Below are 114,421 nucleotides of genomic sequence, written 5' to 3' on the forward strand. Positions count from 1 at the left end.
CCCGGGACCCGCCTCCGGCCCCTTAATCCGGATCGGTTCGGTCCGGATTAGTAGTGATCGGTGTAAACACACTAGTGAAACCGCGTGTTTCCTCGCGAGATTTGCACGGCTGGGAGGCAAGGGGGGGTCCTGGGGGGGGTGGGGGAAGCGCCGACAGTGGGGGAGGAGGGGGAGGGGAGGAGGAAGGTGTCGGGGGGGGGTCCCCGCTGCCCCGGCGCCCCGCCTCCTCCAATCAGCGGCCGCGCTGCCGGGCAGGGGTTAACCAGGGGACCCCGCGCCGGCGGAGGAGGCCGCGCCTCCCCGGGCGGCTGAGGGCGGTCGACGGGCGGCGCCGGCTGACGGGCCGCAACGCGAGGGAGGTCGGGCGGACCCGGGCGCCTCCGGAGGCCCGAAGGCCCCGCCGCCGCCTTTGTGTCACCGGCCCCCGCCCCGGGGCTGTTGGGGCGGCGCTGGAGGGTCTTGGCCGTCCGGGCCCACCAGTTCCTGAATCCCGCTCGCCGGCGCCCGCGCCCGCCCAATCCCTGCCCAACCCCTCGGCTCCACGAGTTGGGATGAGAAGTGCGGCGGCTCTGCCCGGGGATGGAGTTTAGAGGACGCTAAGCCTATGTGCGAGCGGCGGACCCCGTCGGGACTTCCCGGAGGCTCCCGGTTAGTGAGGCGGCGGCGCCCACCCGCATTCGCGGGCTCCTGGCCGCCACTCCCTGGAGCCGCCGGCCCGCCCCAGCCCAGTGCGGCGCCCCAGAGGGCGGGCTGCACTTCCTCCACGTACCTGGCTGGCAGACGGTCTCCAGGGACAAAAGGTGTCCTGGGATCAAAGCCGAGCCCCCGCCCCCGCCGGGATGCTGCCCTCCGGAGGGAGGGGCGCTGCCCCCAAGGGACTCTCCCCGGGCATCCTGGGGGAGGTTCCATTTCAACCTCCGATGAAAAACATGGTCCTCCCGGGTACTTAGGAGGGTCTGAGGGTAAAGGCCAGGATGGAGAAAACACGCCGGCCCCTCACAGAGTATCTCCTGAGGAATGAGAAATAGTGGGCAAGGAGGGCTTCCACTCTGATAATCCAGCGTCAAGGAAAAAAAAAAATCACACTCCACTTCACCGGCTCCCCTGAGCCAGGACGGGCTCCAGTGCAGCCACCCACCTTTTAATTTTCCGCGGATGCTGCCTTGATCAGATGTCTGAAGATGACTTTAAGGACTACAAGTGAATCTCAAGGGAAAAATTCAGACCTTGAACAACAGCCTTGAACTTTTTCAGGGTTAAGCAAGTACTCCCAAGTGGAGTTTCTGCCCTTATGTCTTCGTTATTACTTCTCTTAATTCTTCCATATATTGACAGAACACAGACATGCCGAAACGACACAGGATGGCGGCGTGCTTTTTCTTAGTTCTCCAACCTTCTAAATCCTTGGGGCACATTCAAGCACTGTGGAAAAACTCCATTAAACCAAGAGTCATCTTCCTCCGGATCCCAGACTGCTCGGGAAGCTGGACATGCATATTCCCAAAGAGAACAGTGTTGGAAGGAGAGAGGAGAGCAGCTCGGGGGTGGGGGGCGGAGGGTAGGGAAAGAGGGCAAGATGGAGGACTACCAAGCGAGGCCAGCCTCCGCTGCCTGATAGGGCGGGAGAACCTGAGCTGGTCCAACCTAACACAAAAGAAAAGCCAGTGAGGCTAGGTCTTTAGTTGCAGCCAATGGTCAAGGAAGTAACTCCGTCAAATGACAGTCTTTTTAAAAAGTTATTATTTTTTTCTGAGAGGTAGTTTCGCTTTGTTGCCCAGGCTGGAATGCAGTGGCGCGATTTCTGCTCACTGCAACCTCCGCCTCCCAGGTTCAAGCAATTCTCCCTGCCTCAGCCTCCCGAGTAGCTGGGATTAAAAACGCCCACCATCACACCCGGCTAATTTTTTTTTGGTAGAATCAGGGTTTTGCCATGTTGGCCAGGCTGGTCTCGAATTCTTTACCTCAGGTGATCCGCCCACTTCCGCCTCCCAAAGTCCTGGAATTACAGGCGTGAGCCAGCCACCGTGCCCCACCAAATGACACTGTCTTTAATGGTGTCAAGTCTTAGGAAAGGAGAGTAAGAGAAAACAGTGGAGTCAGAGTTGTCTTACAGCCTAGCTCTTTCCACCGACAAGCCGCATGGGCCTGTTACCTAACTTTTTCAAGCTTCTCCAACTGCTAATGTGATAGAGGGATTTGGGCTAGAGGATCTTCTTCTTCTTCTTTTTTTTTTTTTTGTGAGACAGTCTTGCTCTGTCCTCGGGCTGGAGTGCAGTGGCGTGATCTCGGCTCACTGCAACCTCCACCTCCTGGATTCAAACAATTCCCCTGCCTCAGCCTCCTGAGTGCTGGGACTAGGGGCATGCGCCACCATGCCCGGCTAATTTTTTGTATTTTAGTAGAGATGGGGTTTCACCATGTTGGCCAGTATGGTCTCCATCTCCTGACCTCGTGGTCCACCCGTCTCGGCCTCCCAAAGTGCTAGGATTACGTTTATGAACCACTGCACCCAGCCTATGATCCCGTTTTGGTTTTTTTTTTTTTTTTTTTTTCTGAGTTGGAGTTTCGCTCTTGTTACCCAGGCTGGAGTGCAATGGCGCGATCTCGGCTCACCGCAACCTCCGCCTCCTGAGTTCAAGCAGTTCTCCTGCCTCAGCCTCCCGAGTAGCTGGGACTACAGGCGTGCGCCATCATGCCCAGCTAATTTTTGTATTTTGAGTAGAGACGGGGTTTCACCATGTTGATCAGGATGGCCTCGATCTCTTGACCCCGTGATCCACCCGCCTCGGCCTTCCAAAGTGCTGGGACTATAGGCGTGAGCCACCGCGCCCGGCTGATCCCGTATTTTAGGCTGGGCGTGGTGGCTCACACCTGTAATACCAGCACTCTGGGAGTCCAAGGCGGGTGAATCACTTAAGGCCAGGAGTTCAAGACCAGCTTCGCCAACAAAGTGAAACCCTGTGTCTACTAAAAATAGGAAAATTAGCTGGGCGTGGTGGCACATGCCTGTAGTCTCAGCTACTTGGGAGGTTAAGACAGGAGAATCACTTGAACCCAGAAGGCGGAGGTTGCAGTGAGCTAAGTTGGCACCACTGCACTCCAGTCTGGGCAACAGAGACCCTGTCTCAAAAATAATAAAATAAAAGTAATTATTTAAAATAATTATTGGGCCAGGCGAGGTGGCTCACACCTGTAATCCTAGCACTTTGGGAGGCCAAGGTGGTGGGATCATTTGAGGTCAGGAGTTCAAGACCAGTCTGGCCAACATGATGAAGCCCCGTCTCTACTAAAAATATTTTTTAAATTAGCTGGACGTGGTGGCAGGCACCTGTAATCCCAACTACTCAGGAGACTGAGGCAGGAGAATCACTTGAACCCGGGAGGCAGAAGTTGCAGTGAGCCAAGATGGCCCCACTGCACTCCAGCCTGGCAACAGAACAAGACTATCTCAAAAAAGAAAAAAAAAACAATCATCGGGCTGGGTGTGGTGTCCCATGCCTGTAATCCTAGCACTTTGGGAGGCTGAGGTGGGTGGATCACCTTACATCAGGAGTTCGACACCAGCCTAACATGGAGAAACCCCGCCTCTATTAAAAATACAAAGTTAGCGGGGCATGGTGGCTCATTGCCTGTAATCCCAGCTACTCAGGAGGCTGAGGCAGGAGAATCGCTTGAACCCTGAAGGTAGAGGTTGCTGTGAGCCAAGATTGTGCCATTGCACTCCAGCCTGGGCAACAAGAGAGAAACTATGTCTAAAAAAAAAAATCGTCATCATTGGAACACAGGAGAGTTGAAACTTTTAGTTTCATTTTTTTCTACTTGGATTTTCTCTATATGTCGAAGAACTTATACCATCACAGGTCTACTCATAGCCCACCCTGGATTTAATGCCCATCCCAATAGGAATTGCTTATAGGAATTGAATGAACTTGCTTACATCAGAGGTTGGGTGATTTTAGTTACAAGCATCATATAAATGGAAATGGCAAGAGAATATACATAATAGGGCTCATCCTTTCCCAGAGAAAGAAAGATTTTCAAAAGAAACTGTTGTTGTCAGATGTTTCTTTATAATGCAATTTAACCTTGGATTCATGAATCGATTTGTTTAAGGTATGTTTGATCACATAGCAACTTCCATCTGTCATGGGATGGCAAACAGTGATATTCCCCACGCAAAGGCCCAGTTCCCATCAGCTGTGGAGCACTAAAACATGGATCAGACTAGGTGATGTTCACTTTGATCATCTGGTCTTTCCTGCAGAGAGTGAATGACAAGTCCTTCAGATTCCAGTTCATTGTCACAGGACCACAGAGCTGGCAGACTGGTTTTGGTGTTCCCTGAGGTATGCTCTGCAGTTTTGACAGGCTAATAACGCTTTAAAGGGAGCAAAGGTTACATTGGACAAGCAACTTTGGGGGAACTCTAGGTTAAAGCAGAATTCTTTATTGCACTGCTTCTTAGAGCCTGTGATGTGTAATATGTATGTGTCAGTCACAAAGGGAGGTTTGGGTATCTGGTGCTTTCCTAATGTTTGATTTTGGAGCCACACCCTGTTTATTTGTTAGTTGGTTGGTTGGTTGGTTGGTTGGTTTAGGATAACTCATGGGAAAGGTGTTCCGAGGAAGACTGAGAAAACTAGAGTAGTTTAACCCTCTTTTGCTCTTCCACCTGTACCACACTAAAAATTGTCTCAAATTTTCATAAATGTTCTATAATGTCCATCATTTTATCGGAAAGATGGTGGTATACATACTGAGTGGGTTGACATTGCTCAGAAAAATCTTACTTTTTTTTAAATTTGTAAAACTGTTTTAAGGCAAGGCACGGTGGCTCACGCCTGTAATCCCAGCACTTGGGAGGCCGAGGCAGATCACAAGGTCAGGAGTTCAAGACGAGCCTGACCAACATGGTAAAACCCCGTCTCTATAAATTTTTTTTTTTTTAACTGTTTTATAGAGAGGTCTCACCATGTTGCCCAGGCTGGTCTGGAACTCCAGGGCTCAAGCGTTCCACTTGCCTTGGCCTCCCAAAGTGTTGGGATTACAGGTGTGAGCCACAAACCTGGCAAGAAAACTGAACTTGCATGACAGCATTGCTGTACCTCTAGTCCTTTTTGGCTAGAATAGGAAGATAAGACTTCCTATTCTAGGTCTTTGACTTTAAACTTCACTCTGCCTCTTACCAGCATTGTGGCCTTAAGCAAGATATTTAACTTGTCTAAGCCTCAATTTATCCATAAAGTGGTGTTACTACCTCACAGGACTGTTGGAGGATTAAATGAGATAGTATATGTACCTGACATAGTAATCCCTGAATTAATGGTCCCTGAACATAAAGTCACATTTCTGCCAAGGATTTATACATTTATCATTAGACTGACTTGACAGCAGTTTCATTTCAGAAACCAGGCTGCTGGTATAATGAGTCATTCAGTGGTACCATTTTCTTTTCTTTTCTTTTCTTTTCTTTTCTTTTCTTTTCTTTTCTTTTCTTTTCTTTTTTTAGACAGAGTCTTACTCTGTTGCCCAGACTGGAGTCAGTGGCACAAAGCCAGCTCACCACAACCTCTGCCTCCCAGGTTCAAGCAATTCTCCTGCTTCAGCCTCCCAAGTAACTGGGCTTACAGGCATGCACAATCATGCCTGGCTAATTTTTGTATTTTTAGTAGAGTTAGGGTTTCACCATATTGGCCAGGCTGGTCTCGAACACCTGACCTTGTGATCCACCCCCGCCCCCAGCCTCCCAAAGTGCTAGGATTACAAGAGTGAGCCACTGTGCCCCACTTTTTTTTTTTTTTTTGAGATGGAGTCTCACTCTGTTGCCTGGGCTGGAGTGCGCTGGCATGATCTCAGCTCACTGCAACCTCCACCTCCCGGGTTCAAGCAGTTCTGTCTCAGCCTCCCAGGTAGCTGGGATTACAGGCACACGCCACCACACCCGGCTAATTTTTTGTGTTTTTAGTAGAGACGGGGTTTCATCATATTGGCCAGGCTGGTCTGGAACTCCTGACCTGATATTTCACCTGCCTTGGCCTCCCAAAGTGCTGGGATTACAGGCATGAGCCACCATGCCCAGCTGTGTGGTACTACTTTCTTCATAGCAGAATAAGGATTTGGTGGCTGGGTGTGGTGGCTCACGCCTGTAATCCCAGCACTTTGGGAGACTGAGGTGGGTGAATCACCTGAAGTCAGGAGTTCAAGACCAGCCCGGCCAACATGGTGAAACTCCATCTCTACTAAAAATTAGATATCACCTAATCTATTTATGTACTCCCAAATCTGAGAAAGGGTTTCTAGTGGTATGAAGAAATGGGAATTTTGTGAGGGCAGTAATTTCATTATAAATTAACAGGCCAGTGTAGAATAGGTGGGTTATCTGTGGTCTGACAGAACTGGGTTCCAATTCTGTCCCTTCACCTCTCCTAGGTTCCTCATCTGAAAACTGTGGCCCAGTGAACCTAATTTCATGAGCAGCTTTCCTTAACATTGAAATAATGTTGGAAAATGCCTTGTAACCATGATTGACAGAGTAGTCACTTAGCCAGTTATTTCCTCTCTTCTTCCCATTCCTAACAAAATGGAAAAACGTTAGGAAGAGCACTAGGGGATTTTTTTGTTGTTTGAGACAAGGTCTGGCTGTATCGCCCAGGCTGGAGTGTAGTGGTGCAGTCTTGGCTCACTGCAACCTCTGCCTCCAAGGCTCAAACCATCCTCCCACTTCAGCCTCCAGAGTAGCTGGAACCATAGGCACGTACCCCCACACTCAACTTATTTTGTATTTTTTGTAGAGATGTGTTTCACCATGTTGACCAGGCTGGTCTTAAACTTGGGAGCTCAAAGGATCCTCTCGCCTCAGCCTCCCAAAGTGCTAGGATTATAGGCGTGAGCCACCGGGCCTGGTCCCAATAAGGATTTCAAAACAAAAACAAAACAGACCTTAGCCTTCATAAGATTGTTTGCCAGTCACTTCTGTCTGTATCTGTGCTTTCCTCCTGCCCAGCTTGATTCAATAGCTCTTAAGCAAGTCTCCTTAACACAGTTTTATCAAGTCATGCATTCTTCCCCACAGCCTGCTGATGCTGCAGCAGTCCTCTTAGTCTACCAGAGAGCAACCAGTTGAGCAACCTCAACTCCCTCCCCAAATGTTACTTCCTTTTAATAATTTAATAATTGTCTTTCCCAGCTGGTGGTGGTGGCTCACACCTATTCTCCCCATACTTTGGGAGGCTGAGGTGGGCAGATCATGAGGTCAGAAGATTGAGACCATCCTAACATGGTGAAACCCCATCTCTACTAAAAATATAAAAAATTAGCTGGGCGTGGTGGCACATACCTGTGGCCCCAGCTATGTGGGAGGCTGAGACAGGAGAATTGCTTGAACCCAGGAGGCAGAGGTTGCAGTGAGCCAAGATTACTGCACTCTAGCCTGGGCGACAGAGCAGGACTCCATCTCAAAAAGTAATAATGGGCTCAGTGACTCATGCCTGTAATCCCAGCACTTTGGGAGGCCAAGGCAGGTGGATCACCTGAGGTCAGGAGTTCAAGACCAGCCTGACCAACATGGGTATGGTGGCGAGTACCTGTAATCCCACCTACTTGGGAGGCTGAGGCAGGAGAATCATTTGAAGCTGGGAGGTGGAGGATTTGGTACACAGATTATGGCTGTAGACTCCAGTCTGGGCAACAGAGTGTGACTCTGTCTCAAATAAATAAATTCTCAGCTCAGTTCTTCCATTGACTTTTCATACTATGATTAAATTAGGAGTCTTCCTACACATTAACAGAGGTCACATTGGGAAGGGGGTGTGGACCCCATGCCTATAGAGAAGAAGGAAGAAGAGGGTCAACGCAGATTAGGGGTAGGAGGCTTGGGGGCAGATGGACCTGACTGAATACTGGAGTTTTAATCATACGACATAGATGGGAACAATTCTAAAATTTTCCTGAAGAAATATGAGGAATACTTGTGAATGTTACTAAACAAGGAAGGTGGGAAGATTGGAGGGAGAACAAAAGGTAGAGGGGAAAAGAGAGGGCGACAAACTTCTTGTGATACAAGCCCAGCACTGGGCTAGCGCCTTGCACACTACAGTGTGAAAAGCAGGCTGCCGCTTATTAAGCCACGCAGCTCTGGGGAATTCCATTAGGACCGAGGTGGATCAGTGGAGGGCATTAAGATAGACTGGAGCGGCTGGGTGCGGTGGCTCACGCCTGTAATCCCAGCACTTTGGGAGGCTGAGGCAGGCAGATCACCTGAGGTCAGGAGTTTTGAGACTACCCTGGCCAATCTGGCCAAGATGGTGAAACCCCATCTCTACTAAAAATATAAAAAATTAGCCGGGCGTGGCAGTAGGTGCTTGTAATCCCATTTACTTGGGAGGCTGAGGCAGGAGAATCACTTGAATCCGGGAGGCAGAGGTTGCAGTGAGCCGAGATCACCCCACTGCACTCCAGCCTGGGCAACAAAAGGGAAACTCCATCTCAAAAAAAAAAAAAAAAAAAAAAGATAGGAGCCAAGCATGGTGGTGTGCACCTGTCTGTAGTTCCAGCTACTTTACTTAGGAGGCTGAGGCAGCAGGAGTTTGACTCTAGCTTGGGCAATATACTGAAACCTTGTCTCTTTAAAAAAAAAAAAAAAAAAGCCAGGCGCGGTGGCTCAAGCCTGTAATCCCAGCACTTTGGGAGGCCGAGGTGGGTGGATCACGAGGTCAAGAGATCGAGACCATCCTGGTCAACATGGTGAAACCCCGCCTCTACTAATACAAAAAATTAGCTGGGCATGGTGGCGTGTGCCTGTAATCCCAGCTACTCAGGAGGCTGAGGCAGGAGAATTGCCTGAACCCAGGAGGCGGAGGTTGCGGTGAGCCGAAATCGCGCCATTGCACTCCAGCCTGGGTAACAGGAGCGAAACTCCGTCTCAAAAAAAAAAAAAAAAAAAGAGGCCAGGTGTTGTGGCTCTAGCCCCCTGTAATCCTAGCACTTTGGGAGTCTGAGGAGGCAGATTACTTGACTCCAGAAGTTCGAGACCAGCCTGGGCAACATGGCAAAATTCCGTCTCTTAAAAAAAAATTCCAAAGTTAGTTGTGTGTGTTGCTGCATGCTGATAGTCCCAGCTACTCATCACTCCGTTGCAGTGAGTTGAGAACCCGCCACTGTACTCCAGCCTGCATGTCAGTGATACCCTATCTCAAAAAAAAAAAAAAGTAAAGAAAGGAAAAGAAATCTAGGCTGTGCTCCCTAGTATGGGAGATCTAGTCTAGTCATTCGGCAGAATCAGGCTTTGCAAGGCCATATTGTCTCTGTCACAAACTACCAATTCTGCTGGTTAAAAGGGAAGTCGCCACAAACATATCTGAATGAAGGATTATGGCTGTGTTCCAATAAAACTTTATTTGCAAAAACAGGTTGCTTGTTGCAAGGTAGTTTTCCAACCTCTACATGATTCTCAGACTTTAGGTTGCATCATAATCACCTGGAGGGCTTGTTCACACACAGGTTGCTGGGATCCACCCCCAGAACTTTTGATTCAGCAGGTCTGGGGTGGGGCTGATATTTGCATTTCTAACAATGTTCCGGGTGAGGCTGGCTGTTGATGGTCTAGAAACCACTTTGAAAACCTCTGAAGCAGGCTGGGCACAGTGGCTCATGTCTGTAATTCCAGCACTTTGGAAGGCTGAGGCAGGTGAGTCACAAGGTCAGGAGTTCGAGACCAACCTGGCCAGCATGGTGAAACCCCATCTCTACTAAAAATACAAAAATTAGCTGGGTGTAGTGGCACATGCCTGTAATCCCAGCTACTCGGGAGGCTGAGGCAGGAGAATTGCTTAAACCATGGAGCTGGAGGTTGCAGTGAGTCGAGATTTCGCCACTGCACTCCGGCCTGGCAACAGAGCAAGACTCTGTCTCAAGGAAAAAAAGAAAGATAAAACCTCTGAAGCTTTTCTCAATTCCCTTTTTTCTCTCTGTACCTAAAACATGTCATGTCCCTACTGTAGATGTAGCATTTAGCATGTTAGATCCCTTTAGTGGTTGGTGTGTGGGTCTCTGGGAGCCTTTCTGAATCACCTCCCTATTGCTAGTGCCTGACAATAGCAGTTTGCTCCCTATTCATTGACTGAACGGAAACAGGAGGGTTATGGTCATCATCATTGTTCCAAGCCATAGATAGAAGATGAAGTCACCACCCCAGATCTCAGAGCTCATCAGAGTAGAGCTTGGGCTGGATCCTGCTCTTCTCTACAGTGAGCAGTTTTCTCTCTGGAGCTCTGTGCAACCTGGAGCCAGCCCTGCCACAGATAAGAGGAAAAAGGACTTTCTCCCCCACCCCCACAGCCTGTAGGCAGACACACCAGGAGACAGTCCCTGCTCAGAGGGGACCTTGAACCGTGTTTTGGGGGCTTGGTTGTTTAATATTGTTATTTTTTGCTTCTAAGTGGAAAATTTTACTTTGCGGTGTGATGTGTGAATATGGGGACTTAAATCCAAATAGGTGTCTGCTGTGGACAGCCACTGTTTATAAATTACAGGGCATTTCAAGAGACCTGTGGTCAGGATGCTTGCTCTCAGATCAAGCAAAATCAAGTTTGGTCCTGATAATAACCAGGGGAGTCCTTTCCCCATCTTGAATAGCAGAAGCCACAGCTCCCAGGTCCACCTCCCTCTCCTGGAACTGACTGCCCACCTCCTGGCTTTCTGGCTTTATTTATTTTTTTGACATGGAGTCTTGCCCTGTTGCCCAGGCTAGAGTGCAGTGGCGCGATCTCGGTTCACTGCAAACTCTGCCTCCCAGGTTCAAGAGATTCTCCTGCCTCAGCCTCCCAAGTAGCTGGGATTACAGATGCGCATGGCACGCCCAGCTAACTTTTGTATTATTTTAGTAGAGATGGGGTTTCACCATGTTGGCCAGGCTGGTCTTGAACTCTTGACCTGGTGATTTGCCTGCCTCGGCCTCCCAAAGTGCTGGGATCACAGGCATGAGCCACTGCGCCTGGCCTGCCTCCTGGCTTTTATCCTGGGGGCACTGCAAGTAGAGCCAGGCATGTGGCTCATGCATCCTTCCCAGCCTCTCTTTGCTGGTGGGCGTGAAGTAGGAGGCACTGGCAGGAGCTCCCCAGAGAGAGGCACTGCTTAGTGATGGGTTGGTTGCAAATTGCAGGCGTGACAGTTACCTTCCTCTTCACGACCCACAGGCCTGAAAAGGCTTACACAGGAATTTCTTTGATTTGTGAAGTCTTAAGGCTATACTACCTAATCTCCCATGCCTCACTCTTTCCACATTAATAGACAAAACCAGGAATAAGGATTGCTCCCCCTCCCACTCTTGATTGGGCTCTATAAGAACTGCCAAAGGGCCAGACAGCATTTGCTTCTCATCTGGGGTTCAGTTCTGAAAAGTGTGACCCTGCAACCTAGAGCGCAGCGAAGTCAGGACAGCAAAGGAGCTGGGCTGAGTCGACAGTGGCTTAGAACTCTTTCTGATCCTCCCTGTTCCCACCACTTCGTTAGCCCTACCTGCCAATCAGTTTTGCATCAATAAATTTTATGTTCTGAGCTTGGCCAGATGAATGAGGGGAGAGAGCTAAAGACTGATCTCTGACCTTGGCACGTAAATAGCCTACAGATTGGACTTGACAGTTAATACAGGAAAGGCCCGCAATTCTCTGATGCCTTTTTGCCTCAATTAGATTGAGCATTCAAAGGCTATGGGGAAATCTTCCATTTGAAGCGAAAGACCCCACAAGGCAGGAAGTCGCTTCACTCATTCATTCGTTCAGACTGTCAGTTATTCAGTCAAGGGTCGCTAGCATTTGTCAAATGCCCTATTACCTGTGCTGAGCACCGTGCTAACTGGTTTTGAGTCGAGTGGCTACAAGAATTCCAGAAGTCCATGCTGTGCTCTTCTGGAAGCCTGTGCACAGCCAGGCAGTCAAGAGTACAGCTTCAGTTCAACACATCTAAGCTCCAATCCTGATTCTGCTGTGTGACTTTTGGCAAGTTATTTAAACTTTAAGTTTCTCTTGGAGTAAATAATACCAACCTCCACAGGTTGTCATCAAGGCCGAGTGAGACCACCTGTGTGAAGTGGGCAGCACAGAGCCTGGTGCTTGGCAGGTGCCTTGTAGCCGTGAACATGATAGTGCCTGCACTTGGCTGAACTGTCAGTCTAAGAAGCCTCCCTTCCTTCCCTCTCTCCCCTCCCCCATCCCTGGCATGCTGCCAGTCACTGGAGAGCTGTGATGACTCACAATCCCTGTCCTCAATGATATTATAAATCTATTGTTGGCCGGGCACTGTGGCACAACGCTTATAAACCCAGCACTTTGGAAGGCTGAGGCAGAAGGATCACTTGAGGCCAGAAGTTTGAGACCAGCCAGGGCAACATAGCAAGATCCCGTCTCTACAAAAAATAAAAAAATTAGCTGAGACTGGGCATGGTGGCTCACGCCTGTAGTCCAAGCACTTTGGAGGCCAAGGCAAGTGGATCAGCTGAGGTCGGGAGTTCAAGACCAGCCTGACCAACATAGTGAAACCCCGTCTTTAAAAGAAAAAATATTTAAAATTTAAAAAAAAAGTTAGCTGAACATGGTGGTGTGCACCTGTAGTCCTACCTACTTGGGAGTTGGGAGGCTGAGGCAGGAGGATCTCTTGAGCGGGGTTATAGCCTGGGTGAAAGAGGGAGACCCTGTCCCTCTAGAAAAAAACAAAACAAAAACTGCTGGGCATGGTGGCTCACGCCTGTAATCCCGGCACTTTGGGAGGCTAAGGCAGGTAGATCATCTGAGGTCGGGAGTTCAAGACCAGGCTGACCAACATGGAGAAACACTGTCTCTACTAAAAATACAAAATTAGGTGGGTGTGGTGGCATGCGCCTGTAATCCCAGCTACTTGGGAGGCTGAGGCAGAAGAATTGGTTGAACCTGAAAGGCAGAGGTTTCTGTGAGCCGAGATTGTTCCATTGCACTCCAGCCTGGGAAACAAGAGCGAAACTCCATCTCAAAACAAAACAAAACTATTGCTGACAATGCTTGGCCAGGTGTGGAGGTGCATACCTGTAATCCCAGCTACTCAGGAAGCTGAGGCAAGAGAATCGCTTGAACCTGAGAGGCGGAGGTTTCAGTGAGCTGAGATCCCACCACTTCACTCCAGCCTGGGCAACAGAGCAAGACTCCGTCTCAAATACACACCCCCAACCCCCCCCAAAAAAACAAAAGACAATGCTTAGTTTCTTCATCTATAAAATAGTGGAGTGGTGACCCCCACAGAGGATCTGGAAGGAGCCTTAGTATAGAGGCAAACACTCTTTGCCTAAGGAAAAGACTGTGGGAATATTAGATTATAGTGGCAGCCCATGGCTTGTCATCAAATGCACTGCAGCCCTGGGGGCTGTCTTCAATAACAGATATTTAAAAATCCCTGAACCCACTTCACGCTATATTTGCTCACACACAGAGGTTTCTTCAGTGCGATCTGTGTTAATCAGTTGTGCTGTTTCACTTCACACTGTGTGATGTGAACTTCAGCCAGTGCAAGGAAAAAGCAGTATATACTCTCGAAAGGACCCTACAATGTGTTCGCCACCTTGTCATGTATCTCAGAGCCCTCAGCCTCTGAGCCACCTCCTCACTCCCCCAGGGTGGTCTGAAGCTTTAAGCAGTCTGCCTGCCTGCCTGTCTGACTGCCTGCCTGCCTGCCCGCCTGCCCGCCTGCCTGCCCGCCTGCCTTTCTTTGTTTCTTTTTTGAGAAGGAGTTTCACTCTGTCGCCCAGGCTGGAGTACAGTGGCACGATCTCAGCTCTCTGCAATCTCTGCCTCCCGGGTTCAAGTGATTCTCCTGCCTTAGCCGAGTAGCTGGGACTACAGGCATATGCCACCACGCCCGGCTAATTTTTTGTATTTTTAGTACAGAAAGGGTTTCACCATGTTAGCCAGGATGATCTTGATCTCCTGACCTTCTGATCTGCCCACCTTGGCCTCCCAAAGCGCTGGGATTACAGGAGTGAGCCACTGAGCCCAGCGGCAGTCTGTCTTTCTTTTTCTTTCTTTTCTTTTCTTTTTTTTTTTTTGAGACAGTCTCACTCTGTCCAGCCCAGGCTGGAATGTAGTGTCTCAGTCTTGGCTCACTGCAACCTCCCCCCGCCCCCGGGTTCAAGTGATTCTCCTGCCTCAGCCTCCCGAGTAGCTGGGATTACAGGCATGCGCCACCATGCCCAGCTAATTTTTGTAATTTTAGTAGTGACATGGTTTCACCATGTTGGTCAGTCTGGTCCTGAACTCCTGACCTCCGCCCACCTTGGCCTCCCAAAGTGCTGGGATTACAGGCCTGAGCCATGACGCCTGGCCACATCCAACTTTGTAAGGAAAAAAATTAAGCTGAAAGAGGAGTTGAAAAAGTATTAAAATATTTTTCGCCTAGATTTTTCCAATGAGCATTTTGCCATCTATGCTTTCTCTGTGTATAGGGTATGTGTTTAATTTGTTATTGTTGAAGCACTGGAAAGTTTCAGGTATCTACTCTTTCAGCCCTAAATACTACAGTACTACAATGTGTGTCTCCTACAGTTTCTCTCTTACCACACACCGTTAACACACACAACAAATTCAGAGCTGCTATATTATCTAAGACAGGCCAGGCATGGTGGCTCATGCCTGTAATCCCAGCACTTTAGGAGGCCGAGGCTGGAGGATCAGTTGAGCCCCAGATCACTTGAGCTGCCTGTACTCCATCATCCTGCATGCCAGAGTTAGATCTTGTCTCAAAAAAACACAAAAAATTACATTATCTAATATGGAGTCCATTTTCAAATTTCCTCATTTGTTTGAGACCGAGTCTTGCTCTGTGGCCCAGGCTGGAGTGCAATGGCACAACCTTGGCTCACTGCAACCTCCATCTCCTGGGCTCAAGCAAGTCTCCTGCCTCAGCCTCCTGAGTAGCTGGGACTACAGGTGTGCACCACCATGCTCAGCTAATTTTTATATTTTTAGTAGAGTTTGGGGTTGCACCATGTGGGCCAGGCTGGTCTCGAACTCCTGACCTCAGGTAACCCTGCTGCCTCAGCCTCCCCCTGGGATTACAGGTATGAGCCACTGTGCCTGGCTATTTTTTTAAGTATAAATATTTTTCATTTCAGAGAAGGGGGTCTCACTCTGTCACCCAGGCTGGAATGCAGTGGTACAACTGTAGCTCACCTGCAGCCTCAATGCCCCAGGCTCAAGCTGTCCTCCTGCCTCAGCCTCCGAGTAGCTGGGACTATACCCGGCTCATAGCTAGTTTTTAATCCAGAGCCCAGGCAAGGATGAGGCCAGGCACAGGTGAGAGGGTAATGGTGCTATTTTACTTTTCCTTCCCCTCCCAGTTTGACTTCTGGATCCCTCCTTCCACCCAGACGGCTCTGGTCAAGGTCAGGAGCCACTTGCGTTACCAGATCTAAAGGATCCTTCTCTGTCCTCAGTGGGGACTCATCAAGGGCAGTTTCCCCAGGGGTTTCTGGGTCACAACACATTCCCATTTCCTCCCTAACTCGGAGATTTGTGGCTTCAAACACCAGTTGTGCACTGATGCCACCCATACTTCCAGCATCAAGGGGGTTAAGCCCTGACCTGTCTCCCCCACTCCAGACTGCCCCGTTCCACTGCCTTCTCCACATTTCCATTCGGGTGTGCCATGGGCACACAGAAGTCTTCATGTCTTCCCTTCTTCCCCAGCTCAGGAACAGCACAACCATTGCCACCATTTATCCTTGATAACACCCTTTCCTTACTGCCTCCAGCCCCTCCACCCATGGGTTCCTGTTGGACTCACCTGCCTCCATCCTCACCTCCATCACTGAAGCCTGGCCTGCCACTCAGAGTCCAGAAGTATCCAGGGCCCCCCATGTTGCTCTGCCCTTGCCCCACCCCCACAATACACTTTCCACAGTGCTAATCTCTTTAAAATGTAAATTACATCTGGCCACTCCCTCCCTTAAAACCCTTTAATAGCTGCTCATTGGAATGAAAAAAAAACTGTCTCAGCTCCTCTGGCTTACAAGGCCTAGGCAGTCTAACCTGCCTCCATCTCCAGCCCCCTCCACCATTCTTGCTGGGGATCCTCCAGGGCTGCCTTTAGATGCTTGAATGCGGAGATTTTCCTGACTGGGGGCTTTTGTAGTTGCTTTCACCCCGGCCTGCCATGCCCTCACACTGGGACCTCCTGTGGCTGCCTCCCCTCTGCCTTTCTGGCCTGCCACAGCTACCCAGCGTTCACTGTCCAGATCCTGCTCCTGGAGCAGGGCTGCCAATGCCTCTTCATCCGGGGTTCTGGGCAGGAGCTCTGACCGGCTCAGCTCCTTCTCCACTCACCTGGACAAGGGCACGGGTAAGGGATCTTAATTTGGTCTGGACTCATTATCGTAATATTCATAATTATTATAGCATATTTTCTTCTGATTTTAAAATTAATGAAAACAATTTCCAGGGCCCCTAAAAGTGTCATAAGCCTGATGGAGCAGCAGAATCTTATCTGAGATTAACGCTAAAGTTCCTAGGAAACCAGAGGCCTTACAGCCTCTTCACTGCTGTTTGAGATGGAACAGAAAAATGCAGATTAGTGCTTTCTGCTACAAATCTCATCTCTCCAGGCTAAAGTTGCCAAGGAACATGCCATCACTGCAACTACTAAAAACGCAACACGTAATGAAAGGCATCTTCTACAAATGAATCTGTGAATACAGAATAGAGTTTGACAATTTGATTCTGTTCTCTGCAAGGAGTTAGAATTTCACTTGGGGGCCACTAGGACCATTGTATTAATTATGTGTATTCTATTGGGTTTTTGTGTGTGTTTGTTTTTGAGATGGACTCTCTCTTTGTCACCCAGGATGGAGTGCAGTGGCTCAATCTCGGCTCACTGCAACCTCCCAGGTTCAAGCGATTCTCCTGCCTCAGTGTCCCAAGTAGCTAAGACTACAGGCGCTCACCACCACACCCAGCAGATTTTTGTGTTTTTAGTAGAGATGGGGCTTTACTATGTTGGCCAGGCTGGTCTCGAACTCCTGACCTCAGGTGATCTAACCGCCTTGGCCTTCGAAAGTGCTGAGATTACATGTTGTGAGCCACTGTGCCCGGCCCTATTCTATTGTTTATACTCAATTTTCAGTCAAGGAAAACGGAATCAGAGAAGTTTAATAACTTGGCCAAGATGGCAGAGACAAGAGTGACCCAGGGTTTCAGCCCCAGCTCCTGCTCTTAGGGGTTGCTTTGGAGAGGTTGTGTTTGAGGTGTCCAAGGCCCTGCTAGGGGAGAGAGATGTCTAGGAGTTATTTGGATAAACTAGTTCAAGGCTTAAGAGAGATCCTTAGCTCGTGACATAGATTTGGGAATTATTCTTGTATTGGTAGCACTTAGAGATTCAAAGTGGATCAGCTCATTCCCTTGTCATCTTGTGGGGCCTAGAATTGTTTCCACGTCTAAACCGTCCTGCCCATGACAGCCTTGCTTCCCAGCTGGCTCTCACACCCTGCTCTTTCCCAGGAGTGCCTGGCTTCAAAGGAATGCTTAGGGAGCCCCTCCTTTCTGCAGGTATTGAGGTCCATCTCCAGCCCTGCTGGATCAAGTGGCAAAACTTTCCTGCCTTTGGTGCCTGACACTCTCAGGGGCATGGCTTGTGGGTAACATTCTAAGCACTTGCCCACCCAATAAATATTGACTGAGTACCTTCATGTGCCAGACAAATCTAGGTACTGAGGATACAACTGTGAGCAAAGTCGGCCAGGTCCCTGGACCCAAGGAGCAAGTTTGTAGTCTAGAGGCAGGAGGCAGAAGTGAGCAGGAACACACGTCACAATGTTGCTAAGGAGTCATAAGAAAGGCAAAGCTGGGCCAGGCGTGGTGGCTCATGCCTGTAATCCCAGCATTTTGGGAAGCCAAGGCAAGTGGATCACCTGAAGTCAGGAATTCAAGACCAGCCTGGCCAATATGGAGAAACCCCATCTCTACTAAAAATACAAAAATTGGTCGGGCGTGGTGGCACGTGCCTATAGTCCCAGCTACTCGGGAGGCTGAGGCAGAATTGCTTGAACCTGGGAGGCAGAGGTTGCAGTGAGCTGAGATTGTGCCACTGCAGTCCAGCCTGAGTGACAGAGAGAGAGACTGGAGAATCCATCTCAAAAACAAACAAGCAAACAAACAAACACCACCACCAACAACAACAACAAAAAAGGGAAAGAAAGAAGCAAGGAGGAGGAATCTCAGACAGCAATGGCAGAGCATGAAATCAAGCGTGGTGGTACCCTTCTGTACCTGAACAGGCCATGGCCCATGAAGCCTCCATGGAATCCCTAGAAGATGAGGCATTAGAATTCCAGCCCCTCCTTCACCCCAGGAGGAGCTGAGCCTAACAGGCTCACCTGGCCCACAGGGTAAAGATGGGGGATTTCAGGTTTTTTTCTTTTTTCTTTCTTCTTTTTTTTTGAGACAGAGTTTCGCTCTTGTTACCCAGGCTGGAGTGCAATGGCGCGATCTCGGCTCACCGCAACCTCCGCCTCCTGGGTTCAGGCAATTCTCCTGCCTTAGCCTCCTGAGTAGCTGGGATTACAGGCACGCGCCATCATGCCCAGCTAATTTTTTGTATTTTTAGTAGAGACGGGGTTTCACCATGTTGACCAGGATGGTCTTGATCTCTTGACCTCGTGATCCACCTGCCTTGGCCTCCCAAAGTGCTGGGATTACAGGCGTGAGCCACCGCGCCCGGCCCTTTTTTTTTTTTTTTAAGACAGAGTTTTGCTCTGTTGCCAGGCTGGAGTGCAGTGGTGTGATATCGGCTCACTGCAACCTCTGCCTCCCCGGCTCAAGCAATTCTTCTGCCTCAGCCTCCTGAGTAGCTGGCACTACAGGCACCTGTCACTACCCCCAGCTAATTTTTGTGTTTTTAGTAGAGATGGGGTTTCACCATGTTGGCTAGGATGGTCTCGATCTCTTGACCTTATGATCTGCCAGCCTTGGCCTCCCAAAGTACCTGAATTACAGGCATAAGCCACTGTGCCTTGCCTCGGTTTTCTATTTTGATGACAATGTTGCAATTTGGACAGTGTTGCAAGACAAACGCAAAGTATGTAGCCAATTGCACTGACTTGATAGTTCCTTTACACTTCGGACAGCTTCGGAGATTCCTTCTCTTGGGGAGGTTTGGGGTGAGGGTGCCTTCTCCTCCAGCCCACAGCAGGGTTAACATCTGAGCAGGTGTAATGTTTTTCTGGCATCACTGGTTGGAGCCAAGAATGTTTAAACCCATATAATATGTCAGATACCATTTCTATCAAACCACTTCTCCCTAATCTAAGGCTAATTACCTTATGATTAACACTGGTCGTCTGACCTTGGTAAACCATTTACCCTCCCTGAACTTCAGATTTCCTCATCTGTAAAATGGAGATAATTATACTTATATTCACAGAGGCACTGTGAGGATTAAATATATGAAAAGCTATTTAAAGAGTCTTAAGGTCTAGACAAATGCCAGCTCGTGTTAGTGCAAACCTGCTCAGCAGTTGCTTGGTTGGTAGGATGGGGCATCTCAAAACGGGACAGCTTGACGGAAACCTCCCTTGGTGCTGGCCAATCTCTGGGCTCTGGTTTATTCTAAACAATCAACTTCTGATCTAAATTCAGTTTCTCAAGTAGCTTCCTTTCCTGGGGAGATCCCCTCAGCTTGTCAGTTAAGTTTCAGATCACAGATCAATAATCTTGCTTTGGGGGCATGGGGTGGGGAAAAATAAAAGAAAGCCAAAATAATCTTGCTTTACAATCCAGACCCTTGTGAGCGGGACTGACTTTATAGCTTTAACAAGTCCCTAGATGAACTGAGAACAATCCAGACCCTGCAAATGAGGGTGGATTGAAAGCAGGTAATCATTCTTACTAATTTCTCAGTACCTAATGCACTTGGGTAGTACTCATTAAAATGTGCTAAGGCTGGGCACAGTGGCTCAGGCCTGTAATCCCAGCACTTTGGGAGGCCGAGGTGGGTGGATCACCTGAAGTCAGGAGTTCAAGACCAGCCTGGCCAACATGGTGAAACCCTGTCTCTAATAAAAATACAAAAATTAGCTGGCTGTGGTGGTGGGTACCTGTAATCCCAGCTCCTCAGGAGGCTGAGGCAGGGGAATTGCTTGAGCCTGGGAGGGAGAGGCTGCAGTGAGCTGAGACTGCTCCACTACACTCCAGCCTGGGCAAGTGACTGAGACTCCATAACACACACACGCACAAAAATAAAATAAATAAATAAATAAATAAATAAATAAAACGAGGCAGCCATGATGCAACATTTCAGTGTTTTCACCTGGGAAATTCACCATCAGCACATCTACTTCTTAACCAGGGTTCCCACATCACAACCTGTAGACCGAATTAGGAAACACAGACGAATCTGCAACGCATCAACGCGGCCGGGCTCTGAAAATAGCAGCTGCAGCCACAAACCAAAGAACAGGCCTTTGTGAACAGAGTGAAAGAAACTGCTTGTCCTGAGCTCATCTTTTAAGCCAGAGAACTCCCTACTCCTACTAAAGTATGTCTTTAAGCCAAGATAGGAATCAATTACATAAAAGTAGGATGTCTTAGTACATTAGATTTTCCCTTTCCCGCTAAGTTTCCAAGGCCTAATTTTCCAACCAGAGCACAAGAGAATATGAACTTACATGAAGAGAGGTGGCTGACCTGTTGTCCATAGGTTTGACAGCATTAACAGAGGCCAGGTTCTCCATGAACCACGCAAGACCAGGAGATGAATCCCTTTCACAGCGCAAAACCCACTTTCAGGGTGATTGCTGCCTTTAGGAACATGGTTTCACTCCAATAGCTCCAGTGCATCTGTCTCAAACTGTCTCATTTTTCAAACAACATTGAATTTATCTCCTCACCCTAATTAACACTACTTAGGAAGGTAAGTCAGTTTCAGAAACACTTCTCTGTTGGATTTGCATGGAAACCATACAACTTCCTGAGCAGCTTCACACCTGAAGCCACCTTCCAGCCCAACAAAGCACCCACCCTCCTTCTCCCTTCCTTCCCCTCCCCCCTTTCTCTTTTCTCTCTTTCTTTCTGGCTGGAGTGCAATCTCCACTCACTGCAACCTCCACCTGCGGGGTTCAAGCGATTCTGCCTCAGCCTCCCCAGTAGCTGGGATTATAGGCACCTGCCACCATGCCTGGCTAATTTTTTTTTTTTTTTTTTGAGACAGAGTTTCACTCTTGTTGCCCAGGCTGGAGTGCAGTGGTGCAACTTGGCTCACCGCAATCTCCGTCTCCTGGGTTCAAGCAATTCTCCTGCCTCAGCCTCTCGAGTAGCTAGGATTACAGGCATGCGCCGCCACTCCCGGCTAATTAAGTATTTTTAGTAGAGATAGGGTTTTTCCATGTTGGTTAGGCTGGTCTCGACCTCCTGACTTCAGGTGATACACCCACCTCGGCCTCCCAAAGTGCTGGGATTACAAGGCGTGAGCCACGATGCCTGGCCCACCTTTCTTGCATTAAGCATATTAAGAGATACCATTCGGGGCCAGACTCATAGTCAAGACAGTATTTATTTTGTAAGTGGCACTGAGGTCATACATTTTAATCCCCACAACACATTTAACTGTCCTGTGCCCATCCTTAGAGATTCTGAGGATGAAACGTTATGCAAAGTCCCTTACAGAGTTCAACTTGGCCTAACAGATAAAAAGTCAAGCTTAGCAGATGTCATTGAAAAGGGAGCAGGGGCAGGAAAAGGCTCATCTTTTTAACGTAAGCCCAAAGCCCAAACCAGGTGCCAGAAAGATAGAATAAAAACTGTTCTATAGCTTTGAAATGCCTTAGGGATGCTGAAGGATAGTCTTTAGAGTATCATTTAAATTAATATATCTTTTTTTTTTTCCAGACAAGAGTGTTGCTCTGTCGCCCAGGCTAGAGTACAGTGGTGTGATCTCGGCTCACTGCAAACTCCGCCTCCCGGGTTCAAGCGATTCTTCTGCTTCAGCCTCCTGAGTAGCTGAGACTACAGGTGCCTGCCACCACGCCAGCTGATTTTTGTATTTTTAGTAGAGATGAGGTTTCACCATATTGGCCAGACCGGTGTTGAACCCCTGACTTCATGATCTGCCCACCTCAGCCTCCCAAAGTACTAGGATTATAGGCATGGGCCACCGTGCCTGGCTTAAATTAATGTATCTATTCTTCATTTCAAATGATAAATGAAATAATATCCCAGTGATTCAGTCTTTTCGTTTTTAGTAACTATAGTAATGGAAAAGATGGGAGCTCCCTTCCTCCCTTGCTCCCACCTTTGGAAACCCATTAGGTGGGGCCAGGTGTGGTGGCTCATGCCTGTTATCCCAGCACTTTGGGAGGCTGAGGTGGGAGGATTGCTTGAACTCAGGAGTTCAACACCAGCCTGGGTAACATGGTGAAACCCCATCTCTACAAAAAATACAGAAATTAGGCTTGGTGGCACATACCTATAGTTTCACCTACTTGGGAGGCTGAGGTGGGTGACCCGAGCCTGGGAGGTTGAGGCTACAGTGAGCAGTGATTGTGCTGCTGCATTCCAGCCTGGGTGAGCCTGTCTCAAAAACAACAACCCCACAAAAAACTCAAATACCTATGGGTCCATATTGAGACAAGTAAATGAGTTCAGAGAAAGCTTTTCCGTACAGAATACCAACCAATCAATGTAGAAGGAATGGAAGGATCAGAAACCACTATTTGGCAACTATCATAGTTATTCAGCCAAAAAAAACCCCAATAGATACTGAAAGTTGGGGGTAGAAGTCTGATGAGGAACAGGATGTTTAGTCTCAAAGCACTTCCCTACAAAATGCTTATTAACTTCACAGTGGCGGACCCGGCAGTCACAACTAAGTGACATCACCAATCATGGAGAAATTCATAATCATGTGTCACCTGATACAATACTATGTGAGGAACACAGCATCACTTCTGAATATTCTCGCCCAAAATGCAGTCTGAACCAAATCATGAGGAAACACCAAACCCAATTCGAGTTTACACAATAGCCTCTTACCTTAAAATGCCAAGGTGCAAAAGCAAGCCTGAACGGTAGACTAAAGGAGACTGAGACACAGCTACTAAATTCAATACAATTCTTTATTTTTTACATTTTGCTAAAAGGCAGGGTCTTGCTACGTTACCCAGCCTGTTCGTGAACCCTTGGCCTTGTCATCCTCCTGCCTTGGGTTTCCAAAATGCTAGGATTACAGGAGCCACTGTGCCCAGACAATATAAGGGTGCTTTTGCATGATAAAGCTATTATTGGGACTACTGGGCAAACAGTTTCTGGCTGGTAGCAATAATTCCATGTATTCCTACTTATGATGGATATGTTTGATAATCTATTTGGGGATGTTGGGACATCAGAAAAAAATGGACCATTCTTGCAGTATTCTTATATAAATTTATTATTCCAAAATCTAGAAAAACATTAAAAAGGTGAAAGCCAAGCATCTTTTTTTGTTTTGAGATGGAGTTTCAGTCTTGTTGCCCAGACTGGAGTGTGGTGGCACAATCCCAGCTCACTGCAAACCTCTGCCTCCCTGGTTCAAGCGAGATCCTCCTGCTTCAGCCTCCTGAGTAGCTGGGATTACAGGCACGCACCACTACACCCAGCTAATTTTTGTATTTTTAGTAGAAACAGGGTTTCACCATGTTGGCTAGGTTGGTCTCTAACTCCTGACCTCAGGTGATCTACCCACCTTGGCCTCCCAAAGTGCTGGGATTACAGGTGTGAGCAGGACTAAGATTTAAAGTGAAGACCAGGATCAATTACTTAACAAGAATACCACATTCTGATGCTCTCTATAGGGTCATTTTTGTGTCAGGAAAATATCTAATTGGATTCTTCCCAGTTTATTTCCCCTAGAACTTAATAGCTCTTCACTAACCTCTGTATGTATTTACTGCAATTGTATAGCCCAGCATTTGCACTCTCAAACGATTTAATGCAATTACAGTCAAATATAATAATACATAATACTTTTTTCCCATGGAAATAAATTGGTGTTTTAAAATTTATAATTTCCGTGAATAAAATTTCAGTTATTATAAAATGCTAAGACAGATTGAGATCTCAAAGAAAGAACCTGAGGAAATTATGTTTAAAGGACTTCACAAATATAAAGCATAAGTTAGAATCCTAATACAAAGTAACTATTTCTAGGTTTAAGGTTCAAGTCTGATTTCTTGAACTGTTCAACATCAACAGACCTCATTTGTATTCTTTTTATTTTCATTATTACTTTCAGAGACAGGATCTGACTATGTTGCCCAGCCTGGACTCCTGGGCTCAGATCCTCCCCGCCTCAGCCTCCTGAGTGGCTGGGATTACAGGCATGCACCACCACGCCCGGTGCTACAGATGTTTTTGAAAAACACCGGGAAACACAGTGAGCTTGCATCGTGTCAGCAGCAGGTGCTGCTCAGCTGGTGCTGGACAGAAGAGGCTTGCGGTATTTGCACTGAATCCAAACCCGGTACATTGTCAGTTGCTTCCCTCGGTTCACCTGCAGGCGCCGGTCCACCAGATTCTGAACCTTTTCCAGCCCAGCAGTGGTGAAAAGCACATCCAGTTCCTCTAGTATGGAAAAGAAAAGGTGTTTATACGTTTTCCCCTCAAGAAAAGGCATTTTTATCTACTAAGTCCCTTGTTAAATGGGGCTCTGGGAAGTTGCTGTCATGTTTTTTACGTGGCCATTTGGTTGTAAATGCAGTGGTCGTTTGGTAACAGCAAGTTCACGTTTAGGTAGGGGAAGCCCCCGCGTATGGGCCATGGGTTTTTCTTTTTTAAAATCTTTGGTTTATACTTGGCCTTTAGGCTCTATGAATACCTTAAAATCATATGCAAAAATCTCTATATATGTATGTCAAAGCAATTGTTAGGAAAGAGGTTTCATCTCTTAACCAAAGGCTCAAAGAAGGTGACCCCAAAAAGAGCCCAGGAATGGAGAATTCCTGAGGCCCAGGTGAAGGATGAAGCCCGTGGCCAGGGCCAGTTGCAGAGGAGACCAGTTCCTGGCACCCCTAGAACCCAGAGGACATGACTCACCCTGGGACCTGGGTACACCAAAGCACAACCCCATGCAGAACGTGAAATGGGCTGGAATGGAGATGAGCCTTGCAGAATGGGCAGGCTTCCCATTTTGGACAGCGGCAGAAAGGGAGAGCAGAGCAGGACTGAAGGAATGGACAAGGCGGGGCTGCCTGGGGCCCCTGAGTGGCTGGCTGCCATGGTTATCCTAGCCCAGGGTGGAGGAGGGGGTGAGCAGTGGGGAACTGCAGGAAACCGCTGGCCTAAAAGGCAGGAGGGGCCAGATAGTTTTCTTTCTGAATGTGCCTTGAAGACCATTCATCTGGTATTGGGAACTTTTAGCATAAAAAGATGAGTGTTTCATACCTTGTGTGAAGAAGTAAACCCTGGTTCCATCACCTCTCACGTAGAAATTTCCAGATAGACACTGACCTGCAGAGTAGTGTGGTAAAAATCAAACACACTTTAAAGCACTCTTTGCCTTACATTGCTAAGGAAATGTTAGCTGAGATGTCAGTTTGCTGGGTGAAGAGCACTCCTGCCTCAGTGCTTCAGGAAGAGCAGCTCAACGGGAGGAAGCTAACTCCAGTGTCAGAAATCATGAGGTTCCTAAGTGTCCCACTCCAAAACTCTAGAATTGTTTGATGAAAACTTATTCACTCTCCCAACCCCATTAAATTAATAGTACAAACTTTTGATTTATTTATTTTGAGACAGAGTTTTGCTCTTGATGTCCAGGCTGGAGTGCAATGGCGTGACCCTGGCTCACTGCAACCTTCGCCTTCCAGATTCAAGAGATTCTCCTGCCTCAGCCTCCCGAGTAGCTGGGATTACAGGCATACCACCACGCCTGGCTAATTTTTTGCATTTTTAGTAGAGATGGAGTTTCACCATGTTGGCCAGGCTGGTCTTGAACTCCTGACCTCAGGTGATCCACCTGCCTCAGCCTCCCAAAGTGCTGGGATTAAAAGCATGGGCCACCGCGCTGGGCCTATTTTTTTTTTTAAATTAAGCAATATAACTGAGTTTAAGGAAACTTGAGACAGCCATTACCATTTTGGTGGTGACTGTCCTTTGCGTGTTTCTTCACATGTCTACACAATCATAAAGACAACAACTCAGATGCTCTTTTGATCATGAACATGCTTTCCCTTCTGCTGCTAACCTCCCTGACCTTACCTCAGTTTACCGGCCTCATAAATACTTCTAGACCTTCCCGAATGCCCAAATCATCACACATGTGTATACTTATTTCCCTGCAGATACTAGTATTAAGGGATGGAGTTTAACATACTCTCCCGCACACTGCTCCTCTCACTGAGTAATACGGAATGGAAATCCCTCCAAGCTCAGTAGTATAGGGTCCACCTCAGGTGACAAGCACATCTATCTATACAGGGGCATTCACTTTGTTTGCAAAGTTTTGCTCATACATGTATTATATGCTAGTTTTTGACTATATCCAAAAAGACTATTGGATTGAGTAACACCTGGGTGCTTAAAAAAAGGCTGTAATGCTGGGCGCAGGGGCTCACGCCTGTAATCCCAGCACTCTGGGAGGCTGAGGTGGGTGGATCACCTGAGGTCAGAAGTTCGAGACCAGCCTGGCCAATGTGGCGAAACTCTGTCTCTACTAAAAATACAAATAATTAGGTGGGTGTGGTGGCGAGTGCCTGTGATCCCAGCTACTCAGGAGGCTGAGGAGGCAAAGGCTGTAGTGAGCCGAGATCGTGCCATTGCACTCCAGCCTGGGAAACGAGTGAAACTCAAAAAAAAGGCTGTAACAATTTCTATTTCTACCAGTAATGAAGGAATGCACCTCTTTCTTTGAATTGGCCAGCAATAAGAAGTACGAACTCATTATTTTTATTTCCTTGAAGTGTTGTTTATTGGCCATTTAGATATGCTCTGCTGTGAACTGATTAAATATTCCTGTTTTTTGGGTGGGACACTGATCTTTTTCTTATCAATTTCATGACAGCTCCTTGAAGAGCAACGATATGAAGTCTTCATTATATGCACTGAAAATATTCCTTTTTACTCTATCATTTGCCTTTTACATTTTTAATGGCATTTTTTGACATGCTACATTTAAAATTATTTATGTCTTTCAAATGTCTTTCTTTCATTTTTTTTTTTTTTTTTTTTTTTGAGAAGGAGTCAGGCCCTGTCATCCAGGCTGGGGTGCAGTAGTGTGTGATCTTGGCTCATTGCAACCTCTGCCTCCCAGGTTCAAGCGATTCTCCTGCCTCAGGCTCCCAAGTTGCTGGGACTATGGCGCCTGCCACCACACTGACTAATTTTTGAATTTTTAGTAAAGATGGGGTTTCGCTATGTTGACCAGGCTGATCTCAAACTCCTGATCGCAGGTAATCTGCCTGCCTTGGCCTCCCAAAGTGCTGGTATTATAGGTGTGAGCCACCATGCCTGGCTGTCTTTCAAATGTCTTTTTAAAAAAAGCTCTTCTAAAGGTAGCTGTCTTGCTTAAAAAGACCTCAGTATCTACATTATACAAGCATCTTCAGTTTCCTTAAAAAATGTACTACTGTCACATTTTTTTTTTTTTTGAAGACGGGGTTTCACCATGTTGGTCAGGTTGGTCTTGAACTCCCGACCTCAGGTGATCCGCCTGCCTTGGCCTCCAAAGTGCTTGGATTACAGGCATGAGCCACTACGCCCGGCCCACTACTGTCACATTTTAAATGGCTTTATATATGGAGCTCTAATTCTAAAGTATCTATTCTGATGGCATCACCATTTTTTGATTATAGTGGCAAAATACCTTTTTTAAACCGAAGCTGAGCCATGTCATAGCGGCCGTAATCTCGCAGAAGCATCATCCCCCCAGGTTTCAGAAGCTTGCTCAGCCTGTTGATAGCCTTCTGCATCCTGTGGGGCAGCAGGGAATGACGATCAATCAGTTCTCCTTAAGGACAAGCTTTCCTTTCCCTGTAGCATATCCCAAAAAACACCAGTGAACTTCCTCCCCAACTGACACACCAAACCTAAGATCTAAGCTCCTCTACCCTTGCTTCAGTTAGAACTGAAGGACATCTCAGCTGCCTGCTCACAGCTGTGGCCTCAATCCACTGCTTTCAGCCTGAAGAGGGCCAAGGACAGCTTGCTTCTGCCATAAGAAAGTTCTCTGCTCCAGGCCAGGCACAGTGGTTCATGCCTGTAATCCCAGTACTTTGGGAGGCTGAGGCAGGTGGATCACTCAAGGTCAGGAGTTGGGAGACCAGCTTGGCCAAAATGGTGAAACCCCGTCTCTACTAAAAATACAAAAATTAGCCAGGCGTGGTGGTGCTTGCCTGTAGTCCCAGCTACTAGGGAGGCTGAGGCAGGAGAATTGCTTGAACCTGGGAGGTGGAGGTTGTAGTGAGCCAAGACCATGCCACTGTATTCCAGTCTGAGCAATAAGAACAAAACTCTGTCTCAAAAACAAAAACAAAAAAATCCAGCTGGGGTCCTACTATGTTGCCCAGGCTGGAATACAATGGCCAGAATCCTGGGCTCAAGTGATCCTCCTGCCTCAGTCTCCTAGGTAGCTGGGACTAAAAGTGTGAGCCACTGTGCCTGGCTTGAATTTTAAATTTTAAGTTTGTTTTAGTCCACGTCAATTTTTTAAAAGTTTGTAGTATTAAAACTTCTGAGGTTATGATTCTTGTTTTGTTGAAACACGGTCTCACTCTGCCACCCAGACTACAGTGCAGAGGTGTGATCATAGCTCACTTCACTGCAGCCTCAAACTCCTGGGCTTAAACCATACTCTTGCCTCAGCCTTCTGTGTAGCCGGGACTACAGATACACACCTGGCTAATTTTTTAGTAGAGATGGGGGTCTTGTTTTGTTGCCCAAACTGGTCTTGAACTCCTGGCTTCAAGCAATTCTCCCACCTCAGTCTCCCAAAGTGGTGAGATTATAGGTGTGAGCCATTGTGCCTGGTCAACTTCTGCAGTTATTAAAGTTTGAAACCATGGTAGACCTTTTGGGTTATCCTGCATATGCCTTTATTTCACACTCATCCTCTCAGGTTGGATGATTTCAGTGCCCTTCTAGAGGAACTGTGGCCTAGAGAAGGTCAATCACTCAAAGCTCCTACCCTGTGCAGCCAGCAAGGGGTCCTTGGATATTAGCAGATAAACCAGAATCTCAATCACTAGTCCTTCCAGTCTCTAGTCATGTGATCTGGCATCCTAACACCAGCTTACCTTGACCTTTTACACTAATTTACTTAATCATCCTTTGAAGGACTCCAATGTCTGCAAAATGCGATGTTTGAAATCTCCAATCCCATGATGTCATGGGTATAGTTTACCCTAATATGTGCCAACCCCCAGCCTGTCTGGACTTACTGCACTCTGGCAGTGACAAGGGCTTCCATGGAATTAGTCAAAGGTGTCTGAATCTCTTAGCCACCATCTGACTCTGCTTCCTTGAGCAGGTAGTTTTGGCTAGGCGGAGTGGCTCATGCCTGTAATCCCAGCACTTTGGGAGGCCGAGGTGGGTGGATCACTTGAGGTCAGGAGTTCAAGACCAGCCTGGCCAACATGGTGAAACCCTGTCTCTATTTAAAATACAAAAAATATTAGCCAGGTGTGGTGGTGTGTGCTTATAATCCCAGTTGCTTGGGAGGCTAAGGCAGGAGAATTGCTTGAACCTGGGAGGAGGAGGTTGTGGTGAGCCGAGATCTCACCACTGTACTCCAGCTTGGGTGACAGAGTGAGACTCTGTCTCAAAAAAGAAAAGAGAAGGTAGTTCCATAGGACCACTGGTTGCCTGATGCATGTAAGTTTTTTTTTTTCCCTTTTTTTTTTTTGTTTTAAAGACGGGGTTTCACCATGTTGGTCAGGCTGGTCTTGAACTCCCAACCTCAGGTGATCCGCCCGCCTTGGCCTCCAAAGTGCTTGGATTACAGGCGTAAGCCACCACGCCCGGCCACATATAAGGTTTTAATGGTGTATTTTAGGATATAGCATTTGACTTTCCTTTCATCTGAATCTGATTTTATAGAATTCTGTATCACACTTTTCCAAAACACTGTAAGCATCAGAGAACACTTTAGTTAAGCTTCAATGTAAATTTTGTGTTGCTAATAAGCTTTATTTAAAGCATTTAAAAGGCCAGTAGGCAGGGCATGGTGGCTCACACCTGTAATCCCAGCACTTTAGGAGGCTGAGGTGGACAGATCACAAGGTCAGGAGTTGGAGACCAGCCTCACCAACATGGTGACACTGCATTCTCTACTAAAAAAAAAATACAAAAATTAGCCAGGCATGGTGGCACGTGCCTGTACTCCCAGCTACTTGGGAGGCTAAGGCAGGATAATTGCTTGACCCAGGAGGTGGAGGTTGCAGTGAGCTGAGATCTTGCCACTATACCCCAGCCTGGGTGACAGAGCAAGACTCCATCTCAAATAAATAAATAGCCAATAATGAGACATTACCTAAAAGCTGTGGCACCCACAGTTCTAAAACAGCATGTGATGAGATTATCAACAGGACTTTCCCCACATACTCATTAGAGACTTGATTCTCCATTCTTTCCCAATGTTGAGCCATAAGAAGGAAATGACAATTGACATTTTGGGATGGATGATAAAAAAAAAAAAAAGAAGGAAATGATGAACCAACGACTGTAGCCAGCAAGCAGAAGTTTCAAGGCTGGAACAGAGGTTGGACATCTAGACAAATTTAGGAAAATGGCTGAGATGCTCACATTACTACAAATGATGTGGCTACTTTGCATGTATCAGAACATAAAACTCTTTTTACTTCGAATCCAACTCTAATATCAAGTTCCCTCATCAGGCTGGGCATGGTGGCTCACACCTACAATCCCAGCACTTTAGGAGGCCAAGGTGGGAGGATCACTTGAGACCAGAAATTCAAGACCAGTCTGGACAACATGGGAAAATCCCACCTCTGCTAAAAATACAAAAATTAGCCAGGCCTAGTGGCATGTGCCTGTGATCACACCTGCTTGGGAAGCTGAGGAGGGAGGATCATTTAAGCCCAAGAGGTTAAGGCTGCAGTAAGCCATGATTGTGCCACTGCATTCCAGCCTGGGCTGACGGAGCAAGACCCAATCTTAAAAAAAAAAGGTCCCTCACCAAAGCTTTCTTTTAGTGATACTACTGGCCAAGGGACCCAAACTTACTTGTCTGGAACAATTGCTGAAAGAACAAATATGAGAATGATAATATCGAGACTGCCCTCGGGTACTGGGTAACTCTTCTCTTCATCACACAGGTCATGAACAAAGGCAAAACACCGAGAAGGATCAAATTCTGAATTTGTCTGCAGAAAGGTGGAAGAAAAAAGCAAGTTAGGAAATATTAACATAGCCTAAACAAAAGATGATCTTGCGTTAAATGTAATGGCTACAACTTCAATATTTCTTTTTTCCTTTTTTTAAGGCAAAATCTCCCCATGTTGCCCAGGCTGGTCTCAAACTCTTGGGCTCATGCAATACAATCTCCTGCCTCACCTTCCCGAGTAGGGGATATATTTCTAATCATTATACGGGTTGGTGCAAAAGTAATGGCAAGGGCACCGTGGCTCACACTTGAAATCCCAGAACTTTGGGAGGCCGAGGTGGGCGGATCACTTGAAGTCAGGAAAGGGAGACCAGCCTGACCAACATGGCGAAACCTCATCTCTACTAAAATATGAAAATTAGCTGGGTGTGGTGGTGGGTGCCTGTAATCTCAGCTACTTGGGAGGCTAAGGCAGGAGAATCACTTGAACCTAGGAGATGGAGGTTGCAGTGAGCCAAGATCATGCCATTGCACTCCAGCCTGGGCAACAAGAGTGAAACTTCAACTCAAAAAAAAAAAAAAAAAAAAAGTAATGGCAAAAACTGCAAGTCCTTTTGCATCAACCTAATACCATGTTTTTTTCAGGGAGGACTCAAAGAGTAAGGATCAGGAACAATTCAAGGGAGATGGTGAGGGATCTAATGGTTGCTTTTAAAACAACATTCCTGAATCCCCTACTTTTATTCTTTATTCTTGTGTACTTTCTATACTTCTCTTGCATGAAGTCAGATCTGAGAATTGGAAAATCATCATGAAAATGAGTGACCAACAGGGTAAAGAAAAATTCATAAGGAGAGAGACAACATATACTTTAAAAAAGTATGATCTTCTAGGCACGGTGGCTCACGCCTAGAATCCTAACACCCTTGGGAGGCTGAGGCGGAAGGATGCCTTGAGCCCAGGAATTTGAGACCAGCTGAGGCAACATAGTGAGACTTCATCTGTACAAAAAGTAAAAAAAATGCCGGGCTCAGTGGCTCACGCCTTTAATCCTAGCACTTTGGGAGGCTGAGGCAGGTGGATTACTCGAGGGTGGGAGTTCAAGATCAGCCTGGCCAACATGGTGAAACCCCATCTCTACTAAAAATAGAAAAAATTAGCCGGGTGCAGTGGTGTGTGCCTGTAATCCCAGCTACTCTGGAGGCTGAGGCAGGAGAATGGAGAATCACTTGAACCCAGGAGGCAGAGGTTGCGGTAAGCAGAGATCATGCCACTGCACTCCAGCCTGGGCTACAGAGTGAGACTTCGTCTCAAAAAAAAAAAAAAAAAAAGCCAGGTGTGGTAATGTGTGGCTGCAGTCCCAGTTACACAGGACATGAGAGAATCACATGAGCCCAGGAGATCAAGGTTGCAGTGAGCCTGATTGTACCACTGCACTCCAGACTGAGTGACTAAGTGAGATCCTGTTTCAAAACAAACAAACAAAATACACGATTTAAAACAACTTCCAACTATAAAATATTACACAAACCAATTCTTCAGGAAAAACTATTTCTGTAGATGCAGAAAATTTAAATGTACTTTATTATCAAAAACTGAAGACAAGCTTCAATATTCATCTGGCCTTGAGCCAGATGAATAATTCCAAAAACATGGCACTACCAATTCCTAATCTGCCTTAACAGACACATTTTTTTTTTTTTAAAGAATGAGAGCCTCGTTCTGTTGCCCAGGCTGGAGTGGTGCGATCTCGCTTCACTGCAACCTCTGCCTCCTAGGTTCAAACAATTCTCTTGCCTCAGCCTCCCCAGTAGCTGGGATTACAGGTGCATCCGCCACGTCCTCCTAGTTTTTGTATTTATTTATTTACTTATTATTATTATTTTTTAGATGGAGTCTTACTCTGCCACCCAGGCTGGAGTGCAGTGGCACAATCTTCGCTCACCGCAACCTGTGCCTCCCGGGTTCAAGTGATCCTCCTTCCTCAGCCTCTCGAGTAGCTAGGACTACAGGCTTGTGCCACCATGCCTGGCTAATTTTTGTATTTTTTAGTAAAAACAGGGTTTCACCATATTGGACAGGCTGGTCTATGAACTCCTGGCCTTGTGACCTGCCCGCCTTGGCCTCCCAAAGGGCTGGGATTACAAGCGTGGCCACTGTGCCCACCTGTATGTATGTATGTATGTATGTATGTATGTATGTATGTATGTATTTATGAATGAGTGGGAGCTTCGCTCTTGTTGCCCAGGCTGGAGTGCAATGGTGGAATCTCGGCTCACTGCAACCTCTGCCTCCCAAGTTCAAATGATTCTTCTGTCTCAGCCTCCCAAGTAGCTGGGATTACAGGTGTATGCCACCATGCCTGGCTGTTTTGTGTTTTTAGTAGAGATGGGGTTTCACCATATTGGTCAGGCTGGTCTCAAACTCTTGACCTCAGATGATCCACCCACCTTGGCCTCCCCAAGTGCTGGGATTACAGGTGTGAGCCACCATGTCTGGCCAATTGTAACAGACACATTTTAAGGTATCTGCCCTCAATGTCCATCTTCTCCAAATATGTGAGTTTGTTTCTCATTGGCCAAAGCTGATTCAAACAGGGCTGGTGTATTTATCAGCTGGGCTGTGTTAACTAGACTTTCCAGGGACTTCGGAACTGGGACACGGTCATTTTAGTGAGGCACCATGAACCCCTGAACAGTGTAAACTTGTAAGGCACTGGGAGGAGCATCCACATTGGGGCCATGTGTAAAACCAGGAAAACTGACTAGAGAAGGCCGGTATGCAAAGAGGGGATAAAACAAATGGGCCATGGGCAATGAGAGGTAAGAGGAACTTGGGGCTGTATTTTGTGACCTTAGGTTCTATGACATTCTCCTTTATTGCTTTGTTTGTCTAGATGTTTCCAATAGTTGTAACTCAAAGAACCCTAATGGAATCATCTCATCAGGATCGCCTGAGCCCAAAAGTTCAAGGCTGCAGTGGGCTATGATTGTATCACTTTACTTCAGCCTGGGCAGCACAGTGAGACCCTGTCTAAAAAAAAAAAAAAAAAAAAAGATGAAGCCTGAAGATGTGACTGAATCGCTGCAGTCTTCTTGCTGCTGCTTCTTTAGTCTTATTATTTATTTTATTTTTTTAGAAACGGGGTTTCACCTTGTTGGTTAGGGTGGCTTTGAACTCCTTCAGTGAAGTGATCCACCCACCTCAGCCTCCCAAAGTGCTGGGATTACAGGTGTGAGCCACCACACCCGGCCTTCTTTCTTTTTTGAAAAGCAGCATCCTTATCTGTAAGGAGTTGCCTCTTAAGGCTGAGCAAAGATTGAGATGAGATCTACTCAGGTGAAGATGCTGTGAACACTGTTTTGCAGTGGCATGAAACTCAGTTGCCAAAGCAGCAGCAGGGTTTGAGAGAATGGACTTCAATCTGAAAGAAGCTCTACTGTGGCAAAATCCCATCAAACAGCATCGCATGCTACAGAGAAATCTTTCAAGAAAGAGCCAATTGATAACGGTAAACTTCACTGTTACCTTATTTTAAGAAATTGCCAGTCACTCCAGCCCTTAGCAACCACCACCCTGATCAGTCAGCAGTCATCAACATCAAGGCAAGACCCTCCAGCAGCAAAGATTACGACTTGCTGAAGGTTCAGATGATTACTAACATGTTTTAGCAATAAAGTACTTTTTTTTTTCCTTTTTTTTTTTTTTTTTTTGAGACAGTCTCTCTTTGCCCAGGTTGGAATGCAGTAGCATGATCTCGATTACTGCAACCTTTGCCTCCCTGGTTCAAGTGATTGTCCTGCTTCAGCCTGTTGAGTAGCTGGGATTACAGGTGCCCACCACCATGTCCAGGATAATTTCTTTTTTTCTTTTTTGATTTGAATTTTTTAATTTTAATATTTATGTGTATATATTTATAGGGTACATGAGATATTTTGATACAATGCACAATAATCACACCAGGGAAAATAAATGGAGTATCCATCACATTAAGCATTTATCATTCATGATATAAACATTCCAATTATATGCTTAGTGTTTTTTCAATTTTTATTTTTTTGAGATGGAGTCTCACTCTGTCGCTAGGCTGGAGTGCAATGGCCTGATCTCGGCTCGCTGCAACCTCCGACTCCCTGGTTTAAGCAATTCTCCTGCCTCAGCTTTCTGAGTAGCTGGAATTACAGGCATACACCACTATGCCCAGCTAATTTTTGTATTTTTAGTAGAGATGAAGTTTCACCATGTTGCCGAGGATGGTCTCAATCTTCTTTTTTTTTTTGGATAATTTCTTTTTACTTTAGTAGAGACGGGGTTTCCCCATGTTACCCAGGTTAGTCTTGAACTCCTGACTTCAAGGGATCTGCCCACCTCAGCCTCCCAAAGTGTTGGGATGACAGGTATGAGCCATTGTGTTTGACCAACAATTTTTTTTTTTTTGAGATGGAGTCTCACTCTGTTGCCAGGCTGGAGTGCAGACGTGCAATCTCAGCTCACCACAACCTCCACCTCCTGGGTTCAAGCGATTCTCCTGCCTCAACCTCCTGAGTAGCTGAAATTACAGGTGTGCACCACCATGCCTGGCTAATTGTTTTGTATTTTTAGTAGAGATGGGGTTTCACTATGTTGGTCAGGCTGGTCTCGAACTCCTGACCTCATGATCTACCTGCCTCGGCCTCTCAAAAGTGCTGGGATTACAGGCGTGAGCCACCATGCCCACAGAATGTTCTTTTTAAAAAAATTTTGAGACGAACTCTATGCTGTTGCCCAGGCTAGAGCGCAGTGATGTGATTATAGTTTACTGCAGCCTTGAACTCCTGGCCCCAAGTAATCCTCTTGCTTTATCATCCTGGTAGCTAAGACTACAGGTGCATGTCATCAAGCCTAATTTCTTAATTTTTCTGTAAAGGTGGGTTTTCACTATGTTGCCCAGGCTGGAGTGCAACTGGCACAATCATCGCTCACTGCAGCCTTGAATTCCAGGGCTCAAGGAATCTTCTTGCCTCAGCCTCTCGAGTACCTGGGACTGTAGGGGTACAACACACAGCTGGCCAATTTCTTAAAATTTTACTTTTTTTTAGAGATGGGGTCTTGCTCTGTTTCTCAGGCTGGTCTCAAACTCCTGTGTTGAAGCAATTCTCCCACCTCAGTCTCCTGAGTAGCTGAGATTACAGGTGTGAACCGCCTGGCTATGAATATCCATAACGGCATCTAGAATGGTGAATCTTTTATAGAAGGTTTTCAACTTTGCCCAGATACATTAGAGGAATCCTATCTATGGTAACTATATCCTTATTAAATACATTTTAAAAATAATAAGTTTTGAAAGCCCAAATTAGTCCCTGATCCAGGGATCAGCATCTAAGGCAGACGCTTGGGGCTGCAGAATGGGTGCTATGTTAGCAGGCATAAAAACAACATTAATCTCCTTGTATAGTTCCATCAGAGCTCTTGGGTGACCATGTCCACTGTCAGTAAGCAGTTATATTTTGAAAGGAATCTTTCACCAGCTACATTAGCCCCTAACAAGAGTCAGCTTGTACTTTAAAGCTTGGCATTGACTTCTCTCTAGTTATCAAAGCCCTAGATGGCTTCTTCTCCCAACAGACAGCTGTCTTGTCTACTGAAAATCTTTTGTTGCAGGATGCAGTGCCTCACACCTATATTCCCAGCATTCTGGGAGGCTGAGGCAGGAGCTCACTTGAGCCCTGAAGGCTAGGAGTTTGAGACCAGCCTGGGCAACATGGTGAAACTCTTCCTTTCACTTGAACACACAGGGGATACTGTAGAGTATGAAGTGGCCTAATTTTAATATTGTATCTTAGAGAACAGGGAGACCTGAGGAGAGGGAGAGAAATGGGGTAACAGCCAGTTGGTGGAGTCAGAACACACGCATTTATTAAGTTGACGATCTTACACAGATGTGATTTGTGGAACCCCAAACCAAGTACAACAGCAACATCACTGACTATAACATACATAACAGTAAAAAAGTCTGAAATATTCTGAGAATCACCAAAGCGTGACACACAGACACCACCCAAGTTAGCATATGGAGAAATGGCGCTGGTAGATTTGCCCCATGCAGGGTTGTCACAGACTTTTAATATATGAACAGATACCACATCTGTAAAGTGTGATAAAGTGAAATGCAGTAAAACAAGGTATGCCTGTTATCAGCAAATCTTACTTTTAGACCTTAAGAACACAGACTATATAATAAGAACATAGCCAGAGGGCTGGGTGTGGTGGCTCACACCTGTAATCTTAGCACTTTGGGAGGTGGGTGGATTCCTTAGGTCAGGAGTTGGAGCCAGCCTGGTCAACAGGGTGAAACCCCGTCTCTACTAAAAATACAAAAACTTAGCTGGGTGTGATGGTGCATGCCTGTAATCCCAGCTACAGCTGAGCCAGGAGAATCCAGGAGGCAGAGGTTGCAGTGAGCCAAGATGGCGCCATTGCACTCCAGCATGGGTGACAGAGTGAGACTCCCTCTCAAAAAAACAAAAAACAAAAAAAAAAAAAACACAGCCAGAGACGTTGATTTTTAGGAGACCCTTTTCCCTTTAATCAGTGGAAATTACTGATAGGAGCCATTGTACTCACCTGGACCAGTTCTATAGCTGTGGAAGAAAAATCACAGCAGTAAACGAAGAGTCCTGCGTCACTGAAATGGGCAGAAAAGACAGAACAATGAGACTACAAATCCAGCTATGTCTATTCTCGTTCTTGTGTAGCACAGTTAAAATATCAAATGGGAGACACTACCACTCAAAGAAACCATATCTATTAGTCACAACACATTTCATTTTGGTTAAAATGATATAAAATTGATTTATGTTTTTTCAGAGGCACTGTGGACATTGCTAAAATTAAGTTTATAAAACAACCAGTGAGTTTCAAATCAATATCTTCTCTTTTTCCATCTACAGAAATCCTACTTTTCCCTCAAATGAAGCATTGCTCGATAGCACCACAATAATTCTTTTATCTTTGTTCTGAGCTACCTTGGCACTTTCTCCATGCCAGGAACACACCTGTACCTGTCTGCCGGCCCCCACCACACAGTGAGTGAGTGCTGTGACAGCAGAGATTTCATCTTTCACTTATTAGTTCACCAGACACTACTGAGGGCCTACTATGCATTGGATATTATCAATGCTGAGGAGATAACGATGAAAACCACAAAATCCCTGTGCTTATTTTTCTCGGTATCCTCACAGTCTAGCAGAAGTCTCAGCACAAGGTGGCAACACAAAAAAATACTGATTTTAAAACCATCAAAATTACTTCCAATTATGAAGCACATTATATATTTATTCTGAAGATGTCAAAATACAAAACAATCTGTAATGCCAGAATTCTTTTTGTCAGGACAGGGGTAAATTAAAATGGGAGAGGAGTAAGGCTGTATGCTTGTGTTTTAGAAACAACAGCCCAGAGCTGTTGTGCACTGATGGGCTCATTCTTTGAGTGAGACTCTGGGATTTTTGGGAGAATGCAGTATCTCCAGCTTCTCAAAGGCATGGGCTCTGGCTCCTGCTAAACTGTTGATCTTTAGAGCAGACAACTTCCAGGAGGTATAATCAAGACTAAAAACCTGGGAAGCTACAGTGTTTGCTTTGGTAATCACTAGCTACATGTGGCTACTTAAATTAAAAATCCTCTACTAAAAAATACAAAAATTAGTGGGGCATGGTGGCGGGTGCCTGTAGTCCCACCTACTTGGGAGGCTGAGGCAGGAGAATCACATGAATCCAAGAGGCCTGAGTTCTGTCAGCCATTCTAGGAAATTAATGAACTGGAGATGGGGTTGCCCCGATTTATAGCCTGTAGGGCAGAAACACAGAGGGCCAGATTCGCAACTGGCATCTGAAGTGGGGGGCAGTCTTGTGGGACTGAACCCTTAACTTTTGGGATCTGATACCAACTCCAAGTAGACAGTGTCAGAATTGAATTGTAGGATGCCCAGCTGTTGTTGAATTGGTCAGTGTCGGCAAAATCCCCGCACATTTCGTGTCAGAAGTGTTCTGTTTAAGTACACAAAAACAGTGTGTTTTCATCAGAATAGGAGACATCTTCATGTATGTCAGCTCTCTCAACTCTCCCATGTGGGTGATGACAGCTCAGCCACTGACTGTTCCTCAGAGATCATCAGAATGGAAAAGTTGAACACATTTGTACCTTAGAAGAAGGCACTAAATGTTAACACTAGCAAGTTTTAAGTCTAATTTTCCAAATGACAAAGGTAATCACCTTATATATCAAAACATAAATTAAAACAATCCATAAATGAAGAATGTAGAAATCTGACATAATTTGTATTTTCCAATAACCATTAGTTTGATGCAGCATGAGTTTTGAAAAAACCTTTGCTGGGTGCAGTGGCTTACGCCTGTAATCCTACCACTTTGGGAGGCTGAGGTGGGTGGATCATGAGGTCAGGAGATTGAGCCATCCTGGCTAACACGGTGAAACCCTGTCTCTACTAACAATACAAAAAATTAGCCAGGCATGGTGGCACACACCTATAGTCCCAGCTACTTGGGAGGCTGAGGCAGGAAAATCACTTGAACCCAGGAGGCAGAGGTTGCAGTAGGCCAAGATTGCACCACTGCACTCCAGCCTGGGTGATAGAATGAGACTCTATCTCAAAAAAAAGAAGAAAGAAAAAACCTTTACTTTTTTTTCTTGCTATATTGCTCTGGCTGGTCTTAAACTCCTGGCCTCAAGCAATCCTACTTTGCCTCCCCAAGTGCTGAGATTACTGTCATGAAGCAATGCGCTCAGCCAACCTTCACTTTTATCTTCTTTGCTGTCATAAACTTTTACAATATACTTACTTGTTTGTTTGTAAAATTGGAAAGACTGTGTTTCCCACACCACAACCAACCTGCAGACAGAAGTGAACTATTAATCACAGAACCTTCCAGAGTTAATTCCCTAAAGCTAGAAAAACAATAAATAATCAACAACAATCTGGCCTAATTGTATTACGGAAGGTGTAATGACCAGAGCTAAACAGCACCCATGACATTCGTTGATTTTGATCTTGACTTCAGGAACCCTTAAAAGACAAGAGCATGGGTTTTTATTAGCAGAAAGGAGCTGGTCTAGAAAAAAGGGCATGGATTGCTTTTATCTTTTGAGTTCTAGGAAATGGTCCTGTAGATGAAGTATTTTCTTACTGAGCTCCATTTTATTATTATTATGAAAATATTTGTAATAGACTGTGCTGAAAAATGTATGAAACGGGGACCTTGGCAACCTTGTCCTAAACACAGAGCTGTGTGGTAATGAAGACAGCAACTATTTACTAAGGGCCAGACATAATTCTTAGCCATTTTACATACATTATCTCCATCCTCATAACTACAAGGTGCAGAGGCAGCAGTCACATTGCTCAGAAAGGGTAAGGAAATTGTCTAAGATCACACCATAGGAATCAATCGGTTTTAGAACCAGCTTCCAGTTACCTGTGCAGTCCCCATTTGTGAATTTACATTATGATACCAACCTAGGCATTCTTCCAGGTCTAGACTGCAATACCACCCAAGATCAGAGGATGAGAATTCTCCCAGGCCTAAGATGCAGGCACCATCCTAAGTACCCTCTCCGTTCCTATAACTGTATTAGAAGAGAAGCAACAATTTGCCTTCTCATCTGGGACTTTTTCTCAGAGTTGTAACATGGTCATCTTGACCTCTTTCACCTGTATGATACAGTGGCATGTGACAGGTACAGCATGATGCTATTAATACGATTTTTGAAAGTGATATGGTATTCCTGGGTGATCCTGGTCCATCATGACCACCAGATATCTGGCCTACATTGAGGGCATTTTAACAGTTCAAAAATGGAGGTGATTCCAGGCCAATATAAGGGTCAAGTCTAGTCAGCATCATCCAATAGAAGTTACTTTTGTAGTCAGCCTCTCTATGCTACTACCTCATGTGCACAAATATAACAGCTTCACATACTCCAGTACCAAGACAGTAAAAGGTTACCTCGAGTATTCGGTAGGTGGCTGAGGATCCAGGAAACTCATCAGCACAAATTTCCAGGTCACTAATTTTCTGAGTTACATTCTCCTCCACAGGAGGCACCTGTGTTTTATGTTCAAGGCTCTTCGAAGAACACTTGTGCTGTTCTTCCATTATTAAACCAGGTCCATCCTCACCGTTTCTACATTCAGATATTTCACTCCTCTTGTTCTCCAAGAACCAATCCTTCAAATGATTTTGATTTTGGCTAGGTGCCAGCTCAGGGAATTCAGTAAAAAGCCAATGTCTATCCTTGAAAAACCCATTTTCGTGGATTTTGTAGAAGTCATTCCAGTATTTGTGGGCATTGATCTCATAATCAACTGTAAATATTTAAGAAAGAATTTTAAGAACCAGCTTTCAAATATTTTATGTCTAAAGTCAATTATCCTGCTTTACCAAATGTGACTTTAATACTAAAAGTATCCTCAAGTAGAGCCACAGTCCCAGAGCGGAAGCCATTTCTGAGCTCATTAGTTCTGCGATCTAGCATTATACTTGAATGCCCCTATTAGTCATTACAAGAGAGTCTAAATTCTGTTTGGACAATCAACCAGAGAACTTATTACCTATCAAGTATCCTTGGATGACTTTTAACTTTGGATAAGTCACCGTTGGATGACTTTTAACTATTAAAAAAATCCTAAAAGTAAGCAAAAATCTGTCTCATCACTTCTGGCTAAAAGGTCCTATGATCTTTCAGGGCTACACAGAACAACTCTTCTATGTGAGGACAGTTATTTTCCCTTCTAAATCTTCTCCTTTATAAACTAAATGTCCCAGTTTTTTCATTTGTTCTCCATGTAAATTCAATCCAGGAAGCTGTTCTTTAAATAAGTTCCTGTCTGTGGTTCTTTAGAGGGTACAGCCCAGAAAATAATTCAGTACTACTCATAGATACTAACAATGGAAACAAAGCTAAAGGAAAATAAAACATGCTGATAAGAGGGAAAAGTGTTTTCAGCAGAGGAAGAGTTTTGGTCAGAGGACAGGAGAAACCAAAGAAGTATGGACAGTTTAAATGAAAGCTGTTTTTGTCATTTTTGTTTTGTTTTTTTTTTTGAGACAGACTTTTGCTCTGTCGCCCAGGCTGGAGTCCAGTGGCGCGATCTCGGCTCACTGCAACCTCCACTTCCTAGGTTCAAGCAATTTTCCCGCCTCAGTCTCCCGACTAGCTGGGACTAGCTGGGACTACAGCCGTGTGCCACCATGCCTGGTGAATTTTTTGTATTTTTAGTAGAGATGGGGTTTCACCATGTTAGGCAGGATGGTCTTGATCTCCTGACCTCATGATCTGCCTGCCTCGGCCTCCCAAAGTGCTGGGATTACAGGCGTGAGCCACCACACCCCGGCCCAGGAAAGCTTTTTTTAAGGTGATCATGACAGTCCTAGATTTCAGTTTACTGCTCTTTGCCAATTCAGGGCCTTGACTAGTGTAGTAGAAAGAATAAAAACCTAACAAATTGAGCAGGACAGTGGCCATGGAAGTTGGAATTCACTAAGGAGTGTGCTAACAACTCACAACTCACCTGCTGAATCAACCAAAAGACTCCCTAAGAAATAGGATTTTAGTTCCACTACTGCTACCACTGACTGCTTACCTCTGGGAAAAGCACTTAACGTCCTGTGGTGCAAGTGTCTTTAACTGTAAAAAGAGGACATTGAACCACGTGATTTTCAAAATTCCTTTCAGTTCTTAACTTGCTTTACTCTAGTCACTGTCAAACTATGCAGGGTAAATGTTTTGTAACTGGAATCTTCTCATTGTACAAAACTCAGCGGGTACTAAATTTGTAGTCGTATTTTCAATTGTCTGGAACCATCAGTCCTAGTTTTAGTATCTATGGATATTTTGCAGTGAAATAATCCAACTCTCAAACAGGGGTCTCTTTTTCTTTGGCCAGACTTATCTCCAATCTGCTGCATCCACCTTTCCTTGACTGAAGCCCAAAACTCTCATAACCATCACACAAGTAATAGACACACAATCACCAGTCATTAGCCCCCTCTCCCAACCATATTTGAAATCTAATTACTTAAATGAAGCTTCAATGGAAACATCTCCTCAGGGAAAGTGCAAATCATGTACAAAGTACAGGCTGTAAGATGATAGGGTGACCACACTGTTGGCGCGTCATATCAACGTGGGTCTAGTCAACGTAATTAAAGACAAAATTACCCTCCTCCGAAGTAAAACTATATATAAAAAAACCCTCTACGACCTAACAAGATTTTGTTACAATGCAGCCCTTTTCCCTCCTTGCTCATCCCGTCCCCATTCCGCTCTACTCCTGAGATCTGCATCAGGCCAGTAAAAAAAGGATCTTGGCGGCCGCGGTTCCCTAGCCTCTCCGGGAGGGCGCCTTCAGCCGTACGCTGGCTATTGAAACCACTGAGAGCACATCTGAGCGCACCTTGTTTCTCCTGGCACACCCGCTGGGTACTGTTCTCCTGGACTTTTCTCTCCGCCGCTGCGGCTTGCTCTTCTGACCACTCCACATTGTCCCTGAGAAAATCAAACGGGCAGGTTAGAGGCCTAACGTTCTAGCTGCGGGCAGGGTGAGTCGCTGGCCTCGGAGCTTGTCACTCTCCTTGGAGAGTGCCTCGGGTAGGGCAGCTGGACTTGTGGCCGGCGGTCGGGGGCTTTTCGGAGTGCCCCGAGGCGGCGGGACAGAGGGAGAGTGACTGGGAGGCCAGGCGAGGGGCAGGGTGATTACCAGGCATTGTGGTGGAAGACGCGCGCTGGATCGCTCAGTAACCGGCTCCCAAACTGCTGCCTCTTATCGGCGAGGACTGCATGAACACCTTCAGGGTAGGAGCCGGCCATGACACCGGAGCCGGAAACACTTTCCTTTCCATAAAGCGAGAACTTCCTGCGGGCCACGCCCCCTTCTGGAAGACGAGGTGTTCGGGCGGGAAAAGAGGGAGGCGGGGCAGGGCGGCCCTGGAGTCCGGCCCGGGTGGCGCTCGGGAGCTGTGGTGTGGGGCTGCCCCAGGGTTGGCGAAGGGCTCTCTAGGGAGGGGGACCAGGCAGGGGTAAATTCTCCCTGTAGTCGTTTCTCATTGATGACGTGCTGATGGACGTGCAGGCTGGGCAGAAAGTGGAAGATATTCCACTTGAGCCTCAGTTCAATGCTGGGATCCTCTAACAGATTCCCAAGCCTCCCTCAAATTGAAAAATTGGAAAAATCTTGACTCATTATAAGAGTTGAGGCTACCTAGCTCCACTGTGGAGCTGATGTTCAGAATTGAAGAAGGTGGCAAGCATCGGGAAGAAACAGGGCAATTTCCAGCTTCTATGGTCAGCTCTTCATAGTGTGGGTGTATATGTGTACACAGTGTGTATATATATTTTGGTTGGGGTAGGGGGAGAAGGGGATATGAAATTAATTTAGAGAATACGAGGCTTAGCAAATCAAATGGAATATCCAAGGACAAGATTTAAAAAAAAAAATTAGAACCATCTAACCTTTTTGAATCATCCATATTATTATTATTATTATTGAGACAGAGTCTCGGTCTGTCACCAGGCTGGAGTGCAGTGGTGTGATCTTGGCTCACTGCAACCTCCGCCTCCTGGGTTTAAGCGATTCTCCTGCCTCAGCCTCCTGAATAGATGGGACTACAGGCGTGCACCACCAGGCCCAGCTAATTTTCGTGTTTTTAGTAGAGACGGGGTTTCACCGTGTTAGCCAGGATGGTCTCAATCTCCTGACCTCGTGATCCGCCAGTCTTGGCCTCCCAAAGTGCTGGGATTACAGGCAGGAGCTACCTCGCCTGGCTGGAATCATCCATATTATTATATTTATTATAATTATCCTTATTAGCACAATCAAGATTGTAATACACACATACATATAGTTGTCATAGTAATACATTTCAACTTACATTTCTATTTCTAGATCTAATACAAATTGACTCTCAAAGGAATCTAGAAGAAAGTATGTTATAGACATAAGGTTATTTGAGAAGACTTCCAAGAGAATCATGATGAATACCACTTGGAAAAGAAGGAACGGGCAGAGACCAAACAAGGACCAGCCTAATACCTCTTGGACTTCATTTATTCTAACTATAATGTCAGAATAAAGGGAAAGGTGATTTTTTTTTTTAAAGAAGGGTTAGTGCAGTGCTAGACATAGCAGATTGGTTTCAATGTGATTCTCAAGTGACTCTCCTGCTGCAGCCTCCTGAGTAGCTGGGATTAAAGGCATGTGCCACCACACTCAGCTAATTTTTGTATTTTTAGTAGATAGGGGGTTTCACTATGTTGCCTAGGCTGGTCTTGAACTCCTGACCTCAAATGATCTGCCTCGGTTTCCCAAAGTGTTGGGATTACAGGCATGGGCCACCTTGCCCGGCCAGTAATTGTTTATTCCATTGTAAATTCTTTCTGTAGGTAAAACTATGGGGGGCAATGAATGAGTCTACACTTTTCCCTCCAAAGAAATGGGAACAAGCTCTAAGCCCTCTCTAATCAGGAAAAAAAATACACAAGTTAATCAAAAAGATAGTAAAGAACTTGTACTTCATTTGAAGACAATATGCTTTTGCCATTCTTGTGGTCTTTTGAAACATTTTGAACACAAGCTCCATACCCAGAAACAAGTGCAAGGAGTTTTTATCTTTTGTCAAGGCCAGCTGTTTGCAGATAAGGTGATTGATTTACGTTTATTTCTGGCATCTTGTTCTCTCATCTATGGGCTTTTATTCTTCCCTCACTAAAAGCTGTTAGTGTTTCCAATCAACAATCCCACTGAATCTTTTCTTGCAGACAGCTCATTGTCTTCACTTGAATTTCCTATATTATTTCCAATAATTGAGAGACATTTTAAATGTCAAACAGCTTCAGCTTTTTTTGATGAAATGTGCTAAAGTATCCTAAACTTAATTTTATACAATTATTTTTATTGGCCTGTGCAACCTGTTATTTTCTGAAGCACCTAAAAAAAATTTTCAAGTTTGACATGGCTGTGAGTTCTCTGATATTAGACTTTATACTGGATTGTAGCTTCCGAGAACACCATGTTTCAGAGGAACTAAGGGTCCCTCTGGTGGTGAGTAAGGAGAACTCTTCTGCTTAGTGGTTAGCATGGGGTTAAATGCTTGTAAAGGTTAAAAAACTCTCATTCTGGATTATTGCCTTAGGAAAAACTCTCATTCTAGATTACTGCTTTAGGAAAAACTCTCATTCTGGATTACTGCCTTAGGAAAAACTCTCATTCTGGGTTATTGCCTTTGGTTGTTAGCCAAGGACAACGGTAGTTAATTGTTTCCTGATTTTTTTTTTTTTTTTTTGAGATGAAGTCTCATTCTATTGCTCAGGCTGGAGTGCAGTGGTGCGATTTCGGTTCACTGCAACCTCCACCTGCCTCAGCCTCCTGAGTAGCTGAGATTACAGGCGACCCCCACCACACTGGCTAATGTTTGTATTTTAGTAGAGATGGGGTTTCACCATGTTGGCCAGGCTGGTGTCGAACTGCTGATCTCAAGTGATCCACCTGCCTGGGCCTCCCAAAGTGCTGGGATTACAGGTGTGAACCACCATGCCTAGCTTTTTTTTTTTTTTTTTTTTTGAAATAGAGTCTCGCTCCATCGCCCAGGTTGGAGTTGAGTGGTGTGATCTGGGTTCACTGAACCTCCATCTCCCCAGTTCAAGTGAATCTCATGTATCAGCCTCTGGAATAGTTGGGATTATAGACACCTGCCACCACTCCCGGCTAATTTTTGTATTTTTTTGTATTTTTAGTAGGGATGGGGTTTCACTGCGTTGCTCAGGCTTGTCTGGAACTCCTGACCTCAAATGATCTGCCCACCTTGGCCTCCCAAAGTGCTGGGATTACAGGTGTGAGCCACTGGGCCCTGCCAACAACTTTAATTTTAAAACAGCATTTTTTTTTTCTTTTTTTCTCTTTTTTCTTCCTTTTTATTTTTGTGAGACAAGGCCTCGCTCTGTCACCCAGGCTGGAGTGCAGTGACACAATCACAGCTCACTGCAACCTCTGCCTCCCAGGTTCAAGTAATCCTCCCACCTCAGCCTCCGGAGAAGCTGGGACTAGAGGTTTTTTGCCACTATTCCCAGATAATTTTTGCATTTTTTATAGAGACAGGGTTTCACCATGTTGCCCAGGTTGGCCTCAAACTCCTGGTCTTAAGGAATCAGTCTGCCTCCGCCTCCCCAAGTGCTCGGATTACAGACATGAGCCACTGCACCTGGCCTGTGTTTTCTTACTGGAAAATAAATGTTTATTATAGAACTGATAAGACAAAAGAAAATACCCCTTCCCACCATTAATTTGACTCATTAACTCTTTGGTTTATGTCCACCCAGTCCTTTTTTTCTAATTTAATTATATAAGTGAATCAGAACAGAATGCTTTGTGCTTTTTTAAAAAAATAATTACTCATCCATTTTAAGTGTACAGTTCAGTACAGTTTCATAAAAATCTATATTTGTGTATTCAGTGTCATAATCTAGTTTTAGAACAATTCCTTGAAGTTCTCCCATACCACTTAGCAGTTGTAGTCTGCTTTTTAACTTAATAATAACTTGGGAATATTATTCTTTTGTTCAAAATATTCTTTTACAACATCATTTAATATCCTTCTTGTTTTGTATAGCTATATCATGATTTATTGGAAATTTAGTCTACTTTAAGTTTCATACTATTAAAAACTCAACATGGTGCACATCTTTGTAATGAAATCATTTTGTACATTCATGATTATTTCTTTAGGATTAATTTCTAGAAGAGGAATTGCTGAGTCAATGGTTATAATCAGCTCCATCACTAAGCTCTGTGAGGTTAAGTCATTTTACCTGTTTGTTCACTGTTATATGTCCAGGTCCTAGAACTAGGTCTGACACACAGTATGCAACTCGGTAGATAACTGGTGAATGAATGGATGAATACTATACTAAATTCGGCAGAGATATACCAATTTATACTGTCATCAACAGTGTGTGACAATTTAATAGAAAGAATGTATTGCTGTGTGTTTTAGATTTTCCAGGACAGATCTTACTAAAAAATATTCTGTCCTGTTATCCCACTGATGGAAGGAAAGATTCCAGGAATTCTAATATTTTGGCATCCAAATTATATCTTCTGGATTCCCTGTTACACCCATATCCATATGAAACAAGTCTCTTGTCAAGTCATAAATCTTGTTTTTAGCTAGAAAATATGGTTACTTATCTATCTATAAGGTTAGCTCTTCACCCCAACGTTGTATCTTTATAAATAATAACAAGTATATTTAGACTCTTTTGACTATTCATGGTAAAACTCACCTCAAGACCATTTAAATAATCAAAATTACCTCAAGACCATTTAAATAAACAGCTTTGGGGGCACTATCTTCATTGTTTTTTCCTGACATTTTATAATTTTACGGTGGGGCGCAATGGCTCACACCTATAATCCCAGCACTTTGGGAGGCTGAGGTGAACAGATCACCTGAGGTCAGGAGTTCAAGACCAGCCTGGGCAACATGGTGAAACCTGGTATCTACTAAAAATACAAAAATTAGCTTGGTGTGGTGGCATGCACCTGTAATCCCAGCTACTCAGGAGGCTGAAGCAGGAGAATCACTTGAACCTGGGAGGTGGAGGTTGTAGTGAGCTGAGATCATGCCACTGCACTCCAGCCTGGGAAACAGAGTGAGACTCTGTCTCAAACATTTTTTTTTTTTTTTTTTTTACATTATGAGGCATTGTCCTCATTAATATTGAACATATCTTTTCCTTTTTCTGGGTCAAAATTTTTCTAGAATAGTGATTTAAAAAGCATTTGTTCTATATGTTGAGTGTGATGGACTGGTTTGCCCCCACACATCTGCAAACCAGCTTCTTGGATAACATTTATGAATAGTTGATCTCATCCCTTACATTTTTAGATTAGAACTGGCACAAGAAATAAAACACTTTGCCATCTGACAGTAGATCAGAAGGTTAATACAGATTTAGTCTTGTAGATCCAGATTTCCTGAGTCCAAAAGTTGTCTGTCTCTCTGTGGGCAACCCTTGAGAACCACAGAAAGATACCCCAATGGGGCTTGGCACGGTAGGTCATACCTGTAATAACAACACTTTGGGAGGCTGAGGTAGGAAGGTCACTTCAGCCCAGGAGTTTGAGACCAGCCTGGACAACACAGGGAGTCCGTGTCTCTATAAGAATAAAAAAATTAGCTGGGCATGGTGTTGCATGCCTGTAGTTCCAGCTGCATGGGAGTCTGAAGTGGGAGGATTGCTTGAGCCCAGGAGGTTGAGGTTGCAATGAGCCATGATTGTGTCACTGCACTCCAGACTGGGTGACAGAGACCCTATCTCCAAACAAACAAACAAACACACCAAAAAAACCTAGTAATGGTTGATACATAATTAAACATGATGGAAGCGGCAAATTTTAGGTAATGTGTATTTTGCCATAATAAAAATTATAATCCCCCAAACTTGTAATATAGTTACATATGTGCTTCTTTATTAAATGCCTTAAAGAACAGCAACAACAAATGCAATGGATGTGATAAGCTATTTCTGTATTTTTAGTAGATGGGGTTTCTTCATGTTGGTCAGGCTGGTCTCCAACTCCTGACCTCAGGTGATCCATTGGAAATGCTCACTTTTTTTTTTTTTTGAGACTGAGTCTCGCTCTGTCACCCAGGCTGGAGTGCAGTGGCACAATGTTGGCTCACTGCAACCTCTGCCCACCAAATTCAAGCCATTCTCCTTCCTCAGCCACCCAAGTAGCTGGAATTACAGGTGCCTGCCACTGTGCTCCGCTAATTTTTTTGTATTTTTTTTAGTAGGGTCAGGGTTTCATGATCTTGGCCAGGCTGGTCTTGAACTTCTGACCTCGTGATCCATGTGCCTTGGCCTCCCAAAGTGCTGGGATTACAGATGTGAGCCACTGCGCCCAGATGGGAATACACAAATTTAATCAAGGTTCTTTAAGGCTTGCTGATCTTATTCCCTGAAACTGAAAGGTCATTGTCATCTGCAGTCTCTAGTCTCTTTCACAAACAATCAAAAACCTAATCCCGTTTACACCCACCCTAAATTCAGGTTTATTGCCTGGACGGCCTTTAGCTCAGGACAACTTTTCTCCTTTCTGCTGAGGCTTAGGCAGTCTTAAACCAGGTAGGGGCAGCTGGTTGCTAGGTAATTAACAGCCTAGCATCTATTTACTAGTCAAGATTTAGGAAACGGAAACTATTTTATGACTTAAACTTTTTTACTGGTCAGAATCCAAAAGAAGTCAAAATTTCCAGCTTCTAAGAATGTACTAGACAAAAGCAAGAAACCATAATTTTGATAACTATGAAAAAGTGGTTTGTGATGAGCTGTTTAGAAAATGTGGAAATTTCATTGTTGAAATTCCTTTAAACCTTTCTGTTTTCTTTTTCTTCCTAAGTCTGTGTCACATTCACTGACATCTGATGAGGAAGAGGATCTAGACTTATGGGAGGAATTTCTATTCACATAGGCATCATGTAACCTTAAGTCCTTAGGAGAAAGTAATTCTTGACAAACATTCCAGGACCATGTATAAGTGGAAAAGGTGTCATAAAATGACTCATTTTTAGAGTCTAGTCCAATCAAATCTCCTCGGATCTTCCGCCAGAGGTTTAGCATTTCTTGCCGGTGTTCACGGGCAATTCCTAAATTATAGGCATCGGTAGCTCTTTTCACCTGCAGTGAGAGAACAGAAGTTTATTGTAGTTACCTTAAAATATCTTTGATTTGTGGACCACAATGATAGATAGCCCAAGAGTTATGTTCCTAGGCTACTTGAAAGTCACTGAGTCTATACATTGGGTGTTGCCTCATGAGGACATGTGAGCTAGGAGTTGATGGACAATCAAAATGTACTGCTTGGGAATAATGAGGTCATAAGAAATTTTATAAGGATATGAAAAATACAATAGACTAAAATAGGTTGAACTATGGGGTGGAGATAGTCTATGGATATAACAGGAGTGCCAATTCAGCCACTCACTTCAGCCTAGGACAGGGAGAACTGACTGGGAGAAGATGCTGAGCTGAGTAGGTCCTCAAGGATTTCATCAAATTGAGGGAGTAAGTGGTGATGGGAAGATAGGTGTTCCAGGGAGAGGGGACAGCATAAACAGAGACCCCAAGGCAGTAAACATCCTGGAGGTGTGGTAGGAGGTAAACACCAACACTTGGTCTTGCTGAAGTGTCAAGTTTAAAGTGGGAAGAAGAAATAATGACAAACGACAGAGAGGCCCTTAGACTTAATCTTATCAGTCAGATCAGTCAGTGATCTCGGTGAGGCTAGCAAGAGCGTGTTATTCAGTGAAAATCATGCTGTAGTGAGCTATCATTTCTAATGAAAGCGAGATAAATCCCTTAAGCAGAAAATAGAGTTGAAATTACCATCATTGAGAGGATTGTGTTCACTTTTAAGCAGGACAATGCCATGGTTGGCTCTTCATATTGGATTATTAGCAGCTGTGTGAAGAACGGTTGGAGGATTCCAGGCTGGAGACTGCCTCATCTAAGGCAGTGGTAATGGAGATGGAGTGAAGGGGACGGCTTTGAAAAATCTTTTGTTTTTTTGAGATGGAGTCTTGCCCTATCGCCCAGGCTGGAATGCAGTAATGCAATCTTGGCTCACCGCAACCTCTGCCTCCCAGGTATAAGAGATTCTCCTGCCTCAGCATTGCGAGTAGCTGAGATTACAGGTGCCCACCACAATGCCTGGCTAATTTTTGTATTTTGTTTTTTTTGAGACGGAGTCTCGCACTGTCACCAGGCTGGAGTGCAGTGGCACGATCTTGGCTCACTGCAACCTACGCCTCCCAGGTTCAAGCGATTCTTCTGCCTCAGCCTCCCGAGTAGCTGGGATTACAGGCGCCCACCACCACACCGGGCTAATTTTTTGTAGTTTTAGTAGAGACAGGGTTTCACTATGTTGACCAGGCCAGTCTCAAACTCCTGACCTCAGGTGATTCACTTGCCTTGGTCTTCTAAAGTGCTAGGATTACAGACATGAGCCACCATGCCCAACCCTGAAAAATCTTTAAAGAGAATGACAATAGGCCAGACTTGGGATTAGTAGATGTGAGGAATGAGGGAAAAAACCCGAATTAAGGATACCTGCTGGCCTTCTAGCTTCAGTGACTGAGTAGATGCTATCAACTGAGACACATGCAATACACTCGTGTAACAAACCTGCATATGTACCCTGTGGATCTAAAATAAAAGTTGACCTTATAAAAAACAACAACAACAACAATGCAAAAAACATCTGAGATATAGAATTCCCATGGGGGAGCCAGTTTGATGCAGAAGATGATGAGTTTTGTTTTGGACATGTTGAGTTTGTTATGCTATGAGACTCTGCGTAGAGGTAGAAATATTCGTTAAGTGGTCAGTGAGATAGGACAGAAATACAGGAAAGAAGTCTAGGCTAGCAACAACTTTAATAGTAATCAATACTTAGGTGGTAGCTGAAACAAGGAGGATAGATTGAGATAGCCCAAAGAATACTTGCCCTAGCTATTCCTTGACCTAATACCGAGATTCCCAATGTATTAATACCAAACTATTGATCTTCTCAAGCTTCTTAGCCCTTGGTGCAGCTGATGCCCCAGGGCTAGAGGCCTCAGGATGTAAGATTCCTTTACTCACCATGAATCTCTGAGTACACTACTCACTGTGACTATTGGTTAACTACCTTAATTAGTTTGATATTTCTGGAATAAAACAAATGAATGTCCCAGAAATAATAGTGAGTATAGCTGCATAGGTGAATAGCAGGATGAATCATACTTAACATTTGAGTCTATTTGATTATAGAGAAAGAAATGGTGTTATTACAATGGGTAAAAATGAGAAACAATCTTGTCTCATTTTAAAGACATAGAACAGATAAAAATTCTCTTGGTTTTATGGTATAGTATTGAAGTGGACAATATATTTGTCAGTGATTTCTGGGAAGGCACTCAACAAAGAATACTCACGTGTTGTTTAATAGCAGGTGCATCAGCCACTGTACAAGTTTGCTTTTTCTTGAGCATTTGATCAATGGTGAGGATGTCATTTGAATAACTTGAGGCAGGGTCTATAGACTTTATATTTGCTGCCTTTATGCACATTTAAAAAAGGTTAGTAATACATTTTAGTTTGAATTATACAACAAAAAGACATAATAAATAAGTATATTTCATTATGGAGGATTAGTATATTATTTATTTACTTGTGTATTTTTTTTTCTGAGGTGGAGTTTCACTCTTGTTGCCTAGGTTGGAATGCAATGGCGTGATCTCAGCTCACTGCAACCTCTGCCTCCCGGGTTCAAGGGATTCTCCTGCCTCAGCCTCCTGAGTAGCTGGGATTACAGGTGCCCACCACGTGCCCAGCTAATTTTTTTTTTTTTTTCAGTAGAGATGGGGTGTCACCATATTGGCCAGTCTGGTCTCAAACTCCTGACCTCAGGGGATCCACCCACCTCGGCCTCCTAAAGTGCTGGGATTACAGGCGTGAGCTACTGCACTTGGCCTGTACATTATTTTGTAAGATTATTGTTAAACCATTTGTTTGTTTAGACTTTTTTCTGGGTCTCTCAGGAATGGCATTTGGCACATGTGCAAGGATTATCTGTACATCCTAGATGGTGCCCTAGGACTGGAATTGCTAGGTCAAAAGGTGTGAGGTCTGTCCTTTTGGTAATTATTGCCAAATTTCCTCTGTAGAGGGCGAACCAAGTTGTAAACCTACCTGTAACTTGAAAGTGTACCCATGTTTTTTCAGCTTTTTCATCTTGGTCAATTTAATATGAAAAGATAATACCTGAGGAGAGTTTTAACTTGGATCTTTTATGAAGAATGAGGTTGAATATCTTTTCATGTTTGAGAACTGTCTGTTCCTACCCTTTGCCTATTTTTATATAGGTTAGTTTTTTTTTCTAATAAATTTGAAGTTCTTTGAAGTTAGCCTTTTGTGTTATGAGTGGCAACTGTGATTTATTTTTTGACCATATGGAGATTTTTTTTTTTTATTGAGATGGAGTTTCGCTCTTGTTGCCCAGGCTAGAGTGCAATGGCATGAACTCAGCTCACTGCAACCTCCACCTCCTGGGTTCAAGTGATTCTCCTGCCTCACCTGCCTGGGTAGCTGGGATTACAGGCATGTGCCACCATGCCCAGCTTATTTTTGTATTTTTAGTAGAGAAAGGGTTTCTCCATGTTGGTCAGGCTGGTCTTGAATTCCCAACCTCAGGTTATCTGCTTTCCTTGGCCTCCCAAAGTGCTGGGATTACAGGCATGAGCCACCATGCCTGGTGAGATTTTTTGATCTTGATGCAGTGGAATTCATATCTTTTTATTAAAAAATGCATTTGGCTTTTGTGTCACAGTTAGGGAGGCCTTCCCAGAGTTTATTTCAGTATGTTAATGTTTCTTTTCTTTTTTTCCATTTATTCTTCTCTGCCCTACATTTATTCTTTCTACATTTCATCCATTTGCAATTTGTATATGAAACGTGAATTTCATTTTTTCTCTCAGATGGCTACTCAGTGCACTATTTGTTGAATAATCATTTTCCTGTTGTGTGAAATGTCACTGTTTTCCTTAAGTTAAAATTCTCCAGACAGGTGCAGTGGCTCACACCTGTGATCTCAGCACTTTGGGAGGCCAAGGTGGGTGTATCACAAGGTCAGGAGATGGAGGCCATCCTGAACAATGGTGAAACCCCATTTCTACTAAAAATACAAAAAATTAGCTGAGTGTGGTGGAGCACACCTGTAGTCCCAGCTACTTGGGAGGCTGAGGCAGGGGAACCCAGAAGGTGGAGGTTGCAGTAAGCCGAGACTGCGCCATTGCACTCCAGCCTGGCGACAGAGCAAGACTCCGTCTCAAAAAAAAAAAAAAAAAATTCTCCTCATAGCTCTATTTTCTTCTTTGGGTCTCTCTGTTAATTTCATTTCATTTCTTTCTTTCTTTTTCTCTTTCTTTCTTTTTTCTTCTTTCATAAATATATAAATAATTTTTAAATTTTTTGTTTTTTGTTTTTTGAGACAGAGTCTTGCTCTGTTACCCAGACTGGAGTGCAGTGGCACGATCTGGGCTCACTGCAACCTCTGCCTCCCAGGTTCAAGTGATTCTCCTGCCTCAGTCTCCAGAGTAGATGGGATTACATGCACCCATCACTATTCCTGGCTGATTTTTGTATTTTTAGTAGAGGTGGGGTTTCATCATGTTGGCCAGGCTGATCTCAAACTCCTGACCTCAGGTGATCCACCCACCTTGGCCTCCCAAAGTGCTGGGATTACAGGTGCCCAGCATCTAATAAACACTTGTATTTGAAGGCCAAGGCGGGCAGATCACCTGAGGTCGGGAGTTCAAGATCATAAACACTTGTAAGTATACAAATAGATTAGATTAGATGTAATAAACTACACAGTATATTATACTATTTATGTACATAAACATATAGTTTAATAGAAATAGCATTAAATGTAGTATAATATTTGTAAATATGGTACATATATAGTAAGTATAGATGTAAATATACATATGTATGCATGTAGTATAATTAAATATAAATATGTAGTAATTAGGTGTAATATACTAGCAAATATGTAATATATTAGATGGTAACAAATGTTATGAAAAAAATCAGGAAAGGGGGTAGGGTACTGGGGGTTGTGATTTTATTTGAATACATATACATTTATTTATTCAAAAATTTTTATTTTAAATTTATTTTTTAAAATTAGTTTTAGAGATGGAGGCTCATTATGTTGCCCAGGCTAGAGTGCAGTGGCTATTCACAGGCATGATCATAGCACGTTACAGATTGAATTCCTGGGCTCAGGTGATCCTCCTGCCTCAGCCTCCTGATCAGGTGGGATTATGGGTATGTACCACTGTTACCCAGCTATTTAAATACCTATTTAAAAAATAATTTATTGGCCTGGTGCAGTGGCTCACACCTGTAATCCCAGCATTTTGGGAGGCTGAGGCGGGTGGATCACCTGGGGTCAGGAGTTTGAGAGCAGCCTGGCCAACATGGTGAAACCCCGTCTCTACTAAGAATACAAAAATTAGCTGGGTGTGGTGACGCACACTGTGGTCCCAGCTATTTGGGAGGCTGAGGCAGGAGAATTGCTTGAACCTGGGAGGTGGAGGTTGCAGTGAGCCCAGATTGTGCCACTGCACTCCAGCCTGGGCAACAGAGCAAGGCTCCAACTCAAAAAAAATTTATTAAAGTGAAAATTCATGTAACATAAAATTAACCACATGAAGTGAACAATTCAGTGGCATTTAGTACGATGACAACGTGGGGATCGTGATTTTAGTGGGGTTGTTAGAGAGGCCTCCTGAAGTGACATTTGAGACAAGACCTGAAAGAGGGGAGGGGAGAGCTATGCAGCTCTCTGGGGAGCAGCATTCTAGCAAAAGAAATAGCAAAGCTGTAGACCATGAGGTGAGAGCATGTCTGGTCTGTAAGAGGAAAGTAAAGAGGCCTTGTGGATGAAGTGGAATGCACTGGAAGGCAAGCAGTGGAAGATGAGATTGTTGGATAGGCAATGAGGGCCTAGATCAGTGATATCCAATAACATTTTCCTCAATAATGGAAATTTTCTATATTTCTGTGTTGTCCACTATAGTAGCCATTAGCCACATATGGCTATTGAGCATTTACAATGTGACTGGTGTGACTGAGGAACTGAATTTGTAATTTTATTTAATCTTAATTAATTGAAATTTAAACAACTACTAGTGGCTACAATTATTAGAATGCTCAGGTTTTGATTGTGTGGGACACTGTAAGTTATAAAAATTTTGGTTTTCATTCTGCGTGATATGAAAAGCCATTGGAGGGTTTCAATCTGATTTTAACAGAACCACTTTGGCTGCTGGGCTGAGAATCATTTAAAGGGGACATTTGTAGAAAGAAGGGGACCATTTAGGAAGCTATTGACATTATTTCTGCTGAAATTATTAGAGACAATCTGGCATACAGTATGCTCTCAGGAAATAATTTGTATTACAGCATTCTTTCTTCCAAAAAATACTGAGTTACCTATGGGTCAAATTCTATTTTAGATGATACGGATACCTCAGTGAAAGAAATACAACCCTTGCATACATGAATGTTATATTCTAGTTGGAGAGATTGACAATAAACAGATAAGCATCTTGGGTAGAGTAGTTGAATGCTGGGACATAAGTTTAAAGGAGGATAAATGTCTTCTTATTGCCATCTTCTCAGTGATATTTGCCTGTGGGTGTTATTTCATTTGGAGAGAGGACAAAGTCTGAACTTGAGGTCATTTGTGACAGCGATACCCCTCTGGGCCTCTTAAACTCTATGCATGGAGGGGCCTTCTAGGAATTTTATAGTGATGTAAACAATACATGGACCTCTGGAACCCAGAGCTCCACAGGGTGGGCTGGTCTGCAGTTAAGTGTCCATTCTGTTTCTCAGGCCGAGAGGCCTTACCTGGGGTGAGGCCAGAGCTTCCTGAGAGGGTATCTAGAAACTTGGGCATAGTTGCTGGAGACCGTATAACTTACGATGACAAAAGTATATCTTGGAAGGGAGGCAAAAAGATTAGAGTCAACAGGGCTTGAAGCAAGGCCAGAAGGTGCAGCTGGGACCATAAATAAGGATCTAGTCGAGGGCAGGATGGCCCCTCCATCACAGCACTGCTCCTTTGGATTGTGGGCCTGGTCCTCTCATCCTGGGTGTTTGTCCAAAAATAATCTAGAGTGCACAGAAGCAGCTTCTGGTCCCTGAGTGGATGGGGGAGTAGTCAGAGATAGGATCGGAGAACCTTTTATTGTTATTATTCCTATATAACATCCCCAACTCTAAACCTGTATTTTTTCTTCGTAAGTTTAACTATTTGTTGAAATTAAATGAAATGTCAACACCTGGGCTTAAATTTAGGAACATGGCTATGGCATCTGGTTTGAAAATAATGACTAAAAATATTTGTTGTAAAAAGCATGTTATTAGTTCTGTTAAGTTAGTGCTTAAAAATCCAAGAATTTAAATTAACTAATGTGACATAATCTAAATCTCACCTGTGTTTTCCAGTCTCTTTTATGGAAAAAGCAATCCTCAAAGAAATTCAAAGGCTCCTTTCTTCTTAGTATCTCTAATTTCTGCATGTCTTTGAATGGCTTTCCCATCACCACCCCATCCACATTAGGGAACAATGGAAATATGGGTATTTTTGAATATGGGCTATCTGAATGGGAATTGCATCCTAAAAAGATAAAAACAAAAATGGCATCACAAACAATGTAAGAAGTTGTTCACATAAAAGACCAACAGGTGGTGCCTGTTTTGCTTTGTCTATTCTCCTCAGTGGCCACAGCCCTCATTCTTCACTCTACTGCTCTCACGCCCCACCCATCCACAGACTAGAGGCTTCAACAGGTGTCTGAGGATTCAGGTAACACCTACATTTGCTTTCTTTCTTTTCTTTTTTTTTTTTTTTTGAGACAGAGTTTCGCTGTTGTTACCCAGACTGGAGTGCAATGGCGCAATCTCGGCTCACTGCAACCTCAGCCTCCTGGGTTCAAGCAATTCTCCTGCCTCAGCCTCCTGAGTAGCTGGGACTACAGGCACGCGCCACCATGCCCAGCTAATTTTTGTATTTTTAGTAGAGACGGGGTTTCACCTTGTTGACCAGGATGGTCTCTATCTCTTGACCTCGTGATCCACCCACCTCGGCCTCCCAAAGTGCTGGGATTACAGGCGTGAGCCACTGGGTCCAGCCCTACATTTGCTTTCAAATAACATCTGTGTGACAGAGAGTAGTCACTCAGAAGAGGCTGTGGTCCTGTTCTTACAGCATTTGGGCTACAGCACTTCTCTTTGACCAGTTATATACAAATAAATCTCTTACAACAGGAGAGAAAACAAATGGCTCTTACTCTTGAGCTCTTCAAGAAATTTAAATAAATCCTTTTCTTTCATTATTGCAATCCGGGCAGCATTAGCAAAGGCAGCCATGCTTGAGCTTGGAGGTGTGCATATGTTTGGTTTAAGTGTCCTTTTTCCATAGCCCATAGTGTAGGGACTCCACAACATTCTTGGACCAGTATGCTGGAATTTTCTTTGGAAATAGCTTTAAGAAAAGTAATTCAGAAATGGATAAAAAAGAGATAGAGGACAAAAATTTTAAAAAGTCAAGTTGCTAGTTACATATGCTGAAGAAACTTATTTTAAATCTAATTTGCATATTCATTCAATAATATTTGAGTGCCTATTTCTGTGACATTTATAGAATATCTACTGATACTTCCACAGGCAATTTTACTATTTTTATCTATAGTCCTTGGCTTTTGGTTTCCTTTTTAATTTTTTTACACCCAAGGCTTCCCAGAGGTTTTGTTTTTCTTTTTGTTTTTCAAAGAGAGATGAGGTCTTGTTACGTTGCCAGGCTGGACTGGAACTCCTGGGCTCAAGTTCTCCTCCCTCCTCAGCCTCCTGAATAACTGGAACTATAGGTACCTGCTATCATGTCCAGCTCTGACCTCCCTGTTTTGTCTAGAAAAATATTTATGAATTATGATCCTTGATAAACCCTTAAGTGGTACCAGCTTGAATACAAACAGTAATTATTATTACTTTGTGTTAGGTTTAAAATATACAACTTTCATTTTAGATTAAAGAAATTGTCATTGCAGATAATTTGGAAAACAAAGAAAAGTATAAGAAGGAAGACACTACCAGTAAGCTTTCGATCTGGAGTGAATCGCTATTGGTTGCATTTCTTTCCTATCATTTTTTTGGAGTGTATGTGTACGTACATGTGTATAAACAGACTTAGAAGATGTATTACTGGGCATTTTAGGTTATACATTCTTTAAGAATAAGTACAGCAGGCAGGCTGTATATGATAAGGTACTCTGATTCAGAGTATAGACATCTGACTTACAAACATGCATGCCTCGAATATCAGTGGCTGTGGTGGTAGGTGATCAGCTTCCTTCTTGCTTCCACAACAGTGGACTTCTCTCTGCAGCTATGGTAGGGATCTGCTTCCTGCTGCTGAGGTGGAAGGGCTTGCTTCTCACCGCTTTGGTAGTGGAAGTTCTCACATCTCAGTGTTCTGAGCAGAAGAGCATCACTTCATGCTGTCTCAGAGGACGAGGTGTAGGACCTTACTTCTCATTAATACATAGGCCAATTTCTTCCTGTTATAGCAACGGGAGGCTTCACTACTCTCTGGGACAGTGACAGACAACCTTTCTTTTCCTCTCAGGAAGAGGGAAAAGACTCATTTTTTTTTTCTTTTTTTTGAGACAGAGTCTCGCTCTGTCACCCAGGCTGGAGTGCAGTGGTGTGATCTCGGCTCACTGCAACTTATGCATCTCGGGTTCAAGCAATTCTCCGGCCTCAGCCTCTTGAGCAGCTGAGACTACAGGTGCAGGCCACCACATGTGGCTAATTTTTTTTATTTTTAGTAGGGTCGGGGTTTCACTATGTTAGCCAGGATGGTCTTGATCTCTTGACCTTGTGATCCGCCCGCCTCGGCCTCTTAAAGTGTTGGGATTACAGGTGTGAGCCACTTGCCCGGCCTGGAAAAGACTCATTCTAAATGTTGGAGCTGAAGCAGTGGTTGGTAGGAGATGTGCCTACAGCATTCTGAATAGAGTCTGACTTATGATCAAATACTTTCTTCTCTAGCCTTGAACTCAACCATCCACAGTGTCATCACTTACCTCTGAAAATAGCATAAGGCTAGTTCTCTTAATGTAATTTAATTTCTACCAGGTCCTTCAAGGCTGTTTTTCTTTCCCTCAGAGTATTCGCTATATACTCTATGGCTCCGAGTGTGGTCCTCAGCACCACTGGGAACTTGTGGGAAATACAAATTCTTGGCCCTGACTACGCACCCATTAACTCAGAAATCCCATAGCCTAGCAACGTGTTTGAACAATCGCTCCAGCTGATTCTGACACAGTGCAAGTTTAAGAACTTTTGCGATAGTCTATGGTTTCCCTTCTTCCTTGAAATTCTAATCTCTGCTTGATAATTTATGTCACATTATATTTATAACTAATTGTTTCATGTATATTACATATCAAAACGAGTGGCTTAATTGTGTTCGTATTTGCCGTCTTTACTATTATTATTTTTTGAGATGGAGTTTTGCTCGTTGCCCAGGCTAGAGTGCAATGGCATGATCTTGGCTCACTGCAATGTAAGCGATTCTCCTGTCTCAGCCTCCTGAGCAGCTGGGATTACAGACATGTGCCACCATGCCTGGCTAATTTTGTATTTTTAATACTGCCTTTCAGGGCAGTATCAGGAGCATAGTAACAACTCAGCATATGTAAGGTGTTGTTCTTATTCTCTAGTTCCTTGTAAGATCCATGATCAAACACACCAGGACTTCTATACATGTCACTTTTTTTTTTCTTGAAGAGATCTCGCCACCTGGAATGGTTTCAGTGCATAGTTATTAGCCCAGAGTTATTCTTCACCACCACCCTAGGGAGGAAGTCCCTTTGTCTGTCTCCCTTTTGGATATTCTGTTTCTTGGATCCTATGTTTTCCTTTTTTTAAAAAATTTATTTTTGATTTTTTTTGAGACAAGGTCTTGCTCTGTCACCCAGGCTGGAGTGCAGTACAGTCTCAACCTCCTGGGCTCAAGCAATCCTCCCACTTCAGCTTCCTGAGTAGCTGGGACTACAAGCACATGCCATGCCTGACTAGTTAAAAAAAATGTTTTTTGTAGAGATAGGATCTCCCTATGTTGCCCAGTCTGGTCTTGAACACCTGGGCTCAAGTAATCCTTCTGTCTTGGTCTCTGAAAGTCCTGGGATTATAGGCGTGAGCTGATTGTTTTCCTATTTATTATGTGTACTCCCTCATCTTGGTGGGGTATATCTTCCAATAGTTTCCTAAGGAAGAATGCATATATACATGTTTTGAGCCATGGTAACTGGAAATTGTCTTTTCTGTTATACTTTGCAGTTGGCTGGGTAGGTTGGAAATCATTTTTCCTTAGGCGCTGATCCACTATTTTCCGGCTTTCAGTGCTATGTTTTCTTTTTGGATGCAGAAAAGTAAATTTTTTTCCTTATTAAAAACTTTCAGCATCTTTTCCCTGATGTTCTGAAATGTTATAGTAATGTGCCATGTGTGGGTATGAGTGTTTTATTATTCATTGTGCTGGATATTCAGTGGACATTTAAAATCTATAAACTCAAGTGTGTGAGTTCTGGGAAATATTCTAGGACTATTTCTTTGATAATTTCCTGCCTTCATTTGGTTTTCTTGTTCACTATTTAGAATGCTTATTATTTGGAATGTTGGACTTATTTTCTCATTTTTTCTAGCGCTGTTTTCTCTCTAACATTCTGAGAGATTTTCTTAATTTAAATTTTTACTTCTGCTATCCTATTTTTAATTTTCAAGAGCTTCAATTTTTTTTCTTTTGAATGTTTCTTTTATATAGTTTCCTATTCTAATTTCATGAATGCAAATTCCCCCTCATATCTTGGAGGATATTACAATAATTCTACTGTATCATGCTTTGTCTCTACTTCTTTAGTTTGTTCTTTCTTTCCTTCTTGTTTTAATATTTCTTTAATATTAATGATCTAATAATAATTTTCCTTAAATATCATTTTTTGTTTTTTTTTTTTAAAGAGATGCGGGTTTCATTATGTTGCCCAAGCTGGACTTGAACTCCTGGGCTCACGTAGTCCTCTTGCCTCAGCCTTTCGAGTAGCTGAGACTACAGGCATGTGTCACTATGCCTGGCTCTTAAATGTCCCTTGATTCTTTGGATATCTATTCCTATTTTAGAATGAGAGTAAGCACTCTGTAAGACAATTGGAAGCTCTTTGCTGTGTTAAAGCTTATTGATGGAGCCTTGTTTTATCAATGGACTTTCAACTGTGAGTGTGAGTTTTTTCTCTTGGGCTAGTCAAGTTCCCTGAGAGGAATTCTCTAAAATTTTACTTGGATGGTATAAATCTAGCTTCCAACACGTTGGTAACTATGGAAAGAGAAGGGGGCTAGTGGGAGGTCTTGCATTCAGTAAGTAAATTTTTATTTTCTTTCTTTTTTGAGACAGAGTCTTGCTCTGTCACCCAGGCTGGAGTGCAGTGGCGTGATCTTGGCTCACTGCAACCTCTGCCTCCTGGGTTCAAGTGATTCTTGTGCCTCAGCCTCCCAAGTAGCTGGGATTACAGGTGTGTACCACCGTGCGTGGCTAATTTTTGTATTTTTTATAGCGATGGTGTTTTGCTACTTTGGCCAGGCTGGTCTCAAAGCAACCCGCCTGCCTCCCCCTCCCAAAGTGCTAGGATTACAGGCATGAGCCACAGTGCTCAGCCCCCTTTGCTTCCTCTACTTTCCAGAGCTATTTTTCTTACCTCTTCATTAGTCTCTTGGCCATCAGTCTGTCTTTCTACCAGGCTTTTCTATATACTATTTCCAGGTCAAACTACTCCACTCCTCTATCAAAATCTTTTTTCCTCACTGCTCCCCTCTCCCAGTTCTTTCAATGGCTCCCCACTGCTTGGAGGAACCCTCGGAAGAGATTTTCTATAGCCTGGATCCAGGACATATTTTCCACCTTATCTCTTCCTGCTTCCCTATACAAACCTCATGTTTTAGCCAATTTATCTGTCACTGTTCTGTAAATACAAATGTAGACTATATTCTAAGTCTTTTTCTCATGACATTCTCTTATTGAACTGCTGAATCAGATATTTAATAGCTATATAATCTTGGGAAAGTCAATTAAATTCAACAAATATTAAGTGCCTGTATGTTCTGTGCTTTGTGTTAGGTGCAGGAAAGAGATGAATAAGCCAACACGGTCCCTGTCCTTTCAGAGCTCACAATCTAATGTACAAGTCTGGTTGTTTTTTTTTTTTTTTTTTTTTTTGAGACGGAGTCTCGCTCTTGTTACCCAGGCTGGAGTGCAATGGCGCGATCTCGGCTCACTGCAACCTCTGCCTCCTGGGTTCAGGCAATTCTCCTGCCTCAGCTTCCTGAGTAGCTGGGATTACAGGCACGCGCCACCGTGCCCAGCTAATTTTTTTGTATTAGTAGAGACGGGGTTTCACAATGTTGACCAGGATGGTCTCGATCTCTCGACCTCGTGATCCACCCGCCTCGGCCTCCCAAAGTGCTGGGATTACAGGCTTGAGCCACCGCGCCCGGCCTCAAGTCTGCTTGTTAAACCTGTAATGTCAACAGTACAATGTGCTGTATGATAGGGAGAGAAGAGCATGTAGGAGCAAGCCTGACCCAGACCTGGGGGTCAGAGAAGGCCTTTCAGAGGGAGTGCTACTCACTGGGACAGAAAGGATAAGCAGGAGTCAGCTAAGCATACACAGGTAGTAAGGTTGAATTGTGTTTCCCAAAAAGATGTTCAAGTCCCAAGCCCTGTACCTGCTATGGGACCTTATTTGGAAAGTATCTTTGCAGATGTAATTAAATTAAAGATCTTGAGATAAGATCATCCTGGATTTAGGCTGGGTCCTAAATCTAATGACTAGTGACCTTATAAAAGAAAGGAGAGGAAGATTGTGTTTTTTTGAGATGGAGTCTCACTCTCTCACCCAGGTTGGAATACAGTGGCAAGATCTTGGCTTACTGCAACCTCCATCTCCTGGGTTCAAGCAACTCTCCTGCCTCAGCCTCCTGAGTAGCTGAGATTACAGGTACACACCACCACAACCAGCTAATTTTTGTATTTTTAGTAGAGATGGAGTTTCACCATGTTGGCCAGGCTGGTCTTGAACTCCTGACCTTGTGATCCACCCGCCTCAGCCTCCCAAAGTGCTGGGATTACAGGCGTGAGCCACTGCACCCAGGAGCGGAAGATTTTAGACACAAATAGGAGAAGGCATTGAAAAAATGGAAATAAGAATTATGCTGCCACAAGCCAAGGAATGCCAGGAATCACTAGAGGCTGGAATTGCCAGGGAAGGATTCTCCCCTGGAGAAGGAAGAGGTGTGGCCTTACTGACACCATCTGGCCTCCAGAACTGGGAGAGAATAATTTTTTAAGCCACAGAGCTTGTGGTAATTTTATTTATTTATTTATTTATTTTAGAGATGGGGCTCTTGCTATGTTGCCCAGGCTGGAGTGCACTGGCTATTCACAGGCATAGTTCCGCTGCTGATTAGCACGAGTTGTTTTTTTTTTTTTTTTTTTGAGATGGAGTTTCACTCTTGTGGCCCAGGCTGGAGTGCAGTGGTGCAATCTCAGCTAACTGCAATGTCCACCTCCCAGGTTCAAGTGGTTCTCCTACCTCAGCCCCCCAAGTATCTGGGATTATAAGAGATGGGGGCTGGGCACAGCTGCTCTCGCCTGTAATCTCAGCACTCTTTGGAGGCTGAAGGGGTGGATCACTTGAGGTTAGGAGTTCAAAACCAGCTTGAGAAATGTGGTGAAACCTTGTCTTTACAAAAAAATACATTTGTAGTCCCAGCTACTTGGGGAACCTGAAGTGAGAGGATTGTTTGAGTCTGAGGTAGAGGCTGCAGTGAGCCTTGATCACTACACTGCAGCACTCTAGCCTGGGAGATAAGAGTAAAACTCTGTTGAGAGACAGAAAGAGATATATGAGACTGGAGGTTAAGCAAAGGGTAATTGTGAAGGACCTTTAAAATGCCATATTAAATTAGAACTTTTTCATAGGCAACATGAGAGGTCACTGTAGGCCTTTTAGAAGGTAAGTGATATGATGATATGATTAGATTTGTGCCTGGCATTAGGTCACTTAAATATTTTCTAATAGATTGAGTTATAATCTGGCTGCAGTGTGGAAAATGGATAGAGATGGCAAAAATGGAGGCAGAGTGGCAAGGCAGTATACTGCAGTAAGTCCAAGAATATAGTGACTTACTTACTCTAGGGTAGTTTCTATGGGGATAGAGAGAGAGAAGTGCATGGCTTACATGTTGAGGAGGTAGGTTAGACAGGGCTTAGTGATTTGGTTGGATGTAGGGAGTGAGAGAGCAGTGACAACTGAGGGTCATGCTGCGTCTTTGTCTCAGACAGGTGGGTAAACACACTGAGATGGCAAAGCCATGCACTGAGATCTGAAACTCAAGTGGAAGAACTGGTAGAAGTATGCGTGGACAAAGAGATAAATTAAGTTTTGACCTTTTTTGTTTGAGGTGGCTGTGGACTTCCAAATGGAGATGGCCAGTAGGCGGATGGAAACCCTAGAGGGAAGGTCTGGGCTGGAGATACAGTGTGATCTTCTCTGTGCCTCATTCTCCTTGCCTGTATGCAAATGGAGGCATTAGGATCTACCTCATAGGTTTGATTTGGGGGTTAAATGGAGGACATTCAGCCAATAATTACTGCGCTCCCGGTGTATACCAAGCATTTTCCTATAATAGACACTGGGAATATAGTAGTAAATAAAACACACAAAAAATAATTCTTGTTCTCATGGAGCTTACATTCTAGCATGAGAATACAGATAATGGACAAAATAAGTAAATTTTATTATATATTAAAAGGTGATGAATAATATGAAGAAAAATAAAGCAGAGAAGTGGGGACAGGGAGTGGTAGGAGGCTTGCAGTTTTAAACAGGGTGGTCAGAGAAGGCCTTGCTGAGATGACATTTGAACAAAGACCCAAAGGTGGTGAGAGTGAATTGAGTGAGTCATGTTCTATTCAAGGGAAAAGTAACCAGACAGAGGGAAAAGCAAGTGCAAAGGTCTAGAGGTGGGAGTGTGTTTGATGTATTTGAGGAAGAGTAAGAAGGCCAGCATGGGTAGAGCAGAGTAACAGAGACAAAATCAAAGAGATCAAAGGGGAATGCAGAGCACATAGAGGGCCAATATGTCATTGTAAAGGTTTTGGCTTGGGGCCAGGCTGTGGCTCACGCCTGTAATCCTAGCACTTTGAGAGGCCAAGGTGAGCACATCTCTTGAGCCCAGGAGTTTGAGCCTGGCCTGGGCAACATAGTGAAAACCTGTCTCCATAAAAAATAGAAAAATTAGTAAGGTGTGGTGGTGCATGCCTGTAATCCAAGATATTTGGGAGGCTAGATGGGAGGATCACTTAAGCCTGGGAGGTTGAGGCTTCAATGAACCATCATGATGCTACTGTAAGACCCTGTCTCAAAAAAGAAAAAAAAAGACTTTGGCTTTTACTCTGAGGGAAATGGGAGGGTTTTGACGGTTTTGAGCTGAGGAGTGATAATGATCTGCAGTGTTTGAAAGACTCATTTGGTGCTGTAGGAGTCAAGGAGTCAGCTAGGCACAGGGAGTGTTATGAGTAGACTGTCTAGCAGGGGAGCAGCAGTCAAAAGGTGCAAGCAGGGAGACCAGTTATTAGCCAGGGAAAAACTAATGTATGTAAAGTGCTTGTTCAGAGCTTTGCACTTAATACATGTTCAATACATGGTATCAACTATGTAAATACCTATCAAATTCTACCATTAACTAAATCAAGACCTCCTTTCTCAGGAAACTAAGTGAATTATCTCTGCCACTTTTTTGACAATTATTTAACATATTTTGAATTATGTTAATTCTGTATATTTATTTAAATACATATTTCTGACTTTTCTCTCCATTCATATATATGTGTGTGTGTGTATGTATATACATATATAATTATTATTTTTTCTTTCTTTCTTTTGAGACAGGGTCTCACTTTGTTACCCAGGCTGGAGTGTGGTGGGGTGACCATGGTTCATTATAGGCTTGACCCCCTATATTTGGGAGCAATCATCCTGCTTTAGCCTTCCAAGTAGCGGAGACAACAGGCGTGTGCCACCATGGTGGCTTTTTTTGCATATAAAAATTTATCACTACAGTTGTTTTTTTCTTTTTTTTGAGACTAAGTCTCACCATCACCCAGGCTGGAGTGCAGTGGTGCAATCTCAGCTCACTGCAACCTCCACCTCCCAGATTCAAGTGATTCTCATGCCTCAGCCTCCCGAGTACCTGAGATTACAGGTGCCTGCCACCACACCTGGCTACTTTTTTTATTTTTAGTAGAGATGGGGTTTCACCATGTTAGCTAGGCTAGTCTCAAACTCCTGGCCTCAAGCAATCCACCGGCCTTGGCCTCCCAAAGTGTTGGGATTACAGATGTGAGCCACCACACCTGGCCCATCACTACCGTGTTTTCACTATTAAAGTTTATGATCTTGGTCTTTCCTTTGTGCCTTTGTATAGGGCCAAAAGAGAAAGATTGGCTACTTTGATAACCTTAAAGCAAACTCCAGGAATATCACCAACAGCATGACCTTTTTAACTAAATTCAGCAACAAGAACTTCATTGTTTTTCTCAATAAAGTTCAAGCAACCACCATTGGGTACAAAGGCTGTGATTTTCTTGCCATTCTTGATCAGCTGGACGCTGGCATACTTCCTGATGGCAGAATTTGGCTGTTTGGCTTCAACCCCTACTTTTTCCAGAATAATTCCTTTCGTGTGAGAAGCACCTCTAAAAGGGTTGGCCTTCAGGCTTGTGTCCAAATGGGCTTCTTGTACTGTTTATCATGCCACTTCTGGTCTTGTCAGTGACTATGGAGCATCCTAGCAGCAGGAAGTCCATGACACTTGCCAATCCTGCTGGTGCCATGGGCCTGAGTGAAAGAGCTAATTTTTGTAGAGACTGGGTTTCACTAGGTTGCCCAGGCTGGTCTCAAACTCATGGGTTCAAATGATCCATGCACTTCAGCCTCTCAAAGTGTCTCCATTTATAGGTTAAATACTATGTCTTAAACATTTTTAATCTCCTTAGGAACTAGGCAATAACAAGATGACCAGTTAAATAATAACAAGATAAGATAACCAGATAAATAACAGCCATGCCACAGTAACAATAAATCACCAACATCAGCAAACATTTCCTGAGTACTTACTGAGTGTGAGAGGCAGTATAGGGAGACAGGTAAGACAGCATGAGTTCTGGAATTAGACTGTGCTAAAATACTGGTACTAGTCCCTCTTGGGCAAGTTATTTAACTGACCTGTGCAGAAGTTTTTTCATCTGTAAAATGGGAGTGATGATAGTATATATTCATTAGGGAGGTGAGGATTAAATTAGATAATATGTATATTATTGTTTTAAAAAAATCTATTTAATTTTATTTTTTAAGAGAAAGGTCTCACTCTGTTGCCCAGGTTGGAGTGCAGTGGCACAATCACAGCTCCCTGTAACCTCAAATTCCTGGGCTCAAATGAGCTTCTTGAATAGCTGGGCATTCACCATCATGCCTAGCTAATTTTTTTAATTTTTAATTTTGTAGAGATGGGGGTCTTGCTATGTTGCTCAGGCTGGTCTGAAGCTTCTGGCCTTAAGTGATCCTCCCACCTCAGCCCTCTGAGTAGCTGAGATTACAGGTGCGAGTCATGGTGCCTGGCTATAATTTTTTTTAAATGAAGCTTCAATTTTCCAGATGAGTATGCTTAGTCTAGTTGCTTCCACATAATAATAATAGCTAACATTTATTGAGCTCTTATAATGTGCTAAGCACTTCACACGTAGTATTACACATTAGCCCCACAATTGCCAAATCAGGTAGGTATTATTATTAACATTCTCTTTTTATAGATGAGGAAACTGAGGCTGAGAAGTTAAACAATGTATTAAATTGTGTACCAACAGCAGGCTTTACTAAGTGTCTTTGAATTGGAATGAAAAATAGAATTTTGTGCATCCTCTATTGTACATCTGACAGAGAGATAGGAGAGTACAAAGAGACTACCTATTGAGGGGCAGAAGAATATTTTTACATTGTTGGTGGTATTCTATACTCTTAAGCCTCTCTAGGTGGGAGACTGGAATGCTTTGAAAGAGTATGAGTTAAAAAGACTGATAACGGCAACATTTGTTTAATTTCTATAATACAATGATAAAAATAAATTGAGGTGATTTACTTTTAGTGATACTGGAATAAATAACACACATGGGTATGTTAAATACATAACACACACTGGTGTATTATGTATTTAAAGGATGAGAATTAAAGGTTTAAAGGATGAGAATGTTTCCTCAATCCCTTATTCTCATGTCTAATTCTGGCTCTGCTCTAGTCCAAAGGCTACTTTGGGAGGTGTGAATTTGCTGTACCTTATCTCTAAGTCAGAGATTTTTTTGAGAGCCCCTGGTAGTTTTAGCATGAACAAGAGTCTTGTATTTCAAACTGGATTTCTAAGCCCACCCAAAATTATTCCTGGAAAAGTCTTGTTCTGCTGGGATTCTTTGGCCTGAGATAGAGGAGGCTGAAATTCCTTGGTTGTCTTAGGTCCTCTGTGGGGATCTGAGATGGTCTGAGGTCAGCCTTGCAGTTTTAGAGCTGGGCAGGACTGTGGAGATGAGGGAATCAGGTCTCATGTTGTAGCACACAGGCATTTGCCCAGATACCTTCTCCTTAGTTTTGGACCAGACCCTGTGGAGTTGGATGTCAGTGAGAGGTGACTGCCATGTTAACATCTTTACAGAGACCTCTGAGAAGGCTGTTTTTGCTCCTTTCCTTCTCACTTACCTTACTATTTCTATTATAGACTTTCTGGGCAGGGCTGAAGTCTCTATAAGCTGTGACAGGATTTCAAACAATAGGATCCCTGGGTTGCCAGCTAAATCCAAACAGGTCTCCTTTTCTGGAACTATGGAGGGAAAACAAAAGAGAGATTTAAAAATACCTTCTGAAATGAGAAATTGACCACCTCTTTACTGATTATTTACAGTAATACCAAGCCAGGAACTAGAGGTACAGTAAAACATTAAAAGTCTGTTCTATTTGGTAGAAAGGCCATTTTGGTTACCGAGCAGACAGAATAAAATGAAATGTTAAAAAATACTTCTAGTTCAATAACTTCTAAGTAAATGTAGTGATATTTTTAATACAAACATGAATTTTATGTTAATGATTACTGTCTGGTTCTAGGCAAAGATTCTAGGCAAACTCCCATTACTATAGTACTACTTATAAGAAATAGCTTTTCTTTATCCTAAGAATAGTTCATAGCTTATAAATGAATATATTTTCAAAACTGTATATAGTATTTGGAATCTGAAATGTATTTATCCTAGAAAACATGAATAGTGGTTAGCATTTCCAAGGCAGCTTGTTAAACTCATAAACAAACCATGAGAGGACTAATGACAATATTTCAACTACACCTACATATCATTTATAATCTTAGGGGGAAAATAACAGAAAAATTTGACACAGTTAGTGGAAGTAAGTAATGCCCTAATTAATGCTCTCTAACCTGCAGCAGACTCTCCAGCCCTAGGACTGAGGGTAGAGGCTTCATCACTGTGAGGAAGGTATTTTTTTCAAGAACACCATACTATCAACACCCTAGATTTACACAAGAGAGTGCATTTTTCTTTTTCTGAAAAAATGTTTGATTTTTTTTAAATGAAAGGAATGCCTCCCAAGGTAGTGCATACACCTGGTAAAGAATTCAGACACTATAAAAGGTAGCCAAATTTTTCTACACCAGTCACTCCCTCAGTGTTCTCATTGGAGACCAAAGGGCAGCGTCTTCTGCAGAAGGTGTTTGGACAGTGCAAGTGCCTGCTTGATGGAGTTAACACTGCACCAATTTGTTTAGCAAATACTGTTCTGGAGAAGCAATACAAAAGTAACTCACATCCAAGGCTACACCTTCCTGACCTGTCTCCTGACTGGAAGCCTGTGAATGATGTTTGCTGTGTAGTGAGTTGTAGCTGCCCAACTGCCTTCTGTTCATAACGTCTCTACTCACCCACAGCCTTGAGGAAGCGATTCTTATCTGTTAGCACCTTGATAAAGTCTGAGAAGTTCACCTTCCCATCTCCTGCAACAAAAATTTGAGACTCAGGACAATGATAAAATGTATTTTAATTATTAGAGTATATCTTAAATATAAAAATTAAAATACTCTGGATGATTTAATATTTAAAACCAGAGCATTTGAGGGCTGGAAATATGCTCAGGTGAGCCCTGGTCTTCTTGAAGTGGTCTTAGCACCATTAAATGAGTCCTCCACAGCCCACAGAAGCAATGGTGGCTGTAAACATCCAGCCAGGAGGACCCAGCCACTGCAGTCTGTCCAGCTGCTCCTTTCTCAGAGACTGGCCATGTTTGCAAGGAATCCACCCTTTCTTCCCATGCTATAGCCCCCTTATTATTCCTATTATAACACACCCCCAAGCTGTACCTCATTTCCTCTAAAATTGAAGGATGATGAGTATTATTAGAGGGGTATGTGTGTGTTTCCGTGAAATAATAGAAAAATTTGACACAGTTAGTGGAAGCAGGTGATACCTTAATTAAGTGGCATTGAATGACACATGAAACTGATGTTGATTGAACGGGGCACTGGCAGTTGGGTGGAGAGAGATGAAAGGAGATAAGATGCTGAATATATTTTTCACACAGCATATCAGCTTGGGCTGCTAATAATTAGGTAAGTATATTCACTAAAAATATTATCTGTATGCTTTAAAAATAACAACAAAAGTGCTGTGGCATTTAAAATTCAATATAGGTGGGACTTGATGGAAAAATAAAGATTTGCTCTGTTTTGATTCAAATAGAAACAAAGGGCTTGAATTCTCTTGGTAACATGTCATTATTAACATTGTTAATGCCTTTGTATCTGTTATTTCAGGGCACCCTCCATGTACAGCTTCCATGTACATCAGGACAGGAAACCTGAATTTGATAATGAAATCAGGCAATCACTCTTGGTTTCCACACAGTATTTTTCAAATAGTTCATTTTCAAGCATTAATTTGATTTTACAACTTGTACGCATACCTCACTGATGTCCTGAAAGGGACACACACACACAGACACACACGTGTGTGTCTCTTGAAGAATATATATGTGTGTATACACAGATATATATATAAAAATATACACAAATATGTATATTTGTATATAGTATTCAAATATATAGTCTACAAACATAATATACATATATATTTGGAGGGACAAGTAAATAAGGTTTGTTTCTCATGTTTATACAGTCATTAGAAGAAAACTATGTTTCCACAAATATCTTTTATGGGAAAAACAATGAGAAGCCAAAGGACTCACGATCAATATCAGCACATTTCAATTCATTGTAGACATCATGCGTGGTTAGACTCATTCCCAGCTTAGCTACAGTGCACATCAGTCCATGGAAATCAATACAGCCAGTTTTGTCCTTGTCGAAGAAGTTGTAGGCATCTTTGAAAGCTGGGGAAATAGAATTAAGTTATTCAGGACAGTTATTCAAGAAGAAGTACATACACTAATAGGACTAGGACAGACAATACAGTTGATTGGAGATCATGTTCCAAAAAGAGGATTGAGAGAAAAATGAGTGCTTAATAGATAAAAATAACATTTCTTATAAAGGACAGTATCCTGCCATGGAACTTGAACTGGAATGAACTAATTGTTGAAAAACCAAGTGTTGGTAGGTAAGCTGGCCTTCCAAAGATATCCACACCCTAATCCCTTAAACCTGTGAATATGCTGTCTTACATGGCAAAAGGAACATTGGACATGTAATTAAGATAGACTGTTCTGGGCTCAATTTAATTACATGATCCCTTATATAGCTAGAAGCCAGAGAGATGTGGCAGAAATCAGAGAGGTTTAGAGCATGAGAAAGACCTGACCCACCACTACTGGCTTATCAGTCAGGAACTTCTCTACCTGTTAAAGAGGCTGAGAAGCTCCTGGCTGATAAACGGCAAGAAAACTGGAACGTCAGCCGTGCAAAAGAACAGAATTCTGCCAAAAATCTGAGTGAGACTGGAAGCAGATTCTCCTCTGGAGCCCCTAAATGGGAGGCCAGTCTGACCAACATTTTAATTTCAGTCCTATAAAACATAAAGAAGAGAAATCAACTATGCTTACCTGGACTTCTGACCTATAGAACTGTGAGATAATAAATTTGTGTTGTTTTAAACTGTTAAGTTTGTGGCAATTTGTTACAGCAGCAATAGAAAAATAATTTGTCAAATTGGACCCAAATTATATACATGTGTGTGTATGTTTTGTGTGGATCCAAAGTTTTTCAAAGAAATAGTCAAGGTGCTAACTGGAGGCAAAATTAGATGTCTTTTCTAAAATTAGTGAATGAGGAAATAAACCTGGAACAAAATATATCCCAAATGACACCCGAATAAAACTTATTTCATATCACATTCAAGTCTCAGCATCTCTATGTATAAGAGTGATTAATCCTACAGAGATAATGATACTTGCTCTATAAGTGTGTAATGTAAAAAGGTAACATCTTTCTCCTTGATAAAAGGTAGGCTTCTCTAGGGCTGGAACCAAACTGTCTCTGACTTGTTTCTGTTTTCTCCCATTATCTCTTGCATGTTAATAGGCAGTCAACAAATATTGATTGCATGCTTTCCATGGACCAGGTGTTGCTCCAAGTGCTTAGGATATATTAGTGCACTAAATAGACAAAGATCTGTGCCTTCATATAAATGTAATAAACAGGTAAATTAGATGCCATTTTAGAAGGTGGTATGTGCTATGGAAAAAAGAAAAAGTAATTCTGTGTAGATGATTAGGAAGAAGAAGAGAAACAGAATTCCTCCACACTCCCACCCCCATGTCTGCTTCCTGACCAGCACCTGTACCTGCACAGTCTGCCTTTCTCTCTGTGCTGCAAAGAAACTGGATACTCTCACCTAGAGCCAATCCCTCTCTTGTGGATTGGAACTCATCCCCTCTCTCATATTCAAATAATTTACCTAAAAAAAGGGTCCCCTCTTAGGTAAGGGAATACCATTTTTTCATTTTCTATTATATCAATCCTATAGACTATTTCTCCCTTAAAAAGTACATTGTGACCTCATTTCCCCCTCCAGTTATTGCTGCCTCTGCCATTTGTCTCTTCTTCTATTAAAAATGTAGTCATTTATTTCTATCAGTGTGGACTCATGGATGTTTATTTTATACTTTGGGTTATAATCCAATTCTACATTATTAATTTTTATTGCTCAAATAGAAAAAGTTGATGGAAGACAGGGCATATGGCTACAGATGCTGGTAAGGAGGTAGAAATGGAGGTGAGAGTTTATGGAAATTCTGTTCTGATTGCTTCAGTTTCCCTCGGGAAAGTAAGGAGACCAATGACAGCGAGGATGGGAGATCCTGGGGATTTTGAAGTGTTCAATAACTATTTGCATTCGAACAAATTAACCTCTCACAGGAAAGTTGTGAAGATTAAGCACTGTAATAAACAAATTTTCTAGGTTCCATATTTGATGTTTTGCTATCTGGGGCCTTGCTGGTCCTGGAGGGACTGCTCCTCTCAGGGCTGGTCAATTCCTACAGATAGTAACTACTAGCTTGTGAGTGTGCCTTTCCTCTGCAAATCACCCAATTCCACAGACCATATTCCAGAGACCATATCCTCAGCTACCTGCCTTCTCCACCTCTTACAGTCAGAGTCACTATTTCCCTGACCTAGTCATCCCAGGGCTAGGTACCAGACAATCAGAGATAGCCCTTACATGCCAGAGCCCACTGAAATTGTTCAAACTAGCTAACCCCATACCTGCTTACCCTGCCTTGTCCATTCCTTTTTGCGGAAACCACGATAGAGGTTCTTGTCCACATGCTGCCTCTGCCCACCTGATGACTGACCCTGGTGCCTCCTCTTGTGGACCTACATGCTTGGCAAGCTATGCCCTGTTTCTAGGGATCTGTGAGTATGAAAACTTCCTTCATGATCATCATTTTTGTGTCTGCATGTCTCACCATATCTGACTGAAACAGATCCCTTAAAATGAGCACCAAAGTATCTTAAGGCACTTTAGAAACCTTAAAGGTCTATAAAACTATAAGCTGTTATTATTAAGGCATTTATCTCAGTTTTACAATGAAAAATGCCAATCTGATCATGGCAATCTTTTGTGTTTTCCAAACCAGAATTCCCAGCAATAAAGGTTGATTGATTGTAGAATGAACGAATTAACCTCTTGTAGGAAAGTTGTGAGGATTAACCACTGTAAAGAACACATTTTTCAGTTTCCATATTTTATGTTTTGATATCTGGAGCCTTGCTGGCCCTGGAGGGACTGCACCTTTCAGGGCTGGTCAAGGTTGATTGATTCTTTGATTCATTTCTGTCTTCTGGGTCAATTTCTAAATTTAGGGGAGTAAAGCATCAGCCTCTCCGGAAACCAGACACAACTGAAACACAGCCACACTTGACTTCTTTGAGTTTTTCTAGTGCATCGTCCTTTCCCTTTTCTCTGGCCTTTGTAGATTCTGTTCTTTCTGCCTGGAACACTCTGTGCTCTTTGCTTGATTTACTCCTATTCATCAATCACCATTCTCTGGGACTCCCCTTCTTCCCTCACGAGACCAAACTAGGGGAACTTCCTTTATGCTCCTATTATATTCCATACTTATCCTATCATAACTTGTGTTATATTGTAATTTAAATAATATATTCAGCAAATTCATGGCCTTTTTTTTTTTTTTTTTTGAGACGGAGTCTCACTGTCGCCTAGGCTGGAGTGCAGTGGCACGATTTTGGCTCAATGCAACCTCCGCCTCCCAGGTTCAAGCAATTCTCCCTGCCTCAGCCTCCCAAATAGCTGGGATTACAGGTGTCTGCCACCATGGCTGGCTAAGTTTTGTATTTTTAGTAGAAACGGGGTTTCATCATGTTGGCCAGGCTAGTCTCAAACTCATGACCTCAGGTGATCCATCGTCCTCAGCCTCCGAAAGTGCTGGGATTATAGGCATGAGCCACTGTGCCCAGCAAGTTCATGGTTTGGACCACATCTGACTTGTTTTGTTATGTTTCCCATGCCTAGTACATTTTTGGCATTAAATAAATATTTGTTGTTTGGATGAATAAACTTTAGCCAGTGTAGCTCATTTTATCATTTTATTTTTTTCTTTGAGAAATCCTAGGACTGTAGCTGTGTTTTTGTTATTACTTGATTTATTCTTTTTGAATTTATTCTTTTCCACACCCACAAGTTCTTCTTTGAATACAAATATTTGACCAGGACTGCCTAAATTCTAGGGAGATGTCCTTTTAAAAGCAATTTCCCTCTAGTCCCACAAAAATTTCCTTTCTCTCAAATGATGGTGGTGTAGACAACCCTTGAAATCTCAGATCTTTCTTAGAGAAGAAAGGATCAGGCATATTAAGGAGCTGTTGTTTCTGCTTCAGTTTTGAGGATGATTCTCATTACCTGCCATTTGTGAAGCATTTAACTTCTTTTCTGTGTGTTTTAATTGGCATTGAGGAGATCCTGGCAAGTCTTTATCCCTGAAGAAAGATAGGAAAATGTTTAGATTTACTACATATGTGAAACCAGCAGATATTAGCCCTATTCATCAGTTTTTGCTTAATGGAATGACTGTAGCATCTCAATGTATCCAGTCTATCTGAAGGGATATTTTATTTAGGATAGCCAATAGCTACAGGATGAACAGTGAGAAAATGTTGGCCACTGAGATCCACCTCTGCCCTAAACTTGCCCATCACCCCTCCCTTAAAAAATTATAATTTCAGGCCAGCCATGGCAGCTCATACCCATAATCCTTGCCGTGTGGGAGATCAAAGCAAGAGGATCACTTGAGCCCAGGAATTCAAGACCAGCTTGGGCAACATAGCAAGACCCTGTCTCTACAAAAAATAAAAAGAAATTAGCCAGCATGGTGGCACAGGCCTGTAGTCCTAGCCACTCAGGAGGCTGAGGTGGGAGGATTGCTTGTGCCTGGGAGGTCGAGGCTGCAGTGAGTCATGACTGCACCACTACACTCCAGCCTGGGTAACAGAGCGAGACCCTATCTCAAAAAAAAAAAAAAAAATAGCAGTTATGATTTCCCCCATTTTACAAAATAGGAAACCGAAGCTCAGAGCAATTAAATAATTTGTCCCAGGCTATACAGATAGTAAAGGGAAGATCTGAGATTCAAACCTAGATTTGTCTGATTCCAAAAATCAAGGCCATATTGCTTTACACTATTCTTGTTGTTAGAAATAGAAGTTGTTTCAATTTTCTTTTCTAGTTCCCACTCTCAGCCTTGAGTTTCAAATTTTAAACCAGTATAAACACTGTTGTGGTGAATACCCTTATAGAGAAACTTTTCCATCTATGACTATTTTACAATTTTTTTTTGAGATGGGGTCTCGCACTGTTGCCCAGGCTGGAGTGCAGTGGCGTGATCTCAGCTCATTGTAACCTCCGCCTCCTGGGTTCAAGCGATTCTCCTGCCTCAGGATCCTGAGTAGCTGGGATTACAGGCACCTGCTACCATGCCCAGCTAATTTTGTATTTTTAGTAGAGATGGGTATTCACAATGTTAGCCAGGCTGGTCTCAAACTCCCAACCTCAAATGATCCACTTGCCTCGGCCTCCCAAAGTGCTGGGATTACAGGTATAAGCCACTGAGCCTGGCCTTACAACTTTTTTTTTTTTTTTTTAACAACTTTTATAACTATTTTACAAATGTCAAATTGTATTTTTACCAGCATATGTATGTGTGTGTAAGAGAGAGAGAAATATAGAGAATACTTCTGAAAAGTTCGAAACCCTGGGTGACCTTTCACTTACTCAGGAAAGTGAAATCTGGAAAAGGCAGAAACATATTAATACTTTCAAGATACTTTGTACAGATCTAAAGTAGTTTATTAGTTTAAGAACACAAAAATACGTCATGCAAAACTGGGTTTGCTTATAATATGTTAAATAAAATTTAATTACATTTAAGTAAATGTAATTTAACTGCAAAATTTAATAATGACCAACTTTATAAATTTATTTAAAGTGTCTTTAGTTTTGATACTTGTAGAACTAAAAGTTTAAAAAATATGAACTCTCATAGTTTTGTGGCTTTATAAGAAGCAGTTTAAAAAGTAGAACTAGAAGAAATACTAAACATTGTAGTTAAACAAAAAATTATTATGGTTGATTAATTTAGTAACCCCTAAAGTACTTATTAGATTCAACTCATTTTCAAAGAGGGGCCTGGGAGAAAGGGAGGTGATAGTATCAAAACTGTTGTTAACTTTTGCAAGTGGAATTTTATCTAACTTGTCTCATTTTCTCAGCTTTTACTAACATTGACTTCTTCTTCAGGTGCTTCCTCTTCTTACCTACTTGAATTTCTTTGCTTTTTCTTTCTCTCATTCTTTCAAGACAAAGCCTCCCTCTGTGGTCCAGGCTGGAGTGCAGTGGTGTGATCGTGGCTCACTGCAGCCTTGACCACCCAGGCTCACCTCAGCCTCCTGAGTAATTGGAACCATAGGTGTATGTTACCATGCCCAGCTAATTTATTTATTTTTTTGAGATGGAGTCTTGCACTGTTGCCCAGGCTGGAGTGCAGTGGTGCAATCTTGGCTCACTGCAACCTCCGCCAAGCAATTCTCCTGCCTCAGCCTCCCGAGTAGCTGGGACTACAGGTGAATGCCACCACACTAGGCTAATTTTTTTTTTTTTTTTTTTTGTATTTTTAGTAGAGACCAGGTTTCACCATGTTAGCCAAGATGGTCTTGATCTCTTGAGCTGTCCACCTCGGCCTCTTTAAGGGCTGGGATTACAGGCATGAGCCACCGTGCCCAGCCTAATTTTTTATTTTTTCTAGAGACGAAGTCTCCTTATGTTGCTCAGGCTGGTCTTGAACTCTCAGGCTCAAGTATTCCTCCCCACTCTACCTCCCAAAGTGTTGGGATTACAAGTGTGTGCCACTGTGTCCAGCTCGTAATTTCTGAAGCTCAGGTTTGCCCTTACTCAAATAGGTTATTTTATATTTATTGTAAAGATGTTCCTTGATTCATGATGGGGTTACATCCTTATAAATCTATTGTGAATTGAAAATACTATAAATTGAAAATGCATTTTATTTACCTAACCTACATAGCTTAGCCGAGCCTACCTTAAATGTGCTCAGAACACTTACATTAGCCTACAGATGGGAAGAATCACCTAGCACAAAGCCTATTTTGTAATAAAGTGTTGAATGCCTCTATTTTATAATAAAGTGTTGTAATTTATTAACTACTGTACTGAAAGTGAAAAACAGAATGATTGTATGTGTATTTGAAGTAGAGTTTCTACTGGATGCATATTGCTTTTGTACAAGTCAAAAAATGGGGCTCAGTGGCTCACACCTGTAATTCCAGCACTTTGGGAGGCTGAGGCAGGCAGATTACAAGGTCAGGATTTCGAGACCAGCCTGGCCAACATGGTGAAACATTGTCTCTACTAAAAATAAAATAAAAATTAGCTGGGTATAGTGGCGTGCACCTGTAGTCTCAGCTACTCAGGAGGCTGAGGCAGGAGAAATCGCTTGAACCTGGGAGGCAGAGGTTGCAGTGAGCCAAGATTGTGCCACTGCACTCCAGCCTGGGCAACAGAGTGAGACTCTGTCTCAAAAAAAAAACAAAAGCAAAAAACAAAAAATGGTAACTTGAACCATTAAGTTGGAGACCATCTGTATTTCTAAATATAAACAAATTTCTTTTGCATGATATAAAAGATGCAGTAGATGGAGAAATATTATGTTCTCAAGAAGCAAGAGGAAAGTAGAATTCAAGGCAGCGTAAAGTTTTTTTTTTTTTTTTTTTGAGACAGGGTCTTGCTCAATTACCCAGGCTGAAGTGCAGTGGTGCAATCTCAGCTCACCCCAACCTCCGCCTCCTGGGCTCAAGCAATCCTCCCACCTCAGACTCCTGAGTAGCTGGGACTACAGGTGGGCACCACCACACCCAGCTAATTTTTGTATCTTTTTTGGTAGAGGCTGGTCTCAAATTCCTGGGCTCAAGTGATCCACCCGCCTCGGCCTCCCAAAGTGCTGGGATTAGATGTGAGCCACCATGCCTGGCCAGGCAGTGTAAAGTTCTTATTACCTGTCTTTAAAAAGGCACTCTTGGCACAATCTCAAACCTTACCTTGGATCAAACATTGGAGAAAACTTAATTTTACAAAGTTTCAAATGACTGAAGAACCTTGCATTTGGAATGAACCCAATCCGGCCTCTCATTTACTGCAGGAATTCCCATTATATGTAGTATTGTCTAGTTTTTGCTTAACTACTTTCAGTGACAAGGAACTCACTTCCTCAAAAGATAGCTTGCATAGTCAATAACACTAGGAAAGATACACTCAAAATAGAAAGTAAATGTTAGATGATTGAGAAAAAGCTATTGTTAATGTTACAGGCAAATCTCCCTTCCCAATTTTAGCCCAGGGTCAGTCATGGCTAATTTACCAGCTTTCATTTACTAGCTACATTTGGAATATATACCCTTTTTCTACACTTTAACTTGCTTATGGGTTTAGGTCTTCTTTATGATCTTCTAATTTTTTTCTTCTTTAAACTGACACTCAAAATATCTCAAGGTATAACTGATAACTCCTTGAGCCCCTTAGGGTATTCTGTATCCTAACATAAAAACAGCTTCTCCTTTGGGAGGACAGGAGGGAGAATTCTGCTCTTCCAATCAAAAAAGATGTGTATCTTTTTCTTTTCATAAAAAATATTTCTCTTCAATTCCGATGTTTTGTTTTATAACTAAATTTATATAATAAATACTTAGAGTATTTTAATTGTTTCATCATAATCTTTGAGTATTTAATATATTAATAATCTTAATAATTATACATTTTTAGGAGCTTCCCAGTAAAGACTGGAAAACCTGCTAGATAAAATTCTAAGAGTGGTAACATTAATAATTCTTAATCATAATGCATTTATCACCCTTAATACATTCATTACCTACCTTTTACTGTGGGAGATGGGTACTTTTGTTGAAGGATTCAGCTTAACTTCTGATTTAATTTCTGAAACTGCCATGTGGCCAGTGATTCGGTCTGGAATTCAGAATATACAATTAAGAAATCAGTTTACAGATTAATTTTTTACATTCTTTTGCAACTTTTCAGCTCAAAGCCTGGAGTTTGAAAAGTCCAGGACCTCAAGGAATGGTAATACATGCAAACTCAAGTTAGAGGTATGCATAAAGTTGGAAGGCAATGTGGAAAGGCCCCTTTGTTATTCCCAGATTTCTAAGCAAAGTTGCTTGTCACTGTTTCCCTTTCAATTAGTGTCACTCTGATCCTATGTAAAAATAAATGCTAAGCGAAATAAACTGGACACAAAAAGACCAATGCTATATGATCTAACTAATACGTGTAATCTAAAATAGTCAAACTCATAGAAGCAGAGTAGAATGGTGGTTGAGGAAGGCGATATGGGGAGATGTTGGTCAGTGATACAAAGTTTGAAGATGGATTCTGAAGATCTAACAAACAGCATCGTGACCATAGGTAACAATACCATACTGTACACCTGAAATTTGCTAAGAGACTAGATCCTAAGTGTTCTTGCTACACACACACACACACACACAAATAGTAACTATGTGAAGTGATGGATATGTTAATTAGATTGGTTGTGGTGATTATTTCACAATGTATACATCTGTTAAATATGTATACATTAAATAAAAATGGTGCCATGTGACACAGATAATGAGCATTCTGGAAATATATGGAAAAAGTTATTTAAAGACACTTTTATTATGACATCAGTAGAACATTTCAAGTCATAACTGACAAAGAATAAAATAGTACAGCATTTCTAAAGTATTTGCCTACTTGTTTACATCTTAGATGCCTGCCTGGTAATAAGTAGATTTTCCCAGGGCTTCTTTTTGGGAGACCCATCCCTGCCCTGTCACTTCTTGGGAACCAACTGTTTTTTGTTTTTGTTTTTGTTTTTAGATGTGTAAAAAGGCTTTATTTGGAGGGGAGCAGGAATTTAAACAAAGAGGTCAAATCCCGTGTCATCGTCTGGACTCTTTGGACACTCCTCCTCATCGTCTCCTCTGCTGCAGCGGGGTGGAACCAGCAGCAGGAGCTGCAGAGCCTGGGGCAGCAGAGACAGCCACAGCCCCACCGGCAGGTACACTGACAAGCTTGCCAAAACCCTGGGCAATGACGTCTTCGATGCTTTTTCCATTCAGCTCACTGATAACCTTGTTGAGCTGGTCGTTGTCCGCCTTGATGCCTACGCTGTCCAGGATCCTCTTGTCCTTGGCGCTGGGGGAGGGGTTGCCTCCGAGGGCAGCCAGCAGGTGGGAGGCGACGTAGCACGTCGGGGCGGCAGCGGCGGTGGCGGTGGCGGCGAGGCCTCCACGCGTGCGACCTCGGCGGAGTCAGGGAGGAAGAGCCCAACTGGTCTTGGTTAACAGTAGGAATCGGGGTGGGATACAATGCGGTTCTGCTACCCTAGACTCTGGAATGAACTCGTTAATCACCGCCGCCTCCCTAGTCCTCCCTTTCCACTTGGTACAGTCTGATAAACAGGGCTTATTTATGGACCAGAAGCTGGGTTGGTAGGGCTTCCCCCTTTGTTGCTCTTTTCTTTCCAACTATCTTTTCAAAATGTGGAGTGTATCTGACAGTTTACTGACAAGAAAACTAGGTTGCTGACTTGGGAATAATGGACAATCGAATACTATTCAATCATGAGGAAAAAAAGTCTCTGAATGTTTGGTTAGAATTTGATCCATTTTCCCAGGTCTTCACCTCAGAGCCCAGAAAGCATTTGTTTCTAAACAACTCAATTACAAGTCCTCAAAATCTGAAAACCTACCACAGAGCTGGCAACTCCAGAGAGGCTCAACAATTCAGGCACTTGAAAGATGCTGTGAAATCATCCCCATGCCTCAAAATAATCATTACTTAAAATACCTTCGATTCTCATAGATTATAGATTTTTTTAAAAAAAAGACTTGGCATAGAATCCTATAAAATCCTGATATTTACCTACTTTTAAGTCGTGCTACTTACCACTTCTGGGCTTCAATCAGATCAGGAATCCAATAAAGGGTTTGTTCCATCACACAACTGTGACCTCATTCACTGCTCAGGCCCAGGGAGAGAATGACCCAGGAGCTACTTCCAACCTGACAGCAAGCATGTTTTCAATGTGGTTCTTTCAGCACCCTTGGTGTATATGAGGGTGTGATTTATAAAATCTGAACATTTTGACACTGTTGGGATTTCAGGGAAGGGGAATAATTTTTGTTTCAATTTCTATATTAATATATTTTCATGTTAATGTCTTCATCAGGCCAGGAGTGGTGGCTCAAGCTTGTAATCCCAGCACTTTAGGAGGCTGAGGCAGGCAGATCACCTGAAGTCAAGAGTTCAAGACCAGCCTGGCCAACATGATGAAACCCTGTCTCTACTAAAAATAAAAAAATTAGCTGTGCATGTTGGCACACACCTGTAATCCCAGCTACTTGGGGGGCTGAGGCAGGAGAATCGTTTGAACTCGGGAGGCAGAGGTTGAAGTGAGCTGAGATTGCGCCACTGCACTCCAGCCTGGGTGACAGACTCCATCTCAAAAAAAAAAAAGTCTTCATCAGTCAATTGAAAGTTGTTCAATTAAAACATTTTACTCAGCTGCTTCACTGCATGGTGATTAAGAATCATTTCATTAATTGTTTAAGCCTAGAAATAGGGGCAAAAAAACTCTCATAGGCTTGTAGTCTTTGGTATTATTGGGAAAAGTGATTTCAAAAGAGCAATTACAGAAAAGATTGTTTTAAATAGAAACCAAGGTATTTATGATCTGACGTGTCTCATGGCATTGTAAATTCTCTAGCGAAGGAGTTAGGAGTGTCTTTAGTCTATCATGGCTAAGCACAGATATCTCTGGCACCCAAGGCTTAGCTAGTTATGTAGTTGGGCCCCTAAAAATGCTTCAGTTTTCACACTTAGTGGCAGCAATTCTAGAGGTTTCCTATTCCCGGAAACCTCTAGAATTGTTCATTATGAGCATAATTTGACTTTAACCTAGTTTTTTTAAACTTAGTACACTGCCTCCCATTCTGGCCAGGAACACACAGGGAAAGAAAGGTAAGTCTTAATTTATAAATTAATTCAACAATTATTTACCAAAAGCCTACTATATTAAAAGCTACCTCAATTTTTTTTTTTTTTTTTTTAAGGTGAGGTCTCACTCACTATGTTGCCCAGGGTTGAGTGCAGTAGCAGGGTCATGGTTCACTGCAGCCTCAACCTCCCGGGCTCAAGTGATTCTTCTACCTCAGCCTCCCCAGTAGCCCAACTAATTTTTTGTATTTTTGGTAGAGATGGGGTTTCACTATGTTGCCCAGGCTGGCCCGAAATCCTGGCCCCCAACAATCTCCTTGGCCTCCCAAAGTTCTGGGATTACAGGCAGGAGCTACTGTGCCCAGCCCTATTGTTGTGTTACAGCATTCTTTATATATTTTGGAGACTAGATCCTTATCAATTATATCATTGACAAATATTTTTTCCTATTCTGTGGGTTGTCTTTTTACTTTATTGATAGTGTCCTTTGAACCACAGAAGTTAGACCTGGAATTTTAAATGTCCTTTTGTTGGTTCTGGAATTTTAAAGCTCAAAGATAATAGATCATCAACTGACTTCAGCCCACAACCCACCGCATTTTTTCAAAGAGACAAGTTCTTGCTCTGTCGCTCAGGCTGAAGTGCGGTGGTGCAGTGATGGCTCATGCAGCCCCCAATTCCTGGGCTCAAGCAATCTTCCCATTCAGCTTCCCGAGTAGCTAGGACTATAGTAGGCAAGTGCCACCACATCTGATTAATTTTAAAATTTTTGTAGAGAGGGGGTCTTGCTGAGTTGCCAGGCTGGGCTTATACTTCTGGCTTCAAGTGATCTTCCTGCCTTGGCCTCCCAAGGCTCTAGGATTACAGGTGTGAGTCAGTGCTCCAGGTCCTCACCCATTTTATTTTACTGCTAAGGACACTAAAGCCCAATTAACTGAATTAATTTCTTTAATGGCAGAGTCAGAAACACCTGCTTTGTAAATTACACTGTGATACCAAATGGGTTACAGTGTTCTTAGAGGTTAAAAAAAATCACAAATGGAGCATTAGAAAATAATATAAATACGTGACAATTACATGTGATTCAGTGTGGTGTGGACTATAAAGGCACAGGAACTTAGAAAGACAGTTGGAGAGATAATGGTGTTCATTCACCTTATGGACAAGTAGATGGAGGATAGAAACTGACAAGACAATTAGGGAAAGTAACTATGGGATTAAAAAATGTAAGTCAAAGTATTAAGCCCCATCTTTACAATGGCTTCACATCAGGTTTCACACTCACCTTTAATGTCATTTGCAGTTTTCAACTTAGGTAGAGTTGCCATTCCTTTTGCTTAAAGACAAGATTAAGAATCAAAATTACATAAATTTCTGAAGTTATGGAAAGTAGAATAGGAGGGCATAATTTGTCTTATTTTTTCCACAAGTGAGTGAAAAAATTAAGAAAATGTCAAACATATATGGGATATCCATCTTCATTCATATTGTTTCTTTCAGTGCCTTAATGTATTGCACTCCAAAAGCAAAAACTGAAAAGCACTATAGTGTCAGCACTGAAATCAAGACTATTCATTTATCATCTTTTAGGATGTAAAGAAGTGAAATGACTTTGAAAATCTGTTGATTCAGGAGGAAGATGATGTCTTACCCATTTCTTTTTTTTTTCTTTGAGAAATGGTCTTACCCTGTTGCCCAGGCTGGAGTGCAGTTGGCATGATCTCAGCTCACTGCAACCTCTGCCTCCTGGGTTCAGGCGATTCTTCTGCCTCAGCTTCCTGAGTAGCTGGGACTACAGGTGTGTGCCACCACGCCTGGCTAATTTTTTTGTATTTTTAGTAGAGATGGGGTTTCACCATGTTGGCCAGGCTGGTCTTGAACTCCTGACCTCGTGATCCGCCCGCCTTGGCCTCCCAAACTGCTGGGATTACAGGCATGAGCCACTGCGCCCGGCCTCTCTTATCCATTTCATTTTCATTAATGCTTTGTTTAGGAAGGTATTGACTAATTAGTTACCTTTTAATGATATAGATATTTCTTTTTAGTGAATTATCCTATGAAATATATGGGTATAATATATATCATAATTAACTCACTGCAAAATCTTCCTTTACCCCACCCCTTTCCATGGCCAGAACAACAAGCAAACAAAACCTTAATAGTACAGATTTAACTCTGTTTCTTTTCTTTCCTCTCAAAATGTGGGGTAGTTTTGTTTTCTAAGCATGAGGAGATTAATTCTCAGAAGAAAAGTGTGGATATAATAACTCAGTTTCCTATACTTGGTTTGGTTTGGCCTGGCCAGATAAACCAATAATGTATTATTTTAATATCAAAAAAGGTCCGTGGCAGATTATGAAAACATGGAAACATGGAAAATGTTTGGCGATACCTTTAGGTTATAGAGGCTATATAAGGTAATATGCAATGCAGAAAGCAGTATATATAGAGAAGAAATATTTTTCCTATGGGGAAAGGATTAACTCCAATATAAAACACATTATGTTTTCTTAATTAAAATTAATTTTCTTAATTAATTAAAAATTAAAATTAATTTTCTTAATTCTGTAGAATTAAGAAAAATCTACACCTGTGAAGCATCTTTTCTTTCTCTGCCTCTGATCTGTCACTCTCTCTCTCCCTATTGCTTGGCTCTTCTCCCTTCCTGGATATTAATTTGCAAGAGGCACCCTATGCCATTCTTAGACACTGCATGTGGCAACATTCTGGTTGAGAATGTGACTTAGAAGATGACAAGAAGCAGACTTTATTTTTATATAGTAACTTTTTTTTTCCCTACATGTATGTTAGATTTTCTCTGTGCCCCTAGTAAGTACAGTTTTAGAAATTCTCATGTGGAAACTTACAACCCAAGTGCCTCTGAAGGCCAGAGTGGAGCTCTGAATGTTTACCACCAAATAACAGAAATTTTAACAGGCCTTGAAGTTGTTAATGTATGATTGTTATTTTCATGTTATCATTCTTAGGTAGCTGAAATTCACCTTTATTCTTTAGAAAGTAGAAATGAATGACACTTGATTATGACAGCAAAAAGAAAAAGAAAAAAAAGAAAAAAAAAGAAAGTAGAAATGGTGAAATGTAAATTGGAGAAAAAGATATTTAAGTGTGAAAAATGCCATTGCCCTTATGTCTATGTCTAATTATCTGAAATTGGGGTGTGAAGACTTAAATCCTAGTAGTACATTTGAAGGCAAATGTGTCAAGATGGCATTAAGAAATAAAATTTGTTCCTTAATACATATGTATAAAACTTTTTTTTCTTTTTTGAGATGGAGACTTGTTTTGTTGCCCAGGCTGGAGTGCAGTGGCATGATCTCAGCTCACTGCAATCTCCGCCTCCCAGGTTTAAGTGATTCTTCTGCCTCAACCTCCCAAGTAGCTGGGACCACAGGTGCGTACCACCATGCCCAACTAATTTTGTATTTTTTGTAGAGACGGATTTTCACCATGTTGGCCAGGCTGGTCTCGAACTTTTGACTTGGTGATCTACCCACCTCGGCCTGCCAAAGTGCTGGGATTACAGGCGTGAGCCACTGTGCTCAGCCAAAAAAACTTTATAAGTGAAAATGGAGTGTTACTGTGTGAACCTTTGAAATAGAAACCAGTATTTGAAATTTCTAAAAATATGAAACATACTTTAAAATGTCTAAATTTTCTTTAAGGCATTGTAGACTTCACATAATAAAATATATTGCAGTGGCAGCAGGTGGATTGGGGTTTATGAAGTGAAGAAAGCATGTGGGTGAGCTGGGTAGCCATGTGAAATATATATGTTTGATAAAGAGACTGGAAGAAAAAAAAAGAATAACATTAGAAAAACAAGGGGAAGCTGGAGCAAAAGCAAAAATATCTTTTTAGAGACATGGAGAAGATAATAAAAGAGGAAAAAAGAAGTGGAAGAGGAGAAAGAAGAATAATAGAAAAGTAAGCAAAGAGATCTGTAGTGTTCTGCCTTCATGGCTTTATTATACATAGTTAACGGCCAATTCTGATATGGATGACTCACCTATGTTACCTGGGGTTGTTAGTTTAACAGAACTGTTTGTTCTGAGTTGCCCAGATAGGAGGGATTATCTTAAGAATGACCTTGATACAGCCGCTTTGGTTAGTGAAACTTCAATTATCTTTTTTTTCCCCCTTCCCTCCCTGAAACTTCGATTATCTAAAAGCAGGAGACTAGAATCTCTATCAGATTTCCCAGATCAGAGGTAAAAATTAACTTTTGTGAGAGTGGGAACCTTGCTTTATCTCTTGTTAATTGCTAAACTTTCTTGAACAGTGTCTCAGTGCTCAAAATACTTATTGATGAACACAGAACTTATACATGGTCATGGGAGGTGGTTTCCAGTATCTCCAGTTAGCAGCATGATTTTAAATGCTGGGGATAAAATCCACCAAGTGAACATTCCTTCAAGTTTTCTGGCACCACCAAGAAAAGCAGCAATAGATGGGATAGACTGGACTTATTAAAAGGTATATATATTTTTCTTTTACAAATAAAATACAACAGGACTAATTTGGAAATGTTAGGCATAGGTACCTAGAATTTAAATATATCTTCTATCAAAATTCATTTTGTGGATACTTGCATAACATACGTTAAATTATTCTTACAGCTTCCCTTTTTTTTTTTTCTTTTTAGAGAAAAGGTCTTGCTCTGTCACCCAGGCTGAAGTGCGGTGGTGCAATCACAGTTCACTGCAGCCTCAACCTCCTGGGCTCAAGTGATCCTCCAACCTCAGCCTCCTGTGTAGCTGGAACTACAGGTGTATGCCACCATACATGGCTAATTTTTGTATTTTTGTGTAGAGATGGAGTTTTGCCATGTTGCCCAGGCTGCTCTCCAAATCCTGGCCTCAAGCAATCTGGCCGCTTTGGCTTACCAAAGTGCTGGGATTACAGACATGAGCGACCATGCCCGGCCACATCCTCCTTTTTGAAACACAGTCAGGCTTTCAGAGACACACCAAATTTCTTTTTTGTCACACTTGTTGGGAAATGCAGATGCAGAGAACAAATCAAAATTACTTAAAAATGAATTCAAGATTGAGGTTGTACATGTGTTGGAAGAGGGCAGAGACACATTTTACCTTGCCTCTGTTGGTCAATTTCACAGCATAATGTTCATATCTCCCATTCAACCTTTCTGTGCAAGTATGGAACATGGCATTTTGGCAATAAGAAACTTATTTTAGAAATATTAAACATAAGGGACCTACAAACAAAAAGTACTGAGATTATGTATTAAATTTCAGAGGCATCCAGAAAGGAACTTTAGATCATTAGCTATATTTATTTATTTATTGAGATGGAGTCTCTTTCTGTTGCCCGGGCTGGAGTGCAATGGCGCAATCTCAGCTCACTGCAACTTCCACCTTCCAGATTCAAGTGATTCTCCTGCCTCAGCCTCTCAAGTAGCTGGGACTACATGATGACCGATTAATTTTTGTAGTTTTAGTAGAGACGGGGTTTCACCATGTTGGTTGGGCTGATCTCAAACTCCTGACCTCAGGTGATCCACCTGCCTCGGGCTCCCAAAGTGCTGGGATTACAGGCATGAGCCACCATGCCCGGCCTAGCTATATTTATAAACAAGTAAGATTTTAATATGAGTAAGAAAATGGAATGTAAATACATTGGATATAGATTAAAATGCACAAAAATTATGTATGCATAAGAAAAAAATTTGTAGTGATAAAATTATGTATTATCATTGGAGGATACAATTAAGAATTATTAAAATTTCCCTTTTTTCTTTTTGTTTGCTAAATAGAGGAATTTTCTAGCCAGGCGTAGTGGCTCATGCCTGTAATCCCATCACTTTGGGAGGTGAAGGCAGGCAGATCACAAAGTCAGGAGTTCGAGACCAGCCTGCCAATATGGTGAAACCCCATCTCTACTAAAAATATAATAATTAGCTGGGCATGGTGGCACGTGCCTGTAGTCCCGGCTACTCGGGAGGTTGAGGCAGAAGAATTGCTTGAACCTGGGAGGTGGAGGTTGCAGTGAGCTGAGATTGTGCCACTGCACTCCAGCATGGGCAACAGAGAAAAAAAAAATTTCTATAATGAACATGTATTACTTTTATAACCAAGAAAACACATATAAAAATACACATACAGCATCAGATTGTAATTTTATATTGTATCATAAAATTTCACTTATGTTTGAACTTCTTCAGACCCTCCATTATTGAATTAACATTAACCTTTCCATTTCCTGTAAAATATTTTGGTTCAGATACAGAAGCATTCACATAAAAATTCATAAAAGTTGTGAAATTATTAAAAACAATGTATTTGGCTATAATTTCTTCTGTGAGTTAGAAGAACTAGAAACATTGGTTTTTCTATATTCATTTTTCTGTCAGGTGAGTATGATGGAAAAAAAAGATGAATTTTGTTTTGGCTCTGTCTAGCTCTGTCCTTCAGGCTGGAGTGCAGCCTTGACTTCCCTGGCTCAAGCGATCCTCCCACCTCAGCCTCCTGAGCATCTGGGACTGCAGGTGTGTGCCACCACACCCAACTCATTAAATTTTTTTTTTTTTGTAGAGATAGGGGTCTCCCTATGTTGCCTGGGCTGGTTTTGAACTCCTGGCCTCAAGTAATCCTCACACCTTGGCCTCTCAAAGTGTTGGAATTTCAAGTGTGAATCACTGTGCCTGGCAAGGATGAATGTTTAAAAGAGACACCTATCTCTACTTTTTTTTTTTGAGGCAAGGTCTTGCTCTATCTCCCAGGCTGGAGTGCAGTGGTGTGATCTTGGCTCACTGCAACCTCTGCCTTCTGGGTTCAAACGATTCTTGTGCCTCATCCTCCCAAGTAGTTGGGATCACAGGCATGTGCCACTATGCCCAACTAATTTTTATATTTTTAGTAGAGATGGGGATTTGCCATGTTGGCCAGGCTGGTCTCGAATTCCTGGCCTCAAGCAATCTACCCACTTCAGCCTCCCAAACTGCTGGGATTACAGGCATGAGCCACCATGCCTGGCCCTATACTTTTTAAAAAGCAGTTCATCTTTTCTGTGCTTTAGGAGATTGTATTAATCAAAGGAACAAAAGTAAGAAGGAATAGGATATTCTGAGGGAACTGTGGGTAGTTCAGTTGGTTTGGAGCATGACATGCTGGAAGTAGTGGAGGAGAAAGCTGAAAAGTACATGGGAGCTGTGTTGCAGTGGGTTTTGTTTGGACTTTTTTTGGGAACACAGGAAGGAGTCACGAAGGCTTCTGACCATTACTATGGAGTTGGAGACCAGCCTGGGAAACACTGTGATACCCTGTCTCTACAAAAAATACAAAAATTAGCTGGGCATGGTGATGTGTGTCTGTAGTCCCAGCTACTTGGGAGGCTGAGGTAGGAGGACAGTTTGAACCCAAAAGACCAAGGTTGTAAGGATGAGCCCAGGAGCTGATATCATGCCACTACACTCCAGCCTGGGAGGCAAAGCCAGATCCTGTCTCAAAAACAAAAAACAAAATCTCTTCAACTGAAGAGAGGAGAGGAAGAAAATATAGACAAATAGGAAGAAATGAAAAACTAGAGAGAATGGAAAATGAAGATATGTTTGCAATTGATAGGTTCAAATTTATTGCTATAAAACCATGATTTGAGAAACCTAACTGTTCAGTGTCTCATCTCCTACTTTCACAGTTGAGCTTAGTAGAGTAAGCGAAGTATGTCTCCTTTCTTCATCCTTGTATTCCTAGTACCTCGTATAGGGCCTGACATATTCAGTGACCAGTAAATACTTGTTGGATGAATAAATCAATATACTCTTTTAAATTCAAGTGCAGGCCGGGTGTGGTGGCTCACGCCTGTGATCCAACCACTTTGGAGGCCAAGGCGGGCAGATCACTGAGGTCTGGAGTTCAAGACCAGCCTGACCAACATGGTGAAACCCCGTCTTTATTGAAAAAAAAAAAAAAAAATTCAAGTCCAGAGCTGTATAGAAACTCTCTTGACAACATCACTGAAGCAATATAGTAAGAAATGCTATCCTCAAATGCACTTAGAACATCTTTTTTGGGGTTATCAGAATAAAAAAGAAAGTGGTAGAAATAAAAAAGTATTTATATAGCACAAGGGCCAGTGAGTAAGCCATGTAAATAGACTCAATAAATGACAATAAAAATTTCAATAAACAAATCAACCAACCCCAAATTCCCCTTCCTTCCCCTGTGTATCGCTTCCTCATACTCATTTTTATTTTCTAGTTTCACTCACTGTAATATTTTTCAGGCTGAAATCATACCCTCAGGCACAACTTGGCATACTGGTTGTATTTGTGATTTAAGAAATGAAAGTCAGGCACATTATTAATGTATCTTGTCTTTTCTTCAACTTTTAGGTCTCTGATAGGCAAAAGGTGGTTCGTGCACCAGCATCATTGGCATCACCTGAGAACTTGTTAGAAATGCAGAATCTCAGGCTCTACCCTATACTTAAACAAAAATCTGATTTTTTTTTTTTTTTTTTTTTTCCAGAGACAGGGTCTTGCCCTGCTGCCCAGACTGGAATGCACTGGTTCGATCATGGCTCATTGCAGTCTCCAAATCCTGGGCTCAAGCGATTGCCCTGCCTCAGTCTCCGAATTACCTAGGACTACAGGCATGTGCCATCATATGCCAGCCTTCCCATAAGTTTGGGAAGCTATGTTTAGGTGTTACAAAGATAAGGATCATTTCTGAGGATGTTATATACAGGATGACAAACATACACTTCTTTTTTTTTTTTTTTTTTGAGACGGAGTTTCACTTTTGTTGCCCAGGCTGGAGTGCAATGGCATGATCTTAGCAGCTCACTGCTACCTCTGCCACCCGGGTGTAAGCGATTCTCCTGCCTCAGCCTCCCGAGTAGCTGGGATTACAAGTACCTGCCACCATACCTGGCTAAATTTTTGTATTTTTATTAGAGATGGAGTATCACCATGTTGGTCTGGCTGGTCTTGAACTCCTGACCTCAGGTGATCCACCTGCCTTGGCCTCTCAAAGTACTGGAATTACAGGTAAGAGCCACCACTATGCCCAGCCCAAAAATACACTTCTAAGAAGGCAACAGAACTATAAAACAAATACGTCACCATTAAATGTCAAATGAGGCATCAACTCCTTCATTTCTTCTTCTGTGAGTTCAATCCCTTCGCTTGCTAGAAAGTTATCTAAGTTCTGGACATCAATCATCTCTCCTTACAAAGAGTAAGAAATGAATTGCAGAAATATTACAGAATGATTTGCAAAGTACAAAGAACACTATCTGTGCTTATAATACACATTATCATCCAGAATAGGAGAGTCAGAAACAAAATTCTTTAATTCTAATTGAAAGAATCACAAAGTGGATATAAAGAAGAAAGTAACCAGGGATTAGGAATTGACTGGTGGGTTGCTGCAAAATCCACAGCAAATTAAAATACATATAGGGACTTAGTTTTATGTAACAACATTACAGATTAATGTAACGGGAAAGATAAAATTGCATCACTCTAACACAGGAACCATTTTTAGTTTTTTATATCCCATTTTGGTCTTTGGCAATAAGACTGTACTTTTTTTTTTGGAGACGGAGTTTCACTCTTGTTACCCAGGCTGGAGTGCAATGGCACGATCTCAGCTCTGCCTCCTGGGTTCAGGCAATTCTCCTGCCTCAGCCTCCTGAGTAGCTGGGATTACAGGCATGCGCCACCATGCCCAGCTAATTTTTTGTGTTTTTAGTAGAGACGGGGTTTCACCATGTTGGCCAGGATGGTCTCGATCTCTTGACCTCGTGATCCACCCGCCTCGGCCTCCCAAAGTGCTGGGGTTACAGGCGTGAGCCACCGCGCCCGGCCAAGACTGTACTTTTACAATGCAGAAATCAAATATATGTACAATTCCATATTTTGCTTTTCCAACCTAAAATCATTCTTTCATAAACATGTTTCCAAGTTGCCACATAACCTTTACAGTAAGAATTTTAACACGTTATCCCATTAAACTGACATATCATGGTTTATGTAGTAATTCCTGTAGGGTTAGATATTTCTAATCAGTTTCAATTTTCTCACTATTATGAGAATGAAAGTCCTTAAGGCAGAACATTTTAAATTTTATTCAATAAAACTATTTCCATAGGATAAATTTCTAAGAGTGGGGTTAGTGGGGAAAGGGGTATGAGTAGTTTGGTGGCTCTTGATATCGATTACTACCTTGAATAACTCTTTTTATTTTTTTGGCGACTGAGTTTCACTCTTGTTGCCCAGGCTGGAGTGCAATGGCACAATCTTGGCTCACTGAAATCTCCACCTCCTAGGTTCAAGCGATTCTCCTGCCTCAGCTCCAGAGTAGCTGGGATTACAGGCGTGCACCACCATGCCTGGCTAATTTTTTGTATATTTAGTAGAGACAGGGTTTCACCATGTTGGCCAGGCTGGTCTTGAACTCCTGACCTCGTGATCTGCCCACCTTGGCCTCCCAAAGTGCTGGGATTACAGGCATGAGCCACTGTGCTTGGCCTGAAGAACTCTTTAGGGGAAAATTTTGGAGACTAATATGGTCAGTGATATATAAATACAGATGAGTTATTGTTCACTCAACTTCAGCAGCATCCACAAAAATGGAACATATGTTATATGAAAAATATCTGAACACTTATGAATGGGAAATATTCTTCTCCAACATTAATTGCAAATATTAAGATGCTATTTATAACATCTTTCCATTATAGCTTGCAACTCACCCTTGATGTAACTGACAGCATCCATTAAGTCTTTCATATCAACTGTTGTCGCACCTGTAAGGCAAGGGAAGTATACGTCAGAGTCAGATGAACTGATGTTACTGAGACCCTCAACATTTATACTGTATGAAGTTCTGAAGTTCTGAAGAGCATAAGGCTTCAGTAGTCTCCTCTTCTTCTTCTTCTCTTCTTCTTTTTTTTTTTTTTTTTTTTTGAGATGGAGTCTCACTCTGTTGCCCAGTCTAGAGTGCAGTGGTGTGATCCCGGCTCAGTGCAACCTCTGCCTCCTAGGTTAAAGTGATTCTCCTGCCTCAGCCTTCCAAGTAGCTGAGATTACAGGTGCACACCACCATGCCCAACTAATTTTTTGTATTTTTAGTACAGATGGGGTTTCACCATGTTGGCCAGGCTGATCTTGAATTCCTGACCTCAAATGATCCACCCACCTTGGCCTCCCAAAGTGCTGAGATTACAGGCATGAGCCATCATGCCAAGCCAGAATTTACTAATGTTTACATTTTTCCTTAAAATTTTATGGACTTATTCTCAGAGATAACAGTGTTATCTTAGACACAAAGAAAGTTTTCATTGTAACAAATCTATTCAATTTTTCATTTTTCTTTGCTTTAAAGAGACTGGTTACAGTTAAGTGTAGGGAGAGAGTAAATGACTCTGACCCTAGGTACTTTTATTTAGTCAGTTAATCAACAGCACTTTGATAGACTTTGGGGATACAAAAGTAGGCAAGGTGACAGAGTTTTGGCTCTCAAGGAGTGTACAATGTAGTGAGAGAGACAGCTAATTAACATATAAACGAAAAGGATGTGACATACTGTTAAGATGCTGTCAAAAATAAAATAGGGCAACATAATAGAGAGTAATAGAGGATGGGACTGATTTAGACGGAAGGTCAAGGAAGGTCTCTCAGAAGAGGATCTATTTGGGTTGAAGCTTGAATGATGAGAAATGAGTAGCCATGTGAAGAATTGGGGAAGAATAAGTAGAAAAAGAGTATGTGCAATAGTCATATGGTGGGACTGAATTTGCCATGATCGAGAGACAGAAGGTCAGTGTGACAGTGGCCAAATAATGCAGAGTCTTGTAGGGCATGATGATAAAGTCTGGACTTTATTTTGGTTGCAATGGAATGTCACTGGAGGCCTTGGAAAGCTAGAGTAACTTGACCTGATTTCAGCTTTCAAAAGACCACTCTGGCTGGTATGGATAGGATGAAGAAACTGGGGAAATGGAGAGCAGACAGGAGCCTGTTTTGGTGGCCCAGTAAAGAGATGACAGTGGCTTGGGCTGTGGTTACAGTAGTGGAGATGGTGACAAGTGATGGATTCAGTATATATTTTTCATGTTGAACCTAGATTTCTTTTTCGAAATTTTGTTTTCCCTTCTTTCACAGGTGTTGATGAACCTAGATTTAAATGTCGGATATGAAGGAACGAGAAATCAAAGATGGAACCTAGTCTACCTTCCCCAATCAACGGGGTGAATGGGATGCCTTTAATGAGATGGGGAGGGCATGAGATTTTTTAGTAGAATTAATCAATAATTCCATTAAATTGGTGATAACTTTTAGAAATCGAGTGGAGATATCAAATAACTAGTTTGATATGCTATTGCTAACTTAGAGAGATTGAGCTGGAGATATAAATTTACTCTACCAGCTTAGAGAAGGTATCTGACCCAATGAGACTGAATGCAATCTCCTAAGAGGAGACTGTAGATAAAAAGACAGCCAAGGGTCTAACCCTGGGTCACTTCGTTATTTAGAGATCTTGCAGGGGTGGAACAGTCAGAAAGAAAACTGAGAAGACAACGTCAGTGAGGGAAGAAGAAAACCAGGTGAGTATGGGGTTTTAAAAGTCTAGAGAAAAACACATTTCTTTTTCTTTTTTTTGAGACAGGGTCTTGCTCTGTCACCCAGGCTGAAGTGAAGTGGCACACAATCACAACTCGCTGCAGCCTCCGCCTCCCAGCCTCAAGCAATCCCCCGGCCTCAGCCTCCCAAGTAGCTGGGACTATAGGCATGTGCCACCACACCAGGCTATTTTATTTTTTTTGTAGAGACAGAGTTTCACCATGTTGCTTAGGCTGGTCTCTAACTCCTGGGCTCAAGTGATTCACCTGCCTCAGCCTCCCAAAGTACAGGGATTACAGGCATGAGCCACCACGCCTGGCCAAAAAATGCATTTCAATAAAAATGAGGTGGCCACTTATGTCAATGCTGCTAACATGTCAAGTAAAGTAAGAACAAAGTATGGACTATAAGCCTTGGCAAGAGGTAGGTCATTGACAATCTTGTTGAGAGCTTGTTTGGTGCCATCGTGGAGATAAAAACCTGACTGGAGAATGCTGAAGGGTGAATGGGAGGTGAGGATATGGAGACAATGAGTAATGACAACTTTTCGAGGCAACTCTGCTGTGCAGAGGAACTAAGAGATGATGTGGTAGCTGGCAGGGAACAAGCGTGAGAGAAAAGCATAGCTGCATGTCAAGAGAAATATATAGAGAGATACTGCAAAGAGGGAGAAATTGATGATGCAGGAGAGAAAGGGGAAATATTGCAGGAGGTAAGTCTTTGAGAAGGCAAAAGGAAATAGGATCCAGGGTGCAAGTGGAAAGGCTGGCCCATGAAATGAGGATTCTTCCCCTTTATAGCAAGACAAAAGCAGGGCATGGCTGGGCATGGTTATTCACGCCTGTAATCCCAGCACTTTGGGAGGTTGAGGTGGGTGGATCACCTGAGGTAAGGAGTTCGAGACCAGCCTGACCAACATGGAGAAACCCCATCTTTACTAAAAATACAAAATTAGCTAAGCGAGGTGGTGCATGCCTGTAATCCTAGCTACTTGGGAGGCTGAGACAGGAGAATTGCTTGAACCCAAGAGGCAGAGGTTGCAGTAAGCCAAGATTGTGCCATTTGCACTCCAGTCTGGGCAACAAGAGTGAAACTCTGTCTCAAAAAAGACAAAGAAAAAAGGCGAGGCATGTGGGCATAGGTATAGGTAGAGGTAGGAAAATAAAGTCTTTCTTCTCTAACTGCATCTATTGTCTCTATGAAGTTTGAGGTGAGATAATCAGTTGAGAGTTGAGGTGAAATTTGGACCAAGAAGGTGTGAAATTGTCTCTGAGAGTGAGAAAGTAAATTTACTTGGAAAATATAGCAGAGACTTTTTTGGCAGTGTTAAGGAACTTGTAAGTTTCCGCCCATTATGTGAAGTGAGTTCTATTAGCATGGCTTTGTGATCTTCTCTGGCATGTTAAGCTGTTCAGGAATAAGCATGAAGTAAAAAGATGTCCAAGTTTTTGCCAAGCAAATTTGAAGGTCTGAGAGTTTGTAAGCTTATATGATGTTGAAGCAGTGAATCTAATTTAAGGAAGGAAGAAAATTGAGACATGGTGATGGTGGTGGTGTTGAATAATAAAATAGTAGGGTCAAAGGTGTGAAGGTCTCCACGTGGCTGGAGTAGCTGGAGTTGGAGTTATATACTCTGTTCTGGTACAACACATGATTCAGTAGCATCATTTCATCATATTCAGTTGGTAAATGGACTAATGTCACAGTAATGTGAAAGGTGTGTTGGTTCATACATAATCTTTCCTAAACAAGAAAGGAATGCTTTTCTTCAGCAAGAAAAGAATAAAATCTTAGGTTGGAGCTACAGCTGGAGCCCTTTCTGTTTCATATTTTAATAAAATTAAAAAATGAGTGCCTGTCAGGAGAATTGCTTGAACCCAGGAGGGGGAGGTTGCAGTGAGCTGAGATTGCGCCATTGCCCTCCAGCCTGGGTAACAGGGCAAAACTCTGTCTCAAAAAAAAAAAAAAAAAAAAAAAAAAATTAGTACCTGTGATGCAGGAGGGGGAACCAGCTTCACTGGCTCAGAGCTCTACTTCCATCTACACTATTTCAGAATGGCAGGCCAGCTCTTTAACTCCGTGTGTGTGTGTGTGTGTGTGTGTGTGTGTGTGTGTGTGTATTTTTAAATATCTTACAGTTGTTCTGTGCTATTTGCCTGGGTTGTACAAGTTTCCTTGTGCTTTCGGTAGTGTTCTGGTTACAAATTGGTATAGATTTTGAGTGTGCTTCCAGAATTTTCTCCATAAGCTCAGTTACTTTAGTGGGTAATTTTACAAAACAGGAGGTTTTTCAGGAATTTCTATGTGGTGTTATGGCAAAAATGTCTGCATAGTAAATGAACTGGAAGGAAAAAGGTTAGAGAGTAAGTCTATGAAATAGAGATTTTGGAGATGAAGTATTAGGGAAGGACAAGTTCTAGGTCATTACTATGTGAGGGGTAATCAAGATAGAAGGGAGGAAAAAATGACTGAAGTGAAAGATATCAAGGAACAAGAGGTCAGAGTATTGAATGGGTGACCTGTATCAGATGTTTTTAACCTGGGTGCACTGACCCTGTATTGCTAGAATTCAGGGAGGTCTTGAGCTGGAATGGAAAAAAAAGACTTAAAAATAATAATAATAAAGATAGGGTCTTGCTATGTTGCCTGAGTTGATCTTGAACTTTTGGCCTCAAGCAATCCTCCTGCCTTGGCCTCCCAAAGTGTTGGGATTAAGGTGTGAGCCACAATGCTTGGGCAAAAGTGTGTCTTTCTTTTCACTAATGATTAACTTAAATTTATTATTTTCTTCAATTATTAATATAGGCAATAAACCACAAGAATAGTGGCAGAAGCTGTGACTTTGTCACTAATATAAATCACTGACATTTTCAAATCATAATATAGTTGTTCCAAATATGTTGAAATGTTGCTTATGCTCATCATTACTTTATTTTTTATTTATTTTATGTTTTTGAGACAGAGTCTTACTCCGTTGCCTAGGTTGGAGTGCAGTGGAGCGATCTTGGCTCACTGCAACCTCTGTCTCCTGGGTTCAAATGATTCTCCTGCTTCAGCCTCCCTAGCAGCTGGGATTACAGGTATGTGCCACCATGGCCAGCTAATTTTTCTTGTACTTTTAGTAGAGACGGGGTTTCACCATGTTGGCCAGGCTGGTCTCAATCTCCTGACCTCAAATGATCTGCCCTTGGCCTCCCAAAGTGCTGGGATTACAGGAGTGAGCCACCGTACCTGGCCCTCATCATTACTTTAAAATTATAAAAATAATTTGATCTGCTACTAGAAAGTGTTAAATGTTTTAATAAGTACTAATAATTTATATTTTAATGTTTTGATACATTATATTTTAATATAGTTTCTTTGTAATTCTATTATTTTATTTTATACATTTTAAAACATTATAATCAGAAGTGATCCATTCATCAGATTTCCAAAGGAGTCCATGACACCAAGTCAAAAGCCCTTGATCTATATGAGAGATACTGAAAAACAAGGACAGGAGCAGTAGAGAAGGAAGACAGGGAAGACAGTGAGCCCAGTGCTGTTTCTTTTTTTTTTTTTTTTGAGATGGAGTTTCGCTCTTGTTACCCAGGCTGGAGTGCAATGGCGCGATCTCGGCTCACCGCAACCTCCGCCTCCTGGGTTCAGGCAATTCTCCTGCCTCAGCCTCCTGAGTAGCTGGGATTACAGGCACGCGCCACCGTGCCCAGCTAATTTTTTTGTATTTTTAGTAGAGATGAGGTTTCACCATGTTGACCAGGATGGTCTCGATCTCTTGACCTTATGATTCACCCGCCTCGGCCTCCCAAAGTGTTGGGATTACAGGCGTGAGCCATGCTGTTTCTTATAGGAGGTTTTAAATTGCATCTTGTCTTATTTATTTATATAAAATAATTAATAAACAAATATATATTCTATTAAGAAATATTTTTATAACAGGAAAAATTGATTCATAGATGATAGAATTTCCCTTTCTTCTTCATCCTGTCCTTCTTTAACAACTTTTCTATCTTCCCCATTATCATCACCACCACACCACCATCCATCATCAAACATTTACTGACTAGTCTAGACTGTATTACATGCATTATATATATTAATTTCAGAGCAAGAAGTGATCATAGAGCCTCATTTAGTCAAACTCCTATTTTCCATATGAAGAAACTAAGATTAAGTGGTGGTAAATTATTTGTCGGCAAGTCTGTGGCAAAACAGGGACCAGGACCCAGCACAAAGAAATAATGTATACTACATGAGGAACATACGCTGGATTCACCAGGGAAAAGAGAAGACTTTTTCTCCCTTAGACACTGTCAGATGACTTTTTAAAAAGTATATATAGCAATGGCAAACTTATCAGTGAGTGCTTTTCCTCATATTTTCATAAGAACTAAATATTATCAATCTTGTTAAGTTTTGCCAGTCCAATGAGTGAAGATAGTGTTGTATTTGTGTTTTATTTTGCATTTTCATGATTATTGGTGAGGTCAAACATCTTTTCATATGCTATTGGATATTTACATTATATTTCCTCTTCTATGAGTTACCTATTTGTATATTTGCCTATTTTTCTATTATAGTATGTTTCTTATCAACGTACAAGGGCTTTTGCTACCTTAGGGATATTAGCGCTTTGGTTTGCAATTATTCATTTCTAATTTATCGTCTGACTTCTGACTTTCTTAAGTTTTCTCTTAAATGTTTCCTTCAATTCATTTTTCTTTCAACTCCTTAAGTGTGTGGCTTTCCCAGGCATGACTGAGGCTTCAAGTAGCATCCCTGACATATCTTTTCAAAAACATTTTTGAAGATGGTATTTCATCATGAGTCAGAATTAAGTTTTTACATTTACTGTTCAAAAAAGACTAATTTCAGCGCTCTAATGGAGGGGCTTAATGTTTCTGTGAAGAGCATAGAGATATTTGTAATACTCACCGTCAGTTGGTAGTTGGGTCATGAGTTCCTCAAGTTCCTCTTCCTTAATTTTAATTCCCATGTTTTCCAAAAATGTCTCCATTTTTAAAATTTTGACCTTTGGCCCTTAAGAAAGAAGGGCATGGAATAAGAATATGAGTATTGATGTTTACGAGTGAAAAATGTTAATCACGGTCATGCATCAGAAACCCTCATTGGAGGGTAAAGCACAAGAATGCAAAGAAACTATTAATGTATGTGTGTGTGTGTGTGTGTGTGTGTCTCCCTAGATTTAGATATGTCTGTTAAAAGTTGGAAAGAATTGAGAAAGATAACTGCTGAATTGTTAACAGTATTTACCTTTATGAGGAGGGGATTTGTGGAAGATAGGAGAACTTCCATTTCTTTTTTTCTTTTAGAAACAGGGTTTTTCTCTGTAGCCCAGGATGGAGTGCAGTGTTGTGATCATAGCTTACTGCATGCAGCCTTGAACTCCTGGGCTCAAGCAATCGTTCTGCCTTAGCCTCCTGAGTAGGTAGGACTATAGGTGTGTGTCACCATGCCCAGGTAATTTTAAATTTTTTTGTAGAGATGGGGTCTCACTATGTTGTCCAGTCTGGTCTTAAACTCCTGGCCTCAAGCAATCTGCCTGCCTTGGTCTCCCAAAGTGCTGAGATTACAGGCATGAGCCACTGTGCCAGCCTGTATCAGTTTTTTTTTTTTTTTAAGTGGTTAGAGTTGCATAGTTTTCTCATAGTATTTTAGTGTTCTAAAACATCTTTTTCTAATTGACAATTGAAATAATAATTATTTACATAGAGTTAGTATGGAAAGATAGGGTATTTTTCTTAATACTGATTCAGGGTCTCTGCTTTGGTTTTCCCTGAGAGGTTAATAGAGAGGAGTAGGCAGGTCTAATGACTCATGGTTGAAACACCAACTAATTTATATAAGGCTAGCCAGAAAGCAGTGTTAGAAACTTCCTATAGTGATATGATGTTTTAACTTATATCCCAAAAATCCAATGCATTCAAAGAAGATAAGTTATGTCTTAACAATGAATCAGTAAATTGGCAGGAAGTGAAGTTGGAACATTTAAAAGAAAATACCAAACATAAGAATTTTTTTTTTTTTGAGATGGAGTTTCGCTCTTGTTACCCAGGCTGGAGTGCAATGGCGCGATCTTAGCTCACCGCAACCTCCGCCTCCTGGGTTCAAGCAATTCTCCTGCTTCACCCTCCCGAGTGGCTGGGACTACAGGCTGCACCACCATGCCCAGCTAATTTTTGTATTTTTAGTAGAGATGGGGTTTCACCATGTTGACCAGGATGGTCTCAATCTCTTGACCTCATGATCCACCTGCCTCAGCCTCCCAAAGTGCTGGGATTACAGGCGTGAGCCACTGTGCCTGGCCAAGATTTTTTTACTTGTTCTTTCACCATGCTTCCTACTCACCGTTGAGGGCCTTCACACCTTTGAGCAATCTATTCTTATATACCTTTCCACTAGCTGTAAGATAAGACATAATTCAGAATATGGGTTAAATGACGGGAAGACTAACAAAATCAGCACAAAGACACCATAGCATCCATAATTTCAGGGGAAAAAAAAAACACTTCCAATTTATTTGGAAGTTTCTTCTCTTTTACACTTAAGTAAGAATGAAAACAAAGATAAAGAATGCTTTCCCTGTTATAAATCTATCCATTGGTTGAATTAAATACAGTTATTTCCCTGTTTGTCTTTTTTCTCCCTTCTCTTTCTTCCCTGGTTTCCTTCTCATTGGTCATAATGAGATTAGGAAGTGCTCCCAGGGTGACAGGATAATTTAGCCAGGATGGTGGGATATCCCCAGTGAAAGATGTTGCTAGCTTTCAGTATTAAAATATAAGCAACAAAACAGGCAATAAGATTTCTTTTCTTTTTTTTTTGGAGAGATGGACTGACCTCGTGATCATCCCGCTTCTGCCTCCCAAAGTGCTGGGATTACAGGCGTGAGCCACTGAGTCTGGCCAAGATTTCTTTTGGTGTGAGAACTGTGTTTTCTAAAGGAGTTTTACTGGGCATATACATGTATAATTTAAGGAGTTTCCACAAACGAGCCCCTAAATCCAAGCTTCAAAGGATGTGCTAAATATTCACTGTGAATTGGCAGAGTTTTCAGCAGCTTCTTGTGGTCCTTATCAGTGAGTACAAGCCCCATTTTCTTCAGCACATTGCCCAGATTACTGACACTAACTTTCTCTCCTTTGAAAAGATAAGAATTGTGAACAAATAAGAATTTTAGGAAAATAATAATGATTTCAAATTATGAAAAAATTACTGGCCAGGCGTGGTGGCTCACGCCTGTAAACCCAGCACTTTAGGAGGCCGAATGAAACTTGATAAACTACATAGATTCAAAGGACATGTGGACGCAAGGACATATGAGCTTTTCCTTCTCTTTTCTTTCTCTTGCATTAAAAGTATGAATTCTGTTTCTGAACAGTATAAAATCTGTTGAGAATTTATACTTTTAATTCACGAGAAATAACAGTTCGTATAATTCAGATACAAGGCAAATACTATCATATTACCTGGATTATGGGGTCTGTTGACAGATAAGCTAGCTTGCATAAGCTTTCACCTTGAGACTTGAAACTGACTTATATTTTGGTTGTTTAAACAATATAAAGTGGGAAAACATTATTGTTCACAACTCTATATGTCTCTACAGGAAAAATCCCAAAGCAAAGCATAAGATTATAAAACAAACATTTAACCATTAAAAGTGTAGGGGTGTCAATTTAGCATGTCACTGATAGCCTGAAGAGAAACCTACTGTTTAAATACATTTTTTATGAGACAGGTTTTTTGCTCTGTCACCCAGGCAGGAGTGCAGTGGTGATCATAGCTCACTGCAGCCTCAAACTCCTGGGCTCAGCCACCTCAGCCTCCCAAGTAGCTGGGACTATGGGCACATGCCACCATGCCCCCGCTTTTTTTTTTGTAGAGACAGTTTTGCTTTGTTGCCCAGGCTGGTCTTGAACTCCTGGCCTCAAGTGATCCTCCCGCCTCAGCCTCTAAAAGTGCTGGGGTTACAACAGTGAGCCAACATGTCCAGCCAAATACTACTGTTTAAAAACATTTAAATTTTTTCTCTATAGAGCATTAAGGTCTTAGTTAAAAATGAATGTCCTCACCATGACTTCTGACTCACCTGTAAAAGCTTTTGCTTCGTCCATCACCATATTCACATCAACCATTTCATTTTCTGGAAGAAAAGACAAGTCAGACATAGAGACCAAATCTTAGACAACTGGCATGCAAATTTAAGTTGTAATTAAAGGGTTGGAATACAGCTATTTTTCCTATTTTTCTCTGGTAATTCTTTGAACTCAAAGGGAAGAAGAAATAGAGGATAGAAAAAGATCAAACTGTAAGTTTAAAGTGAATATCTACTTAATACCACTTTCTATAAAGTATTAAATGACTCAACATTGAGGTGAAGCAAGTTTAATAGTAATCCCTTCTGTAGGTCTTTCTCTTCCTTCAGACCCATAAGGGGAGCATATCTTAACAGACATGATTGAATTTGAAACCTAGAAGTCACTTATGTACATAAACAGTGAACCCTTAAACTCTGAAAGAATGCTATCTTCTTCATCTCCAGTTTTGCTTATGTTCCCCACCCCTACGCCTCAAGACTGTAATCTAGTTGAGTGCAGAAATTATGCCTTAATTTTATTATACTACTACTGGGTTAAAATTTTCCACTCTCTAGTTCAGTGTTTTGCGTATAGTATGTGCTAAACAAATGAAAAAATTCAGTGGTACAGAAACAGTCACACTGTTGGATGAGAAAAAAATTTGCCATAAAAAAAATAAAGGATTCCAAAATATACCTCATCAGTAACAATATTTTCCATCAGGAAGCATTTTTTAGCATTCCTAGTAAATGTGTAGGGACAATATTACAATTAAACAGTAATTTATGGTGATTTTTTTCATGATAGGAGGAAGGGCCAGTCAAAATTATGAATAATTATTAATGTTGTTAAGCCCAGGGAGTGTGAGGTTTTAAACTACAAATTATGGCTGGGCGTGGTGGCTCATGCCTGTAATCCCAGCACTTTGGGAGGGCAAGGCAGACAGATCACTTGAGGTCAGGAATATGAGACCAGCATGGCCAACGTGGTGAAATCCCATCTCTACTAAAAATAACAAAAATTAGTCTGGCATGGTGGCACACACCTGTAATTCCAGCTACTTGGGAGGCTGAGGCAGGCTAATCACTTGAACCTGAAAGGTAGAGGTTGTAGTGAGCTGAGATCGCACCACTGCACTCCAGCCTGGGCGACAGAGTGAGACTCTGTCTCAAGGAAAAAAAAAAAAAAAAAAAAAAAAAATTCGCTGGGCGTAGTAGTGTATGCCTGTAATCCCAGCTACTCAGGAGACTGAGGCATGAGAATTGCTTGAACCTGGGAGGTGGAGGCTGCAGTGAGCCAAGATTGTACCACTGCACGTCAGCCTGGGTGACAGAGTAAGACTCAGTCTCAACAAAACAAAACAAAAAACTATAAATTAGGCCAAAACTGTTTTCTATGTTAGGGCCAGCTACAGGTGAAGGTAGCATGGAAGATGTTCGCTGATAGCAGTGGCCTACTTTAGTTCACCTGCCCATCACTAGTTGAGAACAGAAACCCTGGATTAGGGAAGAAAAACTATTTATTTTGGGTTGGCATGTGCTGGCTCCACTGAAAGATGTGCTGTCTGGCTCTCTGATGGAAGTTTATTTTTCAAGGGGAAGAGACATCTAATGAGGAAATCTTAGTCAGAGGCTCATTCCTTAGCAATTTCTTCCTAAAGAATTATTCTAGCTTTGCCTCTGACAGTTTTGTCAAGTTAAAATGGTCTTATTGAGTTATTAATGAAATTTTGTCTTATTATAAAAAGGTTTACTTGAGAAGTAAGTAAGGGAAGTAAGGGAGGGAGGGAAAGAGGAAAGGAGGTAGGAGAATGTATGAAGCAAGCATGGCAAAATAGTAACATTTGTTAACTCTGGCCAGTGGGCACACAGTGTTTGTTACATTGTTCTGTTTTTAGGTATGTTTGAAATATTTCCTATGTTTCTCCTAGGTACAGTGGGATCTGAAACACTTACCGTCAGCTGGCAGATGGTTCAGTAGGTCCTCATATTCCTCTTTCCCAACTTCAATTTCCATGTTTTTCAGAAGAGTTTCCAGATTACTGACATTGGCTTTTTTTCATTAGGAATTAAGAGGATGAAATAAGAAATACAAGTAATTTCAAGAAGTGGAAAATGCTAGCTTTATTGTTATTATTATTATTTTTGAGATGGAGTCTGACTCTTGTTGCCCAGGCTGGAGTGCAATGGCACGATCTCAGCTCACTGCAACCTCCGCCTCCGCGGTTCAAGTGGTTCTCTTGCCTTGGCTTCCCAAGTAGCTGGGATTACAGGTGCACACCACCATGCTCAGCTAGTTTTTGTATTTTTAGTAGAGATGGGGTTTCACCATGTTGGCCAGCCTAGTCTCAAACTCCTGACCTCAGGTGATGCACCTGCCTTGGCCTCCCAAAGTGCTGGGATTACAGGCATAAGTCACTGTGCCGGGCCCAGAAGATGCCAGCTTTAAATATGTATTTATTTTAAGTGGAGAGTGAAATAATATATTGGCCACTCAGATAGTTTCAGAGTTGAGAAGAGAAAATGCTCCCTCAACACTGAACTATAATTTTCAATTGAAGTAATCATGGATGAAAAAGAATTAGACAAATTTGATGAATTGTGATAAAGATAACAAACCTAAAAGAAAGCAGAATTTCTTTTTTTTTTTTTAAGATAGGATTTTGTTCTGTCACCATGCTGGAGTGCCATGGCATGATCCTGGCTCATTGCAGCCTTGACCTCCTGGGCTCAAGTGATCCTCCTGCCTCAGCCTCCCAAGTAGTTGGGGCCACAAGTGTATGCCAGCAGGCCAGCTAATTTTCTTATTTTGTGAAGAGACAGGGCCTCCCTAAGTTGCCCAGGCTGGTCTTGAACTCCTGGGTTCAAGTGATCTTTTTTCCTTGGCTTCTTAAAGTGCTTAGATTAGGGATATAAGCCATCGTGCATGCTGAAAGCAGAATTTCAAACTCGCTACAGTGACATATTACTAACAATGACTCGCTCAAATATAGTTATACCAAAAGAAGGATGGTAGGTTATGAGGCATAAATTCAGAATAAGTAAATAGCGTGTTAGATATCGTGAACTCCAAGTTTCTCTTCAAAGAATCAGTATGTCAGTATGTTCAGCTCTCTTATTCTTTAATTCTCCATTTTAAAGTTTAACTTCCTGGTTCTTTGTGCCCCCTTGCCTCTAGTTTTGGTAAACAACTTCCCTGCCAGTTCTAATCAGTAGTTCACATCTGTTTGCCTGTCCCCTGCTCTGTCCTGACTCATCCTGATCATCTGCTCCAGTCACCTGCTCCGTCCTGACTCATCCTGGTCACCTGCTTTGACCTGACTCACCCCCGGTCACCTGCTCTGCCATAACTGTTTTTCCCGCCAAACCACTCACCCTGCCACTCTGGCTCATACTCCTGTTCTCTTTAAAATAGCCAATTGGAATTAGCTTAGACTGTGCAGTCTAACCCTAGCTAATAGGGGAACAACACAGCAGCAGGGACTGCGTCAGGGATAAGAATCTCTTCCCCTCCCCTGTTCAGGTGTGCGTTCGCCATTGCTCCATCTGTGAGATGCACCCTTCTATAGAAGTAAATTGTCTTATTGAGAAAATTAATATTCGAATGCTACTTCTTTTGCAGCACCAAAAATTTACATATAACAAGTGGAACAGCGAGATTCCAATCAGTGAGAAATTCAAAAAAGCAAATGTAAAGCACAATTACATTTTAGCTGCTGTCCTCATATTCTTACCTTTGAGAGGCTTCACACTATCCAGTAATATTTTCTTATATACCTTTCCATCTGTAAGATATGGTAAAATTCAAGTTAAAAAAAGGATAAGAAACTCTTTAATTTTATAAGACATGATTCACCTAGAAATTTACTCTATTTCACCCTTGAATAATAAAAAAGATAAGAACTGCTCTCGATGTGGTCAATCTATCCCTAGCTGAAACACATAGCAGTAGTTGATGTGCCTTAAACACACACACACAGAGGTGCTGCTTTTTTTTTGAGATAGAGTCTTGTTCTGTCACCCAGGCTGGAGTGCAGTGGTGCTATCTCAGCTCATGGTACCTCCATCTCTCGGATTCAAGTGATTCTCTCTCCTGCCTCAGCCTCCTGTGCAGCTAGGATTACAGCTGTGCACCACCGGGCCTGCTTAATTTTTGTATTTTTAGTAGAGACGGGGTTTCACCATCTTGGCCAGGCTGGTCTCGAACTTCTGGCCTGAAGTGATCCACCTGCCTTGGTCTCAAAAAGTGTTGGGATTATAGGCATGAGCCACTTTGGCCAGCTAGTTCTTCCCCCTTCCCCCTTCTCCCTTCCCCCTTCTTCTTCCTCCTCCTCCTCTTCTTCTTTCTTCTTCCTCCTCCTCTTCTTTTCTTCTTCTTCCTTCTTTCTTCTCTCCTTCTCCTTCTTCTTCCTCTTCTTCTTCCTTTCTTCTTCTTCTTTTTTTCTTGCACTTTGCCCTTCTCTCCTTTCCCTGCCTATGCTCTAGGCCCATGAGGTATTCCTATCTTTATTCCCTAATGGAAGATCTTAAAGGGATGATATGAAAAATAGTTATTGACTTGAACAGTAATAAAAAACAATATTTAAATACAAAATTAAAAATATTTTTGTTTTCTGCACAAACTCCTTCCATAAACGGAGGTAAAATTTAATTAGAATGGAGAACAGAGGCCTTATGCACCACTGCAACTCAGGCTTATGCAACCTGTCTGTTCCAGAGGTCTCCATCCTGTGGCAGGAGTATCTGTAGTATTGAAAAATTCCTCAATGCCTGGCATGTGTCTGTAGTAGTCTCTGTTACAATCCATCTGCATTCTCATCCCTGCTTTCTCAGAACCAAACTCCTAAGAAGGCTACAACTCTCATAACTGGACCTTTGAAAGAACAATCTGGAGGAAGTGCTGGACAAAATGAGTAACCACAGCCTTAAGAATATGTGGGGTGGGCCGGCCGAGCATGGTGGCTCACACCTGCAATCCCAGCACTTTGGGAGGCTGAGGTGGGCAGATTACTTGAGATCAGGAATTCGAGACCAGCCTGGCCAACATGGCGAAACCCTGTCTCTTCTAAAAATACAAAAAATTAGCTAGGCATGGTGCTGGGCGCCTGTAATCCCAGCTACTCAGGAGGCTGAGGCAGAAGAATCACTTGAACCTGGGAGATGGAGGTTGTAGTGAGCCAAGATTGTGCCACTGCACTTCAGCCTGGGGAGACAGAGCGAGATTCTGTCTCAAAAAAAAAAAAAAAAAAAAAAAAAAAAATGGATATGTGGGATGAATTCAAATGGATACTGAGCATTTGCTGCCCAGGGTGCAACTTCTGCCCCAAGGGCACTATCCCCCTTGGTAATGGGCAGCCTTACTCTTGCCTGGGGAAAACTGGGGCAAGGAGTGATAGGGGAAAGGATATCTACTGGGGTATCTAGGACTGGGCAGGAGGCACAGTTCTGAAGCACAGGCTGACCTCTAGGGTCTTTATGGGTAGTTCTGTCCAAGTGCCCAGGACGGGGAACTTTTGAGGGGCTGTCTGTGCTACTGACCAGATTGGATACTGACAGTATAAGCACACAGTCCTGGAGGCCCCCTGCTCTCATGTGGTTTTCCCTTTTAATTGCTGGATTGTGGGGTGATAGGAAGGCTGACTGAGGATGTTGGGTGCATTGGGGGGATGCTACCCAACTACAGAAGACTTTAGTGTGTAGCTATTAAATATTTAGCAGAGGCCTACTGGCTGAATGCAAAAGAGAGAACTTTCTCATTTCCAGATTAAAACATAAGTGACAAGAACAGGGTTTCTTTCTTTTCTTTTCTTTTTTAGATGGAGTTTCACTGTGTTGCCCAGGCTGAAGTGCAGTGGCACTATCTTGGCTTGCTGCAACCTCTGCCTCCCAAGTTCAAGTGATTCTCATGCCTCAGCCTCCAGAGTAGGGACTACAGCATCTGTCACCATGCCCGGCTTATTTGTTTTGCATTTTTAGTAGAGACAGGGTCTCCCGTGTTGGCCAGGCTGGTCTCGAACTCCTGACCTCAGCTGATCTGCTCACCTCAGCCTCCTAAAGTGTTGGGATTACAGGTGTGAGCTACCACGCCCAGCCAAGAACAGGGTTTCTTATGCCAGAATTTCATTTCTTAAGGGGTGTGATGGTTAATACTGAGTGTCAACTTGATTGGATTGAAGGATGCAAAGTATTGATCCTGGGTGTGTCTGTGAGGGTGTTGACAAAGGAGATTAATATTTGAATCAGTGGGTTGGGAAAGGCAGACCAACCCTTAATCTGGGTGGGCACCATCTAATCAGATGCCAGCATGGCTAGAATACAAAGCAGGCAGAAAAATGTGAAAAGACGAGACTAGCCTAACCTCCCAGCCTACATCTTTCTCCCCTGCTGGATGCTTCCTGCTGTTTTGTATGTTGGACTTCAAGTCCTTCAGTTTTGGAACTCGGACTGGCTCTCCTTGCTACTCAGCTTGCAGACGGCCTATTGTGGGACCTGTGATTATGTGAGTTAATGCTCCTTAATAAACTTCTATCTATCTGTCTGTCTGTCTGTCTGTCTGTCTATCCATCCATCCATCCATTCCTCCCTCCCTCCCACTAGTTCTGTCTCTCTAGAGAACCCTCTCCAGGGTTCTCTAGAACACAGAGGCTTTCTCACAGTTCTTGCCCAGAAGACTATGCTACCACAGCTCCATGAACAAGTACCATGACGGTATGCTAAATACTTACCACAGATTGGCAGAGTGTTTAACAGCATTGAGTGTTCTTTTTCCATTAGCTCGATCCCCATGTTGCTCAGCACATTTTTTAAGTTATTAGCTTCAACCTTTTCTCCTTTGAATAGATGGGAATTGTTTCAGAAGAAAATATTAAGAAATTTAATTATTCCAAGTTATAAAAAATGTAATCCAGTACAGCACTATTTCTAACTGCACAATGAGGTATACATATACGAGTCGACTTCACCTTACATAGAGTTATTTTGAGATTCAGTACCTGAAAGCATTCTTTAATCCAAATAAGCAGATAACACTTCTGATCTGGGTATGGGTCAGGATAACATGGAGCAACAGGGGGGTGGCTCAGTGACTTATGATGTGCTATGGCTTAAATGTTTGTGTCCCTTCCAAAATTCATGTTGAAACTTAACCTCAGATGCAATAGTATTAAGAGGTAGGGCCTTCAGGAAGTGGTTAGGTTGTAGGGGTTCCTCCCTTGTGAATTGGATTAAGGCCCTTATAAGAGATGTCTCATATAGCAATCAGTCCCTTTTTTTTTTTGTCTGTCTGCCCTTCCTCATGTGAGGACACAGTGTTTAAGGGACCATCTTGAAGCACAGAGTGACCCTCACTAGACATCAAACATGCCTTGATCTATCTTGGACTTCTTAGCCTCTAGAACTTTGAGAAGTAAATTTCTATCATTTTGGAATCAATCACCCAGTTTGTGATATTTTGTTATAGCAGCATGCATGGATTAAGACAGATGGTATATAGAATCTATGTAATTCTACCTGCAAGTAATATTTCTGTTTCTACTTCATGGCCTGAATTACGGGACTAATTGTTCATAGTGATCACATTTCCTGATGTGAAAACTTCACACTGAGATTCACTGTGTTCACTGATATTTTGGTTCTTTAAACACTAGTGAAATGAACACACTATTGGCCTACACATTAGACAAGTTAATACCTCTTTTTAAGAGTACTCACACTTTTCCTAAATCTTTAATGTTCCAAAATGTTGTCAACAAGACAAAATTATCAATAAGTGGTAAAAGAGCAGAATGAACTTATCAATGATTTCTGGAGGGGGTGAACTACTGCTTTAAAAGGTAGTTATCTACAAAGCATCAATATCTCAATTTTATTATGTCTTACATAAATTCCCACTCACCTGTAAAAGTTTTTGCGGCATCCATCAAGACATCTAGGTCAACCTTTTCATTTTCTGTAAGAATACTCAGCATTTAGATTGAGAGTTGAAGCTACTGAGACTTAAAAAATTATATAAAATCCTTAAATTGAAATTTAGTGAACAGAATTACAGTGATTTTTAATGCATTATTCTAGAATTTTTATTTTTTTTCAATCCAAAGGAGCACGTATGAAAGGGAAAAAGATTCAAGCTTTAAGTATATATTCATTCAACTTAATTGAATACTTACTTTTATTTCATTAACTGTTAGTTGTTAAAAATATTTGGAGCATTATGGTTAGTGATGTTGTGTTTGTTTGAAGTTAGCTCCATCCTATAGATCAGTCCTCCTCCTTTCAGATCTAGTTCTCTTGCATTGAGTGCAAGGCTGAGATGTGTTAGAGCAAGCGTTCTCAAAGTGTGGTCCATGGACCTCTATATTCACCCAATATCCTTTGCCATTTTCACTGTGTTGACATTTGTGCTGATGGTGCAAAAGCAATGTTGGACAAAACTGTTGGCATCTTTACATGAATGAAGGCAGTGACAACTAAGTGTACTACCAGTCATTGTGTTCTTCACTGTACATACTTGTAGTAAGATGTAAATTTC

The 114,421-nt window shown here is 42.5% G+C and overlaps 2 protein-coding genes, 1 non-coding gene and 1 pseudogene across 3 annotated transcripts; all 4 read right to left on the bottom strand.

Moving 5' to 3' along the window:
• Positions 1-21,539: 21,539 nt before the first annotated feature.
• On the bottom strand, positions 21,540-44,192 carry METTL2A (methyltransferase 2A, tRNA N3-cytidine). The gene is made up of 9 exons (XM_064369138.1): positions 44,072-44,192; positions 43,769-43,860; positions 41,319-41,677; positions 40,155-40,204; positions 37,918-37,978; positions 31,215-31,354; positions 27,838-27,944; positions 25,422-25,487; positions 21,540-24,602 (listed from the first exon to the last, which is right to left on the bottom strand). Exons 1-9 carry the CDS (start codon positions 44,179-44,181, stop codon positions 24,448-24,450), a joined length of 1,140 nt encoding a protein of 379 aa, XP_064225208.1. The 5' UTR covers positions 44,182-44,192; the 3' UTR covers positions 21,540-24,447.
• Positions 44,193-50,571: 6,379 nt separating this feature from the next.
• Positions 50,572-84,173, bottom strand: EFCAB3 (EF-hand calcium binding domain 3). Its single transcript, XM_012443854.2, has 10 exons — positions 84,113-84,173; positions 82,063-82,153; positions 77,528-77,604; positions 73,395-73,538; positions 72,076-72,147; positions 70,845-70,965; positions 59,277-59,470; positions 58,419-58,603; positions 53,346-53,468; positions 50,572-51,048 (listed from the first exon to the last, which is right to left on the bottom strand). The coding sequence occupies exons 2-10, from the start codon at positions 82,134-82,136 to the stop codon at positions 50,722-50,724; spliced, it is 1,317 nt and encodes a 438-aa protein (XP_012299277.2). The 5' UTR covers positions 82,137-82,153; positions 84,113-84,173; the 3' UTR covers positions 50,572-50,721.
• Positions 68,491-70,792, bottom strand: LOC105711157 (small ribosomal subunit protein uS12-like; annotated as a pseudogene).
• LOC135271726 (U7 small nuclear RNA) lies at positions 81,951-82,011 on the bottom strand. The gene has a single exon (XR_010339862.1). It is a non-coding gene; the product is annotated as a U7 small nuclear RNA (small nuclear RNA).
• Positions 84,174-114,421: the final 30,248 nt, after the last annotated feature.

The sequence above is a fragment of the Aotus nancymaae genome, unplaced genomic scaffold (genome assembly GCF_030222135.1).
Source record: "Aotus nancymaae isolate 86718 unplaced genomic scaffold, 86718_ANA_hifiasm-v0.15.2.pri h1tg000089l, whole genome shotgun sequence".
Classification (NCBI taxonomy): Eukaryota; Metazoa; Chordata; class Mammalia; order Primates; family Aotidae; genus Aotus; species Aotus nancymaae.

What these genes read in the sequence shown, in the direction of transcription:
- METTL2A (XM_064369138.1), bottom strand. Translation starts at nt 44,181, where the DNA reads ATGGCCGGCTCCTACCCTGAAGGTGTTCATGCAGTCCTCGCCGATAAG. An exon ending in CAGCTATAGAACTGGTCCAG is followed by an intron (nt 31,355 to 37,917) that starts GTGAGTACAATG and finishes ACCTTTCTGCAG; the next exon opens with ACAAATTCAGAATTTGATCC. An exon ending in GGTTTACTTCTTCACACAAG is followed by an intron (nt 24,603 to 25,421) that starts GTATGAAACACT and finishes TTTCCATACTAG; the next exon opens with AGGAACTGGATGTGCTTTTC.
- EFCAB3 (XM_012443854.2), bottom strand. Translation starts at nt 82,136, where the DNA reads ATGGCAGTTTCAGAAATTAAATCAGAAGTTAAGCTGAATCCTTCAACA. An exon ending in CCCATCTCCCACAGTAAAAG is followed by an intron (nt 77,605 to 82,062) that starts GTAGGTAATGAA and finishes ATCTTTCTTCAG; the next exon opens with GGATAAAGACTTGCCAGGAT. An exon ending in CACCTGCTATTAAACAACAC is followed by an intron (nt 51,049 to 53,345) that starts GTGAGTATTCTT and finishes CTCTCACTGCAG; the next exon opens with GTGAAAAGAGCTACCGATGC.